Source organism: Balaenoptera borealis (genome assembly GCF_965194805.1).
Source record: "Balaenoptera borealis genome assembly, chromosome: 18".
Classification (NCBI taxonomy): Eukaryota; Metazoa; Chordata; class Mammalia; order Artiodactyla; family Balaenopteridae; genus Balaenoptera; species Balaenoptera borealis.
Window position 1 is genome coordinate 51013162 of NC_138877.1, and position 144179 is coordinate 51157340.

General features: G+C 39.8%; 1 protein-coding gene and 1 long non-coding RNA gene across 4 annotated transcripts; one reads left to right on the forward strand and one right to left on the reverse strand.

Moving 5' to 3' along the window:
- Positions 1–2240: 2240 nt before the first annotated feature.
- SLAIN1 (SLAIN motif family member 1) lies at positions 2241–70218 on the forward strand. Of its 3 annotated transcripts, XM_082365965.1 has the most exons (8): positions 2241–3130; positions 17916–18055; positions 40423–40572; positions 41794–41943; positions 44296–44637; positions 49202–49357; positions 52751–53033; positions 55031–70218. In XM_082365965.1, exons 1-8 carry the CDS (start codon positions 2508–2510, stop codon positions 55104–55106), a joined length of 1920 nt encoding a protein of 639 aa, XP_082222091.1. In that variant the 5' UTR covers positions 2241–2507; the 3' UTR covers positions 55107–70218. The 3 variants fall into 3 exon arrangements, with proteins under 3 accessions (XP_082222091.1, XP_082222092.1, XP_082222093.1); XM_082365966.1 differs by lacking the exon at positions 40423–40572 and having other exon boundaries at positions 2245–3130; XM_082365967.1 differs by lacking the exons at positions 2241–3130; positions 17916–18055; positions 40423–40572 and adding an exon at positions 38546–39621.
- On the reverse strand, positions 30722–107007 carry LOC309615953. The gene is made up of 3 exons (XR_014237171.1): positions 102664–107007; positions 99417–102328; positions 30722–38552 (listed from the first exon to the last, which is right to left on the reverse strand). It is a non-coding gene; the product is annotated as an uncharacterized lncRNA (long non-coding RNA).
- Between the last annotated feature and the right edge of the window lie 37172 nt (positions 107008–144179).

Consider the following 144179-nt stretch of genomic DNA (forward strand, 5'->3'; position numbering starts at 1 on the left):
TCTTTCAAAACACAAAGCTTACAAATTTGCATCAAAATAAAAAATCAGGACTGCTTAATTGAAACCTTGACACCATCAACCTCTTTAATTATGTGTTAAAGAGACAGGCATCCTGGGGATACCAACTTAAAATCAGGGTACATTTTGAGTGTTTCTGTTGTGTGTACATATGTAATTCACAGAAGGGGAAAAAAGAGGTGCTGACATAGGAAAGAAAGAGATGATTTAAAATTTCTCTAGACATGAATCCTTTCACAGGTTAAACACAGTTAGGAAGAGGGCAAATTTGTCTTTTCAGAAGAAGAATGCAGAATAGAAATTTAGGATAAAATGTTTCACCTCTTTGCTAGGTCTAAATTTCAGTGAATGCTCTCTTTTGAAACAACAAAGATTGTTTACAATACTAATTGTTACGTAGAAAACACAGTTCTAAGGCTTGACTACTGGTTGCTTGGATGTATTCTATAGACCCTACTGAGTAAATGGAGGAGAAGCTGGATGTTTACTATAAATTTCGCAGTAAAATGACTGCTTTTCTTTACGTCTTAATTCTTGCTGTCTTCGCTCTTCTGTGCCTGTTCCCGATTTCTTTTGCTAACGTGGAACCCAGCAGCTCTTTGTTCTCATTGTGTCTGTTGTCTCCCTTTCTTTGTGTTGCAGTGATACTGCTACCCACATCTGCCACTGAGCATGCGGAAAATCCTTCAATAGATTCTTTACTTAGGACTTTCAGTAGTATTACTCCACTTCTCCAGGTTTTAGTAATAACCAGAATATCTAGAAGATAGACTGAAACTTGGAAAGGTGATGGGTGATACAGGTGGTTAGGTGGTGGTCTAGCAAGCTGGGACACCAGATAGGAAGGCTCAGGGTAGTTATTATACATATTTATCTAATTTACGGAAGATCTCACCAAGCAACTTAAATGCAGATCACCCACCCTACACACAGAAGTTGGAGATATAGATTGACAACTGACAAGACACAAGTGTTTCTGAGCAGGAAGGCACAGAGCTGTATCTAAAACCAACGGATACAATAACCAGTTCCAGAGGGATGTGGTACATTGTCACAAAGATTGGTATGTAAAGTCCCAGAGCAGGGACCTTCACTAGATAGTATATCATCTGAGGATGAGAACCAGTTGTGTGGAAGTTTCTCATAATAAAATCTCAGACTTTTCTCTGTGATAAATACCCCAAAATGCTACATCAATATCAATTGAATGAAAAGACTCAATTCTTCTGCTTAAGCCACCCCCTCACCCCGCTTTTACAAGCAGATCTACCAATAATTTCCAGAAGGTGTAAGAAAAGGCAAATTTGCAGGTGAGATTGGGGGTATTGGGGTTGGACCTCTGAGGTTTTCTCGTTTTCTTCCCCAACCTCACGCCAGCAAGTCTGACCTAATAGCTTGTAAATTATTTAACAGATGGAACACCATTCAACTTTACTCATGTTTCTCCCATAATGAGTTTTGCCTGTTTTGTTCACTTGAAAGCATGGCCAGCTCTTCGAATGGTATCTGGCACAGAGTTAGGTGCTCAAAGATCTTTTGTTTAATGAATGTATATAGTATAAAAATGCTTTTCTTTTATTGCGGCAAACATTGGTGGTAATACAATAGTTCAAACCGGACAGTTTTAGAAAAAACTGAACATTTGGCTCTTTAGTGGGGGGGACGCCACTCTCCCCCCTCTTAGTGAGAGGGAGATTTTCTTTCTCCTCGGCCTCTTCTCTCCCACCATTTTGTTTTTGTATTACCAATCAAGGGATTAATAGCATCACCTCAAAGCCTTTCCGTTCCACGTTTTTACTTTTTGGTTCTTAAGATACCGTTTCCCGGCCCTTTGGTTTTCTATAGGTTTAACTAGCTAGTGGCTGGTAGACGATACGGTTAAGCCCAAGTGCTCTTGGAAGGTAGCAAACCGGCGGGCAAACGCTGCCCTCCTGCAGGGCAGGCACCTGCTGCGGCTGCTTTTTCTGGAACCCCGCCCCTGGCTCCGAAGTCAGCTCAGTTCGCTCCCTCCCCCGCGGCGGGAGGAAGTGCCGGTGGCGGGAAAGTTCAGTCCAGGTCCAATCAGGCACCTGGGATTGGGTAGCGCGGCCGCGGGCGGTGGCCCCAGGACCCCAGCCCGCGCTCCCGGTCCCGCCCCTCGGGAACGCCTCGCCCCCCGGCTGGTCCAACACCCCAGCCCCGCCCACCCGGCGCCCGCGCCCCGCCCCGCCCGGGGGCCGCGGCTAAAACCCGGAGCCGCCGCGGCGCCCAAGGGACTGGAGGGAGGCTCTGAGCATGTGCAGAGCAGCGCGGCGGCGGCTGCCTCGGCGAGAGGCAGCGTCTCGGTGCTGATGCGAACAGCCGCCTCGGCCTCTGCCCCAGCGTAGTCGGCCCCCGGGCCGGGGCGGCAGGGAAGGAACCGTAGCCTCCCCGCGGCCCGAGGAGCCGGCGCGTCGGCGCGCACCCCGCCCCGCCCCCCCTCGGCGGCCGCGGCGTCCTCGGGGACCACGATGATGGCGGAGCAGGTGAAATGCGCCTCGGCGGGGGGCGGCTCCGGAGCGGGCTCCGGGCCGGTGGTGAACGCGGAGCTGGAGGTGAAGAAGCTGCAGGAGCTGGTGCGCAAGCTGGAGAAGCAGAACGAGCAGCTGCGGAGCCGGGCGGCCAGCGCGGCCGCCGCACCGCACCTGCTGCTGCTGCCGCCGCCGCCCCCCGCCGCGCCGCCCCCCGCCGGGGCCTGCAGCCCGTTGGCTCCGCGGAGCCCCCCGGCCGCCGCTGCCGCCGCCTCGGGGGGACTGGGGCTGGGGCTGGCGTTGGGCCCTGGGGGCGGAGGCGGGGGCGGCAGCGGCGGCTCTGGCCCCGCGTTCCCGGGGACCTACTGCCTGCCCGGCCCGGCGCCCTCCCTGCTCTGCAGCCTGGCGCAGCCCCCCGAGGCGCCCTTCGTCTACTTCAAGCCGGCGGCGGGCTTCTTCGGCGCGGGCGGCTGCGGCCCGGAGCCGGGGGGCGCGGGGACACCTCCCGGGGCCGCCGCCGCGCCGCCCTCGCCGCCCCCGCCGCCCCCCACGCTGCTGGACGAGGTGGAGCCGCTGGACCTGGAGAGCGTGGCCGCCTGGCGGGACGAGGACGACTGCACCTGGTATTGCCGAGCTCCGCTCCCTCCCTCGGGACCCTCGCCTGCGACGCCCGGGGAGGGCGAGGGCTGGAAGGAAGAGGGGCACCTCAGCCACTGCCCCCAGACGGGGTGACCTGGCAGGTGCCGAGCCGGGCGATGAGAGGAGGCTGTGGAAAAATAGGGTGGAAACCTATTTTGTTACAGCTCAGGCCGACCCATGTGGGGATGAACTGGTCCTTTTCCTCTCCTTGTGTTGTCGTCTTTGCTCACGGTTGGGTGCCAAGCTCCTCGTTAGCATTAACTGCAAAATCCATGCTATCTTGTCTTTTTGTCGCTCGGTCGTGCTCTTTTTCGTCAGTCTTTTTTGGGAGTGACGGGGGATGGGTAGGGGTTGGCCTCCATCTGCGACTGTTACCGTGTTGTCCTCGCAAACCAAGGCCGGACAGGATTTGCGTGCTGTCCCTGCCTCCTCGGCACCCCAAGCCGCCTAGTGATGCATCTCTCCTTAAGAGATTCGTTCTTACTGTTTGAGTTGTGCAGTGGTTTGTCCTCATTCGCTGCATCTTCTTTGATAGCTTCTCTCTTCAGAAACAGGCTCGCTTTTTCCAGTGTGCTGACCTCACTCACTGGCTTTCCCATCAGTAACGGCGTAAAAAAAAAACAATGAAAGCTTTTCGGGGAATGGAGTGAGCAGCTTGCAGGCACTCTGTTACCTAGGACCCAAGGAACTGGCTTTAATTTAAAAAACTGGTGATTGAAGAAAAGTGAGATTAGAGAAACTTTGTCTTTATTTTTTAGAAACTTGAAGTTGGTTAGCAGAAAACTTGAGGCTGGCAGCATTTATTCAGTTGAAATCTGGTTAGCTCTGTCTGCTTTCCATCAATGAGTACCTTGTGGGGTTGGGGGGAGAGGGGGGTTCTGATTCTTTTATTTGTTTTTAATGGTGCTTGCTCATGGGGTAGCAGTCACTTCATGACTTCTTTTGGTTGGTTCACATGTTTTCCTCAGTCATTAGAGGTAGTGTGATGTGGTCAGATGAATAGAAGCTTCAGATCAGGTGGGACTTAGGTTCACGCAGGGAGAATGAACAGCATTCACCTCGACCTAGCAGTAGCATGAAGAGTAATTGTAGTTCTTTTAATCTTAGGTTCTCTTCCTGTTTTCCAAGCTGGGTCTTCCTCACTTTCTTTGTGTTTACGTTGAGTGATTGCTCAGGAGGGAGTGGGAGATGGAGAACCTTGCTGGTTTCCCATTGGGAACTGTGGTGGTCCTTTTCTCTTGCACTTTTTTATGTTGAGAACTCTGTTAAGTACACTAATTGGTTTGATTCTGAGAATCAAAATAAAGGGAGCTATAATAAGGCATAGTCATCCTTCTACTTAGTACTTTTCGGCAACTGGGCAGGTAACTCAGGTTGTAAAAATCAAAACAACTCGCCACTTTCTGGAACTTTAAGCCATTCTTTAGAAGCTGCACCTTTATTTTTGTAAAGTCCAGGCTGTGTTGTGATCTCAGATTCAGCCTGAATATGGTACCGGAAAATGCTCTCCTGATGGTGCTTAGGTTGTTACTAATAACTGTAAGCCCTTATGCCACTTTCAAATTATTTTAGATTGATTTAGTCCCCACTTGGCCTTTTCTGGAGATACGTACTTAAATAATAGAAGGAAACTTGCTGTATTTTGGATGAGGATCAATCCTGTGCTTTAAAACTATTAGCACTTTAAAATTTATCATGATACACTTACTATTTTATAGGTGTATTAGGTTTGTGCTAGTACATACCCAGTGAATATAGTTGTAATATTTTCTTTTATTAAATGGATTTCTACCATATTTAGTTATCCTCCAACTATTGGTAGTATTTTGATATCTTAGGCTTTCCTTTTGTAGTTATTTTTTGTTAAAACACCATTAAAATAACTAAAAAAAAATCACCAACTTGGTGAGATTAGCCTAGTAGCACTTCAGATGGTTTGAAGCAAATCTAACCAGGTTTGATTTGCAGCAGGTTCTATTAATTTCACTCATCAAGTATATCTGTGAATGACTAAATCAATGCCTTGACACTTTACAGATGTTTCTATAGACAAATGGCACACTGTTTATACAGTATCTTCCTCAAAACAAACCCAGGGTTAGAATTCCAGGTGGAAAAACAGGGAGGGATCATTAATCTTAGTGGGATGGACTTAAAATTTTTGTAAGGTCACCTGATTTATAGAAAACTTTCTATCAGAGCATTTTTACACATTGAAATATATTTGTATTGCAGTACTTGGCCTGTTTGTTCATCAACAGTCAACAGGGTTTAATTTTCAAAGCTAAACCCACTTGTTGTTAATGCTTGCAGAGCCTTCTGATGTTCCTTCATCACTGCACACCGCGTGTCCCTGCCTGGTGCCATCATCAATAGAGTGCTTTTCATTTGGCTTCCCTGATATGTTTGCAGGAAGGCTACTTATTTTTATCTTCCCTGTTTATTAAGAAACAACTGAAGTGGATAATATGTACCTGATTATTTTAAATTATTTTAAAATATTTTAAAATAAGTTACACATTTTCATTGTAAAAGACAGAACACAGAAGTGAATATAAAGTCACAAAAGTCTTCCCTCTTGTCCTCAATTTACTACTGTGACTCAGAGTTAACCCTGTTAACCTTCCGTAGATCCTTCAAGGTAAAAATATAGTTATACAAATCAGTATGCAAATATATACACATCAGTTTTTTTACACTTACCTTTCATTGGACACATCTTGGACGTCTTTGTTTCCCTGTAACAGTTGCATCATCGTTAACAGTAACTTGGTCCTTAATAATGTTACTTTAACTGTATCACCTACAATTTTTCATACATTTTTATCATGATTTCATCCTAATGGGTTAAACAAAATTAATAATTTATTTAGAATAGCACTTCCTGCTAAAATGTCAGATCCTTAGGAAGGAAAGTTCACAAATGTAGGTTAATCATTGAATATTTTAGAAGTTCTTTCATGTAAGTCTGTTTTTACTAATACAATCTTAGAATGTACAGCCTGGACAGCACTTGGCTCAAGAGTTATGTGTGAAAGAAAAAAGTGAATAATAGAAGAGTATTTGCTTGATGATAGTTCATTAGTTAATGAATGATCAGTCAGGTCTCATAGGCCTTTTTTCCAAACAATTATTTAGCCTATAAGTTTCTTCTGTTTATTGAAAAAAAAAAACAAAACTGTGATGTAAGAAGAATGATGTGTTCTGCTTTTTGTTTTGATGAAAAGCTTTGAAACAAAACAATTGTCTTATATCTTCAAATATTTATCTTAGTTGAATTTAAAGTATGTAATTTTGCCTTGATACAATCTGGTTATCTCAGCACAGTGCTGCTAAAATTCAATGTCTCAGAAAATTAAAGTTGACTTTGGTTTCAGAACCTTCATTCTTAAGTCCAGTTATTATAATCCCATAGTAAACTTCACATCCTGCTGTATCAGTTCTTCCATTATCTTACTACTAATTTGACAGCCTTAGCTTTCCAGGAGACCGTAGGCCAGAAAGTACAGGGGAGAAACCAAGTATCAGGAGCAAATTAAAAAAGTTCAAAAGCACTAAAGTCCTAATGCATATGTGGGACATGGTGTGACTGGATGATTTGCCAGTCTGTACAGAAGGGTGTTTTAAACGTCTCTGTCCCAGTGTTACCAGGCTGAGAAGCACTAGGCTAAGAAGAACCAGGGTACAAGGAGAGGGAATCAGATGGGTATGAAGTGGCAATGGGAGCACTAAATCATTAACTGCATACTAGACCTTTCTGTGACCTGTTTCAGCTCCCTAATTTCAGTGTTAAGCGCCAAGGAGAAATAACTTACGTAAACTTCTTCAGTTATTTACTGAAAGAATTGACTCAAACTTAGACTTAATTTATATGGATTCAGAAGTGTTTGCAACATTCGTGTTTTTTCCTCCAAGCATGGTTGTGACCCATTAATAGGTTATAAAGTCAATTTAGTGGACTGACTCAGTATGATTTTTTATGAAGTTCAGTGGAATATAAAATCAGGATCAGAGTACATTGTATCTTATAATACAAATGTGTCTTGATTAAACTTATTTCAGTTTTATGTGTATATGTCCTGGGTTGAAATAGCTAATGCATTTGTGCCTTATGGCTAAAGTTAGAATAACTCCAATTTGTACTGTTCAAAGCAAAACGGACTTGGAGAAAACAGGTAGAAGAGCACGGCTCCCTGAAGATAGCGTAGTGCTGGGGTAAATCAGGACCTGCTCACCTCAACCAGAAGACGAGTCTATATTCAGATAATGCCAAGATTAAAACATGCCAACTGGTATAAAATACAGCTATTAAAGGAGGCGTTTATTTTTAAAAGAGATGTGGCAGGGATTTTAACTTGCCCAACTGGAAAAGACAGGAGAAAAGTTCTTTTTTTTTTTTTAAACATCTTTATTGGAATATAATTGCTTTACAATGGTGTGTTAGTTTCTGCTCTGTAACAAAGTGAGTCAGCTATATGTATACATATATCCCCATATCTCCTCCCTCCCATGCCTCCCTCCCACCCTCCCTATCCCACCCCTCTAGGTGGTCACAAAGCACCAGCACCGAGCTGATTTCCCTGTGCTCTGCGGCTGCTTCCCACTAGCTATCTATTTTCCATTTGGTAGTATATATTAGTCCATGCCACTCTAGGAGAAAACTTCTTAATGATACAAGGGGAAAATGGTGGTATCTACAAATTAAGGAAAATTTAATGAATGAGATATTCATCTTCCATGTGTAACACCAAGACCCTGGACAGCTGGCCAAAGTCATTGCCAGTTTTTCATCAAAGCTGTTGAACACCTTGTACTATACATATGGCACAGCTAAATTAGACCACCTGAGCTGCTTTTTGCATAATTGATTTTCAGTGGAAAGACCAGAGGGTGCTTCACTTTCTGACAATGCTGATCGAAAATGCGCAGTGTTTTCTAGGAGCAAGTGGAGTTGACTGAAGTCTATGCTGATGGGTCTTTCAAATGAGTAAATTTGAAACACTGCAGTGAGACACTGAAATAGAGTTCATATATAAACGTGGAGGGAGGGGGAAGAGTCTGCTATAGGACCTTCAGTAACTAAAATTTAGACTTAATGTGTCCTTTTAAATAGCTTACTGGGGGTAAGTTTCTTTTGCAGGGGCTAACCAGCTTGACCCTAGCACATGCTAGTGAATCTAAGCTGACTAAGATTGATTGATTGTGCTAATCAGTGCTGGTGTTTTACCTTTCCTTAAAATAAAACTTATGGTGATTTAAGGCTCTCAAAATGGCTTGTTTGAAAATTGACTCATATTACTTTTCAGTGACAGGTCTATGATATACATATACAGTAAGTACCCTACAAACGAAACTTCAAGTTGTGAGCTTTCAAAGATGCGAATGTATGTTCACGTGTCCAATCGCGTAAGTTAGTTCACTTGTCTGGTGTACCTTGTCATGTGCATGCATCCTCTACAAGTGGTTGTGCTTTTGTGTACTTTACTGTACAGTACTGTATAGAGTCCAGTAGTACAGCATCTTTATTTCAGTCAAGCCCAGGATGTCCAGAAGCAGGCATAAAGGCAGCAGTGATGTAGCTGGTACTGTACGGTACTTTTCAAATGTTTTCTTTATTTTTTGTTTGTTTTTTATGTATTATTTGTGTGAAAAGTATTATAAAGCTATTACAGTACAGTAATATATAGCCGATTGTGTTAGTTGGGTACCGAAGCTAACTTTGTTGGACTTACGAACAAATTGGACCTATGAACGCGCTCTTGGAATGGAACTCGTTCATATGTAGGGGACTTATTGTAATTATTTTTGTTGTACCATTTATTTTTGTATTATCTGTAGAAGGATGACTTTAGAACCAAACATTGAGAATAACCAAGACTATTTTTCTAGACATTTTGAAATATTTCATTTGAAGCATTCAGGGTTATTATGATGGACTTTGTGTTATTTCCAACCTCCCAGTGTTAGTGCATGTATGCAGTCAGGGGGTCCAGAAGATGAAGTGTATGAAAAAAAAAAAGATTCTGTGAGAAGGACAATAGTTTCTAGTCATGTGCTTTTGGAAGTTTTGAAGAGAAGTGAAGGAAAATTAGAGTGTGACATTTTAAATGATAGCTTTTCTACTATTTGAAGGATTCTCAAGTTTTAGACTAAGGCTTTTCAAATATTCTTGCCAGATTCTAATATACTGTCAATGAAAGGTAGAAGTTGAAAGAGCAGTTAGTAGGAGGTATGTGTATTAACAATGGCAGACTAGGATATTGTAAATGTTGCTGGCATTGTAATGACAGTGAACGAGGTGATTTTTATGACTTTTTAGAAGATAAGAGCCATTTAGGAGAAATACAGGTTTTACCTTGCTTATCTAATTTTGGAGACATGTTATACTCAGGGAGTTTGTAGCTACGTGATCTTCATAACTAACTGCCCTTTTTCTCTATTTAAATCCAGTTCTAGGCTTAGCCAGAGAAATAGTAGGCTCAAAACTATCCTGGGAATATTGTTTGGAGACTGACTTTAAAAATGATCCCTTCTATCTTAATTCCACATATATGCGTAGTACTTCTAAAGTTCTATCAAGGTAATACGATAAGTAGGATGTAAATGGTTCAAAAACTCTTCTATACCAAGGCTTATTACAGAAAGCAGCGGTTCTCCCAACTCTTTCCTACCTCTGAGTCCTCCACATAGATATTACTTTATACTCCTTTGGCAGTTTCTTTTGTTCTTTATTTCTTTTAATTAATTAATTTATTTATTTATTTTTGGCTGTGGTGCGAGGGCTTTCTCTAGCTGTGGCAAGCGGGGGCCACTCTTCATCGCGGTGCGCGGGCCTCTCACTATCGCGGCCTCTCGTGTTGCGGAGCACAGGCTCCAGACGCGCAGGCTCAGTAGTTGTGGCTCACGGGCCCAGTTGCTCCGCGGCATGTGGGGTCTTCCCAGACCAGGGCTCGAACCCATGTCCCCTGCATTGGCAGGCAGATTCTCAACCACTGCGCCACCAGGAAAGCCCTTGTTCTTTATTTCTAAACAGTCTTTATACTACATGATCTTAAACAGATATAGACTTGTTTTGGAAAATGAGGACTAAGGCCTCTTCCCTTCATCCTCCAGCTACCATATCTTCTTTCCCTTCTCATAATGGTTTTTATAACTTTTCTCTTAAATCATCATAATGGACTTGTGTTATGGTTATCACTGTTATTAGCTGAGTCCTGTTAATTGTATGTTACATTTGTTTTCTCTAATCTCTTTGTTCCTCCAAGAGTTAATAATGGCCTCTCTCTTCCCCCTTTTCTTTAATCCCTTATTACTAATTATTTCTGTAAATACTGGAGCCATAACATCTCTCAAGAAGGTCAACATATTTGATAATCTCTTAAATCTGTTTTTAAAAATTTGTTTTGTACTGCCATCCGTTCTAGAATGCTTCATCCCATTGCTCCAGTCTTCACTGTTGCTCCTTAGGCTGGATGCACAATGCTGTTATCATGGGAATTCCTTCGGGCTTCTTGCCAATATTGGATCTCCTATTTCATAAATCCTTTGTCTTGGAATTTCATTTATTCTTGTGGGTGGGATGCAGCCTCAGGAAGCTTTCTGAGAAAGGGGACATGCATGAGAGGTACACTTTGAAATCCTGTATTTGAAAATGTCCTTATTCTATCCTCATACAAGATTCATGGTTGGTCTGGGTATAAAAGTCTAAGTCAGTTATTTTTCCTCATGTTTGAGGGCATTGTTCCATTTTTTTCCAGTTTTTATTGTTTTACAGCTATTGAAGTGCACTGTGATTTGGGTATTTTGAATCCTTTGTGACTTTCTCTTTAGGTTTCTTCTTTATCCCTAGGGTTCTTAAATGTCACATTGTACCTTGTATGGGCCTGTCTGTTCATTTGTTGCACTGAGCATTTGTGGGTGCCTCCCTCTAGAACCTGGTGGCCTGCCTTCAACTTTTGAAAATTTTTTGCCTTTAAAACAAATAACTTTCTCTTCACTTTCATGGGTGTTTTAGAACTTATAATAATGAGATGGAGGCCTGCCTATTACAGTCATTTAATTTTCTTATCCCTCTCCTCTGGTTGTTAATCTTTGTCTGTGTGTTGCTCCTGGGAGACTTCTTCAACTTGATCTTCCAAACTCACTTATTGGATTTTTTGTTTCTTCTGTAACAGTTTAATTGTTTCATTTGCCAAGAAAGAAGAAGCTGTTCCATTTTAAATATCCTGTTTTTGTCTTGTGAATACAACATTTTCTCTCGGATGATATCAGTTACAATTGTCTTGGGTTTTTCATCTGTTCCCTGCATTGTTTTTCCTCCTCAGTTCTTTTTTCCCCTTCTATCAATACTTTTAGTCTCAGGGTTTTATTTAAAAGGAATATTCCAGATACCTGGTGTCGTGGGTTGTCTGTTCATACCCAAAGGCGATATCGAAGTTGATCTAAGGCTCTGCGTGGGTGGAACTCTTTGGCTGGTAGACTTTAACAGAGATTGGGTGGGTGGCCAGCTCAGGTTTCAGAATCTTTAGGTCTTCTCTTGGGTTCATCTGTGTCTCCAGACATAAACCTTCTGGGAGATAGGAGTTAAGGCAGTCGATTCTAGGAATGTAAAGGGGAAGATGGGCCTAGGGTGCTAACCATTCAGCAAGTAGACTTTCGGTCAACCTCTCTGGTTCAGTGGGGGTACTTCATCTGTCTTTCAGCTACGTTCTGTGTGCCTGAAGTCAGAGCTTCTCCGGGTCAGCCTTATGCACGTGTCAATAGTAAGCCTCCGGTCTTAGGTTGTGGCGGAGGAGGTGTGGTGGGATGGGCAGTGTGGAGTAGAGGAGGGGATCTGGGGTCCCACCTATTCCTCACACAGGCTTTCAGCTGAATTCCCTGCTTTCAGTTGCATGATCACCCCCATATTCTGTGAACTGCAGGGTCGGGGTGAGCCACAGTAGCAGATAGCATGGGAGGACAGCGGAGGAGAAGAGAGAGAAGTCCCTGTACGTGAATATGGCAGAGTGGGTCCCAGAGCCATTACATGTACTTCTGGGAAGCTGCTTTTGAATGTGCTGTGAGGCTGCGTGGTCAAACGAGAGATCCATATTACGCAGGCCCTAAGAGATTAAGGACATCTTCCTGAGGGGTTCCCTGCAAGCAGAAAGCAAAATGCTCTACCAGAAAAACCCCCAAACTGGTGGGAGTGTGTGAAATCCCCAGGCAAGCTGCTTGGTGGAGGTTCCTAGCGGCAGGAGGAAGCAGCGGTCGTCCCGTGGGATGCTGGAGGTGATGGGCAGAGCAGTGCTTCGCATGGGAGCTGAGAGAGGTTTGCAAACAAGCAGATGCTCAGAGAGTGCGTGAACCTGTGTGTGCATTAAACAGTGAGGAAAATGTATTAATTTAAAAGAAGCTGAAAGAGAAGGAAGTTGCACAGTTGCCTAGTGTTGCGGCTGCTTTCTGTCAGGGCTGTGGCACTTGCTTCTGTGATCCAGCTGCCTGGTGGATGGCAGCTCCAGGCTCACTGAAGGGCAGGAAGCAGTCAGTTGCTTACTGTCTTGTGACTTTTTCATAAAGCTTCATTACGGTATAAGTGCGATATAAATTGCATATATTTAAAATGTACTATTTGATAGATTTGGGCCCACGTATAACCCATAAAACCATCATCACAGTCAAGATAGTGGAGAGAGCCCAATGCTTTAAGCTTCCTTGTGGCCCCTTGTATCTCCTCCTGTCCTGATCCTGCCTACTTCCAACTCAGGCACCCACTGATCTGTTTTCTGTCAATCTAGATTAGTTTGTGTTTTCTATACTTTTGTATCAGTGAAATCATATAGTAGGTACTCTTTCATTTGTTTGGTTTGGTCTGGCTTCTTTCAATCAAGATAATTATTTTGAAATCCACCTCTGTTGTTACGTGAATCAGTAGTTCATTTCTTTTTATCGTGAAGGTTTTAGATTGTAGGGACACAACGATCATTTGTTTTATCCATTCTTCTTTTCATGAACATTTGGATTGTTTTCAGTTTCGGGCTATTACAGATAAGTCTTTGCATAGACACATGGCATTTGTGTCTTTCAGGTAAATACTTAATGACTTTTGAGTGGCTGTAACAGAAAGTTAGGTGTACGTTAATTTTTAAAGAAGCTGCCAAAATCGTTTCCAAAGTGGTTGTGCATTTTACGTTTCTGCTGGCAGTTTAGGAGTTTCAGTTGCACATGTCCTCACGAAGGCTTGCTATGGCTAATCTTATCTTCAGGCATTCTAACAGCTGTGTGATAGTATCTCACTGGTGTTCTAGCTTGCATTTCCCTAATGACTAATGATTAGCCTCTTGTCATACACCTGTTTACCATCCATAGCTCATCTTTGGTGAACTATCTGTTTAAATCTTTTACCAGTTTTTTTTTTTTTAATTAATTAATTAATTTATTTATTTTTGGCTGTGTTGGGTCTTCGCTTCTGTGCGAGGGCTTTCTCTAGTTGCGGCGAGCGGGGGCCACTCTTCATCGCGGTGCGCGGGCCTCTCACTATCGCGGCCTCTCTTGTTGCGGAGCACAGGCTCCAGATGCGCAGGCTCAGCAGTTGTGGCTCACGGGCCCAGTCGCTCCGCGGCATGTGGGATCTTCCCAGACCAGGGCTCGAACCCGTGTCCCCTGCATTGGCAGGCGGACTCTCGACCACTGCGCCACCAGGGAAGCCCCATTACCAGTTTTTTAAAACTGGGTTGCTTATTAAGTTTGAAGAATTTCTTATATATTCCACTTATAAGTTTCTTTATCAGGTAAATGATTTGCAAATATTTTCTCCCAATCCATGGTTTGTCATTTATTCTCTTAACAGTCTCTTTCAAAGAGCAAGGTTTTTAGTTTTGATGAAGTCCAATTGATACATTTTTTTTTTTTTTTTTAAGAAATTCACGTTCTTTTATTTATTTATTTATTTATTTCTGACTGTGTTGAGTCTTCGTTTCTGTGCGAGGGCTTTCTCTAGTTGCGGCAAGTGGGGACCACTCCTCATCGCGGTGCGCGGGCCTCTCACCATCGCGGCCTCTCTTGTTGCGGAGCACAGGCTCCAGACGCGCAGGCTCAGTAATTGTGGCTCACGGGCCCAGTTGCTCCGTGGCATGTGGGATCTTCCCAGACCAGGGCTCGAACCCGTGTCCCCTGCATTGGCAGGCAGACTCTCAACCACTGCGCCACCAGGGAAGCCCCCAATTGATACATTTTTTTTCTTTTATGGATCATGCTTTCAGTCTAAAAAAATGTATCTAAGAAATATTGCCAACCCAAGGACAGAAAGTTTTTCATCTGTAGTTTCTTCTGAAAGTTTTACAGTTGAGGTTTCATATTTTTGTGATCTGTTTTGAGTTAACTTTGGATAGTGTGTAAAGTGTGGATCAAGGTTCACTTTCTGTATATGTGTATCCATTTGTTCCAGCACCATTTGTTCAAAAGACTATCTTTTCTTCATTGAATTGTCTCTGTACTTTGTCAAAAAAATCAGTATTCCACATGTTAGTATTTCTGTACCTGGACCATCTATTTTGTTTCATTGATCTATTTATTTTCATGCCATCCTAAATGTCTTTATTACTGTAGCTTTGGAATAAGTCTTAATCAGTTAGCAGTAGCTCTCCAACTTCATTGTTTTGACTATTCTAGGATCTTTGCATTTCCATATGAATTTTAGCTTTTACATTCTACAAAAAGCATGCTGAGATTTTGATTGGAATTTTGTTAAATACATCAATTTAGGGATAATTGACATCTAAACAATATTCGGTTTTCTGACCCATGTACATGGTCCGTTTCTCTGTTTCTTTTTAAATTTCTCTCAGAATGTTTTGTAGTTTTCAGTGTATGGGTCTTTGACATCTTTTGTCAGATTTATCCTTAGGCATCTTATGGTTTTTCTTATACTGTTGTAAATGGGAAGTGAAATTTCAAAAATACTGGTTGTTGCTAATATAGAAATACTTTTGTACTTTGATTTGGTATCCTACAGTCTTGCTGCTAAACTCATTCTAGTATCTTTTTTATATATTCCTTTATTACACAGACGATTTTTTTACATAGACGATCATGTCGTCTGTGAATAAAGACAGATTTACTTGTTTCTTTCCAATCCAAATGTTTTTCTTTATTGCCTGATTGTGCTAGCTAGAACCTGCAGGCCTTGTATTGCTCTTGATAATAGGGGAAAAGTGTTCAGTCTTTCACTGTTAAGGATCCTTTTTTGTAGATGCCTTTAATAAGATCGAGGATGTTTCCTCCCTTTTTTAATTTGCTGAGAGTTTTTATCAGGAATGGATGTCATATGTTTTTTTTTCTTTGTATATTGAGATTATCATATGGTGTTTCTATTTTAGTATATGTGATAAGTTACACTGGTATTTGAATGTTAAGGCAACCTTTCATTCCTGGGATAAACCTCACTTGGTAATGACGAAATATCCCTTTTATATATGGTTGTACCAAATTTGCTAAAACATTTAGACCTTATGCTTCTGTGTTCATGAGGGGTGTTGGTTTTTAGTTTCTTACCTTGTAATGTCTGTGTCTGGTTTGGGTATCAGGGTTCATAGCTATGTTGGTCTCATAGACCATGTTGGGATGTGCTCTCTCCTCTTCTATTTTTTTGGAAGAATTCATGAAGACTTGGTATTCTTCTTTAAATATCTGGTAGAATTTGGTAGTGAGACCTTCTAGGCCTGGGCTTTTCTTTGTGGGTAGGTTTTGTTTATTTGTCTTTGCAATGGTCTGTCCTTTTACTTTTAACCCATGTGTTTATATTTGAAGTGCCCATGTTGTAGGCAACATATAATTGGGTCTTTTGTGATCCCTTTAAACATGAGGAGAAACTTGCTCACATGCCCATCAGAATATTTCCCCTCAAGTTTTTATTGTCTAGGACTCTGTCCAAGGCTTGTGCCTAAACCAGTCATTGGGCAAGTGGGATTAATGGAACTGGCGCGATTGGCTCAGCACAGTGTGTCCCTCTCAAGGTGTGGTCTCCACGTGGCAGTATCAGCATCACCTGGGAACCTGTTAGACATTCACATTCTTTGGTCTTACCCCAAACCTACTGAATCAGGTAGGTTAGAGCTGCCCGCAATTAGGTGTTAGCAATTTGTGTTTTAACAAATCCTCTGAGAGATTTTAATACGTCAAAGATTGAGAACAACTGGCTTAGACTAACCTTTACTTGGGGGTCTAGAGAGAGCTACACAGTAACAGTGTAGAGGTCTGACAGCAAGGAAGGGCAAAAGGGAAGGATCTACATAGATAGGTGATAATCTTGACACAGTAGGCCAAGGTGCGACCTAGGAATAAGAATTTTTAACTAACCAACATACTCTCAATGAAGGCAGGACGGTGGTCCACACTCTAAGGGAAGAATGATATATTAGGATTACTGTCAAGTTGATTAAAAGAGAGATTTTAGAATCTTCATCTCCTGACAGGAGTCAGCAAACTGTGTCCTGTGGGCATATTGGGCCCACTGCCTGGTCTATGTAGCTGATCAGCTTAGATTTTTACATTGTTAAATGATTGAAAAAATCAAAAGAATACTATTTTGACACGTGAAAATTATGGGAAATTCGACTTTCAGTATCTATAAATAAAGTTTATAGGAACACAGCCGTACTTATTATTTATCGTCGGTGATACTTTGGGGCTGCAGAGGCAGAGTTGAGTAGTTATGACAGAGACTATGTGGCCACAAAGCCTATATATTTACTAGCTGGCCCTTATAGAAAAAGCTTGCCAACCCCGAACCATAAGAATAATTTGCTAAATACTACATTCCCCGACCCTCTGGGATAGATGACTCGAATAGGTGGTGGACTGGATGATAACAGTACAAGTGAATAATGAAGTCTGTTAGTTCAAGAACACACCTGCCCGTTAGAATTATGGTAACTTTGCTTGAAGTAGTATTACTTTAATGGGATTTGTAATTAGAACAAAGCTTTATATAGCAAGGTCAGTTACTAGAGCCTGTGATTATAATTTTCTTTCTTTTTTCTGTCAACTGTTGGTTAATTCTCAAGGTAAACCTTGTTGTATAACCCTATCACTGAAAATATTCTAAAACCTACCTTAAAACAGTACCTCAATGAGAGAAAACCTTTGTTATGACTTGTAGTGCCCCAGGGTGGTTATTTTGAATCCTGCCCACTATTGTGCAATGGCGTAGATGCTGAAAGTGAACTCTTCCTAAAACATATCTTTGAAAGCTGTTTGGCTTTCATGAGAAAGAAGCACATATCAAATTTCGTATAGATTTAAGACAGGGGAAATATCTGATTATTTAAGGGTTGAGAGAATCAAACAGCTGACTTTTGTTTTTAGACTTATTTTTGTTAAATGCAAATAAGACTTGCCTTGTTTGCCACATCATGTTTATGTATATTAGCCCAAGTTCACATAAGATTCTGTTGTCAAAGAGAGATGAAAATGTTCACTTCTAGAAATATAAGTGAGCTGATCAGATCATCACGGTGCCCCAGGTCAGTTCAGTAGCAAGAGCCCCAGATCTCCGACTCTCTGAGACATTGTTCCATAGTTTTTTGAAGTCCTCTTTGCCACCGAGCTACAGAAAGTGTCATATTCTACCAGGGGATATTTATCTGTTAAAAATGATTTTGGTGTTTGAAGTAATCAAATGTGAGTTCTGTTTTGATAGAAACTGTTAAATACATGTTGTTTTCTCAAGTAGAAGAGAGGTAATCTCTGTGTAGCTATATAATCCCTATAATGTAGATTTCTTTTTTTAAGGTTATACGTTGGCTCTTCAAAGACATTCCCGTCATCAGAGAAATCCCTGAGCCCTTTGCAGTGGTGTAGACATGTCCTAGATAATCCGACTCCGGAGATGGAAGCAGCAAGGCGTTCCCTGTGCTTTAGACTGGAGCAAGGTAACCGCGACCCCGTACACTGGCATCCTCAAACTCCTGCCGCTGTCCACTCGGTTTTGTTGCTGGTTTTGGAATAGACACTTAATTGAAAAACCTTACCCTGAGGTGCAGCTGTTACATGTGATTCACTTCATATGTTTACACATCAGGGTTTCTCGCTATAGAATATATTTAGTTTTGTGCTTGTTTTTAGCCAGATTTTCAGCTTCTTTTAGTGTTGTAGGAATACATATTATTTTTCTATTTTTTTCTTTCTGTTTATGAATGTACCAGTACATAAAATGGGCCAGTCTTACATTCTCTGGGGATGGTTACAAGGTTGTGTCGCTGAATTCCAAGATAGTAAACTGGGGTTCCACTGGGACCTGGGCACTGACCTTTTGAGTTCCCTAAATGTTTATTTGGATGTATAACTGGAAGTCTTAACCTTTACAAACTAGGAGATAATCTTCATATTGTATGTAACATTTAATTATGGAGCCCAACATAAGTTTAAGTAAAAAAAATAATTAGGATATTTGTAGCAGGGGAAAAAAAAAGCAAAAGGAATGAGTAGTACTCAGCTCCTTGCTATTTTGATAAAGTAGACTAGTACTTAAGGCTGTAATTATTTGGGCTTTTGCTTGTCTCTTAACCTCTTGGTATCTGTTTCATTATCTAGGTGCACTTTATTCCATGGATCACTCGCATCCAAATCACACTTGAGCTTGAAAATGGGGTTAAGGGTTAATCTTAACCCTCCAGATTAAAGAATCAGGGTAGCCGAGAGTAGCGCCAAGGGAATCTGCATTGACAGGGTCACCAGTGTGATTCTTATGCACACTGAGGTTTGAGAACACTGCCTGTAAAACTCTTCAAGGATAATGAATGCTTATAAAATATTTGGACATGATAAGACAAAGTATAATAGGTAACATTTCTCGAGCTCTCAATTCTGACAGTCAGAACATTAAGTTCTTGACATTTTTCATTGTGTTCTAACTGCTCATCTGAGGTAGGTACTACACTCACTTTTAGAGGTGAGAAAAGTGAAGTTTAGAGAAGTTGAGAGGATTATGAGGGCAGAGTGGTCCTTGGAAGCAGAGCCAAGGCCTGCGTCTCCCTGACACCAAAGACTGTCCTTAACCAGTATTCCATCCTGCTTTATTGGCACAGTCAACAGTAAATATGAACAGAATTCTGTTTTAAATATGTGGGGAAGGCCAAACTAAAAATTAGCATGTTTCATTAGCATATTAACTAAAATGAAATAAGTGATGTAGTAATAGAAAGTTGAAGAGTGGAGTAGGAACAGAGGCATACTAGGATTAAAACTTTGGTGACAGATGCGTGTCTAAGAGGACAGCCATCTCAGAGCCAAGACTCTGGTCTTGATTCTGGTCCCATTTCCCTGAGTGGCCCTAAGCGGACCATTATTTTCTCTTTCAAAGGTTGTATAGGCCATCCGTAAGGTTCCTTATTCAAATACCTCTGATTCAAGGACTTTTTATATGTATATTTTTATATATGAATTTTGCTCAGTTTCATTTGAAATAAAATAAAAATAAAATTCAAATGAAATTCAGAATTAGAATCCTTTAGTTCAAGGGTCAACAATATGATAGGGACCAGATAGTAAATATTTTAGGCTTTGTGGGCCATCCAATCTCTGCCATCACTAGAAAGCAGCCATAGATACAAACATTAATGAACAAGGCCGTGTTCCAGTAAATCTTTAACTGTGGACAGAGATTTGAATTTCATGTGACTTTTTTTTCATGTGTCAAGAAATATATTCTGATTTTTAATTTTGGTTTTTACCTTTTTTTGAAAATGGTTAAAATATTCATAGTTGGTGGGTATTATAAAAACAGGGGCAGGTTGGATTTGGGCCACTCAGGTCGTAGGTTTGCCGACCCCTGCTTTATAGTTCATTTGCACACAAGGTAGATCTACATACAAGGTTGGTTTTAAAAATAGAGGAGAGGCTGTGTTAATTTAACGTGATGTAACATAATGTAATTTAAAAATAATCATAGTTGGTGGTTACTTTTGAGATTTTAGACTAAGTGCCTTATTATCTTATTTTCCTTTCATTGGCAAGGGGCTAAAGCAAAATTGTGAGGTCATGAGGACATGAATTGCAGTTTTATTCATAGTGTAATTTATTTAAATTTCATATAAAAGAGTTTGAGCAGAGAATTAGCTTTTCAAATTCAAAATTAGTCTTTTACTAAATTTGTATATAAATCTAAATCCTCTTTTGCTGTGAGACTAAATGCTTTTGTTCCAAAGATCCATAATCCATAATCCCATTATGAGATAAGAAGTAATGGATTAGAATAGGTTGTTCAATGGATGAAAAAAATTTTTGAAACTTAACATGTTTTATAAAGCAGTACATCTATAGTTTAGCAAGCATTAGTCTTACAGACATTATAAGGAAAAGGGCAAATTCCTACCCCATTCTCTCATGCCCATTTTATTACCCAGATGCAGTTACTTAACAAAAGCTGTTTGTTCTGGTTTTGTTTGTCTACCCTCTCTTTTTAAATTCCAGGCTTATATGGCTATTGCCTGAGTTATCAATTTTAATCATTACCGGTTGGCTTTCTACTTTGGTTGGTGAAGGTTTCATTTTTAACTCCCCCCCACCCCGCCCCGCTATACTTTTTCTCCACATTATTCCGTCATGTAGCTTTTTACCAATTTTAGGATACATCAGTATGGATTATGATAGCAAGACTTACATCGAAGCCATGCAATATTTTATCATTATGTTTCTTTTTTCATTTAACTCTGCTTTTCCTTGAGTTAATTGTAAAAAGACACTTGATCTTCTTGATCCTTGTCATTAATTTACCCTTAGACTCTCCAAATGAAACATCCTCAGTGTGGTTAGACATAGACACCCACCAAGGGTTTTTATTTATTTAGTTTAACCATTCCTCCTGGTAGTGCCTTCTATTCTTACTGCAGTCTTACCTTGTTCTCTGTAGGCCTGTGCACAGCTGTCATGGTGGGACTTCCTTTTGCTCTCATCCTGGGAATTCCGCATCCTGTCTTCTGCATTGTATCGCTTGTGTCCTAAATGCAGAGACTTCCTTTTCCTTATCTTCCCTAGTTTAGCAGAGTATATTCTCCTGTTGCTCTTTGTGAGGAGTAGAAGTGGAAAGAGGGTATGTGGGAGGTCAGTGGTGAGAACGTCATATGTCTGAAAATGTCTTTATCATACCTTTGCTCTTACACTTGATTGTTCTTCGGGCTACGTGTAGAATTCTAGTTTAGAAACCACTTCCAGCAGAGTTTAGAAGGCAGTGTTGCATTATATTTTAGCTTGAGGATTGCTGTTGAAATCCTGTACCATTCTCATTTTTGATCTTTCTGCTTAAAATACACTGGATATTTTAGAATCTTTTCTTCCTGGTATTTTGAAATTGCAGTGTGTGTGTGTGTGTGTGTGTGTGTGTGTGTGTGTGTGTGTGTGTGTGTGTGTGTTTGTTAGACAGTGGGCACTTCCAGCCTGGAAACTTTAGCTCTGCAAAATTTCATGCATTATTTCTTTGTAATCACCCCTCTCCTCCAGTTTTCTCTATTCTTTCTTTCTAGGTACTCCTTTTAGTCAGATGCTGAATTTCCTGGATTGATGTTCAGATTTTATATTTTTCTCTTCTTTTGTTTATTCTTGATTTTTTTTGAACATTCTGCTTTCTTGGAGATTAAAAAACTCGTCTGCTAAACTCTTTGGCTGCATATTTATTAAGTACCTGCTATGTGTCAGGGAACCACTGTAGGTAACGAGGATCCAGCAGTAACCAAAACAGATGTTAAGTCCCTGCCCTCACTGAGTTTACCATGTAGTTTGCAAACTTTCACTTAATCCTTCTGTTTTTTGTAAGATACCCTTGTATGTGTGAGGTATCTTAAATCTAGAAGCTTTCTGCTTCAGTTTAAGTGATGAAATCTGTCTTTGATAAAGCAGGAGAGGAGCAGCTGCTTGGGCTGGGGAGGGAGCCCGAGGGCTTTGGTACTCTTCCCGTAGACTTTGCAGCAGTCATCTTGTGTTTGTTTCACCACAGAACTCCCTACCCTCTGTGGTACCTGCACCATCAGTTCCAGAGCTTTTCCAGGTCTTTGTTCACTTATCCCTCACTGTGGACCCTCAGAGCAGAGAATATCGAAACCCAACTGGGTCCATCACCTAATGTTTATCTGTTTTTTCATTTCTAAATAAAATGACTCTTCTTAGTCTGATAGTATCTCCTCTCCTATTCGATATTCCATGTAGGTTTAGAAGACTTGAGTTAGCTGTCATTCTAGTGTGGTTTTGTAGAAATGAGAGAAGAAATCATACTTAGTCCTCCATATCGAAGAATTCTTACTGGATTCCAGTTAAGGGATTCTTTGTCAGTGACAGCTAATTAACTGGTATCAGTTAATTACAGTTTTAACTTAAACTTTATTCATTATATAGCATAAATGTTTAATTGGAATAATGTGTGTCACGTATTTTAGAAGTTTCAAGTAACTCCCTAATAAAGCATTTTCTTTTTGTTTAGACTTCATTTCTCTTGAACAATCAGTATCTTCAAGTAACAAGCATCACTGAGCATTTTCTTTGAGACCAGGGTTATATCTTCATTTGAATATAAATTGCCCAAGGACAGGGACTTTGTTGATCACACCAGCTACAGAAGGGAACCTGACTTGTATTAGACACTGTTGCTAAAATAAATGAATTTTTGTTTAATTCTGTATGAACCCAGTGTCACAATTACTACTGTTATAATTTCAGTTTTGCTTTTGAATATTTCAAGATGGGGTGAAGTCTTTGCACCACTTTCCTTACCAGCCATCTCCTTCTTTCAGAAGAAAGACTGGCGTCACTTGAAGTATCAACTTGCAGCATCGCTTTTCCATTCACAAGCATGTTTACTTTAAAATAATTGGTTTTTACTTACCTCACTGCATTTTGTTGCAAAATAGATTAGTGGTTGTACATTCTTCTCCCAGCCATTCCCCCACCCCAGAACTGTTCAGTAAGACCATCCGCTGCCATGAAAAGGAGCAGTTAGAGATGAGCTTTGAAGAAAGGTAAAGTTATCCTCTCTGTCTCTCTTTCTCTGTCTCTTTCTCTCTCTCTCACTCTTTTACCAAGGGATAGGTAAATGTTCTTTAACGTTAGCCTGCAACTTCAGATAAGATGCTGCTTATTAGAGAACAAGTATTTTAGATATTTGGTTTTTATTTCCTGATCCTGATGTTTTTGGGAAGAAAATTACTCAACAATTAAAGATGAATTCCCTGAGAACATGTGAAGAGGGGCCATAGTTAAGAGGAGCCAAAGTCTATCTAGTGGGTGGACCTTATGTCCCCTTGGGTCCCTTGGTCTTACATCTCTTCTTTCTCATTCCCTCTTGTACCCTAGGAACTTAGCCTGTGCTGTTTTCTTGGTTGCAAATTAGCTGTCTTCTCTGCTTAAGGCCCACACATCACCAGGAACACATCTGAGTAAGGGTTTGTCAACCTCTGTTTCTGCAGGTACACAGGGTACCATTTCTCCTAGAATTGTCTCTTAATTGTGTAGTTGCTAACGAGCTCATTTGGATTATAACTTCTTGAAGGGCCTCTCTTCTTGTTGCCTACCTTCTCGATTTGGGAGGGTCCTCTAATAACCTTCATTCATATCTGACAACTTTGTGACCCTGGTTCTAGATTACAAAACTTGGTAAATTATGGGAGAATATATGGGAAGTGTTCAAGTCTTGCCTTGAGGTGTGAGAACAGGCTTATTAAAATCCTGCCCTTTGAAGAAGGTTTGTTTTTCTGAAGAGAATGATGGAAAAGAAATGTTTTATATGATTTAATTTTATAGGGAGTGAGCACCCACATTATGACTGCTTGTAAGATATTGCTAAAAGAAAAGCTTTGTTGTCACAGCTATAATTTTGCTAATTGGTTAAGTGCACTCAAAATACAATAGGATAATTATTTTTGGTGTAGGGTATATATATTACAGATGATCAATATGTATCCAATACTCTTAAATTCTCATAGGGAATATAGATTGACTTTAATTAAAATATTGACTAATATTTTAACTGAATATTAATTAAATTAATTGCAACTTTATTGTGGCTCCTGAAACTTATTTTTCCCTTTTCCAAACTGGTCTTAATATTCAAATTGTATAATTTGTAAAGTCTTATGTATCAAGTAGTCAGCACAGGCAAGTTACTTAAGCTTTCTCAGCCTCTTCTACATTTATGTTTATTTTATAGACTTGCTGTAAGGGGTTAAATAAAGATGTTTGTGAAGGAGACATAATAAAGGCTTAAATATTCAGCCTCTAAATATTCAGTCTCTTTCCTAATATATTGGAATCACATAAATGGCTTTTTTGGATAATGTACAGAAAGTTATGTTAAAAGTAAAATAACTAATTGCTGAAAGTTAAATCTTTCAATACTTCTAAATCTACAATCTATTGGTATAAAATTAAGAAAACCTAAAATGATATTTCCTCTTTTTCTTGGTTGGTGTTCCCTTTTCGAAAATGCTCCTAACAATGTTTGTTATGTTCCATTTGGAAGCACCCTGTTTTGTGAACGTCTTTTAATTTAATTTTTAACATGTGTGTCCCTTTTTTGTCACAGAGATTAAGCATCTGAGGCTAGGGGGACCTGTACCTCAGTTTCCTTTTGAATTGCCAGTGCTTACTAAGTTTTCAAACATGTTTTAAGCTCTGAATGGTTGGTTTCTGTGATGTATTAATTTGAGTACATTTAAATTCCTTAGAGCAAAGAAACTAATTGAACATTTGGTGTTGTAAGTGGCATCCGGTTAGCCAAAGCCACACACACAAAAATTATGTAGTCACGTTCATTACAGTGTTAGCTGTGAGGGTAGAGATTTGAGTCTGTTTTGTTCCCTGCTGTCACCCGCCCAGTGCCTGGAACAGCGCTGTCACCTGGTAGGTGTTAAATGCTGATAGTTGAATGAATGAATTTGGGGGAAGGGTTTCTGATCTAGTGCCTCAGCCCTCCTTGACTCTGTGGTTAAGAGCACGTCACTTGTTTCCAATGTCTTGCTTATAAGTGGGGACGTTTAACAGATTTCACAGGGCTGTTACAAAGATTTCAGGAAATGTCGAATGTGAAATTAGTTTGAAAAATGTGAAGTGCCATGTAAATATATGGACACATTCCTAATACGCAGTTATTTATTCAGAGACTGAACCAAAAAAATACAGGGAATCCTCTTAGTTTGGCTATTTATAGAAAACGAAGAGTATTTTTTTCTTTGGTGGGGGGTGGGTCTGTTTTCTCTCCCTATAAATAAAGATACTTGGTAGAGTTAGGGATCTCAAATTGAAGTTTTATGAGTGTAGTTTATTCAAGAATAGTAGAAAATTCAAGAGGACCTCTGTGATCTATTCCTTTTCTCCTGCTTCTTCTCGGATCTATATGTATTAATATTTCATTTCTGACATGCTTTTCTTTCTTCTTCCCCACTTCCTCCACCCCTTTAGAATGTAAATAACAAATACCTGTAGAACTTTCATGGGTAGCATTAACTCACATGATATCCTAAATTGGAATAAGGCTAATCTAGAGTCTTTTGTTAAGTCCATGTCATGAGGCTGGGATGTTAGATAACCAAATAATGATCTAAAAGCTTATCTAAGTAATTTGAAACACCCAATATGCGGCTCAGTTAATTTGGGGCCAGTTAATAAAAGCTTATCTTGCCTTAAGATTCTTGAATGTCCATAACTATTGAATCAGGACAGGTCACATTTGAGGAGTGTGGGTATAGTTTGCACCAATAGTGTAACTCTGCACACTTAGCTATCTTGGGTCATGTTTCCCTGGGACCATCTCTCATTTCCTCTGGGATTATATACTAAGCAAATGTGAATAGCTATTACCTCTTAGCTGAGTTTTTCTCTTATCTTCATATGACACCAGTTCCCATTCTTGTCTCAGTTGTTATGATGGAGTGTTTCTCTCTAAATTTAGCCAATGGAGAAGAAAGTTGTCGACTAACCCAGGGCTCTGAAGGTGGCCTTTTTCATTTGCAAAAGCCACACAGATTGAACTGAGATATTAAGAAGCTTATCGAGTGTCTTGTCTCCTGGAGCCTGCCCAGCCTCTCCTTGCGGGGCCCAAGATGCTATCTCCGCCAGCTCGTGTTTCCAGTCTTGAGGTGCTCTGTCACATTTGGAACACAAAATTAAAACTTAGTCTGTGCGGTTCACTTTAGGTAAGCTCTGTAAAGGATTCCCTTTCTCATTGGAAAAGTAATCTGGAATCACACTGAAATTTTAGTGCAGAAACAGGGTTTCTTGACATTTGCTATTATCTCTGTGCGCTGGGAGTTGAAGATGCATCACATCTGCGTGCTTCCATCACATCCTTGCTTTGCTCTTAGGCTCCGAGTAGCATCAGTGTATTTGCTTCATTATTAGGAATGATGTTGAGTACAGTAAGTAACAAACAATTAGGGATTGTGTTCCCATGAAATTCACAGTTTCTATACCATTATATCCAGCAACATAGATATGTATTTGCCAGATATTCCTAAACAATTGTCCTTTCCTTTCTTTTGCCAATTATGCATGTGTTTCTATTTGTTTTTTTGTTTTTGTTTTGCATTTCCACCATGATTAGAAAGGTGTTTATCAAAATAAGCAATAACTCATGACAGTGCATAATGTTTGTTATAATGAACACATAATTGACATGCTATTTTGTTACCCACCCCAATGAGAAGAAATGATAGAGATTCTCCCAAAGCAGTTGTTTCCTGCTTTCACACTACTCTGATGATTGATTACACTTGCCTTTATGGCAGTAAAATTTTATTTTGGTAGGTGCTCATACCTGTTTCTTGGGACCTCTACAAAACAGTCAATTTCTGCAAGAATTTGTAGACACCTTTCCTGAGACACTGGGCCTTGACCAGAGAGATGATTCAGATGCTAAACCATGAAGTAAATGTATTGAGCACTTGCTAGGTGCAGGCACAGTGCTAAGGACTAAGGGTACCGTGGCAAGATGAACTCAGCATCTGGCCTTTGGAGCAAGCAGCCTAGTACAGGGAACAGATGACACAGACGGCAGCTCTTGTTCTTTTTTCTTCCTTTCCCTTAAAACAAGCATGATGATGTTCATGGACCTGAGTCTGAGGGGTGTGGCCAGGAAATGCTTTCCTGAGGATGTGACATGTTGAAGAGTCAGCAAAAGTTCAGCAGGTAACTCTGTAGGAGAGGAGGGCAGGGGAGCAGCTCAGACCAGAGGAGCAGCGTGTGGAAAGGCCCTGAGATGGGATAAGACTCGTGAAGTGAGAGGAACTGGCAGACCACTGGCAGGGAGAAAACCTCAGCTGAGTGATTCTAAAGGAAACTAGAGTTAAGGACTCTGGACTTTCTCTTAAGATGGTTGGGAAACCTTTGAATAGTTTTAAGCAAAGGAGTGACATGACTTTGGACAGGAAAGCTATAGGGTGTTATCTGAAATGTCTTACAAGACTGACCCTTTTTTGAAATCTGGCAAAATTTGGAGAGTTGAAATAGTGATTTTAGAAATTCTTTGGGATGTTGCAGTTGGGCTTTAGCATTTTTTAGGATGATTCTTTAACTTAGACTTGGAAATGTTTTCTCCTGCTTCTCTCATTAATATCCTGAATTTCTTGCGTGACCTCCTATGAGAAGCAGTAGTTTAAAATGTGGCCAAACTTCATGGTGCTTAATTTACTCTGAAAATATAAGGCTTTGATAGTCTCATTTATTTATAATACATGGAGCTTTATACTTTTATATAATGACAAGTTTCATGTGTTTGAATTTTGGAGCTCTTGTCATGTTGTACTTGTGAGTTTAATATTTTTCCACTTGTAAGATTGTATTTCAGTGAACGGGGTGTGTGTGTAAAAGTATCGATCTTTTGAAATTCAGGTTTTAGTCATCTTGTGTGTGCCTGTGTATTCATATACATGTGTATATATGCACATGCAATGTAATCGTGTGTGATTTTCCATTTTCGTAGCATTTTTAGATAATGAAAGTGGGCTCAGGAAAAGGATACTCTAGCAGTAGGAGTTGCTGGCATGTGCTAAACATGATGACTGCAAGTGGTGGGGATGTCTAATCTTCAGGGTCAAACCAGATACCTATTTTTAAAGAAGGCAGAGAGGTCTGATTGAGAAGCAGAGCTCGAGGTGACTTCAGGTGTCCATATTAGACTGAGCCAGAGGGTGGGAGGAGTATTGGATGAACTTCGGAGGCCTTCCGCTTTCCACCCCTAGGATAGAGACCTCCTTCCTTTGTGCTCTTGGGATCTCAGCCACTCTGCTTCTGCATGTGCAGACACCTATGGGGAACTTGCTTATGAAATACTCCACCTGTTTACATACTGTCTGTTGTTAGTTTCCTTAGAGGCCTGTTGGGGTAATACCTATACTGGTGCAGAAGAAACTCACGCCAGTTACCTGTATTCAGATGAACTTATCCTTTATTCATAAATACGAACCAGCAACCAAGTCTCACTTGCTTTTTGAGAAAACTAATAGCATGAACAAAATAAACAGGTCAGCTGACTTTGTAGGAAAGAAGTATCTAGGGGATTAGAGAGCTCAGTGTGCTCAGATTCAAGAGAGTAATACAATTTTAAAACAAGAACAGATTGCTAGGAAGAGCAGTAGTCAAATTATTACTACTTTTAGTCATTTTTAATTTCTTGCAAGTACTGAAATAAAAATGGAGAGGGCTAAGAACCAAGCTGCTTATCTGAATTAGACAAAGGAATTGCCCCAAAAGAGAGAAAATTGAGAGAAGTTAGGGCACTTGAAGGACAGATCTGCAACCTCTAATCTTTAACAGTTTCAGAAGCTGGAACAGATAGTTTAGAGGAAAAAAGAATCAGTAAATAACGGAAGAAGATCTCTTTGAGCTGAAAAAAGACACGCCCTCAGCATGAACTGGGATAGATGAAAAGAGACCTACACCTAGACATCCTGGTTTAATTCAGATTTTCCAGGGTTTAGGAGAATATCCTAAAAATGTTCAAAGGAAGAAATAGGTTATCTACAACAGTAACAGACCTCAGATATTTCATAAGTAATATTGGATGCTAGATGGGCAATATTGCCTTTAAAGTTTTGAGGGGAAATTATTTTCAAACTGTAATTTTGTACCTAGGCAAATAATAAATTGTGGAGACAAGTGGGAGAGGTTTTTGGATCTGCAAAGATTTAGAAAATTTTACTTTATGCACCCTATTTTAATGGCAGGAAAAGTACCGGGAGAGAGATCCATGAGATCTAGAAACCCTAGGTCACCAAGATGACCTAGGAGAAACCAAGAAAGATAAAATAAGAAAATTAGTTGACTCTGAAGGCTTATGATGTCCTTCCCCTAGTTGTTGGGGTCTAGTGCCAGTTACTTTTCTTTGCTTTGGTCCTTTCACAATACTCAATTCTCCAGTTAATGGTACTTAACTACACCAAAACACTGAAAATGCCATGTTTATGTGGCTTGACATCCAGTGATCACCTTAAAGCTTGTCCGAAGCACAGCTATCGCACAGAACGAAAATACAATAAACCTTGACAGGGTCCAGATAGAACTGTCACACCGAGGTGGAAGGTAAGAGAGGGTGAGCATGCAGTAAATGTCTAACCTTTTCACCACGGGGAGTCAGGTACCAACAAGCTGGTGCTGGTTTGTCTACATAAAGTTGCACTTATATACGAATTATATAATTGTCCCCAAATTCCAAAGCAAAACTCCTGCCAAATGGATCTGGTTGTTATAACCTTTATGTATATTTGAATGTTCTTCTACATGCAGGTATTTTAATAAAATCATGGAAGTGGTTAGTTTTAGGGCCAAAAAAAGTTTTTGCTTCGTCAGAGCTCCGTTATTTATATTGATATGTTTACTTTCTACTACCACTCAAGACTAGTAGGTCAGAGGCCTTTTCTGCCACTGGAATGTAGGCCACATACATTGTGTCCCTTACTGGCAGAAGAGTACCCTAGCCCAGGAGATGCTAAATAGGAAGGATGGTTCAAATTCCGTTTCCATCACTCTTCTATTCAGGAGCTTCTAGTGCTTTCTATTAGCCTACTGGGCTTGGATTCTTAGCACACTGTACATGTTCAAGGGCAGGAAGACTCTCATTGGTTATCTAGTCTATCCTTAGTGTTCGCTGGGGGAACCCACTATATTCAAACGTGAGATCTTCTAGCCTATTTCTTCATAGAATTAGATTCTGTAGCATCTTCCTTATCTCATTATTGCTGTGTAGAACGTGGAAGTTGTTCCAGCCGGCTGTCACCACTTGCGTTGTGGCTGTAGTCTAACTTGAGAGCAGCCGTCTGCAATCCGCATGACAACATCGCATGGTTGACAGATTCTTAGGTCACTCTTTTCCCCTGTTCTTTGCAGGTTACATTATTACTTTCACATAGGCCCTCTTCTCACATTCTGTGGCCATTTTCACTGTCCTTAAATTTGATGTAAGCCGTAGCAGTCAAGCCTAAGGGAGAAATGACTTCTGTACAAGGGAATTTTGAAACATGCCTTTGAAGTCTAATTACTACTGAAGTTAGATTTATTTTTAATCTCCCCTATTAATTGCAGATGGGAAGTCTGATGACGATGGTGACTTGTGAAGTCGTAGAGATCACTCCAGTCCCGGATAACACTGGGTTTGGTCCATGTGTGCTTAAAGCTGGCAGCTTATCTTCAGTTTTGTACAGTGATTAAGTGGAAACAAGTTGACAATCCACAGAATTCCCCTTCCCAACTCTCATTTTCCAGCCTTACTTTTAGACCATTGTCCTGGTTAGAGAAGACCTGAGAAGGATCCAGTAGTAGCTGGGAGAGAAGAGCATTCGGCATGTGGTCTCGGGACTGGTTAGGGTCTGAGAAGTAAAAGAGGTCTAATGCCTTAATCATGATGATGAGATACTTTAACCAGCTAGATTACTTTAACTATGAAATTCAGATCAAGAATAATTATAAAACTCTGATCCCTATGGAATAAATGTTATCAAGTAACACTCCTTCGTGGTGAAATTTTGTAACTCTCATTCAACAAATATTAAACAGTTATCTGCCAATCATTGAGGTATACACCATCTTTTAGTTAACTTTCAAACCTAATATATTAAACTTAATCGTAATGTTGAAAGTGACTTTCTTGGTTAGCTCCAGGTATTATTTATATGTGTAAATGAATTGTTTTATTAGATGTTTTTTAAAGGTGGTTTGTAAGTCATGTTTTTATAAATTATTACATTTTGGATATAACTGGAAGTTTAAATACTGAGTATCTACAATCTTCTGGGATCATAGGTATATATGTATCATATCTATATAAAACATATAATTTTAAATCATTACATTTGTCATTGTAGGTTGAATGGACTGAACCTGTGGGAAAAGATTCAAATTAACTTAGTAGGTTTTTCTAGCTGTAATTTGAAGATTGAGAGACTTGGGGGTGATGACTAACTTACTCTGATTAAATAGCCCCTAAGAATACCAATTACACCAATTAAGGACCTCATCTACTAGTTCTTTAGCCTTTCTCCTTATATCAGTCCACTGGCATGTGCATAATAGTTGAATCCTCTTTACTTTCTGTATGTCTGGGAAAGAGCAGTATGATCACCTGTTTCAGAGTAGTAGAAGGACCTCCTAGATCCCATTTGCTTATTTATCAGGCCGGGGAGAGCTGTGCAGAAATTAATGCTGCTCAAGTTCACCCAGTAAAAATAGCGGATCAGATAAGCTGCAGGCCATATGTTACTACTTCAGGGGGCTGGCACGGGTTGGGGCCAAGTCAGCAGTACTTACTTCCTGTGAACTTAACTCCAGAAAACCTTCACCTCAGTCTGTGCAGTCAGTTTGTAAGAGTGAACCAATAAAATACTGTCTTTCCTAGGGTTCTTAGTTCCCTTGTTGAAGCTTAGTCCAAGCACTTCTGTAGGCTGTAGGTATGTAAAGCTGTAATATAATCACCTAGGAAGTTTATTCTGGAGAGGATGGTTTGTGAAATGGAGGTCTTCCTGCCCCGGTGGTTTGTGGGCTTAGAGCAAAATGCTGTGGTCTGGATACAACTTCCTGCCAATATAAGGAGAACAGAAAGTATTAAAAGAGCTGATGTCGCCTGTGCTTCGCTGATCCTAAACCACTCTGTACCTGGTGTTAGTGAAGGACCATGTAGTTGAATTCCTCTAATTGTTTGGCTTGGAACTGAGGCCTGCCTACCTGTTGTATAAAAGAAAGAATAAACGCGGAAAGATTGAATGATTGTTAATCTCTCCATGCTTCCTTTTCCTTTACTTTCCGGGACTCTGTGGTAAAGAACATCATTGTTTAAGACTCAGAGATATGACTTAGGAGCTTGTGGTTTGGAAGAAACCATATTTCTTAAAAATGTGTCATTTGGGACGTTTGTTTCCTCTGAGATAGTCTTTGGGTAAATAAGTGAGAACTGTTGACCTATCCTGGTCAAACTGTTGAAAGTTCAAGGTCCAGTACTTTGCTTCTGAGTTGCTAACAGCTGAGGAAAGATTAAGCCTGTGAAATTGTCTAGATGAGCTATAACGTAAAAAGCATGCCCATCGTTTTGAGAAGGCAGGTTAAACAGCCTGAGTATTGGGAAGAGTGGAAGAGTGGATCATTTCTGCACTCTCCTTTCTCCCACCCAGCTTCCAGAACATTTTCCCTCAGAATTTAGAAAACGTTTTTGCCCAACTTGCTGTAACTTTTCAGTAGTTTTCCTTAAAAAATGCTTTGTAGTTTGTGAATACATGGTGCAAATTTTGTCTTATACTCGCCACAGCCCTGCTTATTACCCTCTGACAAACATACCTTCTCTTCCGATGAGAACGCTGCAACACGAGGATGTTACGTTGATCTGCTCCAGATCTGAGAACCAGCTTGTGGCAGGATGGAGACCGGAACTCTGGTGTCCAATGTCTTTTTAGTCTTTTGTTGGTCTTTATTACAGTATGTTATGAAAAATGACAGTAAAGAAGAATGCTATTGGCTATCGTTGTTATGTCTTAACCCTTGATGTACCCTTGCAATAGAATTCTAATTCTGTGCATTTATCAGAGGGAATATTACAAAACCTGTATGTATAATAGTCCAAGGGTTGGCAAGTTATGGCCATACCTGGCCTTCTGCCTGTTCTTATATGGCCTCTTTCACATTTTTAAACGGTTGAAAAAACTTAAAAGAACAGTAATATTTCATGACGCATAATTTCTGTGATATTCAGCTCTTGGTATATATAAATAAAGTTTTGTTGGAGCATAGCCATATTCATTCATGTATGTATTGTCTGTGGTTGCTTTAATGATGTGATGGCAGAGTTGGTGGAGTTGAGTGGTGGCAGCAGAGACCATAGGACAGCAAAGCCTAAAATGTTTACTGCCTGGCCCTTTACAGAAAACGTTTGCCAACTCTTGTGTTGGCCTGTTGCTGTGATCTCTGACTTTCACAGGCATTGAATACAGCCACCTAGCCCTTCCAGACCCACATCTAACTCTTCTTACCAAGATCTTACCCTAGATCTCTAAAATTCCCCAGTGGCAAATAACCTTCAATCACTAGGGCTTTTTTCCCCTTACTTATTTATGACAAAGGTGGTGTCACTTTGACATTTCCATGAGTAATATGGCCACCACACTTCAACTATCTAAACCTAAACCAGTAGGACATAAATGCCCTTTAGAGAATCATAAAAAGGACACTTGCTAACATCTTCAAGTGTTTTGTTTAGGCTTGCCTGTTGAGATTAGTATTATCACGGAGATACGCTCTCCAGACTCACCTAGGTAATAACGTGTGCTTGTCTCAGTGGTGGGCCGGTCATTACTGTTAATACTTGCCAGGTTCTCTGTTCCAGCCTCTGCCTTCTCAGCATGTTTATTGCCTTCTAATCTACAGGTTAGAGCCCACAAAACCCACCTTCATCTCCCGCCACCTCTACTGATCCTCCCCGTACCCACTCTTAAATGTTCCTTCCTTAGGCCTCTTCTCTTTTCCCTCTTTACATTCTGCTTGGGTGATTTCACTCGTGCCTGCGGTTTCATCTAACACTTAATTGTTGACGTACCCTGATCTCTTTGTCTCTTGCCCTCTTTCCTGAATTCTGACTCCTTACTGGACACGAGCACATAGGCATGTCCTACAAGTATCTCGAATTTAATTCATTTTTTTCTTAAGCATGCTTATCTCATGTTTCCCGTCTTAGCAGACGGCGTCTGTGTCTTAGAATCCATGGTGTTAGCTTTGCCTTACTCCTTTTCTCCACTCCCTGTATTCATTGGCTCACCAGATATTTCCACTTCAGCTCAGATGTGGCTTAACATGTTCTCACCAAATGTTCTGCCAGTACTTCAGTTTGGTACCTCGTGGTGTCTCACCAGCTGCACTGTGAAGCCTCCTAACTGGTCTCCCAATCATCAATCTCTACCCAATTAGTCCCTCATCTGTATGTCGTCAGAAAATACATATCTGATCATGACTTTCTCCTTCTCAAAGTCAAGACAGTACTTGAAAATTAAAGCCTCTGCTACACATGACCATGCAGAAATGGATCCTCCCAAGCTCTCCAGCCCTAACTCTTCTCCACATATACCCTATGCTTCAGTCCTAACATCGGCCATCCCCTGAATATGCACTGCTTGTTCATGCCTCCATGACTTCACATGTGTTATCCAGAATGAATATGTAGAATGGCATTGTACCCTGGGAGGTAAGCTCCTCAACCTTCAAGGGCCATGTTAAACATCATGTCTTCTGGTGAAGTCTTTGGATTCCCTCAAAGTTGACCACTGTCCTCACTTTGCTCTGCGCGCACTTCATGGTGCTGTCATGGCACTTGTGCTCGTGTTACTTGCCTGTCTTCTGCACTACTGGTCTTTAGAAATTGAAGTGGGAAGGGCGGGAGAACAGTGTCCATATTTTACCCGGCTCAGTATCTGTAGCATCTGGCGCTGGAGAGCCACCATGGTGGGTGCCTACTCAAATGAAGAGAAAAATGAATTTTAGAAAAGCAGGTGGGAGCACAGGGGCCAGGCAGATTTCCCAGAATGACTGTGGGAATTGAGCAGGAAAAGAACTATGTGCTGTGTGTACCTATGGAAGAGATCGCTCCTGGAGACTGACCTTTACTTTTTTGGTATCTGTTGGTAAATGTTGAATAAGGGAATGACTCTGGGTGTGGTCTGTAAATGTTGGGTGTCTGAATTATTCTGGAGCACTAGACTCTTTTGTTTTTTTGGCTCAAGAGTACACAGGTAGTTGGCCAGTTCCTCAAAGCAGCTCCTGGGTTAGGGAATGATGGAGAATATACATTTAGGTAGCTGAGAAGAGCCACGAGCAAGGAGATACAAAAATATGACTTATGTAGAAGGCAGTTCTGTGAATTTTAGTAAAACAGAACTCAGATTTGCTGTTAATGAGTTTTCATCAGGCTTATTAAAAACTGCAGAAAGAAAACATTTCTAGGGCTGCTTTAGACTGATTTCTTCACACTGCTGGGATCATTCCAGCCTCGGGAGTGATGCGCCAGATCACCTGCTTTGTGAGAGAGACAAGTAACAGGATGTGGGAAATTAGTGAGCCATGGTCTCTGCAAACTGCAGTTTTGACTTTTAGAGTCTTGTTCTTGGATGAGAAAGAAAAAAAAAAAGATGGGAGAAGTAGAGTACGGCTTGTTTTTAGGATAACTTCCCATGCCTTAGCCTGTTCAGGGTGCTCTGTAACAGAATACCACAGACTGGGTGGCTTATACATGGCAGAAATTTATTGCATACAGTTCTGGAGGCCGGACGTCCGAGATCAGGTGCCAGCACGGTCTCGTGAGGGCCCTCTCCAGGTTGCAGATTCCTCCCTGTATCTTCACGTGGCAGATCTCTCTGGAGCCTCTTTATAAGACGCTGCTCCCATTCAGGGCTCCACCCTCAGGACTTAAGCACCTCCCAAAGGCCCCACCTACTAATACTGTCATCTTTGGGGTTTAGCGTTTCAACATACGAATGTTAGGGGGACACAAAATATCAGACCATAGCACCTGGTTAGAACTGTGTCTGTACTGATAGAAGCCACTAGAAAGAGTAAGAGTCCAGCCCTCCAGGACTCACTCACCCAACTCAAACCAACTCGGATGCTACGCTGATAGTGGGGTGTATAGAAATTCCACTAAACACACTTTCAGCTGTTTTGTATATGGTTTCTTTGATTTTAAGAAATGTTGGCATCTCAAGAATTTGAGGAAGCTTTGTAGCCTTCTTGCATGGTTTACCGCCAACTAGTGTTCCTAGTTCCTGGTTCCACAGTCCTTCACTTTAACTGTGCATTGTAGGAACTAGCTCATCTAGGCTGAAGCCTGTTTAATCCAGATGCGTCAATTACTCCGCACGGGACCTGGCCGTTAGTGATATAAAATCATTTAGCTCGAAACCAGAAGATTCACACACATAAAGTTCAACAATTTAGCGGTTACTGGGAAGTATTCACGAAGTGCTCCTACAGGTATATTTCTTCACTGGGCCTCAAGCTGGGCTGAAATGTCTAGACTCACCTTTGTCTTCAAAGATATACTAAATTGTAGTTATATTAAGTTTAAGAAATTTGGCAAAATCATTTAGATGTCAAGGTAGGAATGGTAGAATGGTTTGAAATAGGGGAGAATTAGCGAACCTGCCAAGATTTTGACCACATTCAACATTTATCGATTATATACTATGTACCAGACATTGTACTGGGTACTCAACTGGCTCTGTCTATAACAAGGGGAAAGTGTGAAAATGATTATTTCCAGAATAGAGTGTTGCTTTATTTTGAACTCTTTTAGGTAGATGCAGTACTGTCCTTTTGAGGATTATCACTAAGATTTACATATTAAATCAGTTACTCTTTTTCCTTTTATGTGAATTAAGCCATACTGCATTCTTAAATTAGATTTTGATTATATGCATGGATATATATATTCAACAAAAATTTGCATATTTACTATATATACTATGAGTGTAGGCAAAGATGATCAAGGCATGGTAGGAGTGTCATGGTTTCTGGGAACTTTTTTGTTAGGAATAATTTTTAGTGTGGAAAATTTTAAAAATTTAGATTCTTTCTTAAACCTATCCCATTACCTATCCTTTATGATTTTTCTTGATATTACCATCACTGGAACATTTATCAAATTGATTTTTGCAGGGGGTTTATACTTTGCCTAATGATATACAAAAAATAGCTTCACAGATATAGTGTGATTTATTTTTTAAGTTAGACAACTTTGAAGGTGTACAAAAAAAATAACCTAGTAGACCATTGGACACTCAAACTAGTTTCTTGCAGAAAGTTGAGGTATCTGTCCACAACTTAGTACTTTGTCACATTTATTTCAATAGAAAATGCTTATTAGACAGAAGGTGGCAAAGTTGAAAGTTTAACCAATACCAATTGTATTCTTAACAAGGAGGCTTTAGAAACACTCTAGATGTGGGCAGTGAGGTATAGGGCAGTGGATAAGGGTCCTAGCGAGGTGATCTGGAGTACCTGAGGTCTAGTATTTGATGAAAAGCCACTGTGCTACTTTAGAAAGGAAGAGAGCAACACAGTTAAAATAATCAAGGACCAACACAAGCTTGGTAGCGACGCTCAGAGCAAGCTTTCTGAGGGCAGTGTTGGTGGCCGGAACTTGGCTGAGGAATAGATTGCGATAACCTAGTGAGAGGTGGCGAGGTCTTGATGAAGGAAGTGGCAGTAGGACCGCAGAGAGCGTGCAGACAGAAGTGTTCTGGGAGAGAGTTTAACTTAGGTATTTGGGAATGAAAGCCTTGCCAAGTATGATACGTTTGATCCAAGTTGGAGAAGCCCTTGACTTACCGAGAGAACTTTGGAGGAGGAGGATAGGAAAACTTAGCTGCTCAGAAGTTCATCACCCATTTTCTCCTTTATCAAAAGTTGTCTTGCTCCTTTCTTAGGGTCATTTTGATCATCATCAAGCCTCTCAAAAAAATTTGACATCCTCGTGTATACGGAAAATCCATTAAATTAATTAATTGGAAAAAACAAAATTGCCCTATGAAAAGTTCTTTTTGTTTGTTTTTATTCTCTACGAAAATGCTTCCTGTTACAGTTGTTACAGTTGTTACAATTCTTCAGCGACACAGTGAAGAATAACTAGGATGCGATGGCTTCCGCTCCCCTCCCCCCTCCTCCTCCACCACAACCTCGGGCCCTAATATAACATCGTTCTTTTGTTAGCTTGCCTCTGCAAAAATTCTCCTCCCTCTTCTTAAAAAGCCTCCATGCCAAAGCACAATGCAGAGCATTCTTCTTGCAATAGATGCTAATTGTGTTCTTCGCTGGGATCTTGCTGTCACAGCCACAATCGCTGTGCCATTGTGCTGGGAGGCCCGGGTCACAGTACTTATTGTGCAGAGTAATGAATGCTGGTTAGTTGTGATGCGTTGTCGCCTGCATCTGTGGGTGAGAACACGCAGTCACTGTAATTTGCCTGGCGAGTGATCGTATTGGTGTAACATAACATCAACTGTTAAGCAAGTTAGCTGTCACAAAGAACTATGGGTTTTTTTTGTTTTTTAATACAGAATTTTTAATGAGAAACTGAGTTATAGAGATTGAAGATGTGAGAAGAGCTACCTAGTGTGTGTTGCATATTAACCCCTACTTCTCAGTGTGTTTTGGGATCAGGTTTACAATATCTGATGGTTTAGGGAAGGGAGTGCCAGCTCTGCTCGTCTCTGCTCTGGCACAGATTGGGAATTGCATGTTGGATAAGTGACGTGACTGGTGTCAACTAGGAACGAGGCTTCCTGGCAGTGACCCCTTCGTGAAACTTGCGGATTCTGAAAGCAGAATCCCTGTGAATGTAGTTTCCTCAGCTAGTTCTTCCATCTGCATAAGGAAAAGGTATTTTCTTCTGTAGTTGTTTGAATGGGATGGTGCAGTTTCTCAAGAATTCTTGCTGAAGTAACAGGAAGCATTTGCTCTTATAAATAACCGTGGTGCTATTATGCAAGGACCTTACCAGTCTCAGGATTCGACCTTGTTACTTTTTTGCCTGCCCACAGCCTACAGTTTCTTCCTCTCCAACCCCACTGCCCATTTTTGAATACTTTTTAGCTATTTGCTCATTAGCATCTCTCATTAAAAGTGTCCTGGGAGTGCATTTCAAAGCAGTTCTTTTTATACTTGTTTCTTCAAGTTTTGTCAAATTTCCAGCAAATATAATGAAGTTATTGCTCAAAGTGAAACTTAACCTAATTTATACTTTTCATCTATTCCCTCATGTTCTGCTTTAGCACGTGTCTAAGTGATTGCTTTTTAGAAAAGTGGATTTTGACTAGCACAGTAATTTGTATGTCATGAAGAGAGAGGAAGTGATTTTAGGTGTGACTTAAGTTTTTTTTTTTACAATTTAGGGTCTTTTTATGATCCCAAGATCCAAGGGGCTGGTAATTATGGAGGAGGGAAATATGTTAATTAGGACAGGAGAGATAATGTGCAATTAGATCATCTGCCGATGCAGGTAAAATTCCTTTTTGTTCCTTATTTTACAGTATTAAATTAATAATAGGTATAATCCTACCATTAAAAGTTACATAAATACACATGTTCAATGCAGAAAATTTGGAAAATATTTTTTATAAAGAAAAAAATCCAGCAGATTATCAATTACCTCTATGCCTGCCACCTGAAATAACTATCACTAAGTTTTGGTGTATGTATACCCTTCTGTGATTTTTGTAGATCATTTTTCCACAAAACTTGTTTTGGACTCAAGCAGAGATGCGGTAGATGCAGTAGTCATTTTAAGTTTCTTCCATAATCCAAGAACAAATTTCCATAATAATTTTTTGATCAACATTTATTAATATTAAATCAGTTGAAAATAAACCTTAGGAAAAAAAATAGGACTCTGAACAGTTAATATTAAGAACTATTTCCCATAATTCTAAAGATAAGTTTCCTTGAGTTTTTCTTTTGACATTAACATTTTAGATTATTAAAACAGTTAAATTTTTGTGCAGAAATAGAAAACATTCGCAATGAGGAAATTGAAAACAACTTTTCACTGTTATATAGACATAACTGACTGTCATCAAGGTGGCACTGATTGAATGGTTCTTAATGAAGGTAGAAATAGGGCCCTGCTTCACAAATAGCCCACTTTTACGTATGTTTTCCCTTAGATAAATGAGAGCCAGTTAAGAATGAAAAGTTGCTTTGTCTCTTCATTTTTTTAACGTCTTCCCTTTCTCCCTCTGACAAGTCAACGTCTGCTTCTGTATAGCTAACTGCTGCTGTTTATTTTCTGCTTCTGTGACAGCTAGCCGATGGCGGAGTCTCTTCCCTTCAAATGTCTCACTGGCTTTTCCTTATAGCCCTGTGGCAAGACTCAGCCCTTATAGCAATGGCATTAATACTCCCAGCTTCTCTAAAACCTCAAATAAAGCAATACTAACACCTGAAAGAACAGGTAATATTTCAACTTCTCGTCTAGCGGCTTGCTTTGTAAATCAGTCCTAAACACAGCTTAAATATCCACCTTTCATTGAAAAGCTTGAGGGTAATCTTACTTATCACAGTGGGGAGTCGCTGCACACTTACTTTGGGTATGACAAAGGCGAGGGTTAATTTGTACTTTAACGTCATTAATCTGCTCTCAATCGTGTGTAGCAGGCAACCTTCACTCTTTATCAAATGCATATATATATAATTATGTGTTTCCAAATGCATAATGTGCTTTTAAAATTAAATGTTGAACAAAATAAAGGTCTTTATGATTTGCATTATGATTGAAGATTATCAGACTTTTATTATATCTTGCTGTTTAAAAAATTGTTGGTGCTTTTTATTAAGTCAGGGCTATGTAGAAAGAATAGTTATAGTAGCTTTTTATGAGATGACGGTCTCATAGTTGTCTCAGCATTGGTGATTCCATCCCTATAATTTTCTCCCCTCAGCCCTTTCTTCCTTGGTTCTCTTATCTCAAGCCATTACTTTCTCACTTTCATGAGTGACTACAAGTCTCCTGTGACGATTCTAAATTATGAAGGTTTTGTATGTATGGATGTGTGCCTTTTATGTGTGATATTCTTATCCATTTATAGCACTGCTGTTTGTACCTGTTTAAAAAATGGACCAGATTAAAATTTAGTTTAAAATATATAATCCATTACTACCAGAGACAAGCATGTCTGATTATTCATTGAAAGTGTACAGGATATGTATTCTTGTACCATGCCTTTAGATATATACTTAAGCTAATGGGATGCAGATTTAGCATTATTGATTTTTCTTGTCTTACGGTAGAAAAAAAAAACATATAACATGAAATCTACTGAAATCTACCTTTTTAACAGTTTTTGTTTAGTGTACAGCACAGAGTGGATTTTTGAATTATGAAAACTGAATTTGAGAAAACAAGCGGTTTTGTATATATGAATTATGAACACGTGAAGATGTGCATACTGTCTTGCCATTCTCCTGTCATAGTGGTGTGTTGGTTGTTTTTTGGTGACTTAATGAAAACAGGAAAAATACAGATGGGTTTTGTTTTTTTTTTATCCATTCAGCCACTCTGTGTCTTTTGATTGGAGAATGCCTTGAAGTGCTAACTGTTGATATGTGAACTGTAAAGCACATGCAAATTGCAGTTCTTTAGACTAAGTAACAAACACGTTTCCCTTGTTTTTAGGTTACACATCCAGGGGCTCCCCTCTGAGTCCCCAGTCATCCATAGACAGTGAGCTGAGTACTTCAGAACTGGAGGATGATTCTATCTCCATGGGATATAAGTTACAGGACCTCACTGATGTTCAGATCATGGCTCGTCTGCAAGAAGAAAGTAGGTTCCTCTTTTTAAACTAGAAAACGTTTTAAACCAGAGGCTTCTACTTGAAACCTAAGGGGGTGGGGAGGTTTCAGGCATTTCTCCCCAGGTGATGGGCAAGCAATTCTATTCTTTCTCTCATACCATCCTACTTTGTAGGTGGAGCAATTAAATGTTTCTCACAGTCTCATGACCATTGTAAAATATTAGGACATACTCTGGGCAAAATACATTGATGTAAAACATCACCAGTGTAGCCACTGTGGAAGCAAGTTTGCCAGTTTCTTAGAGAACTAAACATGCGGTTTCCATAAGGCCCAGCACATTGTATTCTTGGGCGTTTATCCCAGGGCAATGGAAGCTTGTGTTCAGAAACACAGAAACCTGCATATGAATGTTCATAACACCGCTATTTATAATAATAGCCAAAAACCAGAATGAGCTCAGATGTCCTTCAGTAGGTGAATGGTTAATCAAGCTGGGGGTACCTCCATACCGTGGGGTACTACTCAGCAAGAAAAAAGAATAAATTTTGAAAGACATTACCATCTTGGATGAATCTCCAGGGAATTATGCTGAGTGGAAAAGATGATCCCAGGAGATTTCATACTGTATAATTCCATTTATATAACATTTTGGAATGACAACATTTTAGAAATGGATGACAGATTAGTGGTTGCCGGGGCTTAGGGATAGGGCGTGGGCTCTCAGGAGGGAGGTAGATGTGGTTATAAAAGCACAACACGAGGGATTTAGGGAGCTTCTCTGTTTTTGACTATGGTGGTAGGTATATGATCCTACAGGTGATAAAATTGTATAGAATTTAATACTAACACATGTACACATATAAAAGTAATACTGGAAAATTTAAATCAGATGCGTTTATATAAGTGCCGGTATCATAGTTGTCCTATTATTCTATGATTTTGCAAAATGATACCATCAAGGGAAACTGGACAGAGTACACAAAAGATCTCTATTATTCCCAGAACTGCATGTGAGTGTGTAGCTATCTTAATAAAAATTCAATTAAACATGCAATTAATGCATTCTCAGATGCAAATTATTACATATAGAATGGTTAAACAACAAGGTCCTACTGTATAGCACAGGGAACTATATTTAGTATCCTGAGACAAACCATAATGGAAAAGAATATAAAAAATTATGTGTATATATATATATGTATAACTGAATAACTGCTGTACAGCAGAAATTAACAAAACATTGTAAGTCAACTATACTTCAATAAAAATTACACTTCTCAAGATACATAATTATTGAAGGAGAGATAATTGGAAATGTTATTTCCAATAACATTGAGTTATTACTGGTTCTGCAATAAGGTTACAACAATTAATCTGAGAGTGAACTACTTCAAGGGTATTAATGGTATCAAAAGGCAAAAGAAGATGTAGATCACAGAACTGGGCTAAGCTTATTTTGGAATTATCTTCTGAGGCCAACATAAGTAGAAACAGCCAAGTATCATTTAAGCATAACAATTTCCTGCTTTCAGAATTGGGCAAGGCTACTATGAGAAACATTGTAATGCTTATGCAAGATTTAATAGGATACATTTTGAGAGGAAAAATGATTATTTTATATTGTTATTTAGTAACAGTACACTAACAGTAACTCTTTCTAAAAAAAATATATGGCTGAAAGATTGGATGCCAGTCTTGGAAGTTAAGTAGTCAGTCAGGCATAGACTACTTTAAAAAAACTTGTGGGTTGGCAACGAGATAACTAGAAACATCCAGTTTGACTATTTTTAGATGGCTGTCATTTAGGATGACCCAAAACTATTGAAGTTTTGAAGTGTCAGCATGCTTTGAAAAAGATAATATTAGTAACAAAAAGAACAAGAGAAGTGACCTCGTTAGAAAGTACTTGTGCCCCAGGTTTTGAACTTTCCTTTGACTTTGCAAGTTGGGATGGGGAGCAGGAGTTCCTACTTGGGCAGAGATTTGATTTTTTGATTGTCTAACTCACAGTTAACTACTCATCATGATGATGAATAGTTTTTCCTAAGTAGCCTTCCTAAGTATCTCTCCAGATTCCAGAAGGAATGGCTTGGGGAAATTGACAGATACTGATTGATGAACTGTAGCGCTATATTTTTAATCTTCACTGGAATTCGGGCAATCTTTTCCCAGAACAGAATAGTCTAGTATTAGCTGTCTGTCTGGTAGGTAAACGTGTCTGCTTTCTTGGGATTTAATAAACTAAGAACAAGATAGTGGGTCTCCACTTGAATCACTTGCTTGACACCAATTTTCCTCAAATATTTGATGAATTGGAACTTAATAATTAAGCCAGATTGAAACGCCTCATAAGATAATACTATTCCCTGTTGTTCCATAGGTCTCAGGCAAGATTATGCTTCTACTTCAGCATCTGTGTCGAGACATAGTTCCAGTGTGTCACTGAATTCAGGAAAAAAAGGGACGTGTAGTGATCAAGAATACGATCGATTCAGCCTGGAGGACGAGGAGGAATTTCATCACCTGCCACCACCTCAGCCTCGTCTTCCAAGATGTTCACCTTTCCAAAGAGGAATTCCCCATTCACAGACTTTCTCCAGCATTCGGGAGTGTAGGAGGAGCCCCGGTTCCCAGTATTTTCCTTCGAATAATTACCAGCAGCAACAGTATTATTCACCTCAAGCCCAGACTCCAGATCAGCAACCAAATAGGACCAACGGAGGTAAGTTGTATGCCCCTTTGGTATTCGATGTGCTTTGATCGTCCATACATGGTCAAGAAATGGTTTTAAGGTCAATATAAATAACTGGTAAATGTTTCCAAGACTTATTAAGTACATTCTCAAGACCTTATCAGTTTGGTTGGTGTACATTTAAATCTATAATTGACCAGCTTCTGATCACGTGTCCCAGATTTATAGCTTCAGGAAAACCATTGTGAGGTACCAGACTGAGTCAGAAATGGGGAGCATCTTCATGTTGTGGCTGGTAAAGCTGTAGGACAGCAGGGCTGTGGGAGTTGGGGAGTTCCTAGTTCCATGGAGTCAGAGGCACTGAGCTGCATCTTCTCTCATCTTTCTCAAAACCCCCCATCTCTGACGGCCTGCTCCTAGCCCAGAGTGATGGATGGTAAGTGTGGACCCTGGTGCTTGGACAGGATGCTGCAGTGCACATCGAGATTTAGGGGAAGTTTGGGATGTGTCTTTCCCTCTGGTGTCGTGACATCTAGAATTAAGATCGGTGCAGCAGTGGGGCTGTGGAAGCTGATATTAGGCGTGGTAACGGCAAGTTGATTTGTCCTGATGGCAGCACGGTGGGTTGGAATATGGAGCGTTCTTTTTTGTAATTTTTTCTATTTCCCTCTTCATCATTTATCTTCCTTCCCCACTCCCAGGAGTTACAGATCTTTTTTTTTTTTTTTTTTAAATCCAGTCCAACCTTTTATAACTTTTTCTTTTTTTAATTTATTTTATTTATTTTTTATTTTATTTTTGGCTGTGTTGGGTCTTTGTTTCTGTGTAAGGGCTTTCTCTAGTTGCGGCCAGCGGGGGCCACTCTTCATCGCGGTGCGCGGGCCTCTCACTATCGCGGCCTCTCTTGTTGCGGAGCACAGGCTCCAGACGCGCAGGCTCAGTAGTCGTGGCTCACGGGCCCAGTTGCTCCGCGGCATGTGGGATCCTCCCAGACCAGGGCTCGAACCCGTGTCCCCTGCATTGGCAGGCAGACTCTCAACCACTGTGCCACCGGGGAAGCCCCTATGGATCTTGACTTACAAGAACTAGAGGGAGAATAATCATGTGATATTCTAAGCCTGGTATGTTTTTGCACTGATGATCAGATCAGTCTGACCCTCACACACAAATCCTGTAGAGTATGGAGAAACCAACCATATTTATAGAGTTATAGCTTTTAATTATTCTACAGCAGCATTTCTCAAACCTGGGCCCAGAAATGATCCAACAAATTATTTAAAAATATTGCAAGGCCAAATACAAATCATACTAGTCATCACCTGCTATCATGTACTTAGTGTTTACTTTTTCTTCCTCTGGACTTCTATTATTCATGCTAATTGAGAGACCATTTGAAAATATTTAAGGTTTTATAGTCAGAACTTCTCTCTTTTTTAATACCTTCAGATTTCAAATTTAAAAGAAAACAGTGGCAGGTAAAGTGACTGCCACTAGTGACTAATTTATTAAAGCTGATAATATCAAAGACAATATTTTATGTGCTTAATGAAAATTACAGCATCATTAAAACTGCAGGAGAGGGCGCAGAGTTGTTTCTGCAAAGGCTTTTTTTGTCAGGTGTCTTAGAGCATCACATCCTGCCTGTCGAGCAGATGTTCCCTCTGCATCTTGATTAGTATTGTCAGTGGGGTCATTGTCCTACCTTAGAAAAGTGGTATTAACTTACATTCAACACCATTATGAAAAGGGTTAGGTTTCCCTAAATCTGTGTTATGATGGTTCCTGTTAGGAAAGTGGAAATATTTCTCAGCCTGGTGTCTGACTGTGGTAGTTTTATTTCTCTAAAAGGTCTGGTCTCCACACGCAAAGGAAAATGGAATACAACAGCAGTTCTCTGGATTGGACTTCTGACTGATTAACTTAATGGCTGAGTACACAGGCTCTGAAGGCCAGTACGTGCTGAGTTCCCCTCCTGGCCTACCACTTATACCTTTCCCAGGCTTCTCATGCCTCTGAGCTCTCATTTATTTGGCTACAAAATGTAGACAAATAATATCCCTTTCTTAGAAAACTTAGGTATAATTGGACATCAAATCATCTGGTACACGTTCTCCTTTATGTAACGTGTAATCCTTTAACCTAAGTTTGTCATAAGGAATAAATGAAATAATGACCATTCCATTGACTGGAGTAAAAATGCTGGAAAAGTTCGAAGTGCTGAAAAAGTAAAGGTGGTCTCCCCAACCCCACTGTTTTTTAAAACTTTTATTAACGTGGCTCAGATATCTGAGCCTTCATTTGTTACCAGAGGATTATTTGAACAAAATTGTGGAATGAGAGTTGTAACTTTGAAACCAATCTCTCAAATATTTTTCTAAATTATTAAAATAATTTGGATAGAAGAAAATAATTAAAAGTAAAATAGAAGTGCATGTTAATATTTACTACTTCCATAGCTCCTACATTGCCTGGTTTCCAAAGGGATGGCTCTTAAAAGTTCTTGGTATATTTCTGGGGATCATAGGATTAAAAGGAGCATACAGCAGTCCACCCTTACCTGTGACTTCAGTTACCCATGGTCAACTGCAGTCTGAAAATATTAAATGGAAAATTACAGAAATAAACAACTCGTGAGTTTTAAACTGTGCACTGTCGTGGGTAGTATGAGGAAATCTTGTGCCTTCCTGCTCTGTCCCACCTGGGACGTGAATCATCCCTTTGTCCTGTGTATCCACGCTGTGTGTGCTTCCTGCCTGTCAGCGCCTGTATAGGAAGAACATCGTATATATAAGGTTCTGTACTATGGGCGGCTACAGGCACCCGCTGAGGGTCTTGGAATGTATCCCCTGCCCATAAGGTGGGGCAGGGTAGGGCTACTGTATTTGAATAGTTTGCCAGGTATGATAAATGATTAAAGCTTGCAGAACATTTGCTAACTGTGATTTTTAGGGTATGGCAGGGGTTATCAGTGGCATGGTGTAATCAGTGTTAGCCTGAGGACCTCCCCGAACCCTGTATTTACTGTAAGTCTAGATTTAGATGTTTGGTGGGTAACTGGCTGCTGCCTTTATTCCTTAAAGGATTCCTAAAGATTGATAGTAGAAGAAGAGCTTGAGAAACAGTGGTCTAGACTGTAACCGCACTGGGAGTCGGGAACTCCCTTGTCTAACACACTGTATCGTATATATACACAGGAAATACTCGTTCATTCATTCATTCCACAAAGTGGGGAAGGGTGTCCAAGTGAAAGGACCAGCACGCTCACGGGTACAAGAGAGTGTGAAGTATTTGGAAATTCCGTTCTCCACTACGGTTGGCGAGTAGGCTGTGTGGCGAGGGCAGCAGGAGATGAGGCTAGAGATGGCTGCAGAGCCTGTATCCTAGAAGGATCTGTTCTCAGCCCAGGAGCTTGGGCTTTCAGAGGAAGGGGAGGGAGAGTAGTGATCGGAGGGTTTTAGGAGGTGGCTGGCTAGAAGTCACTGGCTGTATGGAAGATGCAGAGGAACAAGACAGGGTGTACAGAGACCAATTAAGAGGATTTTGTGAAAATGTGGGTGACAAATAATGAGGTCTAAACTAGGTGGTAGTGGGAGATTTGTTAAATATTTATGAGGCAGAATTGACAGGACTTGGGAGTCAAGGGGAAGAAGGGAGGTGAAACTTGGAAGATTCCGCTGCTTTTTGGATGAGGTGACTTGATGAGTAGGGCTATAATCAAAGGATCTAAGTGATGCAGAAGGAGCTGTGTGTGAAGGGGAGAGAAATGAATCTGGTTTTGTACTTGAATGGGTTTTTACTTAATATTCAGATGTATCCTTTGTTTTCTGAGCTTCAGTGACCTGATATGTGTACTTTAGTTTTGGGGGTGTGCGTATTAAAGAGAAAACTGTCTACATTGTAGAGTTGCCCTCTTGTGGCTGAATTCAAATCTCAGCGGCACTGAGGTCTGTGCGTGACTGACTCTCTGCTGCCCCTTAGTGGCGGAAGATGTACTCAGCAAGGAAAAAAAAAAAGGGAAGCACATTTTCAAGTCTCCAAAGGTTTGGTGGTGTACTCATGACCCTTAAAACTTTCCAGAAGTTAATGTGGTCATGTTGATGTGATGAGTGGATATGTCAAAATATCTCAAGTTAGAATTTTAAGAATTTCTTCCTTTTTTGATATGCTAGCAAAAGATTCAGTAATTGCTGGTTTGACACTTCTAGGTTTTTTTTTTTTTTATTAACATGTAACAATTCCTAGCTTTTTTTTTTTTTTTTTTTAAGCTGTAAGATTATTTTCTATCCTCACTTCGATTCAGTTTTATCCACTTATTGTATAGGAACAAACAGCTAATTGATTACCTAATTCCTCCCTCTTTTTATAGAACAAGTGCTTTCCTTTAGCAGTCTGTTTGGTGGAACCTTTCTGGAGCCGTGGGGTGTGTTTGTCTCTACCGGGGGTAATTAGTTAGCTTGCTAGAGTTCATAACACACATGATAATTTCTGTTTGTCATTGAACAAAATATGATTTCTATTTGTATTTACTTTTGAAAGCTAGTGTTTTAACTGGCATAAAAGTTGTGATTTTTAACTTTGTAAAATTCTTTTCTAGATAAGCTCCGAAGAAGTATGCCTAATCTAGCTCGGATGTCAAGCACAACCGCTGTTAGTAGCAATGGTAGTTCTCCAGTCACCGTGCGGAATAGTCAGAGTTTTGACTCAAGCTTGCATGGAGCTGCAAATGGAATTTCAAGAATACAGTCTTGTAGTAAGTAGGACCATTTTTTTGTGTGTAATTTTAATTAGTTGTAACACCATTAGGAAAATCTTACTATTTCATTTCTTTCTTTCTCTTAAGAACACTACAGGAAACTTTTCTCCTTGTGACACTTTTTTGTCTTTCACCATTACAACTGAGTGGTATTTTCACTGGTGCCTATGTCACCAATTAATAATTAGTAAATTCTATGCAATCCTTTATACCCAGGGATAGCAGTAGAAGCACTAAATGGTGATTGATTTGCTTACTCATCATACAAAAATGTTTTCTTTGCAGATCTGCCTCTTTTTAGCTGTGTACTTGATAACGTTTACTCTGAGGAAGGCACACTTATTCTGTGTACTTTGGTCTTGTTACTTTGGTCTTGTTTTTCACCAGTCCAGAGCTTTCCCCTGGCAAATGAAGTTCTGTTTTAGTGCGTCTAAAGTAGGATTCATCTACTTCATTTCAGTTTGCCCCACAGTGTGTCATTCATCCTCTGTATGGTTTACCCAGTGATGAGCAGCATGGTGAAAGTAAGATCTAGAGAGTGTGTGTGTGTGTGTGTGTGTGTGTGTGTGTGTTCGCTTTGTGTGGGGACGTGCTGGCTCCAGTTCACCCCCCCCCCCACTCATGCTGTCTGTAGGGGTAGTTGGGGTTAAGTCTGAGGTTGACCCCTGGGTGGCAGATCCAAGGTCACAGTCCCAGTATTGATATGCCCAAACCCGGGAGGCCTGAAGTGTGTTCAGAGTGTGTGGCCAAGCGCCATCAACCAGATGTCTTAAGTCTGCACCCAGAAGACTCCTTGGTGGCCCTAACAGACTACCCTGTGTACCTCCAACACATGTCTAGTACCTAAATGATTCACATGTTTTATTGAATCTGTAGATAGATTTTAGAATTGGTATCGTAACAATATTAGTTTTCTAATGCATTAACATGGAACATTCTTTCATTTATTTAGATCATCTTGTCTCTCAGAGTTTTGTAGCTTTCTATATAGAGGTTAATACATCTATAATTTATTCCTAAGTATTTTATTTTTAAAATGTTTTTGTAAATAGTATCTTTTTCAAATTTTAGTTTCTACTAGTTTGCTGGTATTTAGAAATACAATTGATTTTTGTATTTTGATGTTGTATTCAGCAGCTTTGCTAATAACTTCGTTTATCCTAATAGTTATAAATTTGGAATATACCCATAACATAATGCATCTGAACACCAACGCATATTCAAGAATGTTCATAAAACCCCAAACTTAGAAATAACCAAGCTTTTCATCATCAGGAGAATGGATTTTGACATTCATTCAATGGAATACCACATAGCAATGCAAATATGGATGAATCTCAAAAACATAATATTGAGTCAAAGAAGCCAAAGAAGAGAACATACTATATAATTCCATTTACATGAAGTTCAACATAGGAATAACTAGTCTGTGGTGATAAAAGTGAAAATAACAGTCACTTTGGGGGAGTACTGACTGGGAGAGGGTATGTGAGAGCCTGAGGTGCTGGCAGCGGTTCACGTCTTGCTGTGGATATGGTTACACGCGTGTGGTCGCTTCAAAATTTCATTCTGCTCTAGGCTTAACATTTAAGTACTTTATGTATATTGTGTTTCAGATGAAATTGGGCCAAATTCACCTGTTGAGTTTTTTTTTAAGTTAAGACTTTGTTTTTGAGCAGTTTGAGGTTTACAGAAAAATTGAGCGAGAAGTACAGAGTTCCCATATATCCCCGCATGTCCCCCTTCCCCTCCTCCAGTTTCCTCTGTTATTAACATCTTGCATTAGTGGGGTATGTTTGTTACAGTTGATAAGCCAATATGTTGGAACATTCACAGTTAGAAGCTACTAAATTAAGGAATTGTAGAACTGGTTGGAAAGGATCTTAGAGATGATTTGCCAGCCAACACAAATTTACTGTGTCCCTAAAGCTTGATGGAAACAGAACTCTAGCAGAATCTTACAGAGACCTCATTTTTCATCGAATTTTTTGGCTACTGTACACATACATCAGCATTCCTACATATAGATTTCACCTAATGTATACTTGAACAAAACTAATTTAAGGAAATATTTTCAAGAGATATTAAATAAAACCATAGACGTTTTTTGTCTTTCTCGTCACTTTTTATCAGATATCTATTGTATATTCTGTGCTTAAGTTCAAAATCAGTTAAACTGTTTTAGAAAACAGGGTCTGTTTGTGTTAACCGCATCACAAGTGTACTAGGCAGCAGAGGCTAGAGTGGTTAGTAAACAACAGGTAATGTTGTATGTATAAGTTTATGTTAAATTTGTGATTCAGTTTTTTCCTTGGAGAAAAGGATTTATAAAATTTAAAAATTTCTGCCAAACAGTTCATTGTTGTTTTTTTTTTTAATTTTAAAAAATTTTTTAAATTTTATTTATTTTTGGCTGTGTTGGGTCTTCGTTTCTGTGCGAGGGCTTTCTCTAGTTGTGGCAAATGGGGGCCACTCTTCGTTGCGGTGCGCGGGCCTCTCACTATCGCAGCCTCTCTTGTTGTGGAGCACAGGCTCCAGACGCGCAGGTTCAGTAGTTGTGGCTCACGGGCCCAGTTGCTCCGCGGCATGTGGGATCTTCCCAGACCAGGGCTGGAACCCGTGTCCCCTGCATTGGCAGGCAGATTCTCAACCACTGCGCCACCAGGGAAGCCCGTTCATTGTTTTTTAATGTGAAATAGTGCACAATGATGGGCCAGTATATTGATGAAGTTCTTAAGGGTTCTTACCCAGAGAGCTCCCTTCATTTCACAGATTCTGCTGCTGTTATCCAGGTAGTACTTGCCGAGTGGTTACTCAGCCATTGTAAGGCTTTATGTGGATTAACTCATTTAGTCTTCCCACCAACCCTATGAGATAAATGTCATGATGAAAATTACTTAAGAAATATGTCTGTAATAAGCTGTTTGTGCCTACCCATGCCACCTGTCTTCCCTTCTATAATTACTATAATTACTGCTATTAAATTGTCCCCTTGTTTTATCCTCATGACACCATCCCCAGTGCAACCATCAAGAAATCCTAATGTCTTCCAAGCAAGCAAGCAAGCAAGCAAGGAAGAAATCCTGTGAGAACTCAGAGATGCTCAGATTTGTTAAAGGAAAGAAGGTTGTTGTTCCAGCTGGCTTCTAAATATAGTCAGGCGCTCAAAAATGTTGCTGCTGATTGACAGAGAAGGAGACGCTCATCAAGAAGTAGAATTTTCCAATACTAAATGCAGTCTGGAACTCGTATTTCATTTATCTACATGCATATATGTAGATAAATTTCTATATCTGTAAAACCCTTTCAACAGTATCAGCTTCTTTGAACATAACACGCGTGCAGATAGTGGTAGACGTTCTCTCATGTGCGTGTCCTTTGTTCTTCTAGTTCCGTCACCAGGGCAGCTTCAACACAGAATCCACAGCGTGGGACATTTCCCAGTGTCTGTCCGGCAGCCTCTGAAAGCCACGGCCTACGTGAGTCCAACCGTTCAAGGCAGCAGTAACATGCCTTTATCCAACGGCTTACAGTTACACTCCAACACGGGGATCCCTGCCCCCAGCAAAGCTGCGGCTTCTGGGATAACGGGCCGCAGCGCACTCCCAAGACCTTCACTGGCAATAAATGGGAGTAACCTGCCTCGAAGCAAAATTGCACAGCCTGTCAGAAGGTAAGAACCTTTGCTTGTTCGTCTGCATGGCCTCGTTTGCAGTCTGCAATTAGAAACCGCTCCGGGAACCATCCTGACTTTGCCTTTGTCTAACCCTGGTAGGTCCCTCTGCCCCTTCTGTCCTGACTCGGGACCTCTTGCCTCTGGATTCAATACCTTTTTAATCAATTTTTAATCAAAATGGGCAAAAATGTCATTAGGCACATGCACATACACACCCTCCCCCAACAGTCACGATTTTAAAAGCATCTTAGTGATTTTTTTTTTTTTTTTAAATGTTTGTGGGTTGGCACTCCTGGGAGGGCTCCTCGAGGCTATATTTTTTATTTATTTATTTATTTATGGCTGTGTTGGGTCTTCGTTTCTGTGCGAGGGCTTTCTCTAGCTGTGGCAAGCGGGGGCCCCTCTTCATCGCGGTGCGCGGGCCTCTCACTATCGCGGCCTCTCTCGTTGCGGAGCACAGGCTCCAGACGCGCAGGCTCAGTAGTTGTGGCTCACGGGCCTAGTTGCTCCGCGGCATGTGGGATCTTCCCAGACCAGGGCTCGAACCCGTGTCCCCTGCATTGGCAGGCAGATTCTCAACCACTGCGCCACCAGGGAAGCCCCTATCTTAGTGATATTTAACTGGGACTTTATTAGCTTATGTTGGTGTAAGTTTGGTATATTCCAGGTAGAATTTTTTTTTTTTTTCTTTCAAAATTCCAGCCTGCTTGCAGGGTACCCGTTCGATGATCTTATGGTTGTGGCGGGCCCTTCTTGAACTGGATCTCCTGGAGTGTCTTATGGTTAAAAACAATTCCATAAAAGCGAGTTGAGGACAGAGTAGAAGATGAGAAAATGGCAGCAGTAAATCAACTCTTACAGGAAATTAGGATTTGGAGGAGGAGAGGGAGGGAACCATGGTAAAAGTGTGAAAAGGATTTGAGAACAAGTAATTTTTCTTTATGCATCGGGTAGCTATAAATAGTTTTTATTTTCTGATAAATAGGTGCTCAGATCAAAAACAAATTCAGAAACTATTGTAAAACAAACACAGAAAAGTAAATAATCCTACTATCCAGATAGAAATCATTTTGGTGCATGTTCAATGCCGGGCTGTGTTGCATTTGTGACTGAATAGAATCACATTATTTGATGTATGTAGGTCATTGTGGACAGTCCATTTATCCTCGGATATATGTCTTCAAACTAACCTCTTGGAAGGGCTGTCACTGCCAGACAATGAGAGGGTTTGTCTGTTTCCACAAACTTAGGCAAACATTGGGTATTATCATTCTTTTTAAATTCTCTGCCAATATAATAGGCAAATCTTTGATTATTTGTAAGACAGAATAACATGGAGAAATTTTCAATTTGTATTCAATGAAGTAACCACTTATGTTTTTAGGCCATTTTTCTCTTGAGTTTATCTGTTTCTTTTTTTTTTTTATAAATTTATTTATTTATTTATGGCTGCATTGGGTCTTCGTTGCTGTGTGCGGGTTCTCATTGCAATGGCTTCTGTTGTTGCGGAGCACGGGCTCTAGGCACGTGGGCTTCAGTAGCTGTGGCTCGAAGGCTCTAGGGCACAGGGTCAGTAGTTGTGGTGCATGGGCTCCGTAGTTGTGGGGCACGGGCTTAGTTGCTCCGCGGCATGTGGGATCTTCCCGGACCAGGGCTCGAACCCATGTCTCCTGCATTGTTAGGTGGATTCTTAACCATTGCGCCACCAGGGAAGCCCTATCTGTTTCTGATTTTAAAATATTCTTTATACACTGAGGATATTGATCATTTTCCACTTAGGTTGCAAATCTGCTTGTGCACATACAACATGCGTGGCAACGTGCCGAGACCTGGGCTTTCCATCAGATGAGCATGTGGAAGGCCCAGAAATACGAGGCACACTTGGGAAGGTGCCAGCACGTTGTCACTGCTGCAGTGGCGGAGAGTAGATCAAAGTAAGTGATGGGACTCATGGGATTACTTACAAGCTGTGTCCTTTTTTCATTCCTTTATAGTTTCCTTCAGCCTCCAAAGCCTCTGTCTTCACTCAGCACTCTGAGGGATGGAAACTGGAGAGATGGTTGCTACTGATGCAGTGCTATGTATGTCTGAACAGCTGGAAAGAAGTGGAAATGAGGGTCGTGTTACCTAGCTGGCTGGGTAACAGCGGATGTCGGGATATTCTTTCCCTTCTGCGTTTTAACATATTAACTGCATTGTTTTTCAATGGACCAATCACCAGAGACTAATTATTGCACTTAAATATTTGCCTGAGATACTGCAGCGTTCACAAATCCATGGTTGCAGTATTGTGACACTTAGAGCTAGGAAGTTTTTGTAGAACTGATATGTACCTGAATCCTTCTTGAGAGAATTGAGATGTATTCATCCATAATGCTTTCTTTCTTTGCCATCTGAGTTTCTTAAAGTAACTTGTTCAATTTACTTACATGTTCTAAACATCTTCCCATTACATGTTCTGTATTTTAATACATTGCATCTTTACAACCAGGTTCTATAACGTATGCTTTGAAATTTACTTTTTTATAGTTTACAGGAATTTTATTTTTTGTGCCTATTTCTTTTTACACCTACGTGAACCACTATGGAACAACTTAAATTTTGTGCCATAAAAATATTTTTGTGGTAAGGTACTATTTTTTTAGCTCTAGGGATATATCAGCAAAAATCCATCATACAATTTGAGAGACATAATTTTGTGTTGAATGAGCACAATGTAATCTGGAGCCTTGAGCACTGAGACAGCCAGACAACAGCGTGGAATGGTCTTGTTGTTTTCATTGTTAATTTATTGTCATACGTGGGTTTCATATTTATAATGGCATCACAAGCTCATTGCACTTAATACCTGCAATGTTTGCTACTGTACTACAACTGATTTTCAATACTTTTACAGAAGATGAAACTGTAACATTTTATTAATAATGCTTCTGGAAATGAACGCATTTTAAAGCAAATAAATCTTTTTGATAGACCTTTTACAAAATCCATTTGCACTAATGAATGCTTTCTTATGGTATATGACTTAATATTTGTTACTGTGTACACTGCTGTTTTGGAATGTTCAGAAATAAAGACTATTTCAGCAGTATCAGGTCACGCATGAATGTGCAGCATAAACAGTACGAATACCACACCTACGTTTCACCACGATTGTGAAAGTATCGTCATTGTTATGCTCTTGTACAGGGCATTTATACCTGAGGCGGGTAGGCAGAATATTCGCATTTGTAAACAATTTTCTGTCTCTAAAATGCTTGAGATAAGAGATGTGAGGTTTTAGTTTTGCAGTGGGGTTTGGGTACCACTTAGGATGGTCACTAGAACCCAAGGAGCCTCTTGCCCAGAAACCCATTTGCGGATGAATACTGTCAGTGGAGATTCCAATTTTATGGGGGTTGAACTTGAAGTATTTATTTTCTCAGTGTCAGTAAAATAGCAAAGTATTATCATTAGTCTACACTATATTTGATGTACATTGGAAAACTTTTCACCTGAAGTTGCTATGGAAAGGTTAGGTGAAAGGTTTCAATGGTAAGTTTTAAAACAGAATTCTCCCGAAGGTCATTAGAGATTTTTATTTTTAAGAAGTGTGCCTTTCTACATAGTTCCATGGGGAACTAAAAGACTGGCTTTTAATTAGCCTGTCCTTTAAATGAAATGTGGGCTAGAGGAGGTGAGGTATCAAAGGAGAAGTGATATTTATTGAGCGCTTTGTTAGTGACAAGGACTGTGCTAGAAATTTTTTATATATTTGTCTAATTTTTAACAATCACCTCCGATTACCACTATTTAAAAAATAAAGACCCTGAGCCCAAGGGATGTGACATTAACCTAGTGTAAACATAAAGCTAGTAAATAGTGAAGCTGACTTTTGAATCCAGGTGTATCTGATCTCAAAAGTCTGTTTTTGCCACTACTGTGCTCTTCCTATGAACATATGTGGTGCAGTTAGTACATTTTTTAAAAATGAGTTTATATTCTGCTGAGAAGATGAAAGGGTTCAACTCATTTGCAAATCAAGTATTTCATTTATATTCAGAAAAGTCTGTTCAGCCCTTGGAATAAACACCAAAGATCCCTGTCTCTTGGAATTTACATTCTAGTTAGGAGAGAGCCAGTAAACCACATACAAGTAAGTAAATCACAGTACATTAGGTCTTAAGTGCTATGGCAAAAAAAAGAAAAGGAGATGAAAGTAAGGGGGGAGGTGAGAAAATGGAGATGGGGAGAGATCACAGTATTAAGTAGGGTCATCTGGGTAGATCTCACTAAGAAGGTGACACCTGAACAAAGACAAAATGGTGTTGGTGATTATTTTCACAGTTCTCCCCAGGATGGTATGTAACATTTATTCCAGATGCACAGGAGAGAATTTAATGTCTTGCATCAATAGATGCCCTAGGGTATGGTCCCCACGTCAGCAGCGTCAGCATCTCTTGGAAACTTACTAGAAAATGCAGATCCTCAGGCTCACCCCACACCTATTCAATCAGCCCTCTAGGTGATTTACAGAGCCCCCTTGGAGAAAAGCTGCTGGAAAGGAGGGAGCAACCTAGGCAAAGGCTTAGGGCAGAGCGTGCCTGGGGTGTTTGAGGAAGAGCAAGGAGGCCACTGTGGCTGCAAGCAGAGGGAACAAGGAGGGAAGCAGTAGAGATGAGGTCCGAAGGGAGACAGGGAAAGATCACGTAGGGTATGTGGGCCACAATAAGGCTTTTGATTTTACTCTGGGAATGGGAGCTATTCATGGTTTTGAGCAGCAGAGTTTATGATTTGACTTTTTAAAAGCATCACTCGCATTTGGTGAGAATAGACTCTTAAGAAATGAAGATGCCACGAAGGTGAATTAAACTATTTAGTCCAGACAAGAGATGATGTGGAACTGGACCAGCAAGATAGCAATGGAGGAGATAGGAATGGTCAGATTCAGGCTGTCTTCTAAAACTACAGCTATCGGGATTTCTTTATGGATTGGATATACTGTGTTAGAGACCAAAAGAAAAACTCCAGGTGTTTTGGGCTGGCAACTAAAAGGATGGAGTTCCTCCAACAGAGACGGGGAAGCTGTGGGTGGGGTAGGCTGGAAAACCATGATTCTGGCTGAGCTCAGTTATGCTCTCCAGGGAGTTCCCTGGCAGTCCAGTGGTTAGGACTTGGCACTTTCACTGCCGGGGCCTGGGTTCGATCCCTGGTCAGGGAACTAGGATCCCATAAGCCACGTGACACATTCCAAAAAAAAAAAAAAAACAGTTGCACTCTCTATCTCATGTGCATTCCTTACACTGTAACAAACCATGACTCATACAGGAAAAGTGATCCTGAGACACTTAGTTCTGCAACATGAAAGGGAACTATGGTGCTGAGTTAACACAGACAGTCTAGCCTGGCTGACATTTGTATTAGTTAGCTATTGCTGCATAACAAGTTACTACAAAACTAAGTGGCTTAAAACATTATTATCTCAGTTTCTGTGGGTCTGGAACCTGGCCACAGCCTAGCTGGGTCCTCTGGCTCAGGGTTTCTCACAAGGCTGCAGTCATCCTGAGACTCACTAGGGAAGAATCTGCTTCCAAGATCACTCACGTGATTGTTGGGATGATTCATTTCCTTGTGTGCTATTGACCAGAAGGTACCATTGCTTTCTTGCCACATGGACCTCTCCTTGAGCAGCTTACAACATAGTGGCTTGCTTCATCAGAATGAGCACGAGAGCGAGAGCGAGAGAGAGAGAGAGAGAGAGAGAGGGAGGTTGGGAAAGGGAGAGCGTGAGCCAGAAAGCTGGAAATCTTCCTGTTGTAACTTAATTTTTAGAAGTGATGGCCCATCGTTTTTGCCATGTTTTATTCATTGGAAGCAAGTCACTATGTCCAGCCCTCATTTAAGGGGAGGGGATTACACAAAAATGTTCATACCAGGAGACAAGGATCATTGGGGCCATCCTAGAAGCTGCCTGCAAAACACTGCCAACCACTTTACTAGATAATGCCAGTCTAATTTCCCATTAGTTGTATTACTGTACATGTTTGCCAGGAGGCTAGGAGAATTCCTGTTACTACACATATTTGGTATTGTTAAAACATCTTTAACTTTTAAGTCTGTGGGTATCTAGTTGTGTCTCATGGTTTTAATTTTCATTTCCTTGGTTGTAGTGAGATAGAATACCTTTGCATTTGTTTATTGAACATTTGCGTATCATCTTTTATGGATTCCTGTTCAGGTCTTTTGTCCATTTTTCTATTGGGGTTTCCTTACTGATTTGTAGTAGTTATTTATATAGTCTGCTACAAGCCTTTTGTCACTTACATGTGTTAAAACTATATCTTCACACTGTGTAGCTTACCTTTTAATTCTTTTAATGAGGTATTTTGATAGAATTATTAATTTTAATATAGTACATATTTACCATTTTTTAAAAAGATTAGTCATTTTGTGTCTTGTTTAAAGAGTATTTCCCGACCCTGGAATCGTGAATATAATCTTCTGTATTCTCAACGTTTTATTATTTTGCTTTTCACCTATATTTTATATTGTTCATGTGGATTTATAGTTGTCCTAGGAACACTTACTGAAAACTTTGTCCTTACCTCACTGTTCTTTGTCATAATCAAATGTCTTTGTGTGTGTATGTGTCTATTTCAGAACTGTCTATTCCTGTACCAGAACCATACTGTTTTAATCTCTATAGGCTTATAATTACATTTTGCTAAATAGAGTAGTTTTGCTCTTTTCCTTCAAGAGTGTCATGGATATTCTTGTCCCTTTGCATTTCCATATGTATTTTTAAACAAACTAGCCAGAAAAACATCCTGTTGGAATTTTGATTGGATTGCATTGAATTTATAATTCAATATCTTGGAAATTGACTGTTTACATACGGAGTCTTAAAAATCCATGAACATGGTCTACCTCTTCTTTTATTGATTGAGGTATTCTTTAATCTCTCTCAATAAAATTGTGCAAGTTCTTCCCAGAGGACTTAAATGCCTTTTGCAAGATTAATTTCTAGGTATGCGATACTTTTTTATGCTATGTGATACTTATGATATTTTTAAAATTTCATTTCAAATGTTTTATTCAACCACCTTAAATTTATGTTATGTTAATTTATATTTAGAATCTTTATATACACAGTCAAAATGTATGAATGTTAGCTTTCTTTCTTTCCTATCCTATATCTTTTCTTTTTCTTGCCTATGGGTCTTCAATGCAGTAGTAAATATAAATGATAATAGATATCTATCTCTTTGCTAATTCAAAAGGAAAGCTTTCTCTTACCATTAGGTTTCAAATTTGCTAACAGTATTTTATCATAAAAGAATGTAAATTTTAAACAAACTTTCTGCATCTATTAAAATAAGACTATCTCATTTAATCTGTTAATATGCTGACTTTATGACGGATTTTCCTAATGTTGACTCAACCTTGAATTACTGAGATAAATCCAACTTGATCCTGATGCATTACTCCTTTTTAAAATAGATTGATTTCATTTACTAATATTTTATTTAGGAGTTTTGTCCAATTTTTGAATAAAATTGGTTTATAATTTTTCTTTCTCAAACTGTCCCTATTAGGTTTTGGAATGAAGATAGTGTTAGTCTCATAAAATGAATTGGGGAGTACTATGTGTTTTTCTAGCTGGGAGGATTTATGTAATATTGGAGTTATTTCTCCCTTAAAAATGTGATAAATCTCACTGGTAAAGACACCGGGATTTGGAGTCCAGTCAAGTCATGTTTTTAAAATCTGATGTTGTGTTTATTCTGCTTCCAAAAGCATGATTAAGCCTCCTACTTTATTGGTGGATTATCTTCCTCTACTCTTCATAGTTCTATCAAATTTTGCTTTGTCTTTTTAGGCCACATGATTTGGTGTATACATATTTAAATATCTTTTACCTTCCTGGCAAAGTGAACCTGTTATCTTGGAACTAGTCTTCTTTATTTTTCTTTTTAATGTCTTAAAAAATCTATTTTTCAGATATTAAATAGCTACATATTTCTTTTAGTGTTTATATGATATATATTTTTAAACCTTTGCTTTCAAATTTTATCATTCTTGTGTTAAACAACATACAGTTCAGGGTTTTTTAAACCTAGTATGAAAATCTTTGCCCTTGAAATTGATCATTTAAGCCATGGTATATAAAATAATTACTGACATATTTAGATATAAATCTACCACCTTCTTATGAGCTTCGTTTGTTACATCTGTTCCTTTTCCCCCCATTTTTGTCTTCCTTTAGATTGTTTTTTTTAATTCTGCTTTTCTCTCCTATTAGTTTGAAAATTATACCCTAATCCTCCTTTGCTATTCTTTTAGTGGTTACCCAAGAAGTGACAATTTGCATCCTTAACCTGTCAAAGAATAATTTACCTTTATCTTCCTCGTAGGTAACAGAAGGACCCCCAAATCTCCCTACATCTAATCCTTAAATTCATGATTCAGCCAGGGATTAGGGAGAAGAGACCATATATAGATTTTTGGGCTGTCTAAAATTTAGAGAAATCAGAATTAGCCATGTAAACAATGCAACACTATGCTAAAAGATATTGAGAGAAAGAGTGGTGATGGGACCAAGGGAATGATCAGCTTTGGTGAGGTCAGCAATTTGATCTTAAAGCAGGTCCTGGGTTCACTCATCCAACAAATATTTATCGAGAGCCTACTGTTTGTCAGGCTTTGTGCTAAACACGGAGGATATCACAGCCAACAAGTCAGATGTGGTTCTACCTTCATGGAAGTGATATTCTGGATTCTAGTAAGAGAGACAGGTTCACATCTAACAAATACCATGTCCTTCCTATAAAGGAAGAAGCAAGGAGCTAAGATACAGAATAACGGGATGGGAGCAGGGGGGCAAGGATTCTCCCGAAAGGCCTGTCTGAGAAGAGGACATTTAAGCTGAGGATGTATGGGAATTCATCAAATGAAGAGAAAGGGAAAGATTATTTCAGGTAGAGAGAGGGAAGAATTTGGAGTGTATAAAGGGCCAAAAGAAGGCTGGTGGGGCTGGACCCTAGTGTGCTAGTGGCTCAGCTGGCTCCATGCTTTGTGGGCTCCAGTACGAAATGAACTTGGAGAACATACTAAGAATTTCAGGATGGCAACAGTCCAGCATTGAACCAATCACAGGGCCCTTCTGAGCACAGGCCTACGTGCCACTGCACAGGTCCCAGGACCACGGGAGAGGGACGGGCATGAGCCTGTGGAACCTCAAGTAAGGAAGGGCTTTGAATTTTATTCCAAGTTCAATGGGAAGCTATTTATTAATAGTAACACTAACACTCATACTTCTCTTCCTATGTGCCAGACACTCAGCTAAGTTCTTTAGAAGTTTTTACTAATTTAATCCTCACACAATCTTATTGTTCTAAAATTACACCTGTGGGATTTTAATTTGTGGAAGTGACTGAGTGATGACATCAAGAGCTCGATGCCACTGAAAGAAGACTTTTATTACTCATGTTTCCGGAAAGGAAGGGGCAAGTCACGGCGCACGGAGGCAGGTTTTGGTCAGGAGGTGGAAGTCTAGGCCAGAGCCTTTGCTGGGGTTTCTGCAGGAAATGCAAGGCAAGGCAGAGTAAACAGTCTAGGATTGGCTGATCTGAATAATTCCAGGGGGCTTTGAGCTATAGGGGTGGTCTCCAGTTGCCTAGTACTTGGTCCTAAGCGTGATTTAGGGCAGGGGGAATATTGCTTTGGTGTGTGAGAACTGGATAAGAAGGGGGTGGGGGACTTGGCCTTGGATCAGCCGGTCTGCACACGCAGGCCGACTCACAGGGAAGAGGTCAACACTTCGGTAGATAGTTTGGCCCTGTGATGAACAGCTGCCAAACAGACATAACAAATCTAAGAAAGCACAGCTAAAACACCCACTGAAGTAAATACTATTATCATTCCCATTTTATTTTTTCTACATCCCCAGGATTTATTTTATACCTGGAAACTTGTACCTTTTGACCCCCTTCACCCATTTCACCCTCTCCCCACCCCCCGTGCCCCTGGTAACCACCAGTTTGTTCTCTGTATCTGTGAGCTCATTTTTGTTGTTGGTTTTTAGATTCCACATATATGTGAGCTCATATGGTATCTGTCTTTCTATTATCCCCATTTTGAAAATGAGGAAACTCAGGTACAGAGAGGTTGAACAACTTGCCCACGGTCACAGAGCTATTAGGGGCCAGAGCTGGGATCTGGACCCTGGCTTTGAACCAAAAGATAACTTGAATAAATGTGAAGTTAAAACTCATGGTCTATGGAGAAAGGACTAAAGAGAGCCAAGGGTGGAAGCAAGCGCAAAACTGGGGTGGGCATTCCTGGTAGAGGGGGCAAGACGTGCAAGGAAACGGAGTGTGCAGAGAACAGGTGTTAACTCGCGTGGCCAATCTGGTGAACTTTTTCATTCAGCTGCCTGCAGGGTGCGAGGGAGTGCCGGAGGGAACTAAGCTGAAGGCATGGGCAGGCGCTAATTTGGGGAGGGCCTTGTAACGCATGCATAGTGAGAACGGGGCAGAGGTGCCGGCTCTCTCCAAGGGAAGACCGGAAGGCAAGAATGCCGTCTCAGACTGTGTTAGCCTGGGTTCAGTGCGGGGCGCAAACTACTCTAGCTATGTTGAAGCAGAAGGGATTTGATGGAAGAAATTAGTGCCTATAAGGTAATTGGCAGGACAGCTGGGCCAGCCCAGGCTAGGCCTCTGAGAACAGCTGCTCACACAGCATCGCGGACCAGGAGATGGGCTGACAGTGCCAGAGATGGGGCAGAGGGGAATGAGAAGCTGCCCCAGAACCCTTGGCTCCACTAACACGCTGCCCTTGCTACAGTCCAGAGACCAGGATGCTGCATCCAGGCTGTGTCACCACGCCCTCCAGGTCTGCACCAACAAAAGGCAGATGGACCACAGGGGGGCCCCATGTGTCCCACACATGAAAGTAGTGACCAGATAAGGGACTTCTGCTAACGCTGCCACAGAATAAAGCCAATGCCTCCACAGCTTGCCCACAAAACGTCAGACGTTCCCGAACTGTCACCCTTCCCTGCAAGAGCATCTGATCAGTGGACCCTTGACTGCATCTGGAATTCTCGCCGCAAGAAAGCCTGAGGTTTGAGGGGTTAGCTTTCTGTCCTCTGCAGTATAGGGAGCTTCCCGCAACGGAGCACCATATCCACATCCACCGGGGAGATGAATGCATTTGCCCCGTGGACATTGGACAGACCGGAAGGGAAAGACATGGGAGACGTGGAGAAGCCAAGATAGGCAGGGCTTGGTCACTTACTAAAAAGACTTTAAACAGAGCTAAGCCAATTTAGCACATGCACTTGGCAGATTCATTTTAGGGAACATCGCATCCAATGATTAGAGGCGAGTGAGGGCTGTGGTCCGCTCTCCACAGCCTCCCAGCCAAGAAGCCATCACAGATGTGTTGCCATAACATGGGCAAGACACGGGTCACCACTTTTCTCACTCCGATGCCATTTTTCCTCATCTTTCATTGCTTGACTGTTAAGCCAGTGGCACAGAAGCACTATATTCCTGCACTAATAGCTGTGCTACTAAGGATAGATACATTCATTTGACTTTCCCCAGAGGCAGATTCTAGACAAAGGTCAGCAGTTTATCTGGGAGGTACAGGACACTCTGTAAGTGAGTGGAATCAGGGAAGAACTGGGAAAGCAGGCACTAAAGGGGCTTTATTTGGCCAGTTGCTGGAACTTAAGCCCATAAGGATATTCTAGGAAATAGTGTGAACACGCTGCTTAGGGTCTCCCACACAGAACTGAGATATTTATTCACCAGCTCCCATCAGTCAGTGGGTGTTAAGTCCCCAGACTTCCTGGTCTTCTGTGTTGGGCGACAGAGCTGTCTTCCCCAGCTTCAAAGACCCAGCCGATCTGCGGTCGGTACCCACTACAGTCGTCTAGATCAGGGTCCGAAAACTACCAAACCTGGCCCACAGCCCATCTTCATACAATCTTCATACAGCTTATAAGCTAATCATGATTTTTACATTTTTAGAGTTGTTTAAAAAAACGAGAGCATATGTAACAGAGATTATGTGTGGCAACGCCTAAAATATTAACTTTGTGACCCCTTACAGAAAAAGTTTCCTAGCCCCTGACGTAGATTATCTTGCAGTAGCAAAGAATCCCCACATCTCAGGCTACAAACAGCCGTTTCTCCCGTGCACTCTAGGGTCCAATGGAGTCAGAGGAGGGTTTTGCTACAAAGGTAGTCACCCTGCCCCTTCCTATAACACGGCCATGTCAACAGGGGGCGCCAGGGCTCATCACAGCAGGGAGAGAGAACTGAGAATCAGAGACCACGCCTTCAGTGCTCCACACTGAGAGGGGCACGTGCCATCTCTCAGACTATGACCAGAGCTGCCCGCACGGCCTCTCTAGCTGCACAGGAAGCATGAAACATTATATTCTGAGTCCAAGAAGTGGAAGAGATTTGGGAACATTGGTGAGCACTGCTTACAGCTACCAGCGCTCTTTCGCATCTTCCCTCCATTTTCCCAATATAATTAAACAAGTTTTTAATCTAAACAATATTTATTGACTTCATATATTATATTTTCCTGGAGTTAACAACTGCTTCATTTAAAACAAAAATGTCTTAGAGTTCTTCGAACCTGTGGCTAAGTGTTTTATAGTCCACAGAGCTCTGTAAAATACTTTTCTCCCACATAGTCAAATCTATCAGCCATCTATTAATCCCATTTTTTCTTCATTTTCCCTGAAGACATTTTTCTTCTGGAGCCTCCTCCACACGAAAAGATGCTCAACATCACTAATCATTAGGGAAATGCAGATCAAAGCTATGAGATAGCACTTCACACCCATTAGGATGGCTTTTATAAACTAAATAAAAACAACACAAAATGAAACAAGTGTTGGCAAGGATGTGGGGAAATTGGAACATTTACGCACTGCTGATGGGAATGTAAAATGGTGCAGCTGCTATGGAAAACATTATGGAGGTTCCTCCAAAAGTTAAAAATAAAATTATACATCCAGCAATGCCACCTCTAGGTATATTCCCAAAAGAAGTGAAAGCAGGGACTTGATCAGATTATTTGTATACCCATGTTTATAGCACCTTTATTCACAAGAGCCAAAAAGTGAAAGCAACCCAAGTGGTCATCTGTAGATAAATAAAATTCCATACAATGGAATTCAGCCTTAAAAAGAAAGGTAATTCTGACACATTCTACAACATGGATAAACCTTGAGGTCATTATGCTAAGCGAAATAAGCCAGACACAAAAGGACAAATACTGTATGATTCTACTCATATGCGGTACCTAGATTAGTCACATACATCGAGACAGAAAGGAGGATGGTGGTCACCAGTGGCTGGGGAGCTTCTCTCTGAGGATCAAAAGGTTTGAACTCTACATTGGGCATCCATACTCTTAAGACCTGGACTTCAGAGAAAACTCCCCGAAATACCAGTTTTGAAAACCAACGGGGCTCATGTCCACGAGACCCAAAAGGCTACAGTGCACTGAGAGATGGCTCTTAAAGGGCTCACGTGCTCAGACTGACTTGCCCCAGGAACCAGTGTGAGAGCAGCTGGCTGAGAGGTGCACAGACCTTACGTGAAAGAGGCTTATTTGCTTATCTTAAAGCATCAGCTTGAGGGGCAGGCATCTAATTTGACACACATTTGGGGGCCTGCTGGGGTATTCTCTGGGGAAGGAGGCTGTTGGGTTCCATCTTCACACTCTTCCCTCTACTGTGCTCCAGAGTGCCAGTATCTTCCAGAGGGAAGATTTTACACATGCCTGGTGCCCTGGGTTTTATGTCTGGTGCCACAGCTTTTATGGCTGCCACCGAGGGGATGCCCCTTGATCACCTAGTTCTGCTGGCTGGAGGGCTTGCATTCCTGGGTCCCATGGGACTGTAACAATCAGAGACATAGTTCTTGGCCAGCTGCCACCCTCAGGGCACTACACAGGCAAGTGAAATACACCCCCAGTCTTTCTGTGAAAGAGGCTTATTTGCTTGTCCTGGAGCTTTGGCATGAGATGCAGGCACATATCTAGCAGCCTACTGAGGTTCTCTCAGGAAATAAAGGCTGGTGGAAATCATCTTTGCACTCTTCCTCTGCCTCACTTCAGCTTGCCAGTGTCTCCAGAAAGGAGCTTGTACATTCCTCTGGCACCCTGGTTCTTGTGGCTGCCCCCAGGGGACACTTCTAGGTCACCTGGCTCTGGTGGCCAGCAGGACTTATATGCTTGTGATCCCAGAGAACTGTATATATTTCCATACTTTAAAAGCTGCTGCTGAGGGTCTGGCTTTCAATCAGCCTGAACTGAGGTCCTAACTTAGATCCTCTTCTTCGGGACACTGATGACCCATAACTACTGGGAGCTGCTAAAAATAAAATAGGCCACTTGGACAATCACACAGGTTTGAGTGACAACCTAGAGCTAGGGCAGGGTTGAACAAAAAGGTTCCTCTCCTATGCAAGGCCATTCTTTCAAGACTGGAAGAGATGGGTATTTTATCAAATGCACAGAAACAAACACAGACAGTCAAGCAAAACGAAGACACAGAGGAATAGTTTTTAAACAAAAAACAAGGTAAAGCCTCAGAAAAAGTCCTTAAGGAAATGGAGGTAAGTGATTTACCTGACCGAGAGTTACAAAAACAGTCATAAAGATTCTCACTGAACTTTGAAGAATGGAGGGACCCGGTGAAAACTTCAAAGAGACAGAAAACACAAGTACCAAATAGAAGTCAGAGAACTGAAAAATACAATAACTGAACTGAAAAATACACTAGAGGGGTTCAAAAGCAGACTAGATGATGACGCAAAGAAAGGATCAGTGAACCTGAAGACAGGGCAGTGGAACTCACCAATTAGAGAAGATAAAAAAGGAAAAAAAAAAAAAGAAAGGTGAAGATAGCTTAAGGGACAACGTCGAGCAAACCACCATTCACATTAAAGGGGTCCCAGAGGGAGAAGGAAGAGACAAAGGGGCAGAAAACATACTTGAAAACATAATGACTGAAGGAAATAGACATTCAGATCCAGGACAGCCATAGAGTTCCAAATCAGATGACCCCAAAAGGCCCATGTCAAGACATATTATAATTAAAGTGTCTAAAGTTAAAGACAAGGAAAGAATCTTAAAACCAGCCAGAGAAAAATAACTTGTTATATACAAGGGAACCTCCATAAGACTATCAGCAGCATTTCAGAAGAAACTGAATATATCAAGACACTCCCTTAACCTTCCAACCAAGAATACTCTACCCAGCAAAGCTGACATTCAAAATTGAAGGACACAGGAGGGGGATAAAGATGGAGTAGGAGGACACAGAGCTAACCTCTTCCCATGAACACATCAAAAATATTTCTACATATAGAGCAATTCTCACTGAAAACAAACTGGAGACCGGCAGAAAGACTCTTATACAAACAAGGCTGTAAGAAAAATCCACATGGAATTGGGTAGGAAGGGAAGAGACGTGATCAGGTTGGGATCTGCACGCCTGGGATGGGGCACAGAATAGAGGGGAATTCCATGGGTGTGGAGATACTTCTTGGGGAGTGAGTAGTGTGAATCACCTATTGGGCACCCCAGCCCTGGGATCTGACACTGGGAAAACAAGTCCCCTTAGCCGGTTTAAAAAACAGTAGGACTGACGGCGAGGCCATAGAGACCTAGACTCCACTTGTGAAGAGCACAAACACACTTGCTTACTCCCAAAACAAGGAGGAGGAAGCAGATTGAAACTGCCCAGGCCTCTGACCAGTCTCCTGCAACCCCTGCAGGTGCCCCAGCCTGAGCCGAGTTCACCCCGACCCCTCTCATTCCATGGTGCAGCTCTGCACTAGGATAAGGGCTGCTGTGGCTGAGAGGAGTGAATGGTTGTGAGGAACAGAGCCAGCTTTGATCCAGAACAACATCTGAATGGGGCAAGGGTGGCCATTGCTGGCACCTAAGGAGACAACAGATCAAGAGGGGTCAGGGACACTGACTGTGCTGGGATTAACACAGCCTATGCCCCAACCCACTCCAAGCACCTGCTCTCACCCCTCTTGCTCCATGGCACAGCTCCACACTAGGGTGACGGCTGATGCAACTGAGGGGAATGCGAGGTTGTGAGGGACAGAGCTGGCTTGGACCCAGAATGGCAGTTGAACAGAGCAATGGCAGCCATTGCTAGCACCCAAGAAGGCAAGGGTGCAAGAGAAGTCTGGGACTCTGCTGCCAGGACCACCACAGCCCGTGCCTCAACCCATACCAAGCACCTCCTCCTGCCCCTCTGCTCCAGCACTGATCTCCTCTGAGGGAAAGGTGCCAGCGCTAGGAGGGGACAGACCACACACATAGAGGGCACAGAGCCAGATTGGTTCCAACACTCAGGGCTTCTGTTCCAGCAAGTTCAAACCGGATACTGCCCCCCAGTAGGGCATTGTTGGTCACTGAGCAGAGGAGAAGGTCCAGCTCACACCAAAGCCACTGGGCACATGCAGACTAAATAGGAATGGTCCCACACAAGGACACCCCTTCATGAGTCAGAGAAAGGAGACAGAAAAAGTTAAGCAAAATGAGAAGACAGAGGGATTTATTTCAAATGAAAGAACAAGAGAAAACACCTAAAAAAAAACTAATAAACAGAAATAGATAATTTACCAGAAAAAGAGTTCAAAGCATAACTACCAAGAATGCTAATTGAATTACAGAAAAGATACATGAGCACAGTGAGAATGTTAACAAGGATCTAGAAAATATAAATAACCAGAATAAAGAATACAATAACTGAAATAAAAAAACACACTAGAAGGAATTAACAGCAGACTAGGTGATACAGAAGAAGGCCGAAGTGATCTGGAAGACAGAATAATGGAAATCATCCAATCAGAACAGCAAAGAGAAAAAAGAAATTTAAAACACGAGAACAGTTTATGGACCTCTAAGGCAACATCAAAGTGTACCAACATTCTCATTATACGGGTCTCAGAAGGAGAAGAGAGAAAGAAAAGAATCAAAACTGTATTTGATGAAGTTATGGCTGAAAAGTTCCTAAACCTGAAGAAGGAAATAGGTATCCAGTTCCAGGCAGCACAGAGAGTCCCAAACAAGATGAAGCAAAACAGACCCACACCAAAACATATCATAATTAAAATGGCAAAAGTTAAAGATTAAGAAACAGGCATCAGAGCTGGAACTCCCGGCTCGGGGTCTCTTCCCTCCGCCGTCATGGAACTGCCCCGGAGCCCGAGGGGAGGGTGACCTCACTGAGGCTGCCGGCTCTGGAGGTGCCCCGGCGGCCGAAGCCGCGACAGTCATGGGGACGTTGGGCCGGAAATGACCACTTAGGGAATGGAGAGAAGATGGCAGAAGAGTAAGAAGCGGAGATCACCTTCCTTCCTACAAATACATTAGAAATACATCTACATGTGGAACAACTCCTACAGAACACCCACTGAACGCTGGCAGAAAAGGTCAGACCTCCCAAAAGGCAAGAAAATCCCCACGTACCTGGGGAGGGCAAAAGAACAAAGAAATAACAGAGACGAAAGAATAGGGACGGGACCTGCACCAGTGGGAGGGAGCTGTGAAGGAGGAAAGGTTTCCACGCACTAGGAAGTGCCTTCGCGGGCGGAGACTGCGGGTGGCGGAGGGGGGAAGCTTCGGAGCCGCAGAGGAGAGCACAGCCACAGGGGTGCGGAGGGCAAAGCGGAGAGATTCCCGCAAGGAGGAGCGGTGCCGACCAGCACTCACCAGCCCGAGAGGCTTGTCTGCTCAGCCGCCGGGGCGGGCGGGGCTGGGAGCTGAGGCTCGGGCTTTGGTCTGATCGCAGGGAGAGGACTGGGGTTGGCGGCATGAACACAGCCTGAAGGGGTTAGCGCACCACAGCTAGCCGGGAGGGAGTCCGGGAAAATGTCTGCAGCTGCCGGAGAGGCAAGAGACTTTTTCTTGCCTCTTTGTTTCACGGCGCGCAAGTAGAGGGGATTCAGAGCGCCGCCTAAACGAACTCCAGAGACGGGCGCGAGCCGCGGCTGTCAGCGCGGACCCCAGAGACGGGCATGGGATGCTAAGGCTGCTGCTGCCGCCACCAAGAAGCCCGTGTGCGAGCACAGGTCACTCTCCACACCGCCCCTCCCGGGAGCCTGTGCAGCCCGCCACTGCCAGGCTCCCGTGATCCGGGGACAACTTCCCCGGGAGAACGCACGGCGTGCCTCAGGCTGGTGCAACGTCACGCCGGCCTCTGCTGCCGCAGGATTGCCCCGCCTCCTCGGTACCCCTCCCTCCCCCCAGCCTGAGTGAGCCAGAGCCCCTGAAGCAGCTGCTCCTTTAACCCCGTCCTGTCTGAGCGAAGAACAGACGCCCTCAGGTGACCTACATGCAGAGGCGGGTCCAAATCCAAAGCTGAACCCCGGGAGCTGTGCGATCAAAGAAGAGAAAGGGAAATCCCTCCCAGCAGCCTCAGAAGCAGCGGATTAAAGCTCCACAAACAACTTGATGTGCCTGCATCTGTGGAATACCTGAATAGACAACGAATCATCCCAAATTCAGGAGGTGGACTTTGGGAGCAGGATATATTAATTTTTCCCCTTTTCCTTTTTTTGTGAGTGTATATGTATATGCTTCTGGGTGAGATTTTGTCTGTATAGCTTTGCTTTATAATAGCTTTATTTTACTTCACTATATTATATCCTCTTTCTTTCTTTCTTTCTTTCTATTTTTTCTCCCTTTTACTCTGAGCTGTGTGGATGAAAGGCTCTTGGTGCTCCAGCCAGGCATCAGGGCTATGCCTCTGAGGTGGGAGAGCCAACTTCAGGACACTGGTCCACAAGAGACCTCCCAGCTCCACGTAATACCAAATGGCGAAAATCTCTCAGAGATCTCCATCTCCACATCAAGACCCAGCTTCGCTCAACGACCAGCAAGCTACAGTGCTGGACACCCTATGCCAAACAACTAGCAAGACAGGAACACAGCCCCATCCATTAGCAGAGAGGCTGCCTAAAATCATAATAAGGCCACAGACACCCCAAAATACACCACCAGACGTGGACGTGCCCACCAGAAAGACAAGATCCAGCCTCATCCACCAGAACACAGGCACTAGTTCCCTCCACCAGGAAGCCTACACAACCCACTGAACCAACCTTAGCCACTGGGGACAGATACCAAAAACAACGGGAACTACAAACCTGCAGTCTGTGAAAAGGAGACCCCAGACACAGTAAGATAAGCAAAATGAGACGACAGAAAAACACACAGCAGATGAAGGAGCAGGGTCAAAACACACCAGACCTAACAAATGAAGAGGAAATAGGTAGTTTACCTGAAAAAGAATTCAGAATAATGATAGTAAGGATGATCCAAAATCTTGGAAATAGAATAGACAAAATGCAAGAAACATTTAACAAGGATGTAGAAGAACTAAAGAGGAACCAAGCAACGATGAAAAACACAATTAATGAAATTAAAAATACTCTAGATGGGATCAATAGCAGAATAACTGAGGCAGAAGAAAGGATAAGTGACCTGGAAGATAAAATGGTGGAAATAACTACTGCAGAGCAGAATAAAGAAAGAAGAATGAAAAGAACTGAGGACAGTCCCAGAGACCTCTGGGACAACATTAAACGCACCAACATTCGAATTATTGGGGTCCCAGAAGAAGCAGAGAAAAAGAAAGGGACTGAGAAAATATTTGAAGAGATTATAGTTGAAAACTTCCCTAATATGGGAAAGGAAATAGTTAATCAAGTCCTGGAAGCACAGAGAGTCCCATACAGGATAAATCCAAGGAGAAACACGCCAAGACACATATTAATCAAACTGTCAAAAATTAAATACAAAGAAAACATATTAAAAGCAGCAAGGGAAAAACAACAAATAACACATAAGGGAATCCGCATAAGGTTAACATCTGATCTTTCAGCAGAAACTCTGCAAGCCAGAAGGGAGTGGCAGGATATACTTAAAGTGATGAAGGAGAAAAACCTACAACCAAGATTACTCTACCCAGCAAGGATCTCATTCAGATGTGATGGAGAAATTAAAACCTTTACAGACAAGCAGAAGCTGAGAGAGTTCAGCACCACCAAACCAGCTTTACAACAAATGCTAAAGGAACTTCTCTAGGCAAGAAACACAAGAGAAGGAAAACACCTACAATAACAAACCCAAAACATTTAAGAAAATGGGAATAGGAACATACATATCAATAATTACCTTAAATGTAAATGGATTAAATGCTCCCACCAAAAGACACAGACTGGCTGAATGGATACATAAACAAGACCCATATATATGCTGTCTACAAGAGACCCACTTTAGACCCAGAGACACATGCAGACTGAAAGTGAGGGGATGGAAAAAGATATTCCATGCAAATGGAAATCAAAAGAAAGCTGGAGTAGCAATTCTCATACCAGACAAAATAGAGTTTAAAATAAAGACTATTACAAGAGACAAAGAAGGACACTATATAATGATCAAGGGATCAATCCAAGAGGAAGGTATAACAATTGTAAATATTTATGCTCCCAACATAGGATCACCTCAATACATAAGGCAAATACTAACAGCCATAAAAGGGGAAATCGACAGCAACACAATCATAGTAGGGGACTTTAACACCCCACTTTCACCAATGGACAGATCATCCAAAATGAAAATAAATAAGGAAACACAACCTTTAAATGATACATTAAACAAGATGGACTTAATTGATATTTATAGGACATTCCACCCAAAAACAACAGAATACACATTTTTCTCAAGTGCTCATGGAACATTCTCCAGGATAGATCATATCTTGGGTCACAAATCAAGCCTTGGTAAATTTAAGAAAATTGAAATCGTATCAAGTATCTTTTCCAACCACAATGCTATGAGACTAGATATCAATTACAGGAAAAGATCTGTAAAAAATACAAACACATGGAGGCTACACAATACACTAATTAATAACGAAGGGATCACTGAAGAAATCAAAGGGGAAATCAAAAAATACCTAGAAACAAATGACAATGGAGACACGACAACCCAAAACCTATGGGACGCAGCAAAAGCAGTGCTAAGAGGGAAGTTTATAGCAATACAAGCCTACCTCAAGAAACAGGAAACATCTCGAATAAACAACCTAACCTTGCGCCTAAAGCAATTAGAGAAAGGAGAACAAAAAAACCCCAAAGCTAGCAGAAGGAAAGAAATCATAAAGATCAGGTCAGAAATAAATGAAAAAGAAATGAAGGAAACAATAGCAAAAATCAATGAAACTAAAAGCTGGTTCTTTGAGAAGATAAACAAAATTGATAAACCATTAGCCAGACGCATCAAGAGAAAAAGGGAGAAGACTCAAATCAATAGAATTGGAAATGAAAAAGGAGAAGTAACCACTGACACTGCAGAAATACAAAAGATCATGAGAGATTACTACAAGCAACTCTATGCCAATAAAATGGACAACCTGGAAGAAATGGACAGATTCTTAGAAATGCACAACCTGCCGAGACTGAACCAGGAAGAAATAGAAAATATGAACAGACCAATCACAAGCACTGAAATTGAAACTGTGATTAAAAACCTTCCAACAAACAAAAGCCCAGGACCAGATGGCTTCACAGGTGAATTCTATCAAACATTTAGAGAAGAGCTAACACCTATCCTTCTCAAACTCTTCCAAAATATTGCAGAGGGAGGAACACTCCCAAACTCATTCTACGAGGCCACCATCACCCTGATACCAAAAACAGACAAAGATGTCACAAAGAAAGAAAACTACAGGCCAATATCACTCATGAACATAGATGCAAAAATCCTCAACAAAATACTAGCAAACAGAATCCAACAGCACATTAAAAGGATCATACACCATGATCAAGTGGGGTTTATCCCAGGAATGCAAGGATTCTTCAATATACGCAAATCAATCAATGTGATACACCATATTAACAAATTGAAAGATAAAAACATATGATCATCTCAATAGATGCAGAGAAAGCTTTTGACAAAATTCAACACCCATTTATGATAAAAGCCCTGCAGAAAGTAGGCATAGAGGGAACTTTCCTCAACATAGTAAAGGCCATATATGACAAAACCACAGCCAACATTGTCCTCAATGGTGAAAAACTGAAACCATTTCCACTAAGATCAGGAACAAGACAAGGTTGCCCACTCTCACCACTATTATTCAACATAGTTTTGGAAGTGTTAGCCACAGCAATCAGAGAAGACAAAGAAATAAAAGGAATACAAACAGGAAAAGAAACAGTAAAACTGTCACTGTTTGCAGATGACATGATACTTTAGATAGAGAATCCTAAAGATGCTACCAGAAAACTCCTAGAGCTAATCAATGAATTTGGTAAAGTAGCAGGATACAAAATTAATGCACAGAAATCTCTTGCATTTCTAAACACTAATGATGAAAAATCTGAAAGTGAAATTAAGAAAACACTCCCATTTACCATTGCAACAAAAAGAATAAAATATCTAGGAATAAACCTACCTAAGGAGACAAAAGACCTGTATGCAGAAAATTATAAGACACTGATGAAAGAAATTAAATATGATACAAATAGATGGAGAGATATACCATGTTCTTGGATTGGAAGAATCAACATTGTGAAAATGACTCTACTACCCAAAGCAATCTACAGATTCAATGCAATCCCTATCAAACTACCACTGGCATTTTTCACAGAACTAGAACAAAAAATTTCACAATTTGTATGGAAACACAAAAGACCCCGAATAGCCAGAGCAATCTTGAGAACGGAAAATGGAGCTGGGGGAATCAGGCTCCCTGACTTCAGACTATATTACAAAGCTTCAGTAATCAAGACAGTTTGGTACTGGCACAAAAACAGAAATATAGATCAACGGAACAGGATAGAAAGCCCAGAGATAAACCCACGCACATATGGCCACCTTATCTTTGATAAAGGAGGCAAGCATATACAGTGGAGACAAGACAGCCTCTTCAATAAGTGGTGCTGGGAAAATTGGACAGATACATGTAAAAGTATGAAAGTAGAACACTACCTGACACCATGCACAAAAATAAACTCAAAATGGATTAAAGACCTAAGTGTAAGGCCAGACACTATCAAACTCTTAGAGGAAAACATAGGCAGAACACTCTATGACATACATCACAGCAAGATTCTTTTTGACCCAGCTCCTAGAGAAATGGAAATAAGAACACAAATAAACAAATGGGACCTAATGAAACTTAAAAGCTTTTGCACAGCAAAGGAAACCATAAACAAGACCAAAAGACAACCATCAGAATGGGAGAAAATATTTGCAAATGAAGCAACTGACAAAGGATTAATCTCCACGATTTACAAGCAGCTCATGCAGCTCAATAACAAAAAAACGAACAACCCAATCCAAAAATGGGCAGAAGACCTAAATAGACATTTCTCCAAAGAAGATATACAGATTGCCAACAGACACGTGAAAGAATGCTCAACATCATTAATCATTAGAGAAATGCAAATCAAAACTACAATGAGATATCATCTCACACCGGTCAGAATGGCCATCATCAAAAAATCTAGAAACAATAAATGCTGGAGAGGGTGTGGAGGAAAGGGAACACTCTTGCACTGTTGGTGGGAATGTAAATTGATACAGCCACTATGGAGAACAGTATGGAGGTTCCTTAAAAAACTACAAATAGAACTACCATACGACCCAGCAATCCCACTACTGGGCATATACCCTGAGAAAACCATAGGTCAAAAAGAGTCATGTACCAAAATGTTCATTGCAGCTCTATTTACAATAGCCAGGACATGGAAGCAACCTAAATGTCCATCGACAGATGAATGGATAAAGAAGATGTGGCACATATATACAATGGAATATTACTCAGCCATAAAAAGAAATGAAATGGAGGTATTTGTAATGAGGTGGATGGAGTTAGAGTCTGTCATACAGAGTGAAGTAAGTCAGAAAGAGAAAAACAAATACAGTATGCTAACACATATATATGGAATCTAAGGGAAAAAAAAAAAAGGCCATGAAGAACCTAGTGGCAAGACGGGAATAAAGACACAGACCTACTAGAGAATGGACTTGAGGATATGGGGAGGGGGAGGGGTGAGATGTGACAGGGTGAAAGAGCGTCATGGACATATATACACTAGCAAATGTAAAATAGATAGCTAGTGGGAAGCAGCCACATAGCACAGGGAGATCAGCTCGGTGCTTTGTGACCACCTAGAGGGGTGGGATGGGGAGGGTGTGAGGGAGGGAGATGCAAGAGGGAAGAGATATGGGAACATATGTATATGTATAACTGATTCACTTTGTTATAAAGCAGAAACTAACACACCATTGTAAAGCAATTATACTTCAATAAAGATGTTTAAAAAAAAAAAAAGAAATGACCACTTAGAACCAGAATAAATGAAAGAGAACACACACACACACACACACACACACACACACACACACACACACACACACAAAGAAACAGGCATCAAGCAAAAAACAAAGAATCATATACAAGGGAATCTCCATAAAGCTATCAGCTGATTTCTCTGAAGAAACTTTGTAGGCCAGAATAGAGTGGCACAATATATTCAAACTGCTGAAAGGGAAAAGCCCGCAACCTAGGATACTCTACCCAGAAGGAATATCATTTAGAATTCAAGGAGAGATAAAGAACTTCTCAGGCAACCCAAACCTAAAAGAGTTCAACAATACTAAACCTACCCTAAAAGAAATGTTAAAGGAGCTTCTTTAAGTAGAAAAGAAAAGGCCACAACAGAAGTAAGTATAGGGAAGGAAAAAGACCACTCATAAAAGGCAGATGTATAGTAAAGGCTGTAGATAAACCACTTAAATAAACTAGTATGAAGACTGAAAGAAAAAAATTGTAAAATCAATTATAACTACAATAAACAGTGAAGGGATAAACATGAAGATGTAAAATATGACATCGAAAACACAAAACATGAGGGAGGGGCATAAAAAACGTAGATATTTTAGAAAGTGTTTGAACTTAAATGACTGTCAGTTTAAAACAAATAGACATAGGTCAACATATATGAACCCATGGTAACCATAAATCAAAAACCTATAATAGATACACAAAAACTAGAGAGAAAGGAATACAAGCATACCACTAAAGAAAATCATCAAACCGTAAAGGAAGAAGCTAAATAAGAAGAAAAAAACCAGAAGAACTACAAAAACTGCCAGAAAAGTAACACAATGGCAATAAGTACATACCTACCAATAACTAGTTGAAAAGTCAATGGAGTAAATGCTCTAATCAAAAGATGTAGGGTCAACTGATTCACTTTGCTGGGTACCTGAAACTAACACAACATTGTAAATCAACTAGATCAACTATATTCAAAAAAATGAAAAAAAAAAGATATACAGTGGCTGACTGAATTAAAAAAAAAAAAAAAGACCCATCTATGTGTTGGTTACAAGAAACTCACTTTAGAGCTAAAGATACACAGACTGACAGTGAGAAGATAGAAAAAGATATTTCATGCAAATGGAAATGACAAGAAAGCTGAGGTAGGAATACTTACACCAGACAAAATAGACAAGGTCTGCAACAAAAGACAAAGGAGGGTATTATACAATGATAAATGTATCAATACAAGAAGAGGATATAACACTCATTGACATATATGCACCTAATACAAGAGCACCTAAATATCCAAAGCAAATACTATCCGACACAAAGAGAGAAATTGACAATAATACAATATTACTAAGGGACTTTAACACCCCACTTAATCAATGGACAGATCATCCAGACAGAAAATCAATAAGGAAACAGTAGTCTTAAATAATACATTAGACCGTTTGGACTTAATATCTACAGGACATTCCATCCAAAGACAGAAGAATACACATTATTTTCAAGTCCACATGGAATGTACTCCAGGGTAGATCAAATGCTAGACACAAAACAAGTCTCAACAAATTTAAGAGGACAGAAATTATATCATGCATTTTTTCCCAACCACAATGATGTGAAACTGGAATTAAAGGAAGAAAAATTGCAAAGACATAAACAAGTGGAGAATAAACAACATGCTACTAAAAAACCAATGGGTCAATGAAGAAATCAATATGAAAATCAGAAAATACCTCAAGAAAAATAAGAAAACAAAAAACAAAAAAAAACCCTTTCCAAAATTTATGGGATGCAGCAAAACCAGTTCTAAGAGGGAGGTAAATAGTGAGACAGGCTTACCTCAAGAAACAAGAAAAATCTCAAATAAACAACCTAACTTACCATCTAGTAATTAGAAAAAGAAGAACAAACAAAACCCAAAGTCAGCAGAAGGAAGAAAATAATAATGATCAGAGAGGAAATAAATAAAATAGAGAAAAAAAAAAAAGAAAAAATCAATGAAATCAAGAGCTGTTTTTTTGAAAAGATAAACAAAATTGATGCGTGTTTAGCCAGGCTTATGAAGGAAAAAAGAGGACCCAAATAAACAAAATAAGAAATGAAAGAGAATAAATAACAACCAATATCACAGAGATACCCACCCCCCCAAAAAAAAATCAGAAGAGGATACTATGGAGAGTTATATGCCAACAAATTGGACAACCTAGAAAAAAATGAACAAATTTCTAGAAACAATCTTATGAGACTGAACCAGGAAGAAACAGACAATCTGAAAAGACCAGTCACTAGCAGTGAAACTGAATTAGTAATAAACTCCCAGAAAACAAAGTCTAGGACCTAATGGCTTCACAGGGGACTTCTACTAAAGAATAGCTAATACTTATCCTTCTCAAACTATTATAAAAATTGAAGAGGAGGGAAGACTCCCAAGTTTATTCTACAAGTCCACCATTACCCTGATACCAAAATCAGACAAAGACACTACCAAAATAAATAAATAAATAAATAAATAAATAAAGTTAGTTACAGGCTAATATATCTGATGAATATAGATGCAAAAATCCTCAACAAAATATTAACAAACAGAATTCAATGAATATATAAAAAGGATCATACACCATGATCAAGTGAGATTTACTTAGGGATGCAAGGACAGTTCAATATTCACAAATCAATCAATATGATACACCACATTAACAAACTGAATAAAAATCATATGATCATCTCAATAGATACAGAAGAAGTTTGTGATGAAATTCAATATCCATTTATGATAAAAACTTTCCACAAAGTGGGTATAGAGGAAAGAGGAAACATACCTCAACATATAAATACCATATATGATAAGCCCACAGTTAATATTATTCTCAGTGGTAAAAAAACTAAAAGCATTTTCTCCAAGATCAGGAACAAGACAAGAATGCTTACTCTTGTTACTTTTATTCAACATAGTATTGGGAGTCCTAGCCACAGCAATCAGACAAGAAAAGGAAATAAAAGGAATCTATATTGGAAAGGAAGAAGTAAAACTGTCTGCATATGACACAATACTATACATAGAAAATCTTAAAAACACCACCAAAAAGCTACTAGAGCTCCTCAGTGAGTTAGGTAAGACTGCAGGATACAAAATTAATACACAGAAATCTGTTACATTTCTATACACTAATAACAAACTATCAGAAAGTGCAATTAAGGAAACAATCTCATTTACAATCACATCAAAAAGAATAAAATACCTAGGAATAAATCTAAGGAGGTGAAAAACCTGTACTTGGAAAACTATAAGACACTGATGAAAGAAATTGAAGATGACACAAACAGATGGAAAGATATACAATGTTCATGGATTAGAAGAATTAACATAGTTAAAATGACCATACTACCCAAGGCAATCTACAGATTCAGTGCAATCTCTCTCAAAATAGCAATGGTATTTTTCAAAGAACTAGAACAAATAATGTTAAAATTTGTATGGAAACACAAAAGACCCCAAATTGCCAAAACAATGTTAAGAAAGAACAGAACTGAAGGTATCATGCTCCCTGATTTCAGACTATACTACAAAGCTACAGTAATCAAAACAGTATGGTAGGGGCACAAAAACAGACACAGAAATCAATGGAATGGAATAGAGATCCCAGAAATAAACTCACACACTTATGGTCAATTACTCTATGAAAAAGGAGGCAAGGATATACAATGGGGAAAAGCCAGTCTTGTCAATAAGTGTTTCGGGGAAAACTAGACAGCTACATGTAAAAGAATGAAGTTAGAACATTTTCTCACACGAAATACAAAAACACATTCTAGATGGATTAAAGACCTAAATGTAAGAGCTGAAACCATAAAACTCCTAGAAGGAAACCTAGGCAGAACACTCTTTGACATAAATTGTAGCAATATTTTTCTGGATCTGTCTCCTAAGGCAAAAGAAACAAAATTAAAAATAAACAAATTTGACCTAATTAAAGTTAAAAGCTTTTTCACAACAAAGGAAACCTTCAACAAACCAGAAGATAACCTATGGAATGGGAGAAAATATTTGCAAGTGATATGACCAATAAGGGGTTAATATCCAAAGTATATAAACAGCTCAAACAAGTCACTATAAAAAAAAAAAACCCCGATTAAAAAATGGGCAGAAGATCTGAATAGATATTTTCCCAAGAAAGACATAAAGATGGCCAACAGGCACATGAAAAGATGCTCAACATTAATCAGGGAAATGCAAATCAAAACAAAAATGGGATATTGCCTCACACCTGTCTGAATGGCTGTCATCAAAAAGACCACAAATAACAAATGTTTGCAAGGATGTGGAGAAAAGGGAACCCTTGTACACTGTTGGTGGGAATGTAAATTAGTGCAGCCATTATGGAAAACAGTGTGGAGGTTCCTCAAAAAGTATAAATAAAACTATTTTATGATTCAGCAATTCCATTCCTGTGTATATCTCTGAAGAAAACGAAATAACTAATTCAAAAAGATACATGGACTCCAATGTTCATAGTAGCATTATTACAATAGCTAAGATATGGAAGCAACCCAAGCGTCCATCAACAGATGAGTAGATAAAGAGTCATGTATATATTGGGTTGTCCAAAAAGTTCATTTGGGTTTTTCTGTATGCTCTTACAGAAAAACCTAAATGAACTTTTTGGACAACCCAATATATATACACAATGGAATATGACTCAGCCATCAGAAAGCATGAAATTTTGCTATTTCCGTCAACATGGATGGACCTGGAGGGTATTATGTTTAGTGGAATAACTCAGACAAAGACAAATACTGTATGTTATCACTGGTATGTGGAATCTAAAAAATTAAACAAACAAATGAATATAACAAAACAAAAACAGACTCAAATATAGAGAACAAACAAGGGATAGGGAAGGGGTGTATAGCGGTAAGGGTATACCAGGTACAAACTACTATGTATAAAATAAATAAGCTACAAGGATCTATTGTAGAGCACAGGGAATATAGCCAATATTTTATAATAACTTTGTAGTATAATCTATACAAATTTTGAATCACTATGTTGTACACCTGAAACTAATTTAATATTGTAAATCAACTGTACCTCAATAAAAAATAAAAAGGTAAGAAGGTACATTGAGATGGACACATTTTAGAAACTGAACAGAAATAAAAGAATACTTTGAAGGGGCTTCCCTGGTGGTCCAGCGGTTAAGACTCTAAACTTCCACTGCAGGGGAATGGGTTTGATCCCTGGTTGGGGAACTAAGATATTGCATGCCATACAGTGTGCCCCCCCCAAAAAAAAAGCTGTAAAAAGAATACTTTGAAACAAACAAAAATAAAAATATGAAATATCAAGATGTATGCAATGCAGCTAAAGCATTTCTAAGAGGGAAGTTCATAGTGATGAGTGATTACCTCAAGAAACAAGAAAGTCTCAAACATCCTAACTTTACACCTTAAGGAACTAAAAAAAAGAATGAACGAAACCCAAAGTTATTAAAAGGAAGGAAATAACAAAGATTAGAGCAGAAATAAGTGAAATAAAGACTAACAAGACAGGACTTTCCTGGTGTTGCAGTGGTTAAGAACCTGCTGGCCAATGCAGGGGACACAAGTTCGAGCCCTGGTCTGGGAAGATCCCACATGCCACAGAGCAACTAAGCTCGTGCACCACAACTACTGAGCCTGCGTCCTAGAGCCTGCGAGCCACAGCTACTGAGCCCACATGCCACAACTACTGAAGCCCATGTGCCTAGAGCCTGTGCTCTGCAACAAGAGACACCACCGCAATGAGAAGCCCGCACATAGCCACCAAGAGTAGCCCCTGCTCACCGCTACTAGAGAAAGCCTGCATGCAGTAACAAAGATCCAAAGCAGCCATAAATAAATAAATAAAGACTAACCAGACAATAGTAAAGATCAATGAAACTAAGAGCTGGCTCTTTGAAAAAATAAACAAAATTGATGAACCTTTAGCTAGACTCACCATGAAAAAAAAGGAAAGATTCAAACAAATAAGAAATGAAAGAGTAGTATTACAACTGATACCACAGAAATACAAAGGATCATAAGAGACTATTATGAACGATTATATGCCAACAAATTTGACAACCTAGAAGAAATAGAAAATTTTCTAGAAATATACAACATACCAAGCCTGAAATAGAAGAAATAGAAAATCTGAACAGACAAATTACAGGTAGGGAGATCAAATCAGAATCAAAAACCCCTCAAACAAAAGTCCAGGACCAGATGGCTTCACTGGTGAATTTTACCTAACATTCAAAGAAGAATTAAGGTTACTCCTTCTTAACTCTTCCAAAAAATAGAAGAGGAGGGAACTCTTCCAAATTCATGAGGCCAGCATTACCCTAATACCAAAATCAGACAAGGATGCCACAGGAAAAGAAAATTACAGGTCAACATCCCTGGTGAACATAGATGTCAAAATCCTCAATGAACTATCAGCAAACCTCACAAAGATGGTGAAATAAGTCATTCCTGACAATGAGCCCCATCAGCACTGGGGTCTCTTTGTGGGAGCTACTACTCTCATCTCAGTCCAAAGGGATTGCAGGGGAATCTGTAGGACCACTGGTAAACTGACTTTAGTAGAGAGGGGGGAGGGACTTTCAACAACCAGCATATGAATCTTGGCAGACCAAGTTCATACCAGCAGTGCCCAAGTCATAATCACAACCAGTGGCTTTGCTTACCAGTAGAACCAAGTCAGGGACGCACTCTGATCACAGAATTTGGTGGGGTGCAGATCTGCCTGATTTGTATACTCCAATGAGGATTTTTGCTGGCCCTGGAGTCAGGTTTGCTCATTCCTGGGCAAGGAATGGATTCACAGCCCCACCTGCTGTAGAGACTGTCTTCTGGCCCCAGAAGGGCTGGCAACAACTTCTGGAAGCTGTGTGGCACAATGGTGCTCCAGCCAAGAGGTGGGTGAGCAGAGCTGATTGCCCCCAGAGCAAAGCCAGTATGGAGTGTGGAGGGTTTCCATGCTACACACGGGCAGGGGGATTAATTTACAGCCAAGGCTGAGGGCAGCTCCTGACTCTTCCCAATAGGAGAGTATGTTTGGGAAACTGAGAGTAGCCTGGAGCTGCCCCTCCCCTTCTTGTCCCGGCAAGACAGCTGAGACAAAGCTCCACTCACTATGGAGAGTATCTTCCAGCCCCATCTGACCAGAAGGGCTGGTGACAACTTCTGGAAGCTGTGGGGCCCAGTGGTACTGGAGCCTATAGAAGGACAGGCAGAGCCAATAGTCTGCAAAGTAAACCCCGTGGCCCTGTTTGGCCAGGGAACTTTGGGTGCAGGTTGGCTTGAATTAAGACAGCAAACAAAGATCTTTATCAGCTTTAGAACTGCTTCTCCTCACACACCCAGGCAGGGAAATCGATTTTGTAGCCACACTCATATCACTGAATACAGCCTTCAGCCTGTCTAACTAGGGAACCTAACCAAAGCACATGTGAAGCTGTTTAGCCCATTTAATAGCCCTTTGTTTAGTGGTATTTGAATAGAGAGCATAGCCTCTGATTTCTCCCATCTGCAGAGCAAATCTGGTGATCAGGGAATTCTGTGTACACTCTGGCCTGACTCAAGTCCCCAGACAATGAGTTGTATGGGACCTAGGTTGGTGGTGCTGCCTTTCCAGGGCAAGGAAGTTAATTTATAGACAGTCCCATCTATGACTGAATATGGTATCCATTCCCAAGCACTTAGTAAGCCTAACCAGAGAATCCGGGCAACTGCAGAGCCCATCCTACAGCTTCACTTGGGTAGGAAACCAAGGTCGAAGTCCTATCTCACTGTAGTCAGCCAGAGGCACACCCCCAAGCCCCATCCTCAGAGCTTGAACATATGCCTTGCTCAAAAATAGACCTTAATATCAGGTGCAACTTGCCCTAGGACATTACCAACAGACATATCCAGAAACCCAAACTGAGCTGACTGGTGAAAATCTGTCTCTACCAAAGCAAACCTGTAAAGTATAGAAGAGGAGCCCAATTACTCAAGTACAGATACCAGTGTAAGAAATCAAGGATCACAAAAAAATCAGGTAAATATGACAGCACTAAAAGAAACTAATAAAGCTCTCATAACTCACCCTAACAAAATGGAGATCTATCAAGTTTTATACAAAGAATTCAGAATAATCCTCCTAAGTTTAGTGAACAATAAAAAAATACAGTGCATGAACAAAATGAAAAGTTTGACAAGAAAATAGCTAGCATCAAAAAAAAAAAAAAAAGCAAACAGAGATCCTAGAGTTGGATACAATAACTGAAGACCCAATAGAGAGCTTCAAAAGTAGACTCAACATGCAGAAGAAATAATTAGCAGTATGGAGGATAGGGCATTAGAAATTACCCAGTCAGAAAAGCAAGAAGAAAAAAAAGAATCAGGACAGAGTGAAACCAGTGCTGATGGCTGCCCCCTGCCATACTTCCCAGCCCAAAACATGTGCTGGGCGGGGCTGCTAGTATGTGTAGCAGCTAGGTGCTAACTCAGGCAGAGGGACCCTGGGAGAGGACTCAGTCAAGGTGCTCAGAAACAGCCTGGAGAGCCTGGAGTGTGGTCTGGGCTGCCATTGTTAGCTCTCATGGGATGGGGCACAGGTTCACCATTGGAGCCCTATTACCAGCATAGCACAGGGCAGGGCATAGGTCCACTGATGGAGCCCCATTTTTGGCATGCACACAGCAGGGCACAGGGCTGTTATCTGAGCCCATTATCAGCCCTCCCACAGTGGAGGAGGGTCTGACAGTGGCGTACTTTGTTAGCACACATGCTTGGTGGCAGGCGCCATCACAGAATCACACGTCCCTGGTGGACAGCCCCAGGGGAGGAGTACACAGTGGTTCCTTTCCCGGTGAGAGCACTCCAGTACTGCCCACATTACACCACAGCTTGGAGCTGGATATGGGGCAGACAGGTCCTGGAAGAGGCCTACCATAGAGGCAGCCCAGGTCCCAGGTGGCAGCAGCACAACCACCTCGATTCCTGCAGCCACAACACCAGGGCCCCAACTACCAGCCTAGAACTAAGTCTGGGACAAACACAAGGGGAAGGAACACAACCTTGGGCTGCTTCTGCGCAAAACTGCAGACGCCTGCACAGGTGGCACATATGTTCACTGTGACCACATGGGCCTCACTTGCTTCAGTGCTCACATCCTTGGGGACGGAGCACACACCTAAGGGCAATTGAGTCTTACTGAGCCTGAACCTCAGGGTTTCTACTCCAACAACTGGGGAGCAGACCCAACCCCCGACAAGGCTGTGACAGCCATGGAACAAAGAGGAGGCCCCACCTAACAACCAGTGCAAGTTCTGGACACTACAGCACCAACCACACAACCATCAGGGGAAAATGGCCAGCACACTCAGAGAAGACATGGCAGGCATCTATACCAAAAACAGCCCTCACACCAAAAATATTGGACTTACACAGTATACAAGGAAGCCTCCCACATAAAAACAGCCCTTCAAAAAAAAAAAAAAAAAAAAAAAAAACAGCCCTTCAAGACCACAGTAGATAACCATTTTTCCTAAATTCATAGAGACAGAGAAATCTAAGTAAAATGAAAAAGCAGAGGAACCACTACCAATTAAAAGAATAAGAGAAATCCCCTGAAAGATCAAAGAATGAAACAGACCTCTCGAGTGTACTAGACCATGAGTTCAAAAGGAGGTTAATAAAAATGCTTAAGGAATTAAGAAAGATTATTGATAGAAATGCATATCACTGTAACAAGGAACTATAAACTATAAAAAGGAACTAATCAAAATTAGACAACTCAATTGCCAAGATAAAAACCAATCTAAAAGCAATGAATAGCAGACTATGTAGAAAAGTGAATAAGTGATCTGGAAGATAGAATATGGAAATCACTCAATCAGAACAGCAGACAGAGAGACAAATTTTAAAAAATGAACACAACATACAAGATCTGTGGGCTAATATAAAGTGTGCCGACCTGTGCATAATAGGGGTTCCATAAGAAGAAAGGGAGAAGGGGATTGAAAATATATTTGAAGAAATTATGGCGGAATACTTCCCAAACCAAAAGAACAAAACAGATATCAGGTACAGGAAGCACAGAGGGTCCCAAACAAGATGAACTGAAACAGACCCTCACCAAGATGTATCATAATTAAAATGGCAAAAATTAAAGGTAAACAGAGGATTCCAAAGGCAGCAAAAGAAAAATAAAGAGTCAGTTACAAGGGAACACCCATAAGGCAAGTCAGCTGATTTTCTCTACAGGAACTCTGTAGGCTGGAGTGGAGTGGCATAATATATTCAAAGTCCTGAAAGGGAAAAACCTGCAACCTTGGATATTCTATCCAGCAATGTTGTCATTTAGAATAGAAAGAAAGTTAAAGAATTTCTCAGACAAGCAAAAACTAAAAGAATACAGCAATACTAAACCTCACCTAGAGAAGACCTTTCAATATTTCGTTAAGTAGAAAAGAAATAAAAATCTATAGTAAAGTGAAAAATCACAGTAGAAAAGGCAAATATATAAAAGGACTGAAGATCACTTAAATAAGCCAGTACATAGAATAAAATATCAAAATATTTTGTAAAAGCGATTATGACTACAATTAGTAGCAAAAAGATAAACATGAAGATGTAAAATAGGACATCAAAATCACAGAATATGGGAGAGGGGAGTAAAAAATAATATAGATATTTTAGAATGTGTTTGAACTTGTTTGACGAACTATCTAAAGCAAGTAGATATAGTCATGGGTTAACAGACTTGAAAACCAGTGTAACCACAAAACAAAACAAAAAATAGATCTGAAAAAACTAAAAAGAAAGGAACTCAAGCAAAATATAAAACAAAACCATCAAACTACAAAAGGAAAATCAAAAAGAAGAAATGAACAAAGAAGAACTACAAAATCAACTGGAGAACAAAGTTTAAGATGGCAATAAATGCATACTTATCTATAATAACTTTAAATGTCAATGGACTTTGTCTTTTGTTTGGGGCATTTAGAGTGGCAGATTGGATAATAAAACAAGAACCTACCATATGTTGCCTACAAAAGACTCACTGTAGGCTGAAAGACACATAGATTGAAAGTGAGGGATGGAAAAAGATATTTCATGCAAATGGAAACTATAAGAAAACAGGGGTAGCAATACTCATATCAGACAAAATAAACTTTAAAACAAAGTCCATAAAGAAAGACAAAGAAGGACACTATATAATGATAAAGTGATCATTATAATAATATTACACTCATTAACATATATGAACCCTATATAGGGGCACCTAAATATATAAAACATTCTAACAGACATAAAGGGAGAAATTGACAGGAATACAATTATAGTAGAAGACTTTAATACCCCTCTGACATCAATGGACAGCTCTTCCACAAAGAAGATCAATAAGGCACCAGAGATCCTAAATGACACAACAGAACTGTTGGACATAGTTGATACCTATAGGATGCTACGTTCAAAAAGACAGAATACACATTCTTTTCAAGTGCACATAGAACATTCTGTAGGATTGAGCACACACTAGGACACAAAACAAGTCTCAACAAATTTAAGAGAATAGAAATCATTTCAAACATCTTTTTGGACCACAGTAGTATGAAACTGTAAATCAACAACAGAAAGAAAAATGAGAAAAACCCCCACCAATTACACGGAGACTAAACAGCATGCTATTAAAAAACCAGTGGGTCAATGATGAAATCAAAGAGGGAATCAGAAAATACCTTGAGGCAAACGACAATGAAATCACATCCTTACAAAAATTTATGGGATGCAGCAAAAGCAGATCTAAGAGGGAAGTTCATAACAACACAGGCCTTCCTCAAGGAACAAGAAAAACTTCAAATAAACAACCTAATCTACCATTTATAAGAACTGGAAAAGGGAGACCAAACAAAACCTAAAGTGAGCAGAAGGAAGAAAATAATAAAGATCAGAGGGGAAAGAAATAAAATAGAGATTAAGAAAACAATAGAAAAGATCAATAAAACCAAGAGCTGGATTTTTGAAAGGATAAACAAAATCAACAAACCTCCAGCCAGGCTCACCAAGAAGAAAAGTGAGAGGATCTAAATAAAGTAAGAAATGAAAGAGGAGAAATAACCGATACCACAGAAATACAAAAAAATCATAAGAAAATGCTACAAAAGGATATATTCCAAACTGGATAACCTAGAAGAAATGGACGAGTTTCTAGAAACATAGAGCCTTCCAAAATTGAGTCAAGAAGGAACAGATAGTTCGAACAGACTGATCACTAGAAGTGAAATAGAATCTGTAATTTAAGAAAACTCCCTGCAAACAGAAGTCCAGAGCCAGAGGGCTTTACTGGGGGATTCTAACAGACATACAAAGAGATTGAAGTGGAGGGAACACTCCCAAATTCATTCTGTGGAGCCACCATCATCCTGATACCAAAACCAGTGAAAGACACTATAAAGAAAGAAAATTACAGGCCAATATCTTTGATAAATATAGACGCAAAAATCCTCAACAAAATATTAGCCAACCAAATCCAACAATACATAAAACGGATCATACACCATGATCAGGTCAGATTTGCAGGGGTCGCAAGGATGGTTCAACATAGGCAAGTCAATCAATGTGATACAGCACATTAACAAAAGAAAAGACAAAACCATATGATCGTCTCAGATGCAAAATTCGACATCCATTCATGATAAAAACTCTCATTAAAGTGGGTATGAAGGGAACATATCTCAACATTAATAAAAGCTATTTATGACAAATCCATAGCCAACATAATACTCAACAGTGAAAAGCTGAAAGCCTTCCTGCTAAATTCAGGAACAAGACAAGTATACCCACTCTCACCAGTTCTATTCAGTGTAGTACTGGAAGTCCTAGCCACAGAAGTCAGACAAGAAAAAAAAAAGGTATCCTAATTGGAAGGGGGAGTTAAAATTGTCATTATTTGCACATGACATGATGCTCTATATAGAGAACCCTAAAGACTCCACACAAAAACTATTAGAACAAATAAATGAATTCAGCAAGGTAGCAGGATACAAGATTAATATACAGAAATCTGTTGCATTTCTTTACACTAACAATGAAATATCAGAACGAGAAAATAAAAAAAATCCCATTTAGAATTGTGTCAGAAAATAATATACCTAGGAATAAACTTAACCAAGGTGAAAGGCTTATACACTGAAAACTATAAAACACAGAAAAAGGAACTTGAAGATGATACAAAGAAATGGAAAGATATCCCATGCTCTTGTTTTGGAAGAATTAATATTGTTAAAATGGCCATACTACACCAGGCGATCTACAGATTTAATGTAATCCCTATCAAAATACCCATGACATTTTTCACAGGACTGGAACAAATAATCCTAAAATTTATAAGGAACCACAAAAGACCCAGAATGGCTGAAGCAGTCCTGAGGAAAAAGAACAGAGCTGGAGGCATAACCCTCCCAAACTTCAGACAATACCACAAAGCTACAATAATCAAAACAGTGTTATGACACAAAAACATACATATAGATCAATGGAACAGAATAGAGCCCAGAAATAAACCCACATACCTATGGTAAATTAATATTTGACAAAGGAGGCAAGAATATACATGGAGAAAATATAGTCTCTTTACCAAGTGGTGTTGGGAAATCTGGACAGTTACATGCAAATCCATGAAATCAGAACACTCCCTCACACCATATACAAAAATAAACTCAAAATGATTCAAAGACCTAAATATAAGACATGACACCACAAAACTACTAGAAGAGAACATAGGCAAAACATTCTTGGACATAAATCATATTTATATTTTCTTAGATCAGCCTCCTAAGGCAAAAGAATTAAAAGCAAAAATAAACAAGAGGGATCTAATCAAACTTAAACTTAAAAGCTTTTGCACAACAAAGGAAACCATAAATAAAACAGAGAACCTACAGAATGGGAGAAAATATTTGCAAACAATGCAATTGACAAGGGGTTAATACCTAAAATATAAACAGCTCATACCACTCAATATCAAAAAAATGACAACAACAACAACCCAATCAAAAAATAGGCAGAAGACCTAAATGGACATTTCTCCAAAGAAGACATACAGATGGCCAACAGGCACATGGAAAGATGTTTAACATTACTAATCATTAGAGAAATGCAAATCACAATTACAATGAGATATCACCTCACACTAGTCAGAATGGCTATCATCAAAAAATCTACAAGTAATAAATTCCAGAGAGGGTGTGGAGAAAAGGGAACCCTCCTACACTGTTGGTGGGGAAGTAAATTGGTGCAGTCACTATGGAGAACAGTATGGAGGTTCCTTAAAAAATGAAAAATAGAGCTACCATATGATCCAGCAATCCCACTCCTAGAATTTTCACCTTTTTCTGGATGAAAAAGATGAAAACTCTCATCCAAAAAGATACATGCACCCCAGTGTTCATAGCAGCACTATTTACAATAGCCAAGACATGGAAACAAACCAAGTGCCCATTAACAGATGATTAGTTTAAGAAGACGCAGTACACACACACACACACACACGCACGCACACTGGAATATTACTGAGCCATAAAAAAGAATGAAATATTGCCATTTGCATCAATATGGATAGACCTAGATAATATCATACCCTAAGTGAAGTAAGTCAGGCAGAGAAAGACAAATATTATATGATATCACTTATATGTGGAATCCAAAAAATAATACAAATGAATCTATATACAAAACAGAAACACTCACAGACATAGAAAACAAGCCTATGGTTACCAAAGGGGAAAGAAAGAGGGGGGGATAAATTAGGAGTATGAGATTAACAGATACAAACTACTATATATAAAATAGATAAGCAACAAGGATTTACCATATAACATAGGGAACTATATTCAATATCCTGTAATAACCTATAATGGAATAATCTGAAATAATACATACACATAAGTGATTCACTTTTCTTACACCTGAAACTAACACAATATTGTAAATCAATTATACTTCAATTTAAAAAAAAATATGCTGCCTACAGGAGACCCACTTTAGCCTCAAACACACACATAGACTGAGAGTGAAGGGATGGAAAAGTCATTTCAAGCAAATGGTAACCAAAAAAAAAGAATAAAAGCAGGGATAGCTATACTTATATGACACAAAATAGACTTTAAAAATGGCAAAAAGAGACAAAGAAGGTTTTTATATAATGATAAAGTGGTCAATACATCAAGAAGATATAATAATTGTAAATATTTATGCATTGAACATCAGAACATCTAAGTATATAAAGGAAACACTAATAGAGCTAAGAGGAGAAATAAACAGTAATACAGTAATAGTTGGGTACTTTAACCACACTCTCAATGGACAGATCATCCAAACAGAGAATAAGGAAAGTGGATTGGAACAATATAGACCAAATGAACTTAACAGACACATGCAGAACAATGTATCAAACAATAGTGGAATACACATTCTTCTCAAGCACACATGGAACATTTTCTAGGATAGACCATATGTTAGGCCACACAACCATATGTTAGGTCACAAAACAAGTCTTAAGTCAAGAATATTGAAATCATACCAAGTATCTTCTCTGATCACAATGAAATGAAACTAGAAATCAATGATAAACAGAAAACTGGAAAATTCATAAACACATGGAAACTAAATACTCTCCTGAACCACCAGTGGATCAAAGAAGAAATTAAAGTAAAATTTTCTTGGGACAAATGAAAATGAAAACTTACCAGAACTTATGGGATGCAAGAAAAGTGGTTCTAAGAGGGAAGTTCATAGTAATAAATGCCTACATTAAGTAGCAAGAATGATTCCAAAAAATCAACCTAACTCTATGCCTTAAGGAACTAGGGAAAAAACAAACAAACAGAGTCCAAAGTTAGCAGAAGGAATGAAATTATAAAGATCAGAGCAGAAATGAATGAACTAGAGAACAGAAAAACAATAGAAAAGATTAACCAAATGAAGAGTTGGTTCTTTAAAAAGATAAAGAAAATTGACAAACCCTTAGATAGACTAACCAAAGAAAAAAAGAGAAAGGACCAAAATCAACAAAATTATAAATGAAAAGGGAGACATTACAATGGATACCACAGAAATTCAAAGGATCATAAGAGATTACTATTAAGAACTATATACCAACAAACTGGACAACCTAGAAGAAATGGAAATATTCTTAGAAACATACAACTTACCAAGACAGAATCAGGAAGAAATAGAAAATCTGTAGAGGCCAATTACTAGCAAGGAGATTGTTGGGAGATTTTTGATTACTGATTCAAAGAAAATCCTAGGACCAGATGGCTTCACTGGTGAATTTCATCAAACATTTAAATAAGAATTAACACTCCTTTTCAAACTCTTCCAAAATATTGATGAGGAGAAAACACTCTCAAACTTATTTTACAAGGCCAGCATTATCTTGAAAAACCAGAAAAGGACACTACTAGAAAAGAAAACTACAGGACAATGTCCCTGATGAATATAGGTGTAAAAATTTCAATAAAATATTAGTAAACCAAATTCAATAGCACATTGAAAAGATCGCTCACTACGGTCAAGTGGGATTTATCCCTGGAATGCAAGGACAGTTCAATATACACAAATCAATGAATGCGATATGACATAATAATAGAATGAAAGAATCATATGATCATCTCAGTAGACAGAAAAAGCAGGAGGAAAATTAACATACATTCATTATAAAAACTCTTAACAAATTAGGAATAGAAGGAACATATCTCAACATAATAAAGGCCATATATGACAAACTCACAGCTAACATCATACTCAATGGTGAAAGTTTGAAAGCTTTTCCTCTAAAAATGAGGAACAAGAGCACCCACTCTCTCCACTCCTATTCAACATACTACTGGAAGTCCTAGCCAGGGCAATCAGGCAAAAAAGAAATAAAAGTCATGAGAATTGAAAAGGAAGATGTAAAGTTGTCTCTATTTGCAGATGATATAGTTTTATACATAGAAAATTCTAAAGACTCAACCAAAACACTTTTAGGTCTAACCAATAGATTCAGTAAAGTTTCAGGATACAAAATTAATATGCAAAAATCAGTAATGTTTCTATACACTAATAACAAATTTTCTGAAAAAAAAAAAGGAAATTGATCCCACTTACATAGCATCAAAAACAATACTTAGACATAAACTCCCCTAAGGAGGTGACAGATCTCTACTCTGAAAACTACAGGACATTGATGAAAGAAATCAAAGCAGACACAAATAATGGAAATATATCCTATGCTCATGGATTGGAAGAATTGATATTGTTAAAATGTCAGTATTATGAAAACCATCTATAGACTCAATGCAACTCTTATCAAGATTCCAATGGCATTTTTTACAGGAGGAGAATAAAAACCCCTAATATTTATATGGAATCACAAAAGACCCCGATGACCAAAATTACCTTAAGAAAGAAGAACAAAGCAAATGCATCTGACTTCTTGATTTCAAGCTATCCATATAGCTAGCTATATAGTCATCAAAACATTATAGTACTGGCACTAAAACAGACAAATAGACCAATGGAATGAAAGGAGAGCCCAGAAATAAACCTAAGCATATACGGTCAACTAATATTTGACAAGGGAACCAAGAAAACTCAGTAGAGAAAACAGTCTCTTCAAAAAATGGTGCTGGGATAATTGGATATTCACATGTAAAAGAATGAAACTGGATGCATATCTCACACTATTCACAAAAATAAACTCAAAATGGATTAAAGACTTAAATGTAACACATGAAATCACAAAACTCCTAGAAGAAAATATACAAATAAAGTTCCTTGACATGGATTATGGTAATGATTTTTTGGATAGGACACCTAAAGCACAAGGAACAATATCAAAAATAAACAGTTGGGACTACATCAAACTAAAAAGCTTCTGTGTAGCAAAAGAAACCATCAATAAAGTGAAAAGACACCCTACAGAGTGAGTAAAAATATTTGCAAACCACATATCTGATGAGTTAATATAAAAAAATATATAAAGAACCTATACAAATCAATAGCAAAAAAAAAGAAACAACAAATAACCCAATTAAAAGCTGAGTAAAGAACCTAATAGACATTTCTCCAAAGAAGATATATGAAAGGCAAACAGGTATATGAAAAGAATCTCAACATCACTAGTCATTAGGGAAATGCAAATTAAAACCATAATGAGATATCATCTCATACCTGTTAGAATGGCCATGATGAGAGACAACAAATGCAGGCATGAATATGAAGAAAAAGCAACCCTTGTGTGCTGGTGGGATTATAAATCGGTACAGCTACTATCAAAAACACTATGGAGGATCCTTAAAAAAATTATAAATAGAACTCCCATATGATCCAGTAATTCCATTTCTGGGAATATATCCAAAGGAAACAAAAACAGTAACTTGAAAAGATATCTGCATCCCCATGTTCATAGCAGCATTATTTACAACAGCCAATACATGGAAACAACCTGAGTGTCCATAGATGGATGAATGGATAAAGAAGTTGTGAGATATATATATATATTATTCAGCCATAAAATTGAGAAAATATCATCATTTGTGACAACATGGATGAATCTCATTGAAGGCATTATAAAAACTAAACAAGTCAGATAGAGAAAGGTAAATACTGTATGATCTTACTGTGTGGAATTTAAAAAACCCAAAACACCAAACTCATAGGAAAATAGATCAAACTTGTGGTTACTGGAGGTGAAGGGTGGGGGGGGGGAAGTTGAAGGAAGTTGGTCAGAAGTTACAAACTTCCAGTTTTAAGGTAAATATGTACTAGTGATGTAATGTACAACATGATGACTACAGGTGACACTGACATATGATACTTATACTAAAAGAGTAAATCTTAAGAGTTCTTATCACAAGGAGAAATTTTTTTCCTTTTTTCTTTTTTTTTTTTTTTTTAATTGTATCTATTTGAGAAGATGGATGGTAGCTGAACCTAATGTGGTAATCATGTCACAATACAGGTAAATCAAACCATCATGCTGTGTGCCTTAAATAATGTATGTCAATTATTTCTCACTAAAACTGGGAAAAAATTAGCAAGCTGAATTCAACAATACATTAAAAGTTATCATATATCAAGGTGAAGTGGGGTTTATTCCAGTGATGCAGGGCTGGTTCAACATCTGCAAATCAATGTCATACACCACATTAACAAAATGAAGGATAAAAATCATATTATCACCCCAATAGATGCAGAGAAAGTATTTGACAAAATTCAACATCCATTTATGACAAAAACTTTCAACAAAGCAGCTATAGAGGAAACATACCTCAACATAATAAGGGCCATATATCAATATGACAAGCCCACAGCTAACATCATACTTGATGGTGAAAAGCTAAAAGCTTTTCCTCTAAGATCAAGAACAAGACATAGAAAACCCTTAAGACACCATCTAAAACTGTTACAACTAATAAATGAATTTGTTGTAGGATACAAAATCAATACTTAAAAACCTGTTGCATTTCTATACACTAATAATGAACTGTCAGAAAGAGAAATTTTAGAAATCCCATTTACAATTGCATCAAAAAGAATAAAATACCTAGGAATAAAATTAAACAAGGAGGTGAAACATCTGCACACTGAAACCACAAGACATTAAAGAAAAAAACTGAAGAGGACACAAAGAAATGGAAATATATTCTGTGCTCATGGATTGGAAGAATTAATGTTGTTAAAATGTCCATACTACCCAAAGCAATCTATAGATTCAATGCAATCTCTATCAAAATTCCAATGGCTTTTATTATGGAAATGGAACAATCCCAAAATTTGTATGGAACCACAAAAAACCCTGAATAGCCAAAGAAATCTTGAGAAAGAAGAGCAAAGCTGGAGGCATCACACCCCCTGATTTCAAACTTTATTACAAAGCTATAGTAATTAAAACAATATGATAGTGGCATAAAAACAATACATAGATCAATGGTACAGAATAGAGAGCTCAAAAATAAACCCACATATATTACCACAAAGGAGCTAAGAATATACAATGGGGAAAGGACAGTCTCTTCAATAAGAGAAAGCCACATGCAAAAGAATGAAACTGGATCACTATCTTACCCAAACACGAAAATTAACTTAAAATGGATTAAGGACTTGAACATAAGACCTGAAATCATAAAACTCCTAGAAGAAGTAAGCTCCTTGACATCAGTCTTGGCAATGATTTTTTGAATCTGATAACAAAGTAAAAGTAACAAAAACAAAAGTAAACCAGTGGGACTACATCAAACTAAAAGACTTCTGCATATCAAAGGAAACCATCAGTAAAAAGGCAACCTACTGATTGGGAGAAAATGTTTACAAATCATCTATCTGATAAATGGGTTAATATTCAAAATATATGAAGAGCTCATACAACTCAATAGCAAAAATCCAAACTGACTTAAAAGTGGGCAGAAGATCTGAATAGACATTTTTCCATAGAAGACACACAGGTGGGCAACAGGTACATGAAAACAGGCTCAACATCACTAATCATCAGGGAAATGCAAATCACAGCCACAAGGAGGTATCTCACACCTGTTAGAATGGCTATTAGCAAAAAGACAAGAAATAACAAGTGTTGGTGAGGATGTGGAGAAAAGGGAACACTTGTGCACTATTGCTGGGAATGTAAATTGGTGCAGCCAATATGGGAAACAGTATGGAGGTTCCCCCCAAAATTAAAAATAGAACTACCATATGATCCAGCAATTCCACTCCTGGGTATTTATCCTAAGAAAATGAAAACACTAATTCAAAAAGTTATATGCATCCCCATGTTCATTGCACCATTATTTACAATAGCCAAGATATGGAAACAACCTAAGTGCCCATGGATGTATGAATAGACAAAAAAATGTGATACACACACACACACACACACACACACACACACACACACAATGGTATATTATGGGTAGACCTCGAAGGTATTATGTTAAGTGAAATATGTCAGAGAAAGAAACAGAAATAATGTATGCTCTCTCTTATACGTGGAATCAAAAATAAATCAAGCTCTTAGATAAAGAAGAGATTGGTGGTTGCCAGAAATGGGAAGGGGGAGGTGTGGGGTGAGAGAAATAAGTGAAAGGGGTCAAAAGGTTAAAAAAAAAAAACAAAAAAGAGGTATGGCTTTTCACATATTAGCTTATTTAACATGAAAGTCATGCAAAACATCTATACATGTAGGAAGAATTTTATTTTGCTAGCTGCTATCTCTTCCTTTGCTACATGATATACTTCTAAGTACAACAAATATGAAGCTAATTAATAGTCATAGAATGGCTAAGAAACAGCTCCAATAGCTTCATTACTTTTTTAAAAACAATATTCAAGGGACATTAATAAATTCAGATTTTGTGTTTCCAGGTGTCTCATTAATTTTGAAGTGTGTAAGCTTTTGTTTTTAGGACTGTTTGAAAGATTATACCACCTGGTTTATTATTTTCATTGCACAATAAATCAAACAAATATGAGATAATATTATAAAACCTTTCACTTTTTTCTTTTTAGAATGAGATGCAGATAAAGTTAAAGTTTGCTGATTAGAGTCAATATTTATCTTATAATACACAATTCATACTTTTAGATCCAGGAGTTACACCTGAAATTGATCATCTTTCTGTATTTTGCATGTAATCTTTTTTACCTTCTAATAACTTATCAATTTGAAGGACAGCTGGACTATTGTGATGACACAGTTATGGCTGTTAAGAACTCGCAACACGCGATAAGCACCCTGAAGTAATATTGAAAGTTCATAACCCAGACTCCGTGGAAAGGCCCGACATTTTTGCAGAGGATGAAGCTTTGCTGTATTTTGCTTCACGATTAATTGTTAAGTATAAAATTAAATTGTGGAACATTAACTGTATTATTTTTCTATTACTGCATAATAAATTGTCATAAACTTAGTGACTGGGAACAGCACAAGATTATTATCTTACGGTTTGTGTAGATCTGAAGTCCAGGTTCAGCTGAACTGGGTTCTCTGCTCAGTGCTTCTCAAGGCTGAAATCAAGGCGTCTCATGGGCTGCCTTGCTTTCTGAAGCTCGGGGTCTTCTTCCACGCTCATTCGTGCTGTTGGCTGAATTCACGTCCTTGCAGTTGTGACACCGAAGGCCCTGTTCGGGTGGCCGTCAGCCTGGCGTCGGCCTCAGCTCCTAAAGGTCCTACCTTGCTGCCTGGCTCCCTCCTTCTGCCTCAAACCAGCCTTTCAGGAGAGGCCCGCGTCCTTTTAAGGGGAGGCCCGGGTCCTGTTAAGGGCTGACTTGATTAGATTCGGTCCACCTGGATAATCTCTCTTTTGATTAGCTCAAAAGCCAACAGGTTAGTAATCTAATCAGAGGAGTGATTCTCCATTTTAGGCACCTGCTGGGAATGAACTCAAGAGGGCGTTATACAGAGTTTGTACACTAGGGGGCGGTAATCTTGGGAGTCACCTTAGAATTCTGTCTTCCACGTTGGTCCATTATGTTGACGGCCAAATTAACTATCGCAGGTCAGAAAATCTAGTGAGACACTAGTGAAGAAAAGATCAAAAGACCTTCCCTAGCTAAGATACGCATGTCACATTGTTCCATCAGTTGAGTCTTGCACCACTTACACTCAACAATGACCATTTCTTAGTGTGCACTGGTCTTGCTAAGGATCTATGCAATCCTTTCTAATATTTTCTACTTATTCTTTACTGTTCCATTTTATAACTTTTTAAAAAGTTTATCATGACTCACAAAATGAATTTCAAAAATTGATTTCATGATACATGATTGGAAAAACACAGTGTTAAGGGACATTTTATTTTAATTAGTAATCTGGAAACATTTTTATTTATAGAAAGAAACACTCAAATATATTTACAAAAAATAATTATTTCTGAATACTGTAAGTTACTATAGACTAAATTATAGATAGGTCAACAAATGCGTAATCTTCAAAAGTTTACTAAAAATTATTACAAGACAATTAGCAACACCACTGCAGTCCACAGGAGGGCAGCATCTGTTCTAGGCATATTTTAGGTTTAACTTAAATGTGCTCAGTTTTCTAGTGAACAGGAATTCTAAGTGAATTCTTTATAGTGTACTGGTGTAAGCAAAAAGTGGTTTATCCTTGGCTATTGAGAATCAGTCCTGTCGAAACCAAAAGAGCTACGATTTATCTATTTATTTATTTTGGTCTGATCCAAAAAAATCAGTTGAATTCTCTTTCCCCTTGTGTTTCTCTTACTCCATTTTCTTTTTCCCTACTTTTTCTTTTTTGTCCTCTCCGTCTCCGGCCCATGGTCTTGCACAGGTGGTCCATGTAAAACCCAATTACCATGGGGCCCTGAGGAAATGGACTAATAAACTTTTGATGCCGACTCAGATTCTTTGTAAAGTCCCTTTCTTAGTTTCCACACTGAACTTGACCCCCACCACCTGGCTTGCTACCTGTGCTAAGCAGTGGCTCTTGTTGCATCACTTGCGTGGACCAATATTACACTCTTAACCAGTGTGAGAGGGGAGTGCCGCCTGGAGATGAGTCAGCACATCTAATAAACGTTCTTAGACGGTTAGGCCTTTTAGACTTAAATGTAATGTTGAATATAGACAGAAATGTACTATTTCTCTTGCCTCTACTTTGGACCCACTACGATCTCACCTTAATATTGTGGTCTGATTTGACATTACCCTGTGACTCAATCACTAGGAAATAGGCAGGAGGGCTCAGACATCCTAGTTAAGTATGGAAAAAATCCCTGCCTTTTGTTTCACTTAGGCTTACATTGTCACAGGTGATAACACTGACCCTTAGTGTGTATTTGTTTCAGATGATTCTATTTTGGGAGAGGTTGGGTTAACCAGATCGTGTTTCCACATTTTTAAAGGGCCTGAAGGGCATCGAGTGCAACTACCTTTGTGGATTTCATCTCTCTTCTTCTTACCAGTGTGTCATGTGGAGAGTTTTTGCACTTGCCCTGCTTTCTCTTGCCTTTGAGCCTCTGCCTCTGTTGCTGCTCTGCTGAAACTCATGTTCCTACAGCCCTCTCCTTGTCTCCATGCCCTGCTTCAGGAGTCAACTGAAAGCACTTCTGGGAAGGGTGGCCTGTGGCTGGTGTCTCTCATAGCCCCTCATCAGCTGGCATCATAGGTGCCTGTTGACTTCTTGGTCTCTCTCAACAGACGGTAGCCCCCAAGACCAAGGCTGTGCCCTCTTCCTAGACCTGTCGTGGTGCCAGGCACCTAGTAGGTGCACAACAAAACTTTTTGTATGAACGAAGTCAAAAATAACTGCTGATGCTCTTGTTGACCTTGGGTTGATAGACAAGCTACTTGACAGACAGGCTGTTGGTAGTCAAGATCCTGTAGGTAGAAAGGGCCAGTATGGCAGGGGTCTGGGGGATTAGATGTGTTTGGATGGAAGCAACATCCAAAGTAGGATGAGATGAGGTCAAGAAGCTGTGGGGATGGGAAAGTTGAGCTAATGGTGGACACATCAAGAGTCTGAAGAGGTCTGGGGGTACTGGTTGCACATGCAGCTGGATGCTTTGGTTCTGGGAGAGACAGGCATCAGGCCTTCAGCTTGGTGGCCTTTTACCCAGTTGCCACAAACACCAGGCAGCACAGGAGGCCTGCTGGCTGCTTGGGGGCTGGGAGTAAGTGCCCCCTGAGAACAGCAGCCGTGGAAGAACATCATGCTCTGCATTGTGGGCGCTTGACCTGGACCCTGAGTGGCATGTGGAGAGGCGGAGCCTGATATTCTGGAGCAGAGGGGGAGTAACACACTGCCTGGTAGACAGTCCCCCAAACTACAAGGTTGCTGGAGCTGTGCATTTCTGATTCTGCTTTTACTCCAAAATGCAGGCTCCTTTTCTTACTCTTTTAGATTAACATTTTTTTTTTAAGAGAACTTTTCTTTATTTTTAAAATTTTATTTATTTATGGCTGTGTTGGGTCTTCGTTTCTGTGCGAGGGCTTTCTCTAGTTGCGGCAAGCGGGTGCCACTCTTCATCGCGGTGCGTGGGCCTCTCACTATCGCGGCCTCTCTTGTTGCGGAGCACAGGCTCCAGACACGCAGGCTCAGTAATCGTGACTCATGGGCCCAGTTGCTCCGCGGCATGTGGGATCTTCCCAGACCAGGGCTCGAACCCGTGTCCCCTGCATTGGCAGGCAGATTCTCAACTACTGCACCACCAGGGAAGCCCTTCTTACTCTTTTAAAAATCTCATTATAAAACTCCAAATCCCTTAAAAAAAAAAACAAAAAAAAAACACCTCACTGAAATTCTTTAGCATCGCATCCCTCTTGTCACACACACTCTCCCAGGTCCTAGAACCTAAAAAGGTACCACCAACATTCATCCCCTCAGAGGCTCAGGGACCAATTTCCAGGAACAGCCCAGCCACCCTGAGCTCATTTTCTCCTCTTTCCCAGAAGTGAGCTCGGCCAATAGGGTTGCTGTGGCCCAGAGTGTCCGAGCAACCCCAGTGGTAAGACTGTCTTTTCAGTGCTTGAAATGGAAGTAGGCATTTGCTTGAAGGAGAGCAGTCAGGACACTCATGTGAGGAACATAGAATGGTGTATGTTTCCATAGTTAGGGAATTCCAGAATCAACCATTTTAAACCACAGTTTGAAGATACCTTGGAAAAAACTCTCTTATTATTAAACCCCAGAAACGAGCCATATTCTGGAAATTGAAGAGTTTCTCTGAATGCAGAGCTTATGTCTTTGGTCATGGAAAAGCAAACCCTTAGAAAATAACAACCCTCAGAAAGTTACTAAATAAATGCTTGGTTGCTTTGCTGTTATCACAGACGATACTTCAGTTGCTGTCAATAAACTTCGCTTTTCTTGATTCAGACTAAGTGTTTGGGAAGGCACAGAAGGTTGGTTGTTACAGACGCATATGAAAACATTAGGGAGAGAGGTGAGTTGAACATTTCTCCTTTAAGTTTAGTTCCTTTATTATTTTCTTTTTCATAACTATACCTAAAAGGAGGCATTAAAATAACTAAAAAGTAAGGCTTATGTATGATGTATTAAAAAGATTCAAGTATAAGAACACTCACCGAGGTATTTTTTATAATAATGAAAGATAGGAAGTAATTTAGACAAGCATCAGTAGGAATATGGGTTAAAAAAACCATGGGACACAGTGGAGGGCTCTATGGTGGTTAAACTGAATGGGCTACAGTATATAGAATAACATGGAAAAATCTTGAAAATGTAGTATCTTTTCAGCTATATTGAAATATGATCGATATAGAATGAAAACATTATTTTGAATAAAGAAAGCAAGTGGCAAAGGATTTATGCAAAATGATAGCATTTATGTAAATTAATTTGAAACAAAGTGATAAATTGTATCATTTGTATATGTTTATAACAAAACTTGAAAATACTTACAAGGGAGGCTAAGTCCCCAATTCAGGATATTGATGTTCTAGGGTCTAGGAGGGGAAGAAGATGGGGGATTGGGATTGTAGCTAAAACTATAAATGTCATATTTTTTAAAATAAAATTCTGAAGCCAAAATGGCAAAATGTTAAAACATATTAAATTGGGGGGCTAGGTACACAGATGTCTATCATATTATATTTTGTTCCTTTTGGTGATTTTGAAATACAAGCATAAAATTAAGGAGACCCATGAGTACAAGCATCTAAAAAGTAAGCCTCAGATAAGAATTATTGTAAAAAGACTCAGTTTATCCATTCTCAGCCTCTTCAGACAGAAAGCCCATTTCGTTAAATTGTGCCTACTTGATGCAGTGCCTCTGTGAAATCACTGGGGGAAAGGGGAGGCTCCAAGAGGGAGTGGAAATGCAAACCAAAACTCATCTTCAGCTGCCAGGGTTTTTTATTTTCTCCCAAATGGGGACTCTTTGAAGGGAAGGATAATCTTTGATCTTCCTGTACCAATCCAGCATATCCAGCCAACTGCTAGGGACAAAAAGGCAGCTAAAAATATCAATAACAGAACTTTTGGTTGTCTTTCTGAACAGCTCAAAGCAGGTTCACACGGATTCCCTCATGTCGCCCCGCTGGGGTCCTGGGAATCTGATTCAGATCACATTACCAGCGCCACTCTGCCTAATCACAGCAGGCTTGTCCTGTTCAATATGGAACCAGAAGGGCTTTGTTCTAAGAAAGATGACCTGGGAAATCCTGCTGAGATAAATTGGTCTGGATTGCATTTGGCTCATCTCATTACTGGATTGATAAACGTCCAGAACAATGACTGTGTGTTTCTCTGTTGGATTTTATTGAAAGGAACTTGCATTCAATACTTCTGACTGTGACAGAGCCATAGCATATTTTCTCTCAGTGCCTGCCTTACAATTTCTGAGGGTTTTCATGGTTTCTATCTATAAACCAACATTTGGAAAATTCTCTGCATGAAAGATGTAGTGAGAGTTGCATCAAGGTGATTCAGGAAAATGAGATATATGTGCTCATTGGGTCCAAGTTCGTCACTCTCTCTAGGCAAGAAAAGGCAAGGATGCATGCTTAGCAAAGCCCCATCAGAGCTGATTATTTATATCACAGGTTAGCTATTAAAACAGACAGCCAGAGAGGACCAGCCCAGTGTGTGTTTGTTACTCTGGGGAGATCTTTCTGCCACTAACATCCTAATTTCTGATAACTATCTTTTGATTCACAGCAAACAGTTTGATTGCTTCCAAAGGATTAAGAAAAAACCCTGGACATTATAATGAAAGTTTGATAGCTTCTTTAGGCTGGTGAGTGGTGGTCAAGTGGATGTGGATTACACTCCAGGCCCAGCTGCCTCCCCAAGAAAAATGATTCTAAAGAATGCAGAGAAATTAAAGACATCAGCCAATCTCTTTGTTGACGGTAGGTAGCAAATTATGATGTAGGGAATGATCTCTGTGGGAGCTAAGGAGGCAGAAGTGAAGAGTGGAATCCCAGAGCTCTTCTAGTGGAAGCATGGCTGCATGATGTTTACTCAAAGGGGTGGAGTCAGGTAGCAGGTTGGGTCGTGAGGGGAAGGAAGAAGAGAGATGATTTGGAGGAGGAAGATGGGAAAACTCTACTGCTGCTCATGGCTACAGACGTGACATGTCAGCTAGACTTGACTTTCGATTTTGGAGGAAAGGGAAGAGAAAGAGATTCAGTTTCTGAGCTCTTACTGTGTTCTAGGAACTTCACTGAACACTTGAAAAGGAATTTTAAATCCACTTGTCAAACACGTAATTGTATATTATTATGTTAATCTTTTTAGAGGAGAAAACTAAGCTTAGAGAGATTTATTTCCCCCATGGTCACGTCTAGTAAATGGGGGAGGTGGAATTTAAATCCAGGTTTGTACTTGACTTCAAAGCCACGTTTATTCTACTTACTATCCACTGTTTGGGCCATGAAATGGATCATAACGCAAATGAGGGCATCCGCATGCACAAACACAACACACACATTCACTCACTCACATGCTCTCATTGTGTTTACAGAGAGGACAGTGCAGTGCATGTCCCCCAGCGGGTACCCAGGCTGATCAATTGCAAGTATGGGAAGAAAATATTAGAACTTTCATTTACATTTTCATCTCAGCTTTTAAAAATTACTACTTTGTGTACATGTTATAAATACTATATTATGTACATTGTTTTTGCATATATAATACATGTATGTGTATATATATGTGTGTGTGTGTGTGTGTGTCTGTGTGTTTGTATATATACATAAGATGTGTGATCAGAAATGTTTGGCGAGTGATGATATAGACCAGGGGTTGTAAATTACAGCTCGTGGACCAAATCCAACCCATCACCTGATTTTGTAAATAAAGTTTTAATGGATCACAGCCATGCTCATTTGTTTACATATTGTCTGTAGCTGAGTCAAGTAGTTGTGACAGAGACCACACGGCCCACAAAGCCTAAAATGTTTCCCAGGTGGTCTTTTACAGAAAACGTTTGCTGCCCCCAGACTTATACCATGAAGTAGAAGTAGACAATAGGAGGTTTGAAGCAAAAGCTTTGCCCTCAAACGTAAATTGATTTTTCATCACGGTTCTGCCTAGAAGCTTAGTAGAGCCTAAAAGAAGTGGATAAAACCTAATGTTTCATCTCAATGATCATAAGTCAACTTTTTAGTTAGTACTTGATATCTCATGACCTAAAATCCTGCATCTTATCAACCTGTTCTGTGCAAAATAGGTTACGATGAACAGGCAAAAGTGTTGACACAGGGACAGGTACGATAATGAACAAAAAACGGATAATTTCTATAAAAGCCAGCATTAATCTACCTGCCGGCGGGCTCCCAGACATACCTCCGCTCACCTTCCTCAGCTGCAGAAGCCGCAAATTTTCAGCTGTCAGCCCAGTATTGCTTGGCACTTGGTCAATGCTGACCAACTTGGCCTCAACCCCACGAGCAGGTTGGTTCTGGAGTAGTTCTAGGATTTGCTCTGCCTGGGGCTCAGATTTGCTCTCTGTGGCCCCATTGGGATAAAGCCCCAACCATGATCTACTGAGTTAGGGTTGCAACTACGTTTTAACCCCTACCTGTCCTCATACCTGCAAAAATGGTTTTCCCACTTCCTCACTCAAAGCTCTCCAGGATCCTGATTCCGCCACATGGGGATCCGAACCAGTGCCCTACTTAACTCACAGGCTCAGACCTCTCAGCAGTTAAAGAGCCTGGCTCACAACCATATCTCCACTTGAACTCAGACACTGTGCTTTGGGCTGCTGGCCATTCTTAGCCTCAGAGCTAGGTTGGCCTCTCTGGCACATTCCATGCAGATCCATGCTTGTTGCCTTTCTCTGACAGCCCATTTTGAAGCCCGAGCATGCTTTGCAAGTAAGAACATAAGGATTTTGTCTGCAGTCTTCCCAAGCAGTAAAATTTGAGCTTCAAATATTTGAAATCAACAGGGTAACAGAACAAAGTCACTTATGAGATAAATCAGTCACAACTGAGCTATTTCTCAAGTGATTAAGCATCTTGCCTGTAAGCCCAGTTCTTCCTGTTGAATTCCTAATAGATTTTTCAACCCCTTTCAGGTCAGAAGCGTTGGTGAGAAGTCTGAACCCTCCAACCGACAGTGATCAGAGATTAATAATTCCCTCCAGCTGTGACTCCTATGCTCAGTAGAGATTGTGGCTTGCAGCGCCACTCCAGGCCTCACAGGCTTTCGTCAGGGTCCCTGGTCCCCAAATAGGGGAATGTCCACTTGCCTTGCTGAGCCAATTCAGCGAAGCTTAGCATTGATGCCCGATTTCTACGTGATGTTCCATGGTGGTGGGCTGAGCCAGCAGCCATTACCGAGTCATTAAGGATGCTCACAGATTGCTACCTTGCTTTTTGTTTGGACAACCTTGAGGGAAAACTACTGATCCTTTGGGATCTGGTCCTTTATAATTTTTGTAAGGATTCACCACATCATGGAGAATGCCTTCAAGAAGATGGCTGGTTTTGTACCTGGTCTTACTCTGTGTACTCTAATCCCTCTAGCCAGACAGATACTTCAGTGCATAAATCAGATTAGATTTCTTCCTTGATTCAAATCTCTCATGGTTTCCCAGAGCAATAATTAGGGCTCATTAGGCCCTGCAAATCTTCACCCTCCTCAAGCTTTAGTCATGTCCAACTTTTACACTCATTTCCACCTCAGGGCCTTTGTGATTGCTGATTCCTCTGCCTGGAATGCTCTTCGCCAAGATCTTTGTGTGGCTGACACAATCTTATCAGCCATGTCTTAGCACAAATGTCACCTCCTTAGAGAAGTCCTCCCTGACCACCCTAGCAAAATAGATACCCTCCAGGTCCACTCACTTTCTCTCCCCGTCACCCTATTTTACTGTATTCATAGCACTTATCACTCTTTGGATTTATGTTGTATTGTTTATGTCATTTTGCTTGCTGGTTTGTTTATCATGCATCCATTTATTCATCCATGTCCACGTGCAACAAGAATAAGTTCCATGCGGGCAGAACTTCATTTGTCCGGTTGACTACTTTATATTCAGAGAATAGTAGTATGCTCTCAGTAAATATTTTTGGACAAAGGATTGAAGGAACAAATGAGGTAATGAGGTAGTTTTCTCCACTTCTTCTTGTATCATTCATCTTCTTCCAGGAAGTATTTCATTTCCATGAGATCGTTATGCACATCCTCTCAACCAGGCCCCATATTTCACATATACCTTCCAGAAAACCCCCAAGTCGACTTTAAAGTCAAGATCTCCCTCATCCCTGTAGACAAATAGGAAACTCAACTGAACAGCTCTATCATCTAAAGTGCTAACAAAATAGCTCCTCTAACTTCCATACCATTAAGCTTGCCCACAATTATTAACAAGAAGGCCCCCAAACTGCCTCTGCTAAATGCTTACATATTCTCACAATTTATCAAATTAAATAATGGAAGTTGAGCAGGCTGTGGAAAGTTTAAAATATTGTGCCAATTAAGATTACATGTGCATTTCAGAGACATCTTGTCTTATTGATTTTGAGAAATGTGCTATCTTAAAAGAGACTAGATACAAAAATGGTAGCCAATAGCAATTTCTCAAATGTGTTTAAACCATACATGTTTAACCGATTTCATGCAGCTGTTTCAGCAAGGGTCTGATCAGAGAAGCAGAACCACACTGAGCGATAAAAAAGATTTATTATAGAGATCTGACTTTATGCAATTATGGGAGCTTGTTAAGCCATTATGTAAATATGCTGCCTTTGTGGCTAGCGCTGGGCCTAGGTCAGCTGGGAGAAGCTGGAGGGAAGAAGGCCATGAAGTGTGGGAGGTCAAGGACAAAGTGAAACCCGCGAAGATGAGCTAGGCCTTGTGTCGGTCTCTCACTGGAACTCATGGTGGTCTCTGACTGCTTCCATGCTTCCTACTTTGATGGCGTGGGTAATTGCAAAACTGTTGATGCTCTTTGACGTGGAGAAGCTGAAGGTGGAGATCCGGGAGGAGCTGAAAGAACTGAGGCCTGGATATTGCCCTGCACCTCCAAGGTGACCCAGCAGATCTGTGACAATGTGCACGATGCGAGCCACAATAGCGCTTGACTCTCAACCAATCTTCCCAGTGTAAACATGGCTGCTGCTTCCCTTCCACCTTCTAAATCTCAAATACATTGCTCTTTCAGCTAATTCCAACTCAAATCGTTCAAGGAAACATGTTTCTGGCTCAGCTGATCTCACACAACATCAAGCCACCATAGTAAGTAGCAGATCTTACAAAACCCTACAATCCATACAGTCATAAATGTATATTTCTTTGAAGCTCATTGATTCCAGCTAAACCTGGGCACCAATTTAGACTTCACCTCCAACCAGCACATCACCTTTAGGAAGTCACTTAAACACCCTGACCTTAAGATATTGCGCCGGCTAATTAAGGGCATTTTAATGATATCTCTAAATGGCTATCCAACTCCATTATGTCCTGACTCTAAGATCTACCTTCTTCTTATTTCTTTAATTTAAAACAACTGAGTATAGAAAACTTAACCAATAAACATGATCTTTGATCAATGTGCAAACCTGTATGCTAGTTCTAAATCTATAAAGTTCTATAATACTTATTTTTTAGAGATACATACTGAACTCTTTATGGACGAAATGACATGATGTGTGGGATTTGCTTCAAAATAATAAGGGAAAGAAGGAAGTGCCAGGGGAGAAAGGGAGTAAACATGAAACACAATAGGTCATAAATTAATAATTGCTGAAGTTCATAATTGTTGAATGTGGGTAATGGGTTCATTACACTATTCTCTCTACTTTTGTATGTGTTTGAAATTCTCCATAGTAAAGTGTTTATTAAAAAAATTGCTTGCAGGCTTCCCTGGTGGTGCAGTGGTTAAGAATCCGCCTGCCAGTGCAGGGGACACAGGTTCGAGCCCTGGTCCAGGAAGATCCCACATGCCACGGAGCAACTAAGCCCGTGCGCCACAACTACTGAGCCTGCGCGCTGGAGCCCGTGAGCCACAACAACTGAGGCCTGCGTGCCACAACTACTGAAGCCCGTGCACCTAGAGCCCGTGCTCCGCAACAAGAGAAGACACTGCAATGAGAAGCCCGCGCACCGCAGGGAAGAGTAGACCCCGCTCGCCACGACTAGAGGGAGCCCACGCGCAGCAATGAAGACCCAACGCAGCCAAAAATAAATAAACAAATTTATTAAAAAAAAAGAAAAAAATTGCTTGCTAAAGAATTTTGATTGTTGCATTTTTTTTCTCATTTTATTGTTGGCTAAGAAAAATGAGGTGTAATTGTTCCCTTATAAGATCCCCAGGGAGGGCTTCCCTGGTGGCGCAGTGGTTGAGAATCTGCCTGCCAATGCAGGGGACACGGGTTCGAGCCCTGATCTGGGAAGATCCCACATGCCGCGGAACAACTAGGCCCGTGAGCCACAGTTACTGAGCCTGCGCATCTGGAGCCTGTGCTCCGCAACAAGAGAGGCCGCGATAATGAGAGGCCCACGCACCGCGATGAAGAGTGACCCCCACTTGCCGCAACTAGAGAAAGCCCTCGCACAGAAACGAAGACCCAACACAGCCATAAATAAATAAATAAATAAAATTAAAAAAAAAAAAAAAGATCCCCAGGGAGACAGAGCCCTCTGCCCATATGATAATTTATGTCTACTGGTCCTTACTAATTATTCTCCACTCCCCCACCCCCGCCAACGACCAGGTTACAAGCCCAGACCTGGGAACTTCTGTTCACACACAACAAAACATTAAAGTATTCAATATGCAAAATGTAGTACAATTCCCTGCTTTCAGTGAGGTGCTTCACCCTTGGCTTCCCCCAACCCCACTCCTGGCAGAGCCTTTCTGGTCCAGCTTCACAGAGAATAAATCTCCTGTCTCATGTCTGTGTTGGAGGATATGGTCACCCGGCTGCGAGGGTCAGGGAGTGGATTTGGAAATCAGTTTCTTATAAAGACTCGAATAAGTCCTGTTGGATCAGCCCCATCTCACATCCCATCATCACCGGCTGGGATCTGAGGTGGGACTTGACTTCAGACAGACAGGACCCTTTTCTGGGCTCCATTAAATCAATTGTAACTAGTCCTTGGAATTTCCATCTTCCAAAATGTTATTGACATATATTGTTTCCTATAATCCGATCTATAATTCTTTTTGTTTTTATTAATTGGTATCATTTTTACCCTTCATTCTAAATTTTGGGGCTTGGTGGGAGCTAGAGATAAACACATTTGTTTAATCCAATCCCTTTAGAGGGAAATCCCTGCTTAAGCATGTCAGCCCCGAACATTGTGTCCCTTTGTTTTCATAGGACTCATTTCAGGTGTCTGTGTGGATCTATCCTTCTTCCTCATATATTAACCATGCCCGCCTGGACTTGCAGTATCTGCCAGGCTCACCTGCTGAAGCAGATTCTTACTTTTAGAATCTTTTGATCAGTACTGTCTCTCCTGACACGAGAAATGCTTCATTGGATAGAATTATTATTCTAGCTTAACCAAATCACTCAGAGTGATCGTTACCATCAAAAGCATTGCAAGACACATGGAAGAGTACACTTACCTGTGTTTAAAAGCAGAAGCCAGGCGAATTCTACCTTCTGGAAATTTACAGTGTCAAATCCTGCTTGAAAACAGCAGCTCTGTGAGTTCAGCTGTGTACACTTGCAGGTCCAGTAAAAGCGGGGTGTCTTTTTCTTACAGAGATCAAAAGTTCCTTCTGGTCATTTTTTTTTGTAGGATGTAAAACATCTTTGGAGTGAGTGACAAGCTTCCAGAGGTGATGATGATAAATCCCTTCTGTCCACCTTGCAGAGCTGGTGGAGAGGGAAGCCAAAGGAGAAGCCAGGGCATTGGAAGAGACCCTGGGAAGTCTTGCCAGACACAGTGGATTGGGGTTCCCTTTCCTATCTCCCACCTTCACCTAGGCCACAAATCTCCCACCAACATCTCAATTTTGTTGAGTTCCAAAAGGAATTATGGTCCAGTGCCAATTTGTAAAGCTGCACTTGGAATGTGTACTTTGATTTAGACAGTACTCTTTCCTATAGAGAGTGGTCTTGACACAGCAATTAAGGTCAAATACTTAAATGAAGATAACCCCAAATTCTGTGAACCCTGGTTTTTGCTTGTTTACTTCTTGCTGCAAGATCAGAGATAAGCCCTCTGATAATAGCATTTATTATTTTTCTCCACTTTCTTTTGCTTCTGCCTCCTCTGCTTCTCCTCTTCAATTATTATTATTTAACATTCATTGAGCTCCTGATATTCGAAATTTTTTAAAAAAGTGGTAAGACATAGTTCCTGTCTTCAAGGAGCTTACCGTCAATATGATAACATTGAACTTTGAGATTGGTATTGAGTGAAGAAGAGGTGATAATATTCCAAAAAAACCAGATTTTCATTTTCCATTTTCCTCTTTCTTTAAATGCATTCTCCATTCGCTGCTCCACTTTGTGTCTGTGTAAACACATTGTCACCAATCATGTGCAAGCCTTCCAATTTCATTTTTTATAACTCACATACCACCCATATTTGCCCAACTCCCTTGTTTTTTCACAGAAGGATGTGTCATCTTTGGTTTGGGTTTGTTAGCCCTTAATGAGGAAGTCTGCCTCAAACCCACCCATCCTTTTTGTGTGGGGCTGTTACTCTTCCTTTCTCCTGAAATAAAACTGACTGCAAATGGACTTCTCATCTGTTTCATATTTCTGTGTGCACAACTCATGGGGTTAGAACTGGTTTCTTCCATTATCTTAATTGAATCCATCTTCTACATGTAAACATTTTACAAGGAAATGTGAATTGTGCAAGGGTAGGCTAGGACCCTAAGTTTGAGGCTTCTTTTTATTACTAATTGGCTGCATATCCCATGCTATTCAGGCACACTTTTGCCTTAGTTTCCCAATCCTGAGAATTCCCTTTAGAGTAATGGCTCTGTTTACTTCATACATGTTGGAGATAAGAAAAGGCCTACATAAATATTGGCAGAGAATGTTGCTGTTTCTGTTTAAGCCACTCTTGAGATTGTGGAATATCACAAAATATGGCTCCCCGTTGCCACGATACAGAGCTAGGATGTGTAATGTTTATATTTCCTCTGTGTAGTTCAAAGTTTGTTTTGAATTTATTAATCAGCTGCATGCCTCCATTCTTATTCTGGGGGAAGTTATATTGTTCTGATGAGATAAAATAAGCTTAAATGAGTCCAGCTTGTGAAGATAACTTCTTTTTTGCCTTATAATTCCTTGTTTTGGTTTTTTCCACACTATGCCTTTGCGTCTATATCCATATGTTATTTTTACCTGCTCGAGGTGAAAGTAACTTTAAAAAGTCTGACAGTGAGATTAAATTTTCTCCTTGTTCAAGTAGACAATAAAAACGATCTAGGTCCATAAGGTTGCAGGGGATAAAAATGAGAGATAACTCTTCTTCCTCTATATTAAGATATTTTTCTTTTAAATCTACATACTTCATAGCTGGAGTTGTTTCTGCTCTTATTCCACCTTAATAGGATAATCTGTTCCAATAAAATAAACAGCAGTTCCACTGCCCATGGATTCTTTATATTACAAAATTGAAGATTACTATAATGCTTTGAGAATATTATTCAATTTACCAAAATCTGATTTGCACACAAATTTTCCAAAAAATGCATGAAATCATGCATGTCATTCTCCACAAGGCAGTCAGTCATCTTTTAAAACATTATTAAAGTCAGGGGTCCCCAGTCCCCAGGCTGTGGACCGGTACCGGTCTGCGGCATGATAGGAACCGGGCCGCACAGCAGGAGGTGAGCGGCGGGTGAGTGAGCAAAGCTTCATCTGCCGCTCCCCATCGCTCGCATTATCGCCTGAACCGTCACATCCCACCCCTCACCCCGGTCCTTGGAAAAACTGTCTTCCACGAAACCAGTCCCTGGTGCCAAAATGTTGGGGACCGCTGATTTAAGTAATGTCTTGTCTCTCCTTAAGGTTTTATGCAGGTTTTCTGTTGTATTTAGAATAGAATCCAAACTACTCCCTGTGGCCTTTGAGGGCCAATGTCACTTGACCCAGGTCTCCTCTGCACGTTTTCTCTCACCAATTTTCTTCTGCTTACTATATTCCCTTACACTAACTGACTGATTCATTTATTCATTTGACAAATATTTTTTGAGAGCCTCGTATGTGTTCAGCACTGTTCTATACATTATAAGTACCACTTAGAACAAATGCAGCAAAGTCTTTCCCCAAATGGAATTGATAACCTGGGGAGGGGGTCAGATAATAAACAAAGCAAAGTGTGTTAGGAATACATCCAGTGAAACCAAATACAGTGTGCACTGCAGGACAGAGGCGGAGGAAGACATCTTTGGTTTGGGTGGTTAAGGGACCTTTTTAAGGTGATAACATTTTAGAAAAGAAGTGAATGAAATGAGAAGATGAATCACGAGATTTGTGAAAGAGCATTCTAGGCAGAGGGAATAGCAAATGCAAAGGCCCTGAGGTGGAAATGAGCTTGTTTGATGGACAGGGGAAAGGGGGTGGAAAAGAAAGAGAGAGGGAAGAATTGACGATGAGATCATAGCGATAGGCAGGATCAGATCTTGTAGACAAAGAGTCGGATTTTATTCTGAGTGTGTTCGGAATAGATTCTGAAAGTGTAAGAGAGGAAGCTGGAGGGGGGGGTGTGGAGGGGAAACTGGGAGGGGGGCGTGCGGTGTTGTTGCAGTTGTATGGGTGAGAGATGATGGTATCTGGGATTAGGAAAATGGCAGTAGATTCTGGAGAAGGGTTTGGATTCTAGAATTGTTTTCCTGAGATTTATTATTTTATTTTATTAGTTTTTTCATTGAGGTACACTTGACAAAATTGTAAGATATTTAAAGTGTACAATGTGATGATTTGATATATGTATACACTGTGAAAAGATTCCCTTCAAAGAGTTAATTAACACATCCATCAATTCAAATATTTAATGGATTTTGTTTGTTTGTTTTGTTTTGGGTGAGAACATTTAAGCTTTACTCTCTCAGCAATTTCAGAGTTTTTTTTTAAGGTTACATCAAAAGTATTACTATTGGATTCAATATGCTGTGTAAGAGGCCAAAGAACTTAGGGATAACTCCTGAATTTGTAGCTGGAGCAACTGGATAAGTGAAGGTCCCATTTACTAAAATTGGAAAGATTGAGAAAGGATGATGGTTTGAGGGGAAAGCAGGGGTTTTGTTTTTGGTATGTGCAGTGAGAGCTGCTTGTTAGACATTCATTGGAAGATGTCTTGGCAATTCAAAATGTAAATCTGAAGCTTGTGGCAGCGTTAGTGGCTGGTGTATCTAGATGGTATTTTCAGCTGGGGCAGCAGATAAAATAAAGTAGGGAGTTGATGTGGATAAAGAAGAGGGAAGAAGAGGAGAAACTGCCTGCACAAGAAACTGCAGAGGACCATTAGCTGAGGCAGAAGGAAAACTGGACTGTGCAATCTTCTGACAACCAAGTTACTCAAACTTTCAAATGGAGGAAATAATCCACGGTGTCAAATGCTATCAACCATGTCATGTGAAGTGAGGGCTGTCTTGCCAACTGGATTTGGCAAGATGGAACCACTGGTCACCTTGACAAGAGTGACTGAAGTGTAGCAGTGGGGTTGAGTTGAGCAAATTGATATTAGCAAGTTAGCAGCTGGCTAAGAAATCATTGAATGCAAAAACAAAACAATATTCTTTTTGTTTAGTAATGCACTAATGTTAAGATTAAAATAGCTGAGGTTGCCAGAGTTCAAGGTCTTTGTTAAGTTGTATGAAACGTCCAGAGCATAAAAGAAATGAGGAGGTGTGTTCTTGGGATACAGGCGCTCAGGCTCACAGGCAGTGTGGGATAAAAAACCGTACACGATTTCCAGGGCCACGTGGTCCCAGTTCAGATCCTTGCTCTTCCAGCGGTGTGACCTTTACTCAATCACTCTCTTTTTGGGGCTTCCCTGGTGGCGCAGTGGTTAAGAATCCGCCTGCCAATGCAGGGGACACGGGTTCGAGCCCTGGTCCAGGAAGATCCCACATGCCGCGGAGCAACTAAGCCCGTGCGCCACAACCACTGAGCCTGCGCTCTAGAGCCTGCGAGCCACAACTACTGGGGCCCGTGTGCCTAGAGTCCGTGCTCCGCAACAGGAGAAGCCACCGCAATGAGAAGCCCGCGCACCCCAACAAAGAGCAGCCCCTGCTCGCCGTACTAGAGAAAGCCCGTGCGCAGTAACAGAGACTCAACACAGCCAAAATAAATAAATTTATTTAAAAAAAAGAAATCTCTCTCTTTTTAAAAGAAATTTTTTTTTTTTTTGTCTGCGTCAGGTCTTAGTTGCGGCATGCAGGATCTTCGTTGCGGCATGCGGGATCTTTTTGTTGCGGTGCACGAGCTCTTCATTGTAGCGTGCAGGCTCTTTGTTGCAGTGCTTGAGCTTCTCTCCAGTTGTGGCATGTGGGTTTTCGCTCTCAGGCTGAGGCGCGCAAGCTCAGTAGTTGTGGCACGCGGTCTTAGTTGCTCAGTGGCATGTGGGACCTTAGTTCCCTGACCAAGGATCGAATCCGCGTCCCCTGCATTGGAAGGTGGATTCTTTACCACTGGACCACCAGGGAAGTCCCCAGTCAATCTCTTGAATTTTGATTTCTTTGCGTAAAGTAGGAGTAATACTGACAATGTCAAGAAATTGCTACTAGAATTTACTGGAATAACATATGTGAAGGGACTGGTAGCACAGCCCCTTAGTTTCCTTCTCTAAGGAGTTATGGAAAAGTCACGTGAACCTTCCATCTGTGTATTGTGTGCTGAAGCTTATGCCCAAAAGAGGGGCTTTTATTTCCTTGGATTTCTCTTATTCTGGAGAAATAAAAGTAGTTCAATTAAAAAATGTCAGCTTCAGCTTCATCCAAGTGTCAGTAAACTTCATAGTCGTCATGCTTAGAACTCTTTCCCCAAAAGAAGCTATTCTGTTGTTCTCTTTTTAAAGAGAAGCAATCTCTGGATAAACAACAAGGTCCTATTGTATAGCGCAGGGACCTATATTCCACATCCTGTGATAAACCATAATGGAAAAGAAGATGAAAAAGAATATATAAATGAATCACTTTGCTGTACAGCAGAAATTAACACAACATTGTAAATCAACTGTATTTCAATAAAAAAATAAACAAAAGCAATCTTGATGCCACGCCCCTCAACCTCAACCCCCCACCTGGTTCCATCTCTAATCTCTCTCATCCTTCTCTTAATCTTTCTGTACATTTCTATTTTCTTCTTTCGACTTCCCTTTATTTTCTGAGTTTACAAATAATGCTTGTTCATGTGGGGGGAAAAGGGGATGTCTTAATTTGTAAAGAGGTGGTTGACACCAGTCATGGCAGTGTCAGGTGGGTTTTCCCTAGGAATTTCCCACTAGGTGACTTTCTGACTCTCCTCTGGCTGCTTCTGCTTCATTGTGGTTGAGGACAGAGAGGACTCATTCCTGTTCTCATGTCACACATATTGACTAAACATGACAAAAACCTCCATGGAAACTTCTATGGATCTTAACTGTGATCTCTTTCAAACTCCTCCCTTTTCCCCAGCACTTTTCTCTTTCCACGAAGTATCTCTTCATTTGGGGAACTTGAGTCCTCAACAGCTCATGGAGCTGCAGGATTTCTGCCCACTTTGCCTGATTTACCAGGCTGTCCCTTAGCTCCGATAGTCCTCCATCCCCGGCTCTTAGATGCTTCCCAGCAGCTGGTCCTGGTCCTCCTGCGTAGGACTGTTCCTCCACAGTCATTGCCCAGTGACAAACGATTACATTTCAGGAAGCTGAGTCCCGGAGCACATGGGGAAGCAATTACTCTCCTGAGAGTTGTGGGTTCGGCTAACTCTCTTGTTTATGGTTTCGTGGAGGTAAATGAATCTGCAGAGACAAGATGTGCTCCAAGATGTCCCTGGAACAAGGTTACAGCTCTTGTTTTTGCCTAAGTTGTGTCTGTCACACTCAGCTGCCGCTCACAAAGAGGAAGGAGAGGCAGGCTTTGCTCCGGACTGATTGAGAGGTGCAGAAGGAAATGGGACCCACACGCTGACCAGAGCTGGGCTTTTTCTGCCTTTTGGACTAGGCAGGTTTTCTGTGCATGTGTCCCCAGGGAGCCTTCAAGTGCTTACATGAACTTGACAAGCACCTGTGATTTATATTTTGAATCTTGCCCAAGTTTGTGCAGCAAACTTTTGGTTTAGACTGCGGGGGAGATTTTGAGCTTACTCTGAGAAGGCTGCTTGAAAACCAAATGATGTAAGTCGATGTGCAATTGCTCTGAGTTGTTTTTAAATGGAGTAAATATGAAGTTCTAGAAACACATACTCAGAGCTGGTGTGGAAGTTCTTGGCTAAGGAGCAGATGGGGATGGGAGATACTTGTGAACTCAAAGTCTTGTCTACCCGCATTTCAGTTTTCGATTATGCTTCACAAAGAAGCATCTGTTACATAAACCACGGAAGCCCATCTATGTTACTAGATCCTGGAGCTGGCAGTGGGTTGAGAAGCTGAGTGGCAAATGCTGGGTCTCATGATTTCAATCAAGTCCTATTAGAAAGATTCATCTTTACAAAATGAATTGTGTGTTTGGAAGAAATGACTCTTTTTAAAAAGAATTTCCACAACAAATGATAACTGAAGGAAATATTTTGAATTTTAGAAAAGTTGCAGCCTCTTACAAACATGAACCTGCAGGTGTTAGCTTCTCAACATTCTGTAAAACAGCAAACCAATGTATTTGTTGTTCTAGGTGAATCACTGGGTCACATGAAGTGTTTTAAGGCTAAGTTTGGTTTTCTTTTTTAAGGAAGTATCAGTAGCCTTAAATAACCAAACAAATTCACCCAACTCTCTTGACTGTTTTTAGAACCCCATGATAAATCAGCTTTATGTCCTCCATGTGAAAGTTCTAAAGTCTTAGAAGAGAATGTTAAAAGTAAAATCTCAAAGTCCACTCTAGCTACTGTTTTCTACATAAAATGAACTACAATAATGGTAACAGATGAACAAGACCAAAATCCCAAACCCAACTGCCAACAACTGCCAGATGGTTCTTATCTCACAAAAACTCACATACATACGTCAAGAAGTCACATCAGCAGACAGGCCTGTGGGTTTTTTTGTTCTTTGTCCTGTTTCTACCACTTGTTATCTTACCTATAAATTTTCCCTAGAGTGGTAATTAAATAAGATTCTTCCTTGTATGTTTGTATCTACTCTAGGAATTAAGGGGTATCCTGATGTCTTTTCTCATAAGATTCTGAAGTGTGATGGCTGATGAAAAGCCCTCAGTTGCAGGGTATCAGGTTCAACTAAATACCAGCTTATTTGGCCTTCAAGACACTGGAGAGGGAACAGAGTTTGGAATGTTCTCTACTGTGAAGTTCCTAGGGATACAAGCTTCTGTAGAACCGCACGTGAGCAGTGACACTTAAATAGTTGCTTTGTTTTTCTCGGTTGAGATCAGAAGTCTTCTAACACAGAGCATATTCACCATTGGGAAAGCCCACCCTGTTGATGGCAGGAAGAAAGATCCTACCTAATTCTAGATGCTGGAGATAATTCAGCTACATGGGTTTGGCTACTGGACTTTTCTTGTTTAACAAGGAAAAGCCACATGAGAATTTGAGGCTGTTCAGGATTCTGGCTGTACTGTCATTGGTTTAAAATGATCAAAAGGCGTCATGTTTTCCCAAAGCTCCTATACAATTGTGTTAATTTGTGTAATAAATAGCTATTGTTTTTCTAAAAGATTATTTTATACAAAAATTTCCATCATATTTTTCGTATACCCCCAAAGTTGGAGTGCTGGTAAAACATGGCATATGCTGCATATTATCATTCAGTTTTTGCAGAGAGTAGTAATCGTTCCCATTGCACTGTAGTCATTTCTCTATTTTTGTGTGTGCATAGTCTTGTCTTGATAGTTAACAAGCACCTGAAAAACAGAGGCTAAATTATGTTCTCTTTAATTACCTTTTCCGGAAGGGGAAATGGAGGTCAGTTGGCTCCATCCTGGGGCATTTGCTGCTGGAGGAGTGGGGCTGAGGACAAACCCACCTCCGTTTTCAGTCCTGATTTTGTACCCTCATCAAGAGTCTGGACTTTGTGAGGACTCTGGAGCTGTGATGATGACACCTTTAGGCACCTTCACACAGCTCTTGCTTTATGGCCACGCTCAGAGCACAGACCCTGGCTGTCTCTTTAGGGAGCTAACATTGCTCCACTCTACCCATCACCTTTCTTTGCTTTCTGCTTTATGTCTTGGCTCATGGTGGAACTAAATGGAGTATTTCCTTTTCACTTCCAAGAGTGGCAAAAATAACTTCAAGCAATCTCTGTTTTCCAGTCTTTGCTTAAAACTGTTGCAACATAGTAGTTGCCGTCCACCATATGAGAAGACTGACTGTATGCCTAACACAGAGAAGGTGTCATATGTATTCCCTCTTCTTCTTGACCCTTCTGTTCTCCCTCACCATACTCAGCATGGTGACCTTCTTTCTTTTCTTTGATGGAAACAAGTGAATTTCCATCTTGTGGCCTTTGAATGTGCTGATGCTTTTGCCTAAACTGCTTTGAATTGCTCCTCCCTCTCCTTCATATAACTGATGCTACCCATCACTTAAGTCTCAGCTCAGTGTCACCTTCTAAAGGAGACTCCTATGACCAACATCTCCATCACAGCGTTCATAGCACTTACTCTATCTGAAGTGATCTTGTTTACTGGCTTATGTGCTTATTTTCTGCCTCCCCTCATAAGAATATACACTTCCAAAGAGAAGGAATCTTGCCTATCTTGTTTTCTGTTCTGTCCCTAGCATGCAGAGCAGTTTGTAGTATATTGATAAGCTCAAGTGAAATTTCAGGTGACCAGAACACACACTCTGAAGCTAGATAATGTTTGTGATCAAATAAGTGGAAGATGATGAATTGGGAGATGGGGATTGACATATATACACTAATGTGTATAAAATGGATAACTAATAAGAACATGTTGTATAAAAAAATAAATAAAATAAAATTCAAAAATTAAAAAAAAAAAGAAAAGTGGAAGAAAAAAAGCCAAGAATAGATGAGATTAAAAATGTAGGATGTACATTGGGGTTCATGTATATTTTTGAATTAGTGTTTTCATTTTTTCTGAATATATACCAAGGAGTAGAATTGCTGGATCATATGGTAGTTTTATTTTTAGTTTTTTAGGAAACTCCATACTGTTTTCCATAGTGGCTGTACCAATTTATACTCCCACCAACAGTGTAAAAGGGTTCCCTTTTCTCCACAGTCTCACTGCCATTTGTTATTTGTAGACTTTTTGATGACAGCCATTATTACAGGTGTGAGGTAAAATCTCATTGTTGTTTTGATTTGCATTTCTCTAGTAATTAGAAATGTTGAACATCTTTTCAAGTGCCTGTTAGCCATCTGTATGTCTTCTTTGAAAAAATGTCTGTTCAAGTCTTCTGCCCATTTTTCAATTGGGTTATTATTTGATATAAACTGTTTATAAATTTTGGATATTAACCCCTTGTTGGTTATACCATTTGCAAATATTTTCTCTCATTCAGTAGGTTGTCTTTTCATTTTGTTAATGGCTTCCTTTGCTGTGCAAAAGCTTTTAAGTTTAATTAGGTCCAGTTTGTTTATTTTTGCTTTTATTTCTTTTGCCTTAGGAGACAGATCCAAAAAAATATTTCTACGATTTATATGAAAGAATGTTCTCCCTATGTTTTTCTCTAGGAGTTGTATGGTTTCAAGTCTTACAGTTAGGTCTTTAATCCATTTTGAGTTTATTTTTGTATATGGTGTGAGGAAATGTTGTAACCTCAATCTTTTACATGTAGTTGTGCAGTTTTCCCAGCACCATTTAGCAGCACTATTTACAATCGCCAAGACATGGAAGCAACCCAAGTGTCCATCATCAAACGGATAAAGATGTGGTGTATACATATACAATGGAATATTACTCAGCCATAAAAAGAATGAAATTCTGCCATTTGTAGCAAGGTAGATAGACCTAGAGAATATCATGCTTTATGCTTAGTGAAATAAGACAGATAATGACAAATACTGTATGATATCACTTATTTGTGGAATATAAAAAATAAAACAAATAAATGTATATAGCAAAACAGAAACAGACTGACAGACATAGAAAACAAGCCAGAGGTTACCACCAGGGAGAGGGAAGGGGGGCAGGAGCAAGATAGGAGTATGAGATTAAGAGATACAAACTACTATGTACAAAATAGATAAGCAACAAGGATATATTGTACAGAGCAGGGAATTATAGCCATTATTTGTAATAACTTTAATGGACTATAATCTATAAAAATACTGAATCACTATGTTGTACATTTGAAACTAAGATAATATTATAAATCAACTATAGGTCAATACAAAAATGTAGGATGAAGCCATGAATGAGATAAGTACATAAAACGCTCATCAGAAACTGGCGTATATTCTAGTGATCTGCAATTTTGGCTTTACATTGTCTAGAAGAGAAAAATCAATTATCTTCTTCACAATGTTCATAAGGCAAAAACTAACCAATGATTCAAAAGTAGAACGATTTTGAGACCCCAGAGAAGTATCCTTGGCTTTTCTCATAAAGATACTATTCAATGTGAAGAACAATTTTCTCTACTGCATGTATATGGTAAATAAGGCCAAACTTTTCATGTTTCCCTTTTATAATATGACAGCACACCAAAGTAAAAAACAGTTCTGTGAGAACCCCCAAAACAATTCTATGGGGATCCCAAAATGATGCTATTTGGTTGTCCAGCTTGGTGCTGGGATGGCTTCCCAAAGGATACATTTTAGACCACTTTGGTTTACATCAGGTCATAAATATTGTTCTCTATCCAGGCTGATCAGTACTAATTAGCATTTGGTCCAAGGAGGCTGGGAGACACACACACACACACACACACACACACACACACACACATAAGTTCTGGCAACTATCTAGAGTGCAAAAGACTCATACTGGTTAGGTGTATAATCATAAACTTTGAGAATTAGTGAACATCAGAATAGGCTAGTTGGCCTGGCATAGATCATTGGATATGTAGTAGAAAATCTTAGGGAACTAGACTTGAATTTTAAGAGTTGTTAATGTGAATGTATTGGGTTGGCCAAAATGTTCATTCAGGTTTGTCCGTAACATCTTATGGAAAAACCCAAACAAACTTTTTGGCCAACCCAATATTTTTAACTTGTGCAATGGGGCATAATTTAGATAGAAAAGAGTATGACACAGAAATTTGCTCTACCACCTAGTGGCAGATCTGAGGCACTGGCGCCATCCACTTGGCATTCTGTGAATGAATGGTTGCTTATTCTTGCCATAATTTATGGAAGTGGAACATTTAACAGTGGGCCTGGACTGACACCTCATCCAATCTCATGTAAGTTGTGATTTAATTTTGTCTAAATTTATTGAATCACCTGGATGGCTCAAAATATTAAATAGCTCTAATATTTCCACACACAAGCAAGTCATTTTCAACAGTGGATTGATTATGCAAGATGGGAAACCTTTGGCATGTCAAGCATATGTACGGTTGCTGGGAAATAAGTCAATGAAACACTAATCAGTTCATTTAGGAACTAACAACATCAGCCCCAAGGCTACAAGAGCCATTCAGACTGGGCTTCCTCCATGAGGGGTGCACGGTCTCTGAACTGGTAGTAGAGTAGATTTCATCAGATAAGCTGTCAAATGCTTCATAGAACATGCCTTGGAGGATTAAGCTTCCACTGTTCATACAATTTTATCAGACACTAGCAAGGTAGATTTTCCAGTAAAACAGGAAATTGCCCTAAGGCCACGCTTTTGAACATTTATTCAAGATGTACTTTAAATGCTGTTTCAGCTGTCATTTTTTGCTATCAGCAGAAATGTCTTTGCTTTTGTTTCAGGTGAACAGTTCTCTTTAATCACCAAAGTCAACTAAAATGCAGAGAAAACAAGAGCTATAAAACTAAAGCATGCGCAAGAAGGGGTGAGGGTAGGTGGGTTTTGCTGCAAAAGCAATTTGAGGTGGTTTGGAACCATGGTTGAGATCCTGAATTGGCAACAAAAGAAATTTATAAATTTCTTTGTTTAGTAAGGTTAATAAGATTTACTATATGATAATGAATATGGGGGCACTATAGCATAGGAGTTAAATGCATAATCTCTGTAGCCAGACTGCCTAGTTTCAAATACCAGTTTCAACACTTCCAACTTTTGGACTTTGAATACATTACTTACCTGCTTTGTGCCTCAGTTTCCTCATCTGTGAAATAGGAATAATTACCCAACACATGGGGCTATTGAGCAGATTAAGTACAACACTTTGTAAGCACAATTATTTGCTATTATACTATAATTCTCTATAAAATCAGTAAGGACTTACATAAAAATTAGAATACAAACATATTATTGAATAACTCTATACAGCCATTTAAAGCATAAAAATTAATAACTTCTGGTAGGTATACCAATATAAGATTTTAGGAACCAATATAAAATTTCCAACTTTGTTTAGGAAATACAGAATGTGTGTCAGAAATATGGAATGAATATATAGCAAAGGAAACACTCAATTTTCAACAAGTAGGATATAGGACAATTAGAACCTTCACACCTTTCATTAGGAAATAACCTCCTGGTAGATGGTAAATACAAAATACATACAAAACATTTTTTAATGAAAATAAGCTTATCATAGCCCATAATGAAAACATACAGTTATTTCCCACTTTATTATTTATTAATCTAAGCCAGCATCTCAGGAAATGACTGGCTGATCTCATGTGGTATTCATGTGGTCCTTTACTTTCTTCTAATCAGAGAATAGAACAGCCATTAATGTCTTTTGCCTCAAGTCATTTTGGGGGAGCATCAGTTCATTTCCTCAGTACAGTAAAGGAAAATGAAGTTGCCTCCTTGACATGTGTTTCGAAAGGCAAATATGATATTAAACTATAGTCCAAATCTGTAAGTTTTTTACTGCTAGAGAAACAAATTGCTTCAGGTCACTTCAATGGTCTATATGGATAACACAGAAACACTGCCCCCTGAATGACCAGCTATTTGTCTTTAAACAACACTGGATACATTTTATATAGATGTTGACTTTTACTCAACTATTAAACTTATTCTAGAGAGTACAAGCATATCTGATGACCAAGCTCAGTTTTTGATTTGCAAAGAATATAACTTTGCTATGAAGCTTATAAAAGCTCATTCCTCAGTTTGTCAGAATGACTTGCATCTTGAGTGGCCTGTGGAGTATTATCCAGTCTTCACACTGCACCTATCTGGTAAGGAGACATCATACTATCCCCGTTGCAGAGAATGTAAAAGGAGAGTGGGGTGACGCTAAGTGATTTGCCTAAATTATATTTTAAAAAGAGATCATAACCTCACACCATCCTTTTACTTTATTTTTACTTTCTTCACATTTACTCTAGCTTTCTTTGTAAAGAATATATCTTCCTGTAAAGTTTTATCTTCTAATATTTCACACCATCTATATACTATGGTAAGCTTGCTATAACACTTATTTTGAAAATGTGAGTTTGCTCCAAAATGATTGATATATGGGGAATGATTTGAGCAGGACTTAAATTCAAATTTGTAGGCAGGTGTGATTCTGTTTTCAGAAACAGCAGGTAAACACAAAAAACCTCACCCAGCTGGCCCTAACAGCATAGGAATACACAAAACTCACCTCCACATGTTACCGAGTCCAAGCTTGGACTGCTCACCACACGACAGGCCAATAAATTCAGAGCTGAGTTGTTGGGTCAAGGAATAGCCACTTTATTCAGAAAGCCAGCAGACCAAGAAGATGATGGACTTGTGTGCCAAAGAACCATCTTGCCTGAGTTAGAATTCAGGCTCCTTTTATACTAAAAGGGGAGGGAGTAAAGTCAGACATTTCCTGTTTCCCGACAGCCTCAAGAGGGGATGTGTTAATTTCTTCCTTCCTGCAGTCATTCACAGGTGGACCTGGTCAGGATGTTTCCTGTGAACTATACAAAGGTACTTTAGCTTAATGCTCATTACCTGGGGGGTTTAGGCAGGGTTCCCAGAGATAAGCCATCATGTATAATCTAAGCTTATAGGCAACATCCCTATAGTGATGAACCTGTAATGGAATACAAAGGTTCTTCCCTATTACACACACACCTAAAACATCTACCAATTATCTGTTTACTGGGTCCATTATGAGTCACTCCCATCCACAGCTGTCTTTACAATTTTCCCACTGATTTCAGAAAACCCTCCTTCCATCACTCCACAATGACCCACAAGCTGCAAAACCTTCAGACACTCACTTCTGCAAGCAAACTTCAGGTCTTTTTCAAGTGAAGTGGCATATTTATTGTATTTGTGTATTTCTTAACCATTTAACATGTGTAAAACTGTGCCACTGTTTTTGCTGAGTTTCTGTCTTGTTTTTATGTGTCACTGATGAATGTTGTACATCTAACCCTGTAGTTTATATTGCAGGATACTGCAGAGCACAGTGCCTTTTAGGAATGCACATTATAGAAGAACCCTATATGACATACACATCTTCACACTCTTAATCTCTATGAGCAGTTATCTAGCACTTGCTATGTATCAGACAATATTCCAAACATGGTGGAGGATACAAAGACAACCAATTCTGGTTCCTGCCTTCGAGGATTGTGGTCTTCCAGAGACAGTCACACACACAAATACCTCTAATGTTCAGTCATACTGTGTTCATAAATGAAGAATTACAATGGTAAGGTGGAAGGAGAGAATAACTCCACCCCAGAGGACTTAGGAAGGGTTCCTTGGAAGACATGGGGCTTGACCTGGGCCTCAATGGATGAAAGGTGACTTAAGCAGGCAGGTGGAAAACATATAGAAAGAAGGGTTTTCAGGTACTTCTTAATGACAGTTTAAAAATGCTTCCATTAAAGGCCATTTAAGAATCCATGATGGTAGAAATGGTAGAATCTTTGACAAACAAATTGACTATCAAGGAAGGATCTCTATTTATCACAGTTCTGGCTTCCTTGAAGGGGCTGACAATAAGTTAGGAGTCTAAATTAGGTAATCCCACCTTTTGGTATTTATCCATCATCCCTATGAACAACCCTCTTCTCATTCCTACTGTTGCTTTTTTTCTACCTCCTAAAGGATTTATGTTTCTAGTGGCTGGTTCCTGCCTGAGTATTATTTGATAACGAAGCTGTCACCTAAAAGGAATGTGGCCTCCTGCAGAGAGATAAAATTTTAGAGGGGAAACTGGAACTGAAGTAGGGACATGGGAAAAATATTGTTGAACATCTCCCATGTGCCAGGCACTTTGCAAGTCCATTATATGTCTGATCTTAATGGATTATCACAATAATTCCATGCATTCTTCTAATACATCACACTCACTGCCGAAGAGCTAGAGATGCTGAGTCTACAGTAATAGTTCTTTTTTTTTTAAAAAATTGAATGGTAGTTGACTTACAATATTCAAAACAAGACATACAGAGGCCAACAGGCACATGAAAAAATGCTCAACATCACTAATCATCAGGGAGATGAAAATCAAAATCACAATGAGATATCACCTCACACCTGTCAGAATGGCTATCATCAAAAATAGAGCAATAGTTCTTAACCTTGGCTGCACATTAAAGTGGCCTGGGGGTGAGAGGAGATTTTAAAAGTCCCTTTGCCTAGACCACACTCAGCACAATGGAATAAGAATCTGTAGGTGTAGAACCCAACCCAGAGATTGGTAATTTTTTTTTTTAACATCTTTATTGGAGTATAATTGCTTACAATGTTGTGTTAGTTTCTGCTGTATAACAAAGTGAATCAGCTATATGTATACGTATATCCCCATATCCCCTCCCCCTTGAGTCTCCCTCTCACCCTCCCTATCCCACCCCTCTAGGTGGTCACAAAGCACCGAGCTGATCTCCCTGTGCTATGTGGCTGCTTCCCACTAGCTATCTATTTTACATTTGGTAGTGTATATATGTCCATGCCACACTCTCACTTTGTCCCAGCTTACCCTTCCCCCTCCTCGTGTCCTCAAGTACATTCTCTAAGTCTGCGTCTTTATTCTTGTCCTGCCCCTAGGTTCATCAGAGCCATTTTTTTTTTCTTTTTTTTTTAAGATTCCATGTATAGGTGTTAGCATATGGTATTTGTTTTTCCCTTTCTGATTTACTTCACTCTGTATGACAGTCTCTAGGTCCGTCCACCTCACTACAGATAACTCAATTTCCTTTCTTTTTATGGCTGAGTAATATTCTATTGTATATATATGCCACATCTTCTTTATCCATTCATCTGTCAGTGGACACTTAGGTTGCTTCCATGTCCTGGCTACTGTAAATAGAGCTGCAAAGAACACTGCGGTACATGACTCTTTTTGAATTATGGTTTTCTCAGGGTATATGCCCAGTAGTGGGATTGCTGGGTCACATGGTAGTTCTATTTTTAGTTTTTTAAGGAACGTCCATACTGTTCTCCATAGTGACTATATCAATTTACATTCCCACCAAAAGTGCAAGAGGGCTCCCTTTTCCCCACACCCTCTCCAGCATTTATTGTTTGTAGATTTTTTGATGACGGCCATTCTGACTGGTGTGAGGTGATACCTCATTGTGGTTTGGATTTGCATTTCTCTAATGATCAGTGATGTTGAGCATCCTTTCATGTGTTTGTTGGCAATCTGTATATCTTCTTTGGAGAAATGTCTATTTAGGTCTTCTGCCCATTTTTGCATTGGGTTTTTTGGTTTTTTGATATTGACTGTATGAGCTGCTTGTAAATTTTGGAGATTAATCCTTTGTCAGTTGCTTCATTTGCAAATATTTTCTCCCATTCTGAGGGTTGTCTTTTCATCTTGTTTATGGTTTCCTTTGCTGTGCAAAAGCTTTTAAGTTTCATTAGGTCCCATGTATTTATTTTTGCTTTTATTTCCATTTCTCTAGGAGGTGGGTCAAAAAGGATCTTGCTGTGATTTATGTCGGAGAGTGTTCTGCCTATGTTTTCCTCTAAGAGTCTGATAGTGTCTGGCCTTACATTTAAGTCTTTAATCCATTTTGAGTTTATTTTTGTGTATGGTGTTAGAGAGTGTTCTAATTTCATTCGTTTACATGTAGCTGTCTAATTTTCCCAGCACCACTTATTGAAGAGGCTGTCTTTTCTCCATTGTATATTCTTGCCTCCTTTATCAAAGATAATGTGACCATATGTGCTTGGGTTTATCTCTGGGCTTTCTATCCTGTTCCACTGATCTATATTTCTGGTTTTGTGCCAGTACCATATTGTCTTGATTACTGTACCTTTGTAGTATAGCTTGGGGTCAGGGTGCCTGATTCCTCCAGCTCCGTGTTTCTTTCTCAGGATTGCTTTGGTTATTTGGGGTCTTTTCTGTTTCCATACAAATTGTGAAACTTTTTGTTCTAGTTCTGTGAAAAATTCTTTATAGTTTGATAGGGATTGCATTGAATCTGTAGATTGCTTTGGGTAGTACAGTCATTTTCACAATGTTGATTCTACCAAACCAAGAACATGGTATATCTCTCCATCTGTTTGTATCGTCCTTAATTACTTTCACCACTGTCTTATAGTTTTCTGCATACAGGTCTTTTGTCTCCTTATGTAGGTTTATTCCTAGGTATTTCATTCTTTTTGTTGCAATGGTAAATGGGAGTGTTTCCTTAATTTCTCTTTCAGATTTTTCGTCATTAGTGTATAGGAATGCAAGAGATTTCTGTGCATTCATTTTGTATCCTGCTACTTTACCAGATTTATTGATTAGGTCTAGTAGTTGTCTGGTAGCATCTTTAGGATTCTCTATGTACAGTATCATGTCATCTGCAAACAGTGACAGTTTTACTTCTTCTTTTCCAATTTGGATTCCTTTTATTTCTTTTTCTTCTCTGATTGCTGGGGCTAATGCTTCCAAAACTATGTGGAATAATAGTGGTGAGAGTGCACAACCTTGCCTTGTTCCTGATCTTAGTGGAAGTGGTTTCCGTTTTTCACCATTGAGAACGATGTCGGCTGTGGTTTTGTCATATATGGCCTTTATTATGTTGAGGTAAGTTCTCTCTATGCCTACTTTCTGGAGGGTTTTTATCATAAATGGGTGTTCAATTTTGTTAAAATCTTTTTCTGCATCTATTGAGATGATCATATGGTTTTTCTCCTTCAATTTGTTAATGTGTTGTATCACATTGATTGATTTGCATATACTGAAGAATCCTTGCATTCCCGGGATAAACCCCACTTGATCATAGTGTATGATCTCTTTAATGTGCTGTTGGATTCTGTTTGTTAGTATTTTCTTGAGGATATTTGCATCTATGTTCATCAGTGATATTGGCCTGTAGTTTTCTTTCTTTGTGACATCTTTGTCTGGTTTTGGTATCAGGGTGATGGTGGCCTCGTAGAATGAATTTGGGAGTGTTCCTCCCTCTGCTATATTTTGGAAGAGTTTAAGAAGGGTAACATTCTCTAAATGTTTGATAGAATTCTCCTGTGAAACCATCTGGTCCTGGGCTTTTGTTTGTTGGAAGATTTTTAATCACAGTTTCAATTTCATTGCTTGTGACTGGTCTGTTTATATTTTCTATTTCTTCCTGGTTCAGTCTCGGTAGTTTGTGCATTTCTAAGAATCTGTCCATTTCTTCCAGGTTGTCCATTTTATTGGCATAGAGTTGCTTGTAGTAATCTCTCATGATCCTTTGTATTTATGCAGTGTCGGTTGTTACTTCTCCTTTTTCATTTCTAATTCTGTTGATTTTTGTCTTCTCCCTTTTATTCTTGAGGAGTCTGGCTAATGGTTAATCAATTTTGTTTATCTTCTCAAAGAACCAGCTTTCAGTTTTATTGATCTTTGCTTTTGTTTCCTTCATTTCTTTTTCATTTATTTCTGATCTGATCTTTATGATTACTTTCCTTCTGCCAACTTCGGGGTTTTTTAGGTTTTTCTTTCTCTAGTTCCTTTAGGTGTAAGGTTAGGTTGTTTATTTGAGATTTTTCTTGTTTCTTGAGGTAGGATTGTATTGCTATAAACTTCCCTCTTAGAACTGCTTTTGCTTCATCCCATAGGCTTTGGGTCATCATGTTTTCATTGTCATTTGTTTCTAGGTATTTTTTTATTTCCTCTGATTTCTTCAGTGATCTCTTGGCTATTTAGCAGTGTGTTGTTTAGCCTCCATGTGTTTGTATGTTTTACAGATTTTTTCCTGTAATTGATATCTAGTCTCACAGCATTGTGGTTGGAAAAGATACTTGATACAATTTCAATTTTTGTAAAATTAGGAAGGCTTGATTTGTGACCCAAGATATGATCTATCCTGGAGAATGTTCCATGAGCACTTGAGAAGAAAGTATATTCTGTTGTTTCTGGATGGAATGTCCTATAAATATCAATTATGTCCATCTTGTTTAATGTATCATTTAAAGCTTGTGTTTCTTTATTTATTTTCATTTTGCTTAATCTGTCCATTGGTGAAAGTGGGATGTTAAAGCCCCTACTATGATTGTGTTACTGTCGATTTCCCCTTTTATGGCTGTTAGCATTTTCCCTGTGTATTGAGGTGCTCCTGTGTTGGGTGCATAAATATTTACAATTGTTATATCTTCTTCTTTGATTGATCCCTTGATCATTATGTAGTGTCCTTCTTTGTCTCAAGTAGTAGTCTTTATTTTAAAGTCTATTTTGTCTGATATGAGAATTGCTACTCCAGCTTTCTTTTGATTTCCATTTGCATGGAATATCTTTTTCCATCCCCTCATTTTCAGTCTGTATGTATCCCTAGGTCTCAAGTGGGTCTCTTGTAGACAGCATATATAGGGGTCTTATTTTTGTATCCATTCAGGCAGTCTATGTCTTTTGGTTGAAGCATTTAATCCATTCACATTTAAGGTAATTATCGATATGTATGTTCCTGTTACAATTTTCTTAATTGTTTTGGGTTTGTTATTGTAGGTCTTTTCCTTCTCTTGTGTTTCATGCCTAGAGAAGTTCCTTTAGCATTTGTTGTAAAGCTGGCTTGGTGGTTCTGAATTCTCTTAGCTTTTGCTTGTCTGTAAAGGTTTTAATTTCTCTGTCAAATCTGAATGAGATCCTTGCTGGGTAGAGTAATCTTGGTTGTAGGTTTTTCCCTTTCATCATTTTAATATGTCCTGTCACTCCCTTCTGGCTTGCAGAGCTTCTGCTCAAAGATCAGCTGTTAACTTTATGGGGATTCCTTTGTATGTTATTTGTTGCTTTTCCCTTGCAACTTTTAATACTTTTTCTTTGTATTTAATTTTTGATAGTTTGATTAATATATGTCTTGGCCTGTTTCTCCTTGGATTTATCATGTATGGGATTCTCTGTGCTTCCTGGAGTTGACTATTTCCTTTCCCATATTAGGGAAGTTTTCAACTGTAATCTCTTCAAATATTTTCTCAGTCCGTTTCTTTTTCTCTTCTTCTTCTGGGACCCCTATAATTTGAATGTTGGTGAATTTAATGTTGTCCCAGAGGTCTCTGAGACTGTCCTCAATTCTTTTCATTCTTTTTTCTTTATGCTGCTCTGTGGCAGTCATTTCCACTATTTTATCTTCCAGGCTTCTGCCTCAGTTATTCTTCTATTGTTTCTTTCTAGAGAAATTTTAATTTCATTTATTGTGTTGTTCATTATTGTTTGTTTGCTCTTTAGTTCTTCTAGGTCCTTTTTAAATGTTTCTTGTATTTACTCTATTTCCAAGATTTTTGATCATCTTTACTATCAGTATTCTGAATTCTTTTTCAGGCAGACTGCCTATTTCCTCTTCACTAGTTTTGTCTGGTGGGTTTTTACCTTGCTCCTTCATCTGCTGCATATTTGTCTGTCTTCTCATTTTGTTTAACTTACTGTGTTTGGGGTCTCCTTTTCACAGGCTGCAGTTTCGTAGTTCCTGTTGTTTTTGGTGTCTGCCCCCAGTGGGTGAGATTGGTTCAGTAACTTGTGTAGGCTTCCTGGTGCAGGGGACTGGTGCCTGTGTTCCTCTGGTTGGGACTGGATCTTGTCTTTCTGGTGGGCTGGGCTGCGTCCCTTGGTGTGTTTTGGGGTGTCTGTGAACTTAATATGATTTTAGGCAGCCTCTCTGCTAATGGGTGCGGTTGTGTTCCTGTCTTGCTAGTTGTTTGGCATGGAGTGTCCAGCACTGGAGCTCGCTGGCCATTGGATGTAGATGGCTCTTAGCGTTGAGACGGATATCTCTGGGAAAGTTCTCACTGATTCATATTACATGGGGCCAGGAGGTCTCTGCGGTCCAATGTCCTGAACTCAGCTCTCCCACCTTGGAGGCTCAGGCCTGACACCTGGCCGGAGCACCAAGACCCTGTCAGTCACATGGCTCAGAAGAAAATAAAGGAAGAAAAATAAAATCAAGTCAAATAAAAAAATAATAATAATAATAAAATAAAAATAATAAAAAAAGAGAGAAGAGAGCAACCAAACCAATAAACAAATCCACCAATGATAACAAGCACTAACAATCAAACTAAGATAAACATAAAAATCAGAACAAATCAGTCACAGACAGCAAACCCCAAGTCTACAGTAGCTCCCAAAGTCCACCGCCTCAATTTTGGGGACATTCGTTGTCTATTCAGGTATTCCACAGATGCTGGATTCATCAAGTTGATTGTGTGGATTTAATCTGCTGCTCCTGAGGCTGCACGGAGAGATTTCCCTTTCTCTTCTTTGTTTGCACAGCTCCTGGGGTTTAGCTTTGGTTTTGGCCCCACCTCTGCATGTAGGGCACCCTCAGGTATCTGTTTCCTGCCCAGACAGGCGAGAGTTAAAGCAGCAGGTGATTAGGGCTCTCTTGCTCTCTCAGGCCAGGGAGAGGGAAGAGTTCCGTAGTCATAATTGGAATGTGGGGTCAGCCTGCGGCGGCAGAGGCCGACATGACATTGCAATAGCCTGAGGCATGCCATGTGTTCTCCCGGGGAAGTTGTCCCTGGATCTCGGGACCCTGGCAGTGGTGTGCTACACAGGCTCCTGGGGGGGTTGTGGGTAGTGACCTGTGCTTGCACACAGTACTATTGATGGCAGCAGCAACAGCATTAGTGTTTCATGCCTGTCTCTGAGATCTGAGCTGATAGCCACGTCTCGTGCCCTTCTCTGGAGCTCACTTAGCTGGTACTCTGCCTTCTGTGGGCACATGGGAAAGGAATCCTCTCTCCTCGTGGACTGCGAAACAGTGGTCTCTTGACTCTTAGCCAATTCCAGACATTTTCCCGGCCTCCCTCCCAGCCAGCTGTGGCTCACTAGGCCCCTTCAGGCTGTGTTCACACAGCCAACCCCAGTCCTCTCCCTGGGGTCTGAACTCTGAAGCCTGAGCCTCAGCTCTCAGCCCCCACCCGCCCCATTGAGTGAGCAGACAAGCCTCTCAGGCTGTTGAGTGTTGGTCGGCAGCAATCCTCTGTGTGGGAATCTCTCCACTTTGCCCTCTGCACCCCTGTTGCTGCACTCTCCTCCATGGCTCCGAAGCTTCCCCCATGCCCACCCTCCATCTCTACCAGTGAAGGGGCTTCCTAGTGTGTGGAAGCTTTTCCTCCTTCACAGCTCCCTCCCAGAGGTGCAGGTCCCATCCCTATTCTTTTGTCTCTGTTTTTTCTTTTGCCCTACTCAGGTATGTGGGGATTCTCTTGCCTTTTGGGAAGTCTGAGGTCTTCTGCTAGCATTCAGTAGGTGTTCTGTAGGAGTTGTTCCACATGTAGATGTGTTTTTGATGTATTTGTGGGGAGGAAGGTGATCTCCACATCTTACTCCTCCATCATCTTGGAGGTCCCCCTGAGATTGGTGCTTTTTTAATGTTCGGCCAGTGGGGGCAACGTGCAGCCCAGGTTGAGAAGCACTGACCCAAAGAAAGGTCTCCTTTTCCTGCTGTGCCTGCTTCAGAGTAAAGTGTGAGAGCAAATCCAAGAGCATACTCATTCATTTCAGTGGTTACTTTCTACAGACTCCAGTCTTCACATTTTAATTGGAGAGAAAAGGAACTCATAAAATTACTTTAAATTGGAAATTTTAGAAGGGTTGTGTTCAGGGTTATGTGTGAATGAATTGCTGGGTTCCTGTCAACATGGAATGGATTTGGATTGTTTCCAGTTTTTTGGCTATTTATGAATCAATCTGTTGGGAACATTTGTGTATAAATCTTCATGTAGACATGTGTTTTCATTTCTCTTGAGTAAGTACCTAGGAATAGAAATGATTGGTAATATGGTAGGAATATGTTTAACTTTATAAGAAACTGCTTTTCAAAGTGGCTGTACACTCCTATCAACAACATTTGAGAGTTCCAATCACTCCATTGCCTTGGAAGTACTTGGTATGGTCATGGTCTTTAACTTTACCCGTTTTAATGACTGTGCAGTGATATCTCATTGTAGTTTCAGTTTGCTTTTCTCTGATGACTAATGATGTTGAGCATTTTATCATAGTAATATTGACAATTCACATTTCTTTCATGGAATGTCTGTTTGAATTGTAACTATTTTACAATTTGGTTAATTGTCTTATTTTTGAGCTGACATTCTTTCTCAATGGAATTTCTGTGAAAGAATTAAACATTTATGCCCAAAGGCATCTACTATATGCAATGTATTAACTGCTCTCCAATGCTTTATAATAGCACAAATTATGTGCTCTTCTTGGGAGAATAAAGAAAATAGTCACACAAATAAATTTCCACTCCATGTTTCAGATGAGGAACCTTGTTAAAATTCATTTTCACATATATAATGCATAATATTTTCTCCCAGGTCATGGCTTATCTTTTCATTTTCTCTTGGTATCAAAGAGAAGATTTTAATTTTGATGAGGCCTAATTGTCCCTAAGCAGTTTATGTTTCAAGAAGCTATTATAAGTAGTATTTAAAATTTTTAAATTTTCTAAATGTTTATTATTTTCCAAAGTGGCTGTATAATATCATATTCTCCATATGTAGAAAAACAGCTGATTTTTGTACATTGACCTTTATCCTGCACCTTTCCTAACGTCACTTATTAGTTCTTGTATATTTTTTCATTGGTTGTAGATTCTGTCTGTAGTCTTTTCTACATACATAGAGCAGTGTTATTTGTGGAAAAATAAACAGTTTTTTTTTTTTGCTTTTCTTTTAATTTGTTTTCTTGTCTTATTTCTTTGGTTAGAACATTATTGAATAGAAATAAAGAGAGCAGGATCCTTGCCTTGTTCCTAATCTTAGAGGGAAATCATTGTCTTCTTTAAATATGACATTAGCTGTAGGATTTTCATAAATGACCTTTATCAGGTTGAAGAATTGTCCTTTTATTCCTAGTTTGCTGAAAGTTTTTATCATTAACAGGTATTGAACTTTATCAAATTAGTTTTCTCTGCAACTTTTTAAAATGCCATTTCCCCCCATCTTTGCTCCTTAAAAAACCTTGTGGAAAAACAAAACAAAACAAAAATGTGCTATCAAGTGTTAGTGTGAGTCATCTCCATGTAGATAGTTCTTATACCTCTATATTCTGTGTAAAAAACAGGCAAGTCAAATTTTCTTCAAACTTTAAAAAATTCTAAACTACCTTTTGAAATAAAAAAATAAGAGAGTATCTACCTGATGATTCAACAGATATTTGTAGAACACCAGAAATGTGTTGAACAGTACTCCCTCCAGCCCCCCAAATAAAAGATATGCCCACCCAGAACCTATGAATTTGGTCTTATTTGGGAAAAAAAGTATTTTCAGATGTAACTAAGTTACGAATCTCAAGATAAGATCATCCTGGGTTAGAGTGGACCCTAAATCCAATGACAAGTTCCTTACAAGAGAGAAAATGGGGAGAAGACATAGAGAAGAAAGTGATGTGAAGATGGAGACAGAGATTAAAGTGATGCATCTACAAGTCAGGGAACACCAAGGATTGCTTATAGCTACCAGAAAGCTAGGAGAGAGGCATGCAGTGAATTCTTCCTCAGAGCCCCCAGATGGAACCAACATTGCTGATGCTTTGATTTTGGACTTCAGACTTCCAAAACTGTGAGAGAATAAATGCTTCTTGTTTTGAGCCATGAAGTTTGTGATAATTTGTTACAGCAGTCCTAGAAACAAATATAGATACCTCTTACGTTCCAAACATTTTTCAAGGCCTTAAGGTGACAGCAATGACCAAAAGGTTGTGACTATCCTGTTTTTTGCTTCTCTGCAGAACTAATAACTTTATTTTTCTCTTTTGTTTTGTTTTGGAATTCTATATATGTCTTCTTTTGGAGAACTTTACTGTGGTGATATTTTAGGGAGATATTAGAAATATGAATAATCATACAATATTCTTTTATCTTGGAAATAAATCTGATATTTATGTAAAAGCCTCTCTTTATCAGTCTGTCTGCTTGGATCTATATCAATAGTTATTAAAAGAAAAAAACTGACAATATATCAATATCACTTTGACAATGAGAAGCAAGACCAGTTTTTGAGCCTATAGTGACTTTTAGTGGCAGTCCTTCCATGCTAACCTTTAAGTAAATATATCAATACTTGAACACAGATTTCACTAACTCATTGGTGAATGTAGATTTCACAGCCAGGGAAAAAAGACACATATGTTTGCTTTATTTGTACTGTTTAAGAGAAAAGGCATTTTCAGTTTTCTCAGATTAAAATGTTTAGGCTTCCCAAAAGGAATTAATTAATAATTAATAATTACAGTATTAATTAAAGGTAATTAATACTGGCATAAGGATGAAAAGAAGAAAATCAATGGAACTAGATAAGAGTTCACCACAGGCCTAGCTGTATATGGTCATCTGATTTATGACAAAGTTGACACTACCATATAATGGGTAAAGAATGATCTTTTGAATAAATGTTTCAGGGTCAACATGATATCCACATGAAAAAAATCAACTTTGACTCTACCTCACACCATACACAAAAATCAACATCCACATCACGGTGTAAATATGAAAGAAACAGTAACAAAGCTTTTAGAAGAACTACATCTTCATGATCTCAGAGCAGGTGAAAATGTCTTAGGGACAAAAAACCCCTTTTATGTTTTAACCTCTAAAACATACAAGGAGAAAATGATAAATTTGATTATATTAAAATTAATAACTTCTATTCATCAGAAGACACCTCTAATGGAGTAAAAAGACAACTCTATGGGTTGTCTGCAAATAGTGCTGCAATGAACATTGGGGTGCATCTAGAAAAATGGTATAGAAGATCTTATTTGCAAAGCAGAAATAGACACAGACATAGAGAACAAACGTATGGATACCAAAGCTTTTACAGCGTCTGATATGGATTGTAGTCCTGACTTCAGTTCATGCAAGTTAATGAATCATTCTGAGATTCAGTTTTCTGATCTATAGAACAGGGCTACGAATATCAGTTGCTATTGTTGTGGGACCTAAATGAGACAAAGTTTGCAAAGCATAAAGTGTGATTATTAAATATTTTTCTCATTTAGATGTTATGGAATATACCAAATTGAATAACATCTACTTTTTTGCTCTGATGAATATAATCTTGTGAGATGTATGAAATATTTAAGTAACTATAATACAAGCTAGAAAGTGAATCCCAGACACCAAGGTGATAAAGCAGGGGGTGGGGTGGTAGTGGGATGAATTGGGAGATTGGGATTGACATATATACACTAATATGTATAAAATTGATAACTAATAAGAACCTGCTGTATAAAAAAAATAAAATAAAATTCAAAGTGAATCCCACAAAAGGAACATGTAATGTTCTTTGTTTAGATACATGAAACACTTTTATTTATATGCCAGCTACTATATAACTTTATAAAATCTGAGGATAACAGAATGTGTTGAAAAGGAAGTGCCATTTGAGCAAGGCCATGAACGATGGCCTCGAATAATGAAAAAGAGTTGTTTGGACATATAAAGATGGTGGGATGTTCATTACAGGAAAGAGGGTAAAGAAAGTGTTAAGAGCAGAAAGTACAAGGTGTATCTCAGAAATAAATGGTAAATAAGTTTGGCTGGAATATTAGGTGGGTGAAAGGAAAGGAATAAAGAACAAAGTAGAAAAGGGAAGTAGAGGCCAGGTCTTGATTACCATAAAAAGTAATTTTGTCTACAGGAGATGAGAAGACTTACAAGATATTTGAGAAGATAAAGTCAGAGTTCATAGGGGAGCTTCATTTAAGAGGAATGATGTTAGATGATTGGATGCAGGCAGGAATGATGGTAGAGATTATTGCTTATATCTAGGAATACAGCACTGTAGACTTGAAGAAGAGTAATAAGAGAATACAGAGAGAGGATACAGGATACAGTACTTGTAGAATCTAGGGAATTTAGGAGCTAGTGTTCATGGGAGACAATTCTTCATTTCTGCTTTTCTGGGCCTGGAGCAAAGTTGGTGGAAGTACTCAAGTGAATCAGTTTCTGGATCAGGCAGAATCAGGCAGGTTATCTATTTCCATGGAGATGATAGAAACAAAGAGTAATCAGATAGCAGGTGTAAACAATGCCCTCAGTTGAGATAAAATCAGTTTCAGAGAAATAGGATTTTACATTAATGGATGCATAGCTGACCACAGGATCCAGAGGGATTGTGAGAGAAATTAAGTGGGAAGAACCAAACTTCTTCAGGACAATGGAGTGAGCAAAGCACAGTGCTTTGTGCTGACTCTTGTTGGGTGCTCACAGAAGGGCAGGGTGGCTCTTAAGGAATGCCGGACTCCAGATTCAGCGAAGAGGGAGAAATCAAAGATGATGTTATGACAACAAGTCCCTTAGGCTACAGTATTACAAAGTCTATTATTAGAAATGAGAAAGACAGAACAAATAACAGTTTCTTAGTTGGTGGTGTGTATGTTTGGTAGTGTGTATGTATAAGTTTAGTTGGTGGGGTGTATGTGTAAGTTTGGTAGTGGGGGATGATATGAGGTGTTTAGGTAAATGGAGAAATTATGTTTGTTTTTGGTACATGGTGAGTTTGAAATGCTGACGGTTCATCCCATGGAAGCATTTAGAAGCAGAGAAAGACATAGATTTGTTGTTCAGGGCTTCTGTAGGTCCCGGACATACACCAACAGGTATCGTTATCCAGATCCTTGGTTGGTCAATGTTCCCAAAGTCTGAGCCACCAATGGGCTAGATTTGTTGACTTTCTGTTTCTGTGGGTCCTGGTCAATGTCTTCGAGTACTCTGTCCACAGCTTGGAGCTGTTTTCTCCCAGCATGCACAGGGCAGAGCCATTTGGCTCAGCCATGTGTATTTTCTAGTGCAAACTGTAGGGATTTACAGTTTTCTTAGGAAATTACTCAGAAGTTTCTAGGAATATGAGAAGATGGTTTAGAAGACTCTATACAGTTTTCTTGCCTCCCCGTGAGTTTTCTTGGGTCTTGGTGATTATGGTTCTTCTGTTGGCCCTCTATGCAATCTATTCTCCTCTCTGCCCTGCTTTGTACCCCAGAAGGCTGATAATCCCTGAGGACTGCTCCCTTTCTGAATTCTGATTGGGGTCAGCCAATGGGAAACACTGGCAGGAGATGAAAGAGCTGGAAGAGAGATAATCTGAATAGTTAATTTCCACTCCCTTTCTTCTTTGGTAGCCTGTGTTTGGGAGTAGCTGAAATACTACAGCTCTTCCGTGGCAGATCCTCCTCTGTGGCTCCAGACTTCATTGTGCTCTGATGACACTATTTCCGCTCCTTGCTTCCTTAACCAAAGTAACAGTAATAACTTCCTTTTGTTGTTAGTATCTCAATGCCTTGATATCCTTTGTTGGTTCCCTTAACCCTACCTTCACCCCTGTAATTATTCCCCTTATTAAAGTCCCTTTATTTGAATAATTGTTACTGAGTCCAAGCTGGTACTGCTTACTGCACAACAGACCAATAAATCGAGAAATGAGGTGCTGGGGCAAGGGATAGCAACTTTATTTGGAAAGCTGGCAGACCAAGAAGATCGTGGACTTTTGTCCCAAAGAACCATCTTGCCTGAGTTAGAATTCAGGCATTATACTAAATGGGGAGGGAGTAAAGTCAAACATTTCCTGTTTCCCGACAGCCTCCAGAGGGGATGTGTTAATTTCTTCCTCCCTACAGTCATTCACAGGTGGGTCTGGTCAGAATGTTTCCTGTGAACTCTATAAAGGTACTTTAGTTTAATGCTCATTACCTTAGGCAGGGTTCCCAGAGATGGGCCATCATGTATAATTTAAGCTTATAGACAACATCCCTTTAGTGATTAAGGTGTAATAGAATACAAAGGTTCTTCCTTATTACAATTCCCCACTGTCAATGTTCATTCCACAGTCTTGTGGGAAAAGGGACAAAGATCACTATTTCCTGCTGAACAGAGGTGACAAATATTCCTTAGAATCTTTAGTCAGTCCTTTTTTATCTACAACTATTTGAACCTGATGAAACCCCTTAGCACTTTGTCTAATTTGTAACTGAACTTGGGGTTTTTGTTCCAGTTCCCAATATGTATACTAAATTCCTGTGTTATTTATTTGGACAAGATTAAATTGCTTGACCCTTCTCCAGCTACAATGGAACTACCATCTATTTCAGTTGAATAGGCAGACCTGTTGCAGGCAAACTCATGAACAGAGGTTAGTATATTGCCCAAAGTTTTAACATAATTGGCAACTGCTAAGTCTTCAAGAGCATTTATGGATTCTCCTGCCTGGACAGACACCTGGAATGGCCTACCATACAATATTTTATAGGGGCTTAATTTAAGGAGATGAGATTTAATTTAAGCCTGCGTCTGGGAGTCACTGATCCACAGCAGGGCAACTGGCAAGGCCTTATCCCAAGATAGATGAGTCTCCTGACATATTTTAGAGATGCTTCTTTTTAATGTATAATTCATTTTCTTGGTTTTTCCTGCTGATCGTGGTCTCCAGGATGAATGTAGTTTCAATGCCTTAATCCAAATCAGGGGATAATTTTCCTAAGGAGGGCTTTAACCACTTCAGAGACTTTCTGTCCAGTGGGATATGCTTCCACCCATCTTGAAAAAGTGTCCACAAACACTAGCAGGTTATCTGAAATTTCTTGCAGCTCGAGACATTTGAGTAAAGTCTATTTTCCAGTCTTTGGTGGGGCAGGTTCCTCTGTGCTGAGTCTCCCTCTGCGGAGGTCTGACAGCAAACTTTGGGTTATTTTTGGCACAAATCATGCAATTTTGAGTGATTTGCTGGGTGGTCTTTTGTAGGTTAGGTCCCATTATATATTTTTGAATCCATTGTAAAGTGGCATCTCTCCTGTAATGGGTACTATTATAAATGTGCTGCAGCATAGCGTCCAAGAGGGTCTCAGGGATCAAAACAATGGTGCATTACATTTCCAGTGAGGTGTGATCCAAGCGAAACCCCACTCTTTGACCCTCTCTTTGTCCCTTTCTGAATACCCTGGCTGATATTTTGACAGTCTGTGGGAAAAATGATCCTCTTGCCTCAGAGGATATTGTTTTAGATTAGGTGTCCCAGCATCCCTTTTTAATGGGATTCCTATTGGCCATGTGTTTTTGGCCTTCCCAGGGGTGCCATTAGCACACACTTCTGGTCTGGGTGGGGAGGGGAGGGCGGGGAAAGAACTCTGTCTCCTTTCCTGGGGTTTTCATGAACGCCATCTGCAGGACTAAAGCGTGTTCTGGTGGGACTCCGATGTCAAGGTGTTCTGGTGAAAAATTTCAGGGTGGGGTCTATCAGAAGTTAACCAGCTCATTCCCCACTGTCAAATTTACCTGGGGATCCTGTGGGGAGTTAGGCACCTCAAGTCCAAGGGAGCCCCTGGGTCTCTTCATTCAGAGTGTTCCTCTCTTTCTACCATATGAGAAGCTCTTGTCTAATTGTTTTCCTTCTTCTGTTTTAATCTAAGGCAATCTGTTTTCTTCCCTCCTTACATTAAGCACATTGTTCCCTCCCCAGTGGTGGCTTACCTCTCTTTGGGTTACTCGCCTTCTGAGAATCCAATGCTGCTGCCAGTAAAGTGGCGTTTCATTTTGCATCTTCTTTCTTCTGTTGCTGTTCCCTGTTGAACACTCGAAAAGCAACATCTACCAATTGAGAAGGGTTCATTCCAAATGCACCATCTAATTTTTGCAAGTTTCTCCTGATATCTGAGGCACTTTGCCCCCCACCAAAGGGTCAAATTTACCATTCTAGTATTTTCAGGGGCCTTAGGAGCTGCATGAAGATGACATCTGTAGGCCTGATAAATTCTTTCCAAAAACTGAGAGGTCTTCATTTGGGTTTTTTTTTTTTTTAAGATTATTTTAATATTCTTTTTTTTTTTTTAATTTTATTTATTTATTTTTTATTTTTGGCTGTGTTGGGTCTTCGTTTCTGTGCGAGGGCTTTCTCTAGTTGCAGCAAGCAGGGGCCACTCCTCATCGCGGTGCGCGGGCCTCTCACTATCGCGGCCTCTCTTTGTTGCGGAGCACAGGCTCCACACGTGCAGGCTGAGCAATTGTGGCTCACGGGCCTAGTTGCTCCGCGGCATGTGGGATCTTCCCAGACCAGGGCTCGAACCCGTGTCCCCTGCATTGACAGGCAGATTCTCAACCACTGCGCCACCAGGGAAGCCCTTTTTTTTTTTTTTTTTTGCTGAGTTTCTTGAATTTTGTTCAAAGTCTTTTGCTTTGGTTCCCCTTTTCAAAGCCCTGGCAAGATGTACTAATAAGTAGAGTGTTCTAATAAGGGCCTTCCTCCCTCATTGGAGTA

Coding starts and splice junctions, on each gene's coding strand:
- SLAIN1 (XM_082365965.1), top strand. CDS start 2,508: ATGATGGCGGAGCAGGTGAAATGCGCCTCGGCGGGGGGCGGCTCCGGA. Junction 49,358..52,750: donor TTCAAGAATACAGTCTTGTA/GTAAGTAGGACC, acceptor TTGTTCTTCTAG/TTCCGTCACCAGGGCAGCTT. Junction 53,034..55,030: donor ATTGCACAGCCTGTCAGAAG/GTAAGAACCTTT, acceptor ATTCCTTTATAG/TTTCCTTCAGCCTCCAAAGC.